This window comes from Macaca fascicularis, chromosome 13 (genome assembly GCF_037993035.2).
Source record: "Macaca fascicularis isolate 582-1 chromosome 13, T2T-MFA8v1.1".
Lineage (NCBI taxonomy): Eukaryota > Metazoa > Chordata > Mammalia > Primates > Cercopithecidae > Macaca > Macaca fascicularis.
The window spans coordinates 25,551,571-25,695,749 of record NC_088387.1 but is presented as its reverse complement, the minus strand read 5'-3'; positions in this window follow the sequence as shown (position 1 = coordinate 25,695,749).

Genomic DNA, 144,179 nt, shown 5'->3' with positions numbered 1-144,179 from the left:
GAAATAAGGCTAGCAAAGAGATCCACGAAATACAGATGTAACTCTGTGAGATGAATTAACAGAACAATAAGCAGTTTCTCACAAAGCTTCTTTCCAGATTTCATCCTAGGATATTTCCTTTTTCACCATAGCCCTCTAAGGGCTTCCAAATATCACTTTGCCAATTCCACAAGAACTGTCTTAGCGAAAGGCTTTTTGAGGGGAAAGCTGTAACTCTGTGAGATGATTTCACAGAACACAAAGAAGTTTCTCAGAAAGCTTCTTTCTCTTTGTTATCTGAGGATATTTCCTTTGACCCTATAGTCTTCCAAGGGATCCGAAATATCTTTTCTCAGATTCCACAGAAATGAGGCTAGCAAAGAGATCCACGAAATACAGATGTAACTCTGTGAGATGATTAACAGAACACTAAGCAGTTTCTCAGAAAGCTTCTTTCCAGATTTCATCTAAGGATATTTCTTTTTCACCATACCCCTCTATGGGCTTCCAAATATCACTTTGCCAATTCCACAAGAACTGCCTTAGCGAAAGTCTTCCTGAGGGGAAAGCTGTAACTCTGTGAGATGATTTCACAGAACACAAAGAAGTTTCTTAGAAAGCTTCTTTCTCTTTGTTATCGGAGGATATTTCCTTTGGCCCTATAGTGTTCCAAGGGATCTGAAATATCTGGTCTCAGATTCCACAGAAATAAGGCTAGCAAAGAGATCCACGAAATAGAGATGTAACTCTGTGAGATGAATTAACAGAACACTAAGCAGTTTCTCAGAAAGCTTCTTTCCAGATTTCCTCTGAGGATATTTCCTTTTTCACCATAGCCCTCTATGGGCTTCCAAATATCACTTTGCCAATTCCACAAGAACTGTCTTAGCGAAAGGCTTCTTGAGGGGAAAGCTGTAACTCTGTGAGATGATTTCAAAGAACACAAAGAAGTTTCTCAGAAATCTTCTTTCTCATTGTTATCGGAGGATATTTACTTTGGCCCTATAGTCTTCCAAGGGATCCGAAATATCTGTTCTCAGATTCCACAGAAATAAGCCTAGCAAAGAGATCCACGAAATACAGATGTAACTCTGTGAGATGAATTAACAGAACACTAAGCAGTTTCTCAGAAAGCTTCTTTCCAGATCTCATCTGAGGATATTTCGTTTTTCACCATAGCCCTCTAAGGGCTTCCAAATATCACTTTGCCAATTCCACAAGAACTGTCTTAGCGTAAGGCTTCTTCAGGGGAAACTGTAACTCTGTGAGATGATTTCACAGAACACAAAGAAGTTTCTCAGAAAGCTTCTTTCTCTTTGTTATCGGAGGATATTTCCTTTGGCCCTATAGTCTTCCAAGGGATCCGAAATATCTGTTCTCAGATTCCCCAGAAATAAGGCTAGCAAAGAGATCCACGAAATACAGATGTAACTCTGTGAGATGATTAACAGAACACTAAGGGGTTTCTCAGAAAGCTTCTTTCCAGATTTCACCGGAGGATATTTCCATTTTCACCATAGCCCTCTATGGGCTTCCAAATATCACTTTGCCAATTCCACAAGAACTGTCTTAGCGAAAGGCTTCTTGAGGGGAAAGCTGTAACTCTGTGAGATGATTTCACAGAACACAAAGAAGTTTCTCAGAAAGCTTCTTTCTCTTTGTTATCGGAGGATATTTCCTTTGGCCCTATAGTCTTCAAAGGGATCCGAAATATCTGTTCTCAGATTCCACAGAAATAAGGCTAGCAAAGAGAACCAAGAAATACAGATGTAACTCTGTGAGATGAATTAACAGAACACTAAGCAGTTTCTCAGAAAGCTTCTTTAAGATTTCATCTGAGGATATTTCCTTTTTCACCATAGCCCTCTAGGGGTTCCAAATATCACTTTTCCAATTCCACAAGAACTGTCTTAGCGAAAGGCTTCCTGAGGGGAAAGCTGTAACTCTGTGAGATAATTTCACAGAACACAAAGAAGTTTCTCAGAACGCTTCTTTCTCTTTGTTATCGGAGGAGAGTTCTTTGGACCTACAGTCTTCAAAGGGATCCGAAATATCTGTCTCAGATTCCACAGAAGTAAGGCTAGCAAAGAGATCCACGAAATACAGATGTAACTCAGTGAGATGTATTAACAGAACACTAAGCAGTTCCTCAGAAAGCTTCTTTCCAGATTTCATCTGAGGATATTTCCTTTTTCACCATAGCCCTCTATGGGGTTCCAAATATCACTTTGCCAATTCCACAAGAACTGTCTTAGCGAAAGGCTTCTTGAGGGGAAAGCTGTAACTCTGTGAGATGATTTCACAGAACACAAAGAAGTTTCTCAGAAAGCTTCTTTCTCTTTGTTATCGGAGGATATTTCCTTTGGCCCTATAGTCTTCCAAGGGATCCGAAATATCTTTTCTCAGATTCCACAGAAATAAGGCTAGCAAAGAGATCCACGAAATACAGATGTAACTCAGTGAGATGAATTAACAGAACACTAAGCAGTCTCTCAGAAAGCTTCTTTCGAGATTTCATCTGAGGATATTTCCTTTTTCACCATAGCCCTCTAAGGGCTTCCAAATATCAGTTTGCCAATTGCACAAGAACTGTCTTAGCGAAAGGCTTCTTGAGGGGAAAGCTGTAACTCTGTGAGATGATTTCACAGAACACAAAGAAGTTTCTCAGAAAGCTTCTTTCTCTTTGTTATCGGAGGATATTTCCTTTGGCCCTATAGTCTTCCAAGGGATCCGAAATATCTGTTCTCAGATTCCACAGAAATAAGGCTAGCCATGAGATCCACGAAATACAGATGTAACTCTGTGAGATGAATTAACAGAACACTAAGCAGTTTCTCAGAGCTTCTTTCCAGATATCATCTAAGGATATTTCCTTTTTCAACATACCCCTCTATGGGCTTCCAAATATCACTTTGCCAATTCCAAAAGAACTGCCTTAGCGAAAGTCTTCCTGAGGGGAAAGCTGTAACTCTGTGAGATGGTTTCACAGAACACAAAGAAGTTTCTCAGAAAGCTTCTTTCTCTTTGTTATCGGAGGATAGTTCCTTTGACCCTACAGTCTTCAAAGTGATCAGAAATATCTGTTATCAGATTTCACAGAAGTAAGGCTAGCAAAGAGATCCACGAAATACAGATGTAACTCTGTGAGATGAATTAACAGAACACTAAGCAGTTTCTCAGAAAGCTTCTTTCCAGATTTCATGTAAGGATATTTCCTTTTTCACCATACCCCTCTATGGGCTTCCAAATATCACTTTGCCAATTCCACAAGAACTGCCTTAGCGAAAGTCTTCCTGAGGGGAAAGCTGTAACTCTGTGAGATGATTTCACAGAACACAAAGAAGTTTCTTAGAAAGCTTCTTTCTCTTTGTTATCGGAGGATATTTCCTTTGGCCCTATAGTCTTCCAAGGGATCTGAAATATCTGGTCTCAGAATCCACAGAAATAAGGCTAGCAAAGAGATCCACGAAATAGAGATGTAACTCTGTGAGATGAATTAACAGATCACTAAGCAGTTTCTCAGAAAGCTTCTTTCCAGATTTCCTCTGAGGATATTTCCTTTTTCACCATAGCCCTCTACGGGCTTCCAAATATCACTTTGCCAATTCCACAAGAACTGTCTTAGCGAAAGGATTCTTGAGGGGAAAGCTGTAACTCTGTGAGATGATTTCACAGAACACAAAGAAGTTTCTCAGAAATCTTCTTTCTCATTCTTATCGGAGGATATTTACTTTGGCCCTATAGTCTTCCAAGGGATCCGAAATATCTGTTCTCAGATTCCACAGAAATAAGCCTAGCAAAGAGATCCACGAAATACAGATGTAACTCTGTGAGATGAATTAACAGAACACTAAACAGTTTCTCAGAAAGCTTCTTTCCAGATTTCATCTGAGGATATTTCCTTTTTCACCCTAGCCCTCTATGGGCTTCCAAATATCACTTTGCCAATTCCACAAGAACTGTCTTAGCGAAAGGCTTCTTGAGGGGAAAGCTGTAATTCTGTGAGATGATTTCACAGAACACAAAGAAGTTTCTCATAAAGCTTCTTTCTCTTTGTTATCGGAGGATATTTCCTTTGGCCCTATAGTCTTCCAAGGGATCCGAAATATCTGTTCTCAGATTCCACAGAAATAAGGCTAGCAAAGAGATCCACGAAATGCAGATGTAACTCTGTGAGATGAATTAACAGAACACTAAGCAGTTTCTCAGAAAGCTTCTTTCCAGATCTCATCTGAGGATATTTCCTTTTTCACCATAGCCCTCTAAGGGCTTCCAAATATCACTTTGCCAATTCCACAAGAACTGTCTTAGCGTAAGGCTTCTTCAGGGGAAAGCTGTAACTCTGTGAGATGATTTCACAGAACACAAAGAAGTTTCTCAGAAAGCTTCTTTCTCTTTGTTATCGGAGGATATTTCCTTTGGCCCTATAGTCTTCCAAGGGATCCGAAATATCTGTTCTCAGATTCCACAGAAATAAGGCTAGCAAAGAGATCCACGAAATACAGATGTAACTCTGTGAGATGATTAACAGAACACTAAGGGGTTTCTCAGAAAGCTTCTTTCCAGATTTCACCGGAGGATATTTCCATTTTCACCATAGCCCTCTATGGGCTTCCAAATATCACTTGCCAATTCCACAAGAACTGTCTTAGCGAAAGGCTTACTGAGGGGAAAGCTGTAACTCTGTGAGATAATTTCACAGAACACAAAGAAGTTTCTCAGAAAGCTTCTTTCTCTTTGTTATCGGAGGATAGTTCTTTGGCCCTACAGTCTTCAAAGGGATCCGAAATATCTGTTCTCAGATTCCACAGAAGTAAGGCTAGCAAAGAGATCCCCGAAATACAGATGTAACTCAGTGAGATATATTAACAGAACACTAAGCAGTTCCTCAGAAAGCTTCTTTCCAGATTTCATCTGAGGATATTTCCTTTTTCACCATAGCCCTCTATGGGGTTCCAAATATCACTTTTCCAATTCCACAAGAACTGTCTTAGCGAAAGGCTTCTTGAGGGGAAAGCTGTAACTCTGTGAGATGATTTCACTGAACACAAAGAAGTTTCTCAGAAAGCTTCTTTCTCTTTGTTATCGGAGGATATTTCCTTTGGCCCTATAGTCTTCCAAGGGATCCGAAATATCTTTTCTCAGATTCCACAGAAATAAGGCTAGCAAAGAGATCCACGAAATACAGATGTAACTCAGTGAGATGAATTAACAGAACACTAAGCAGTCTCTCAGAAAGCTTCTTTCGAGATTTAATCTGAGGATATTTCCTTTTTCACCATAGCCCTCTATGGGCTTCCAAATATCAGTTTGCCAAATGCACAAGAACTGTCTTAGCGAAAGGCTTCTTGAGGGGAAAGCTGTAACTCTGTGAGATGATTTCACAGAACACAAAGAAGTTTCTCAGAAAGCTTCTTTCTCTTTGTTATCGGAGGATATTTCCTTTGGCCCTCTAGTCTTCCAAGGGATCCGAAATATCTGTTCTCAGATTCCACAGAAATAAGGCTAGCCATGAGATTCACGAAATACAGATGTAACTCTGTGACATGAATTAACAGAACACTAAGCAGTTTCTCAGAAAGCTTCTTTCCAGATATCATCTAAGGATATTTCCTTTTTCACCATACCCCTCTATGGGCTTCCAAATATCACTTTGCCAATTCCACAAGAACTGCCTTAGCGAAAGTCTTCCTGAGGGGAAAGCTGTAACTCTGTGAGATGATTTCACAGAACACAAAGAAGTTTCTCAGAAAGCTTCTTTCTCTTTGTTATCGGAGGATATTTCCTTTGGCCCTATAGTCTTCCAAGGGATCTGAAATATCTGGTCTCAGATTCCACAGAAATAAGGCTAGCAAAGAGATCCACGAAATACAGATGTAACTCTGTGAGATGAATTAACAGAACACTAAGCAGTTTCTCAGAAAGCTTCTTTCCAGATTTCCTCTGAGGATATTTCCTTTTTCACCATAGCCCTCTATGGGCTTCCAAATATCACTTTGCCAATTCCACAAGAACTGTCTTAGCGAAAGGCTTCTTGAGGGGAAAGCTGTAACTCTGTGAGATGATTTCACAGAACACAAAGAAGTTTCTCAGAAATCTTTTTTCTCATTGTTATCGGAGGATATTTACTTTGGCCCTATAGTCTTCCAAGGGATCCGAAATATCTGTTCTCAGATTCCACAGAAATAAGGCTAGCAAAGAGAACCAAGAAATACAGATGTAACTCTGTGAGATGAATTAACAGAACACTAAGCAGTTTCTCAGAAAGCTTCTTTAAGATTTCATCTGAAGATATTTCCTTTTTCACCATAGCCCTCTATGGGCTTCCAAATATCACTTTTCCAATTCCACAAGAACTGTCTTAGCGAAAGGCTTCCTGAGGGGAAAGCTGTAACTCTGTGAGATAATTTCACAGAACACAAAGAAGTTTCTCAGAAAGCTTCTTTCTCTTTGTTATCGGAGGATAGTTCTTTGGCCCCACAGTCTTCAAAGGGATCCGAAATATCTGTCTCAGATTCCACAGAAGTAAGGCTAGCAAAGAGATCCCCGAAATACAGATGTAACTCAGTGAGATGTATTAACAGAACACTAAGCAGTTCCTCAGAAAGCTTCTTTCCAGATTTCATGTGAGGATATTTCCTTTTTCACCATATCCCTCTATGGGCTTCCAAATATCACTTTGCCAATTCCACAAGAACTGTCTTAGCGAAAGGCTTCTTGAGGGGAAAGCTGTAACTCTGTGAGATGATTTCACAGAACACAAAGAAGTTTCTCAGAAAGCTTCTTTCTCTTTGTTATCGGAGGATATTTCCTTTGGCCCTATAGTCTTCCAAGGGATCCGAAATATCTTTTCTCAGATTCCACAGAAATAAGGCTAGCAAAGAGATCCACGAAATACAGATGTAACTCAGTGAGATGAATTAACAGAACACTAAGCAGTCTCTCAGAAAGCTTCTTTCGAGATTTCATCTGAGGATATTTCCTTTTTCACCATAGCCCTCTAAGGGCTTCCAAATATCAGTTTGCCAATTGCACAAGAACTGTCTTAGCGAAAGGCTTCTTGAGGGGAAAGCTGTAACTCTGTGAGATGATTTCACAGAACACAAAGAAGTTTCTCAGAAAGCTTCTTTCTCTTTGTTATCGGAGGATATTTCCTTTGGCCCTATAGTCTTCCAAGGGATCCGAAATATCTGTTCTCAGATTCCACAGAAATAAGGCTAGCCATGAGATCCACCAAATACAGATGTAACTCTGTGAGATGAATTAACAGAACACTAAGCAGTTTCTCAGAAAGCTTCTTTCCAGATATCATCTAAGGATATTTCCTTTTTCACCATACCCCTCTATGGGCTTCCAAATATCACTTTGCCAATTCCAAAAGAACTGCCTTAGCGAAAGTCTTCCTGAGGGGAAAGCTGTAACTCTGTGAGATGATTTCACAGAACACAAAGAAGTTTCTCAGAAAGCTTCTTTCTCTTTGTTATCGGAGGATATTTCCTTTGGCCCTATAGTCTTCTAAGGGATCTGAAATATCTGGTCTCAGATTCCACAGAAATAAGGCTAGCAAAGAGATCCACGAAATAGAGATGTAACTCTGTGAGATGAATTAACAGAACACTAAGCAGTTTCTCAGAAAGCTTCTTTCCAGATTTCCTCTGAGGAAATTTCCATTTTCACCATAGCCCTCTATGGGCTTCCGAATATCACTTTGCCAATTCCACAAGAACTGTCTTAGCGAAAGACTTCTTGAGGGGAAAGCTGGATCTCTGGGGGATGATTTCACAGAACTCAAAGAAGTTTCTCAGAAAGCTTCTTTCTCTTTGTTATCGGAGGATATTTCCTTTGGCCCTATAGTCTTCCAAGTGATCCGAAATATCTGTTGTCAGATTCCACAGAAATAAGGCTAGCAAAGAGATCCACGAAATACAGATGTAACTCTGTGAGATGAATTAACAGAACACTAAGCAGTTTCTCAGAAAGCTTCTTTCCAGATTTCATCTGAGGATATTTCCTTTTTCAACATAGCCCTCTATGGGCTTCGAAATATCACTTTGCCAATTCCACAAGAACTGTCTTAGCGAACGGCTTCCTGAGGGGAAAGCTGTAACTCTGTGAGATGTTTTCACAGAACACAAAGAAGTTTCTCAGAAAGCTTCTTTCTCTTTGTTATCGGAGGATAGTTCCTTTGACCCTACAGTCTTCAAAGTGATCCGAAATATCTGTTATCAGATTCTCAGAAGTAAGGCTAGCAAAGAGATCCACGAAATACAGATGTAACTTTGTGAGATGTATTAACAGAACCCTAAGCAGTTTCTCAGAAAGCTTCTTTCCAGATTTCATCTGAGTTTATTTCCTTTTTCACCATAGCCCTCTATGGGCTTCCAAATATCACTTTGCCAATTCCACAAGAACTATCTTAGCGTAAGGCTTCTTGAGGGGAAAGCTGTAACTCTGTGAGATGATTTCACAGAACACAAAGAAGTTTCTCAGAAAGCTTCTTTCTCTTTGTTATCGGAGGATATTTCCTTTGGCCCTGTAGTCTTCCAAGGGATCCGAAATATCTGTTCTCAGATTCCACAGAAATAAGGCTAGCAAAGAGATCCACGAAATACAGATGTAACTCTGTGAGATGATTAACAGAACACTAAGCAGTTTCTCAGAAAGCTTCTTTCCAGATTTCATCTAAGGATATTTCCTTTTTCACCATAGCCCTCTAGGGGTTCCGAATATCACTTTGGCAATTCCACAAGAACTGTCTTAGCGAAAGGCTTCTTGAGGGGAAAGCTGTATCTCTGTGAGATGATTTCACAGAACTCAAAGAAGTTTCTCAGAAAGCTTCTTTCTCTTTGTTATCAGAGGATATTTCCTTTGGCCCTATAGTCTTCCAAGTGATCCGAAATATCTGTTGTCAGATTCCACAGAAATAAGGCTAGCAAAGAGATCCACGAAATACAGATGTAACTCTGTGAGATGAATTAACAGAACACTAAGCAGTTTCTCAGAAAGCTTCTTTCCAGATTTCATCTGAGGATATTTCCTTTTTCAACATAGCCCTCTATGGGCTTCGAAATATCACTTTGCCAATTCCACAAGAACTGTCTTAGCGAACGGCTTCCTGAGGGGAAAGCTGTAACTCTGTGAGATGTTTTCACAGAACACAAAGAAGTTTCTTAGAAAGCTTCTTTCTCTTTGTTATCGGAGGATATTTCCTTTGGCCCTACAGTCTTCCTAGGGATCTGAAATATCTGGTCTCAGATTCCACAGAAATAAGGCTAGCAAAGAGATCCACGAAATAGAGATGTAACTCTGTGAGATGAATTAACAGATCACTAAGCAGTTTCTCAGAAAGCTTCTTTCCAGATTTCCTCTGAGGATATTTCCTTTTTCACCATAGCCCTCTACGGGCTTCCAAATATCACTTTGCCAATTCCACAAGAACTGTCTTAGCGAAAGGCTTCTTGAGGGGAAAGCTGTAACTCTGTGAGATGATTTCACAGAACACAAAAAAGTTTCTCAGAAATCTTCTTTCTCATTGTTATCGGAGGATATTTACTTTGGCCCTATAGTCTTCCAAGGGATCCGAAATATCTGTTCTCAGATTCCACAGAAATAAGCATAGCAAAGAGATCCACGAAATACAGATGTAACTCTGTGAGATGAATTAACAGAACACTAAACAGTTTCTCAGAAAGCTTCTTTCCAGATTTCATCTGAGGATATTTCCTTTTTCACCATAGCCCTCTATGGGCTTCCAAATATCACTTTGCCTATTCCACAAGAACTGTCTTAGCGAAAGGCTTCTTGAGGGGAAAGCTGTAATTCTGTGAGATGATTTCACAGAACACAAAGAAGTTTCTCAGAAAGCTTCTTTCTCTTCGTTATCGGAGGATATTTCCTTTGGCCCTATAGTCTTGCAAGGGATCCGAAATATCTGGTCTCAGATTCCACAGAAATAAGGCTAGCAAAGAGATCCACGAAATACAGATGTAACTCTGTGAGATGAATTAACAGAACACTAAGCAGTTTCTCAGAAAGCTTCTTTCCAGATCTCATCTGAGGATATTTCCTTTTTCACCATAGCCCTCTAAGGGCTTCCAAATATCACTTTGCCAATTCCACAAGAACTGTCTTAGCGTAAGGCTTCTTCAGGGGAAAGCTGTAACTCTGTGAGATGATTTCACAGAACACAAAGAAGTTTCTCAGAAAGCTTCTTTCTCTTTGTTATCGGAGGATATTTCCTTTGGCCCTATCGTCTTCCAAGGGATCCGAAATATCTGTTCTCAGATTCCACAGAAATAAGGCTAGCAAAGAGATCCACGAAATACAGATGTAACTCTGTGAGATGATTAACAGAACACTAAGGGGTTTCTCAGAAAGCTTCTTTCCAGATTTCACCGGAGGATATTTCCATTTTCACCATAGCCCTCTATGGGCTTCCAAATATCACTTTGCCAATTCCACAAGAACTGTCTTAGCGAAAGGCTGACTGAGGGGAAAGCTGTAACTCCGTGAGATAATTTCACAGAACACAAAGAAGTTTCTCAGAAAGCTTCTTTCTCTTTGTTATCGGAGGTTAGTTCTTTGGCCCTACAGTCTTCAAAGGGATCCGAAATATCTGTTCTCAGATTCCACAGAAGTAAGGCTAGCAAAGAGATTCCCGAAATACAGATGTAACTCAGTGAGATGTATTAACAGAACACTAAGCAGTTCCTCAGAAAGCTTCTTTCCAGATTTCATCTGAGGATATTTCCTTTTTCACCATAGCCCTCTATGGGGTTCCAAATATCACTTTGCCAATTCCACAAGAACTGTCTTAGCGAAAGGCTTCTTGAGGGGAAAGCTGTAACTCTGTGAGATGATTTCACAGAACACAAAGAAGTTTCTCAGAAAGCTTCTTTCTCTTTGTTATCGGAGGATATTTCCTTTGGCCCTGTAGTCTTCCAAGGGATCCGAAATATCTTTTCTCAGATTCCACAGAAATAAGGCTAGCAAAGAGATGCACGAAATACAGATGTAACTCAGTGAGATGAATTAACAGAACACTAAGCAGTCTCTCAGAAAGCTTCTTTCGAGATTTCATCTGAGGATATTTCCTTTTTCACCATAGCCCTCTATGGGCTTCCAAATATCAGTTTGCCAAATGCACAAGAACTGTTTTAGCGAAAGGCTTCTTGAGGGGAAAGCTGTAACTCTGTGAGATGATTTCACAGAACACAAAGAAGTTTCTCAGAAAGCTTCTTTCTCTTTGTTATCGGAGGATATTTCCTTTGGCCCTATAGTCTTCCAAGGGATCCGAAATATCTGTTCTCAGATTCCACAGAAATAAGGCTAGCCATAAGATCCACGAAATACAGATGTAACTCTGTGAGATGAATTAACAGAACACTAAGCAGTTTCTCAGAAAGCTTCTTTCCAGATTTCATCTGAGGATATTTCCTTTTTCACCATGGCCCTCTATGGGTTTCCAAATATCACTTTGCCAATTCCACAAGAACTGTCTTAGCGAAAGGCTTCTTGAGGGGAAAGCTGTAATTCTGTGAGATGATTTCACAGAACACAAAGAAGTTTCTCAGAAAGCTTCTTTCTCTTTGTTATCGGAGGATATTTCCTTTGGCCCTATAGTCTTCCAAGGGATCCGAAATATCTGTTCTCAGATTCCACAGAAATAAGGCTAGCAAAGAGATCCACGAAATACAGATGTAACTCTGTGAGAAGAATTAACAGAACACTAAGCAGTTTCTCAGAAAGCTTCTTTCCAGATATCATCTGAGGATATTTCCTTTTTCACCATAGCCCTCTATGGGCTTCGAAATATCACTTTGCCGATTCCACAAGAACTGTCTTAGCGAAAGGCTTCCTGAGGGGAAAGCTGTAACTCTGTGAGATGTTTTCACCGAACACAAAGAAGTTTCTCAGAAAGCTTCTTTCTCTTTGTTATCGGAGGATAGTTCCTTTGACCCTACAGTCTTCAAAGGGATCCGTAATATCTGTTATCAGATTCCGCAGAAGTAAGGCTAGCAAAGAGATCCACGAAATACAGATGTAACTCTGTGAGATGATTAACAGAACCCTAAGCAGTTTCTCAGAAAGCTTCTTTCCAGATTTCATCTGAGGATATTTCCTTTTTCCCATAGCCCTCTATGGGCTTCCAAATATCACTTTGCCAATTCCACAAGAACTGCCTTAGTGAAAGTCCTCCTGAGGGGAAAGCTGTAACTCTGTGAGATGATTTCACAGAACACAAAGAAGTTTCTCAGAAAGCTTCTTTCTCTTTGTTATCTGAGGATATTTCCTTTGGCCCTATAGTCTTCCAAGGGATCTGAAATATCTGGTCTCAGATTCCACAGAAATAAGGCTAGCAGAGAGATCCACGAAATACAGATGTAACTCTGTGAGATAAATTAACAGAACACTAAGCAGTTTCTCAGAAAGCTTCTTTCCAGATTTCCTCTGAAGATATTTCCTTTTTCACCATAGCCCTCTATGGGCTTCCAAATATCACTTTGCCAATTCCACAAGAACTGTCTTAGCGAAAGGCTTCTTGAGGGGAAAGCTGTAACTCTGTGAGATGATTTCACAGAACACAAAGAAGTTTCTCAGAAATCTTCTTTCTCATTGTTATCGGAGGATATTTACTTTGGCCCTGTAGTCTTCCAATGGATCCGAAATATCGTTTCTCAGAATCCACAGAAAAAAGGCTAGCAAAGAGATCCACGAAATACAGATGTAACTCAGTGAGATGAATTAACAGAACACTAAGCAGTCTCTCAGAAAGCTTCTTTCCAGATTTCATCTGAGGATATTTCCTTTTTCACCATGGCCCTCTATGGGCTTCCAAATATCACTTTGCCAATTCCACAAGAACTGTCTTAGCGAAAGGCTTCTTGAGGGGAAAGCTGTAATTCTGTGAGATGATTTCACAGAACACAAAGAAGTTTCTCAGAAAGCTTCTTTCTCTTTGTTATCGGAGGATATTTCCTTTGGCCCTATAGTCTTCCAAGGGATCCGAAATATCTGTTCTCAGATTCCACAGAAATAAGGCTAGCAAAGAGATCCACGAAATACAGATGTAACTCTGTGAGATGAATTAACAGAACACTAAGCAGTTTCTCAGTAAGCTTCTTTCCAGATCTCATCTGAGGATATTTCCTTTTTCACCATAGCCCTCTAAGGCCTTCCAAATATCACTTTGCCAATTCCGCAAGAACTCTCTTAGCGTAAGGCTTCTTCAGAGCAAAGCTGTAACTCTGTGAGATGATTTCACAGAAGACAAAGAAGTTTCTCAGAAAGCTTCTTTCTCTTTTTTATCGGAGGATATTTCCTTAGGCCCTATAGTCTTCCAAAGGATCCGAAATATCTGTTCTCAAATTGCACAGAAATAAGGCTAGCAAAGAGATCCGCGAAATACAGATGTAACTCTGTGAGATGAATTAACAGAACACTAAGCAGTTTCTCAGAAAGTTTCTTTCCAGATTTCATCCTAGGATATTTCCTTTTTCACCATAGCCCTCTAAGGGCTTCCAAATATCACTTTGCCAATTACACAAGAACTGTCTTAGCGAAAGGCTTCTTGAGGGGAAAGCTGTAACTCTGTGAGATGATTTCACAGAACACAAAGAAGTTTCTCAGAAAGCTTCTTTCTCTTTGTTATCGGAGGATAGTTCCTTTGGCCCTACAGTCTTCAAAGGGATCCGAAATATCTGTTCTCAGATTCCACAGAAATAAGGCTAGCAAGGAGATCCACGAAATACAGATGTAACTCTGTGAGATGAATTAACAGAACACTAAGCAGTTTCTCAGAAAGCTTCTTTCCAGATATCATCTGAGGATATTTCCTTTTTCACCATAGCCCTCTATGGGCTTCGAAATATCACTTTGCCGATTCCACAAGAACTGTCTTAGCGAAAGGCTTCCTGAGGGGAAAGCTGTAACTCTTTGAGATGTTTTCACAGAACACAAAGAAGTTTCTCAGAAATCTTCTTTCTCATTGTTATCGGAGGATATTTACTTTGGCCCTGTAGTCTTCCAAGGGATCCGAAATATCTTTTCTCAGAATCCACAGAAAAAAGGCTAGCAAAGAGATCCACGAAAAACAGATGTAACTCAGTGAGATGAATTAACAGAACACTAAGCAGTCTCTCAGAAAGCTTCTTTCCAGATTTCATCTGAGGATATTTCCTTTTTCACCATGGCCCTCTATGGGCTTCCAAATATCACTTTGCCAATTCCACAAGAACTGTCTTAGCGAAAGGCTTCTTGAGGGGAAAGCTGTAATTCTGTGAGATGATTTCACAGAACACAAAGAAGTTTCTCAGAAAGCTTCTTTCTCTTTGTTATCGGAGGATATTTCCTTTGGCCCTATAGTCTTCCAAGGGATCCGAAATATCTGTTCTCAGATTCCACAGAAATAAGGCTAGCAAAGAGATCCACGAAATACAGATGTAACTCTGTGAGAAGAATTAACAGAACACTAAGCAGTTTCTCAGAAAGCTTCTTTCCAGATCTCATCTGAGGATATTTCCTTTTTCACCATAGCCCTCTAAGGGCTTCCAAATATAACTTTGCCAATTTCACAAGAACTGTCTTAGCGTAAGGCTTCTTCAGAGAAAAGCTGTAACTCTGTGAGATGATTTCACAGAAGACAAAGAAGTTTCTCAGAAAGCTTCTTTCTCTTTGTTATCGGAGGATATTTCCTTAATCCCTATAGTCTTCCAAAGGATCCGAAATATCTGTTCTCAAATTGCACAGAAATAAGGCTAGCAAAGAGATCCGCGAAATACAGATGTAACTCTGTGAGATGAATTAACAGAACACTAAGCAGTTTCTCAGAAAGCTTCTTTCCAGATTTCATCCTAGGATATTTCCTTTTTCACCGTAGCCCTCTAAGGGCTTCCAAATATCACTTTGCCAATTCCACAAGAACTGTCTTAGCGAAAGGCTTCTTGAGGGGAAAGCTGTAACTCTGTGAGATGATTTCACAGAACACAAAGAAGTTTCTCAGAAAGCTTCTTTCTCTTTGTTATCGGAGGATAGTTCCTTTGGCCCTACAGTCTTCAAAGGGATCCGAAATATCTGTTCTCAGATTCCACAGAAATAAGGCTAGCAAGGAGATCCACGAAATACAGATGTAACTCTGTGAGATGAATTAACAGAACACTAAGCAGTTTCTCAGAAAGCTTCTTTCCAGATATCATCTGAGGATATTTCCTTTTTCACCATAGCCCTCTATGGGCTTCGAAATATCACTTTGCCGATTCCACAAGAACTGTCTTAGCGAAAGGCTTCCTGAGGGGAAAGCTGTAACTCTTTGAGATGTTTTCACAGAACACAAAGAAGTTTCTCAGAAAGCTTCTTTCTCTTTGTTATCGGAGGATAGTTCCTTTGACCCTACAGTCTTCAAAGGGATCCGTAATATCTGTTATCAGATTCCACAGAAGTAAGGCTAGCAAAGAGATCCACGAAATACAGATGTAACTCAGTGAGATGAATTAACAGAACACTAAGCAGTCTCTCAGAAAGCTTCTTTCCAGATTTCATCTGAGGATATTTCCTTTTTCACCATGGCCCTCTATGGGCTTCCAAATATCACTTTGCCAATTCCACAAGAACTGTCTTAGCGAAAGGCTTCTTGAGGGGAAAGCTGTAATTCTGTGAGATGATTTCACAGAACACAAAGAAGTTTCTCAGAAAGCTTCTTTCTCTTTGTTATCGGAGGATATTTCCTTTGGCCCTATAGTCTTCCAAGGGATCCGAAATATCTGTTCTCAGATTCCACAGAAATAAGGCTAGCAAAGAGATCCACGAAATACAGATGTAACTCTGTGAGAAGAATTAACAGAACACTAAGCAGTTTCTCAGAAAGCTTCTTTCCAGATATCATCTGAGGATATTTCCTTTTTCACCATAGCCCTCTATGGGCTTCGAAATATCAATTTGCCGATTCCACAAGAACTGTCTTAGCGAAAGGCTTCCTGAGGGGAAAGCTGTAACTCTGTGAGATGTTTTCACCGAACACAAAGAAGTTTCTCAGAAAGCTTCTTTCTCTTTGTTATCGGAGGATAGTTCCTTTGACCCTACAGTCTTCAAAGGGATCCGTAATATCTGTTATCAGATTCCACAGAAGTAAGGCTAGCAAAGAGATCCACGAAATACAGATGTAACTCTGTGAGATGATTAACAGAACCCTAAGCAGTTTCTCAGAAAGCTTCTTTCCAGATTTCATCTGAGGATATTTCCTTTTTCACCATAGCCCTCTATGGGCTTCCAAATATCACTTTGCCAATTCCACAAGAACTGCCTTAGCGAAAGTCTTCCTGAGGGGAAAGCTGTAACTCTGTGAGATGATTTCACAGAACACAAAGAAGTTTCTCAGAAAGCTTCTTTCTCTTTGTTATCGGAGGATATTTCCTTTGGCCCTATAGTCTTCCAAGGGATCTGAAATATCTGGTCTCAGATTCCACAGAAATAAGGCTAGCAGAGAGATCCACGAAATACAGATGTAACTCTGTGAGATAAATTAACAGAACACTAAGGGGTTTCTCAGAAAGCTTCTTTCCAGATTTCCTCTGAGGATATTTCCTTTTTCACCATAGCCCTCTATGGGCTTCCAAATATCACTTTGCCAATTCCACAAGAACTGTCTTAGCGAAAGGCTTCTTGAGGGGAAAGCTGTAACTCTGTGAGATGATTTCACAGAACACAAAGAAGTTTCTCAGAAATCTTCTTTCTCATTGTTATCGGAGGATATTTACTTTGGCCCTGTAGTCTTCCAAGGGATCCGAAATATCTTTTCTCAGAATCCACAGAAAAAAGGCTAGCAAAGAGATCCACGAAAAACAGATGTAACTCAGTGAGATGAATTAACAGAACACTAAGCAGTCTCTCAGAAAGCTTCTTTCCAGATTTCATCTGAGGATATTTCCTTTTTCACCATGGCCCTCTATGGGCTTCCAAATATCACTTTGCCAATTCCACAAGAACTGTCTTAGCGAAAGGCTTCTTGAGGGGAAAGCTGTAATTCTGTGAGATGATTTCACAGAACACAAAGAAGTTTCTCAGAAAGCTTCTTTCTCTTTGTTATCGGAGGATATTTCCTTTGGCCCTATAGTCTTCCAAGGGATCCGAAATATCTGTTCTCAGATTCCACAGAAATAAGGCTAGCAAAGAGATCCACGAAATACAGATGTAACTCTGTGAGAAGAATTAACAGAACACTAAGCAGTTTCTCAGAAAGCTTCTTTCCAGATCTCATCTGAGGATATTTCCTTTTTCACCCTAGCCCTCCATGGGCTTCCAAATATCACTTTGCCAATTCCACAAGAACTGTCTTAGCGAAAGGCTTCTCGAGGGGAAAGCTGTAACTCTGTGAGATAATTTCACAGAACACAAAGAAGTTTCTCAGAAAGCTTCTTTCTCTTTGTTATCGGAGGATAGTTCCTTTGGCCCTACAGTCTTCAAAGGGATCCGAAATATCTGTTCTCAGATTCCACAGAAGTAAGGCTAGCAAAGAGATCCCCGAAATACAGATGTAACTCAGTGAGATGTTTAACAGAACACTAAGCAGTTCCTCAGAAAGCTTCTTTCCAGATTTCATCTGAGGATATTTCCATTTTCACCATAGTCCTCTATGGGGTTCCAAATATCACTTTGCTAATTCCACAAGAACTGTCTTAGCGAAAGGCTTCTTGAGGGGAAAGCTGTTACTCTGTGAGATGATTTCACAGAACACAAAGAAGTTTCTCAGAAAGCTTCTTTCTCTTTGTTATCGGAGGATATTCCTTTGGCCCTATAGTCTTCCAAGGGATCCGAAATATCTGTTCTCAGATTCCGCAGAAATAAGGCTAGCAAAGAGATCCACGAAATACAGATGTAACACTGTGAGATGAATTAACAGAACACTAAGCAGTTTCTCAGAAAGCTTCTTTCCAGATTTCATCTGAGGATATTTCCTTTTTCACCACAGCCTTCTATGGGCTTCCAAATATCACTTTACCAATTCCACAAGAACTATCTTAGCGTAAGGCTTCTTGAGGGGAAAGCTGTAACTCTGTGAGATGATTTCACAGAACACAAAGAAGTTTCTCAGAAAGCTTCTTTCTCTTTGTTATCGGAGGATATTTCCTTTGGCCCTATAGTCTTCCAAGGGATCCGAAATATCTGTTCTCAGATTCCACAGAAATAAGGCTAGCAAAGAGATCCACGAAATTCAGATGTAACTCTGTGAGATGATTAACAGAACACTAAGCAGTTTCTCAGAAAGCTTCTTTCCAGATTTCACCTGAGGATATTTCCTTTTTCACCAGAGCCCTCTATGGGCTTCCAAATATCTCTTTGCCAATTCCCCAAGAATTGTCTTAGCGAAAGGCTTCTTCAGGGGAAAGCTGTAACTCTGTGAGATGATTTCACAGAACACAAAGAAGTTTCTCAGAAAGCTTCTTTCTCGTTGTTATCGGAGGATATTTCCTTTGGCCCTATAGTCTTCCAAGGGATCCGAAATATCTGTTCTCAGATTCCACAGAAATAAGGCTAGCAAAGAGATCCACGAAATACAGATGTAACTCTGTGAGATGAATTAACAGAACACTAATCAGTTTCTCAGAAAGCTTCTTTCCAGTTTTCATCTGAGGATATTTCCTTTATCATCATAGCCCTCTATGGGCTTCCAAATATCACTTTGCCAATTCCACAAGAACTGTCTTAGCGAAAGGCTTCTTGAGGGGAAAGCTGTAACTCTGTGAGATGATTTCACAGAACACAAAGAAGTTTCTCAGAAAGATTCTTTCTCTTTGTTATCGGAGGATATTTCCTTTGGCCCTATAGTCTTCCAAGGGATCCGTAATATCTGTTCTCAGATTCCACAGAAATGAGGCTAGCAAAGAGATCCACGAAATACAGTTGTAACTCTGTGAGATGAATTAACAGAACACTAAGCAGTTTCTCAGAAAGCTTCTTTCCAGATTTCCTCTGAGGATATTTCCTTTTTCACCCTTGCCCTCCATGGGCTTCCAAATATCACTTTGCCAATTCCACAAGAACTGTCTTAGCGAAAGGATTCTTGAGGGGAAAGCTGTAACTCTGTGAGATGATTTCTCAGAACACACAGAAGTTTCTCAGAAAGCTTCTTTCTCTTTGTTATCGGAGGATATTTCCTTTGGCCCTATAGTCTTCCAAGGGATCCGAAATATCTGTTCTCAGATTCCACAGAAATAAGGCTAGCAAAGAGATCCACGAAATACAGATGTAACTCTGTGAGATGAATTAACAGAACACTAAGCAGTTTCTCAGAAAGCTTCTTTCCAGATTTCATCTGAGGATATTTCCTTTTTCACCATAGCCCTCTATTGGCTTCCAAATATCACTGTGCCAATTCCACAACAACTGTCTTCGCGAAAGGCTTTTTCAGGGGAAAGCTGTAACTCTGTGAGATGATTTCGGGAACACAAGGAAGGTTCTCAGAAAGCTTCTTTCTCTTTGTTATCGGAGGATAGTTCCTTGGCCCTATAGTCTTCCAAGGGATCCGAAATATCTGTTATCAGATTCCACAGAAATAAGACTAGCAAAGAGATCCACGAAATACAGATGTAACTCTGTGAGATGAATTAACAGAACACTAAGCAGTTTCTCAGAAAGCTTCTTTCCAGATTTCCTCTGAGGAAATTTCCATTTTCACCATAGCCCTCTATGGGCTTCCGAATATCACTTTGCCAATTCCACAAGAACTGTCTTAGCGAAAGACTTCTTGAGGGGAAAGCTGTATCTCTGTGAGATGATTTCACAGAACTCAGAGAAGTTTCCAAGAAAGTTTCTTTCTCTTTGTTATCGGAGGATAGTTCCTTTGACCCTACAGTCTTCAAAGGGATCCGAAATATCTGTTATCATATTCCACAGAAGTAAGGCTAGCAAAGAGATCCACGAAATACAGATGTAACTCTGTGAGATGTATTAACAGAACCCTAAGCAGTTTCTCAGAAAGCTTCTTTCCAGATCTCATCTGAGGATATTTCCTTTTTCACCATAGAACTCTAAGGGCTTCCAAATATCACTTTGCCAATTCCACAAGAACTGTCTTAGCGTAAGGCTTCTCGAGGGGTAAGCTGTAACTCTGTGAGATGATTTCACAGAACACAAAGAAGTTTCTCAGAAAGCTTCTTTCTCTTTGTTATCGGAGGATATTTCCTTTGGCCCTATAGTCTTCCAAGGGATCCGAAATATCTGTTCTCAGATTCCACAGAAATAAGGCTAGCAAAGAGATCCACGAAATACAGATGTAACTCTGTGAGATGATTAACAGAACACTAAGCGGTTTCTCAGAAAGCTTCTTTCCAGATTTCACCGGAGGATATTTCCATTTTCACCATAGCCCTCTATGGGCTTCCAAATATCACTTTGCCAATTCCACAAGAACTGTCTTAGCGAAAGGCTTCTTGAGGGGAAACATGTAACTCTGTGAGATGATTTCACAGAACACAAAGAAGTTTCTCAGAAAGCTTCTTTCTCTTTCTAATCGGAGGATATTTCCTTTGGCCCTATAGTCTTCAAAGGGATACGAAATATCTGTTCTCAGATTCCACAGAAATAAGGCTAGCAAAGAGAACCAGGAAATACAGATGTAACTCAGTGAGGTGAATTAACAGAACACTAAGCAGTTTCTCAGAAAGCTTCTTTCCAGATTTCATCTGAGGATATTTCGTTTTTCACCATAGCCCTCTATGGGCTTCCAAATATCACTTTTCCAATTCCACAAGAACTGTCTTAGCGAAAGGCTTCCTGAGGGGAAAGCTGTAACTCTGTGAGATAATTTCACAGAACACAAAGAAGTTTCTCAGAAAGCTTCTTTCTCTTTGTTATCGGAGGATAGTTCCTTTGGCCCTACAGTCTTCAAAGGGATCCGAAATATCTGTTCTCAGATTCCACAGAAGTAAGGCTAGCAAAGAGATCCCCGAAATACAGATGTAACTCAGTGAGATGTATTAACAGAACACTAAGCAGTTCCTCAGAAAGCTTCTTTCCAGATTTCATCTGAGGATATTTCCTTTTTCACCATAGCCCTCTATGGGCTTCCAAATATCACTTTGCCAATTCCACAAGAACTGTCTTAGCGAAAGGCTTCTTGAGGGGAAAGCTGTTACTCTGTGAGATGATTTCACAGAACACAAAGAAGTTTCTCAGAAAGCTTCTTTCTCTTTGTTATCGGAGGATATTTCCTTTGGCCCTACAGTCTTCCAAGGGATCGGAAATATCTGTTCTCAGATTCCACAGAAATAAGGCTAGCAAAGAGATCCACGAAATACGGATGTAACTCAGTGAGATGAATTAACAGAACACTAAGCAGTATCTCAGAAAACTTCTTTCCAGATTTCATCTGAGGATATTTCCTTTTTCACCATAGCCCTCTATGGGCTTCCGAATATCAGTTTGCCAATTGCACAAGAACTGTCTTAGCGAAAGGCTTCTTGAGAGGAAAGCTGTAACTCTGTGAGATGATTTCACAGAACACAAAGAAGTTTCTCAGAAAGCTTCTTTCTCTTTGTTATCGGAGGATATTTCCTTTGACCCTAGAGTCTTCCAAGGTATCCGAAATATCTGTTCTCAGATTCCACAGAAATAAGGCTAGCAAAGAGATCCACGAAATACAGATGTAACTCTGTGAGATGATTAAGAGAACACTAAGCAGTTTCTGAGAAAGCTTCTTTCCAGATTTCACCTGAGGATATTTCCTTTTTCACCATAGCCCTCTATGGCCTTCCAAATATCACTTTGCCAATTCCACAAGAACTGTCTTAGCCAAAGGCTTCTTGAGGGGAAAGCTGTATCTCTGTGAGATGATTTCACAGAACTCAAAGAAATTTCTCAGAAAGCTTCTTTCTCTTTGTTATCGGAGGATATTTCCGTTGGCCCTATAGTCTTCAAAGGGATCCGAAATATCTGTTCTCAGATTCCACAGAAATAAGGCTAGCAAAGAGAACCCCGAAGTACAGATGTAACACTGTGAGATGAATTAACAGAACACTAAGCAGTTTCTGAGAAAGCTTCTTTACAGATTTCATCTGAGGATATTTCCTTTTTCACCATAGACCTCTATGGGCTTCCAAATATCACTTTGCCAATTCCAGAAGAACTCTCTTAGCCAAAGGCTTCTTGAGGAGAAAGCTGTAACTCTGTGAGATGATTTCACAGAACACAAAGAAGTTTCTCAGAAATCTTCTTTCTCTTTGTTATCGGAGGATATTTCCAATGGCCCTATAGTCTTCCAAGGGATCCGAAATATCTGCTCTCATATTCCACAGAAAAAAGGCTAGCAAAGAGATCCACGAAATACAGATGTAACTCTGTCAGATGAATTAAAAGAACACTAAGCAGTTTCTCAGAAAGCTTCTTTCCAGATTTCATCTGAGGATATTTCCTTTTTCACCATAGCCCTCTATGGGCTTCCAAATATCACTTTGCCAATTCCACAAGAACTGTCTTAGCGAAAGGCTTCTTGAGGGGAAAGCTGTAATTCTGTGAGATGATTTCACAGAACACAAAGAAGTTTCTCAGAAAGCTTCTTTCTCTTTGTTATCGGAGGATATTTCCTTTGGCCCAATAGTCTTCCAAGGGATCCGAAATATCTGTTCTCAGATTCCAGAGAAATAAGGCTAGCATAGAGATCCAGGAAATACAGATGTAACTCTGAGAGATGAATTAACAGAACACTAAGCAGTTTCTCAGTGAGCTTCTTTCCAGATTTCATCTGAGGATATTTCCTTTTTGACCTTAACCCTCTATGGACTTCCAAATATCACTTTGCCAATTCCACAAGAACTGTCTTAGCGAAAGGCTTCTTGAGGGGAAAGCTGTAACTCTGAGATGATTTCACAGAACACAAAGAAGTTTCTCAAAAAGCTTCTTTCTCTTTGTTATCGGAGGATATTTCCTTTGACCCTATAGTCTTCCAAGGGATCCGAAATATCTGTTCTCAGATCCCACAGAAATAAGGCTAGCAAAGAGATCCACGAAATACAGATGTAACTCTGTGAGATGAATTAACAGAACGCTAAGCAGTTTCTCAGAAAGCTTCTTTCCAGATTTCCTCTGAGGAAATTTCCATTTTCACCATAGCCCTCTAAGGGCTTCCAAATATCACTTTGCCAATTCCACAAGAACTGTCTTAGCGAAAGGCTTCTTGAGGGGGAAGCTGTAACTCTGTGAGATGATTTCACAGAACACAAAGAAGTTTCTCAGAACGCTTCTTTCTCTTTGTTATCGGAGGATATTTCATTTGGCCCTATAGTCTTCCAAGGGATCCGAAATATCTGTTCTCAGATTCCATAGAAATAAGGCTAGCAAAGAGATCCACGAAATACAGATGTAACTCTGTGAGACGAATTAACGGAACACTAAGCATTTTCTCAGAAAGCTTCTTTCCAGATTCCATCTGAGGATATTTCCTTTTTCATCATAGCCCTCTATGGGTTTCCGAATATCACTTTGCCAATTCCACAAGAACTGTCTTAGCGAAAGGCTTCTTGAGGAGAAAGCTGAAACTCTGTGGATGATTTCACAGAACACAAAGAAGTTTCTCAGAAAGCTTCTTTCTCTTTGTTATCGGAGGATATTTCCTTAGGCCCTATAGTCTTCCAAAGGATCCGAAATATCTGTTCTCAAATTCCACTGAAATAAGGCTAGCAAAGAGATCCGCGAAATACAGATGTAACTCTGTGAGATGATTAACAGAACACTAAGCAGTTTCTCAGAAAGCTTCTTTCCAGATTTCACCTGAGGATATTTCCTTTTTCACCAGAGCCCTCTATGGGCTTCCAAATATCACTTTGCCAATTCCCCAAGAATTGTCTTAGCGAAAGGCTTCTTCAGGGGAAAGCTGTAACTCTGTGAGATGATTTCACAGAACAAAAAGAAGTTTCTCAGAAAGCTTCTTTCTCGTTGTTATCGGAGGATATTTCCTTTGGCCCTATAGTCTTCCAAAGGATCCGAAATATCTGTTCTCAGATTCCACAGAAATAAGGCTAGCAAAGAGATCCACGAAATACAGATGTAACTCTGTGAGATGAATTAACAGAACACTAATCAGTTTCTCAGAAAGCTTCTTTCCAGTTTTCATCTGAGGATATTTCCTTTATCACCATAGCCCTCTATGCGCTTCCAAATATCACTTTGCCAATTCCACAAGAACTGTCTTAGCGAAAGGCTTCTTGAGGGGAAAGCTGTACTTCTGTGAGATGATTTCACAGAACACAAAGATGTTTCTCAGAAAGATTCTTTCTCTTTGTTATCGGAGGATATTTCCTTTGGCCCTATAGTCTTCCAAGGGATCCGTAATATCTGTTCTCAGATTCCACAGAAATGAGGCTAGCAAAGAGATCCACGAAATACAGTTGTAACTCTGTGAGATGAATTAACAGAACACTAAGCAGTTTCTCAGAAAGCTTCTTTCCAGATTTCCTCTGAGGATATTTCCTTTTTCACACTAGCCCTCCATGGGCTTACAAATATCACTTTGCCAATTCCACAAGAACTGTGTTAGCGAAAGGATTCTTGAGGGGAAAGCTGTAACTCTGTGAGATGATTTCACAGAACACAAACAAGTTTCTCAGAAAGATTCTTTCTCTTTGTTATCGGAGGATATTTCCTTTGGCCCTATAGTCTTCCAAGGGATCCGAAATATCTGTTCTCAGATTCCACAGAAATAAGGCTAGCAAAGAGATCCACGAAATACCGATGTAACTCTGTGAGATGAATTAACAGAACACTAAGCAGTTTCTCAGAAAGCTTCTTTCCAGATTTCATCTGAGGATATTTCCTTTTTCACCATAGCCCTCTATGGGCTTCCAAATATCACTTTGCCAAATCCACAAAAACTGTCTTAGCGAAAGGCTTCTTGAGGGGAAAGCTGTAATTTTGTGAGATGATTTCACAGAAAACAAAGAAGTTTCTCAGAAAGCTTCTTTCCCTTTGTTATCGGAGGTTATTTCCTTTGGCCCTATAGTCTTCCAAGGGATCCGAAATATCTGTTATCAGATTCCACAGAAATAAGACTAGCAAAGAGATCCACGAAATACAGATGTAACTCTGTGAGATGAATTAACAGAACACTAAGCAGTTTCTCAGAAAGCTTCTTTCCAGATTTCCTCTGAGGAAATTTCCATTTTCACCATAGCCCTCTATGGGCTTCCGAATATCACTTTGCCAATTCCACAAGAACTGTCTTAGCGAAAGACTTCTTGAGGGGAAAGCTGTATCTCTGTGAGATGATTTCACAGAACTCAAAGAAGTTTCTCAGAAAGTTTCTTTCTCTTTGTTATCGGAGGATATTTCCTTTGGCCCTATAGTCTTCCAAGGGATCCGAAATATCTGTTCTCAGATTCCACAGAAATTAGGCTAGCAAAGAGATCCACGAAATACAGATGTAACTCTGTGAGATGATTAACAGAACACTAAGCTGTTTCTCAGAAAGTTTCTTTCCAGATTTCACCTGAGGATATTTCCTTTTTCACCAGAGCCCTCTATGGGCTTCCAAATACCACTTTGCCAATTCCACAAGAACTGTCTTAGCGAAAGGCTTCTTGAGGGGAAAGCTGTAACTCTGTGAGATGATTTCACAGAACACAAAGAAGTTTCTCAGAAAGCTTCTTTCTCTTTGTTATCGGAGGATATTTCCTTTGGCCCTATAGTGTTCCAAGGGATCCGAAATATCTGTTCTCAGATTCCACAGAAAAAAGGCTAGCAAAGAGATCCACGAAATACAGATGTAACTCTGTGAGATGAATTAACAGAACCTAAGAAGTTTCTCAGAAAGCTTCTTTCCAGATCTCATCTGAGGATATTTCCTTTTTCACCATAGAACTCTAAGGGCTTCCAAATATCACTTTGCCAATTCCACAAGAACTGTCTTAGCGTAGGGCTTCTTGAGGGGAAAGCTGTAACTCTGTGAGATGATTACACAGAACACAAAGAAGTTTCTCAGAAAGCTTCTTTCTCTTTGTTATCGGAGGATATTTCCTTTGGCCCTATAGTCTTCCAAGGGATCCGAAATATCTGTTCTCAGATTCCACAGACATAAGGCTACAAAGAGATCCACGAAATACAGATGTAACTCTGTGAGATGATTAACAGAACACTAAGCGGTTTCTCAGAAAGCTTCTTTCCAGATTTCACCTGAGGATATTTCCTTTTTCACCATAGCCCTCTATGGGCTTCCAAATATCACTTTGCCAAATCCACAAAAACTGTCTTAGCGAAAGGCTTCTTGAGGGGAAAGCTGTAACTCTGTGAGATGATTTCACAGAAAACAAAGAAGTTTCTCAGAAAGCTTCTTTCCCTTTGTTATCGGAGGATATTTCCTTTGGCCCTATAGTCTTCAAAGGGATCCGAAATATCTGTTGTCAGATTCCACAGAAATAAGGATAGCAAAGAGATCCACGAAATACAGATGTAACACTGTGAGATGAATTAACATAACACTAAGCTGTTTCTCAGAAAGCTTCTTTCCAGATTTCATCTGAGGATATTTCCTTTTTCACCTTAGCCCTCTATTTTCTTTCAAATATTAATGTGCCAATTCCACAACAACTGTCTTAGCGAAAGGCTTTTTGAGGGGAAAGCTGTAACTCTGTGAGATGATTTCGGGAACACAAGGAAGGTTCTCAGAAAGCTTCTTTCTCTTTGTTATCGGAGGATATTTCCTTTGGCCCTATAGTCTTCCAAGGGATCCGAAATATCTGTTATCAGATTCCACAGACATAAGACTAACAAAGAGATCCACGAAATACAGATGTAACTCTGTGAGATGAATTAACAGAACACTAAGCAGTTTCTCAGAAAGCTTCTTTCCAGATTTCCTCTGAGGATATTTCCTTTTTCACCATAGCCCTCTATGGGCTTCCAAATATCACTTTGCCAATTCCACAAGAACTGTCTTAGCGAAAGGCTTCTTGAGGAGAAACCTGTAACTCTGTGAGATGATTTCACAGAACACAAAGAAGTTTCCCAGAAAGCTTCTTTCTCTTTGTTATCAGAGGATATTTCCTTTGGCCCTAGAGTCTTCCAAGGGATCCGAAATATCTGTTCTCAGATTCCACAGAAATAAGGCTAGCAAAGAGATCCACGAAATACAGATGTAACTCTTTGAGATGAATTAACAGAACCTAAGCAGTTTCTCAGAAAGCTTCTTTCCAGATCTCATCTGAGGATATTTCCTTTTTCACCATAGAACTCTAAGGGCTTCCAAATATCACTTTGCCAATTCCACAAGAACTGTCTTAGCGTAAGGCTTCTTGAGGGGAAAGCTGTAACTCTGTGAGATGATTTCACAGAACAAAAAGAAGTTTCTCAGAAAGCTTCTTTCTCTTTGTTATCGGAGGATATTTCCTTTGGCCCTATAGTCTTCCAAGGGATCCGAAATATCTGTTCTCAGATTCCACAGAAATAAGGCTAGCAAAGAGATCCACGAAATACAGATGTAACTCTGTGAGATGAATTAACAGAACACTAAGCAGTTTCTCAGTAAGCTTCTTTCCAGATCTCATCTGAGGATATTTCCTTTTTCACCATAGCCCTCTAAGGCCTTCCAAATATCACTTTGCCAATTCCGCAAGAACTCTCTTAGCGTAAGGCTTCTTCAGAGCAAAGCTGTAACTCTGTGAGATGATTTCACAGAAGACAAAGAAGTTTCTCAGAAAGCTTCTTTCTCTTTTTTATCGGAGGATATTTCCTTAGGCCCTATAGTCTTCCAAAGGATCCGAAATATCTGTTCTCAAATTGCACAGAAATAAGGCTAGCAAAGAGATCCGCGAAATACAGATGTAACTCTGTGAGATGAATTAACAGAACACTAAGCAGTTTCTCAGAAAGTTTCTTTCCAGATTTCATCCTAGGATATTTCCTTTTTCACCATAGCCCTCTAAGGGCTTCCAAATATCACTTTGCCAATTACACAAGAACTGTCTTAGCGAAAGGCTTCTTGAGGGGAAAGCTGTAACTCTGTGAGATGATTTCACAGAACACAAAGAAGTTTCTCAGAAAGCTTCTTTCTTTTTGTTATCGGAGGATAGTTCCTTTGGCCCTACAGTCTTCAAAGGGATCCGAAATATCTGTTCTCAGATTCCACAGAAATAAGGCTAGCAAGGAAATCCACGAAATACAGATGTAACTCTGTGAGATGAATTAACAGAACACTAAGCAGTTTCTCAGAAAGCTTCTTTCCAGATATCATCTGAGGATATTTCCTTTTTCACCATAGCCCTCTATGGGCTTCGAAATATCACTTTGCCGATTCCACAAGAACTGTCTTAGCGAAAGGCTTCCTGAGGGGAAAGCTGTAACTCTTTGAGATGTTTTCACAGAACACAAAGAAGTTTCTCAGAAATCTTCTTTCTCATTGTTATCGGAGGATATTTACTTTGGCCCTGTAGTCTTCCAAGGGATCCGAAATATCTTTTCTCAGAATCCACAGAAAAAAGGCTAGCAAAGAGATCCACGAAAAACAGATGTAACTCAGTGAGATGAATTAACAGAACACTAAGCAGTCTCTCAGAAAGCTTCTTTCCAGATTTCATCTGAGGATATTTCCTTTTTCACCATGGCCCTCTATGGGCTTCCAAATATCACTTTGCCAATTCCACAAGAACTGTCTTAGCGAAAGGCTTCTTGAGGGGAAAGCTGTAATTCTGTGAGATGATTTCACAGAACACAAAGAAGTTTCTCAGAAAGCTTCTTTCTCTTTGTTATCGGAGGATATTTCCTTTGGCCCTATAGTCTTCCAAGGGATCCGAAATATCTGTTCTCAGATTCCACAGAAATAAGGCTAGCAAAGAGATCCACGAAATACAGATGTAACTCTGTGAGAAGAATTAACAGAACACTAAGCAGTTTCTCAGAAAGCTTCTTTCCAGATCTCATCTGAGGATATTTCCTTTTTCACCATAGCCCTCTAAGGGCTTCCAAATATAACTTTGCCAATTTCACAAGAACTGTCTTAGCGTAAGGCTTCTTCAGAGAAAAGCTGTAACTCTGTGAGATGATTTCACAGAAGACAAAGAAGTTTCTCAGAAAGCTTCTTTCTCTTTGTTATCGGAGGATATTTCCTTAATCCCTATAGTCTTCCAAAGGATCCGAAATATCTGTTCTCAAATTGCACAGAAATAAGGCTAGCAAAGAGATCCGCGAAATACAGATGTAACTCTGTGAGATGAATTAACAGAACACTAAGCAGTTTCTCAGAAAGCTTCTTTCCAGATTTCATCCTAGGATATTTCCTTTTTCACCGTAGCCCTCTAAGGGCTTCCAAATATCACTTTGCCAATTCCACAAGAACTGTCTTAGCGAAAGGCTTCTTGAGGGGAAAGCTGTAACTCTGTGAGATGATTTCACAGAACACAAAGAAGTTTCTCAGAAAGCTTCTTTCTCTTTGTTATCGGAGGATAGTTCCTTTGGCCCTACAGTCTTCAAAGGGATCCGAAATATCTGTTCTCAGATTCCACAGAAATAAGGCTAGCAAGGAGATCCACGAAATACAGATGTAACTCTGTGAGATGAATTAACAGAACACTAAGCAGTTTCTCAGAAAGCTTCTTTCCAGATATCATCTGAGGATATTTCCTTTTTCACCATAGCCCTCTATGGGCTTCGAAATATCACTTTGCCGATTCCACAAGAACTGTCTTAGCGAAAGGCTTCCTGAGGGGAAAGCTGTAACTCTTTGAGATGTTTTCACAGAACACAAAGAAGTTTCTCAGAAAGCTTCTTTCTCTTTGTTATCGGAGGATAGTTCCTTTGACCCTACAGTCTTCAAAGGGATCCGTAATATCTGTTATCAGATTCCACAGAAGTAAGGCTAGCAAAGAGATCCACGAAATACAGATGTAACTCAGTGAGATGAATTAACAGAACACTAAGCAGTCTCTCAGAAAGCTTCTTTCCAGATTTCATCTGAGGATATTTCCTTTTTCACCATGGCCCTCTATGGGCTTCCAAATATCACTTTGCCAATTCCACAAGAACTGTCTTAGCGAAAGGCTTCTTGAGGGGAAAGCTGTAATTCTGTGAGATGATTTCACAGAACACAAAGAAGTTTCTCAGAAAGCTTCTTTCTCTTTGTTATCGGAGGATATTTCCTTTGGCCCTATAGTCTTCCAAGGGATCCGAAATATCTGTTCTCAGATTCCACAGAAATAAGGCTAGCAAAGAGATCCACGAAATACAGATGTAACTCTGTGAGAAGAATTAACAGAACACTAAGCAGTTTCTCAGAAAGCTTCTTTCCAGATATCATCTGAGGATATTTCCTTTTTCACCATAGCCCTCTATGGGCTTCGAAATATCAATTTGCCGATTCCACAAGAACTGTCTTAGCGAAAGGCTTCCTGAGGGGAAAGCTGTAACTCTGTGAGATGTTTTCACCGAACACAAAGAAGTTTCTCAGAAAGCTTCTTTCTCTTTGTTATCGGAGGATAGTTCCTTTGACCCTACAGTCTTCAAAGGGATCCGTAATATCTGTTATCAGATTCCACAGAAGTAAGGCTAGCAAAGAGATCCACGAAATACAGATGTAACTCTGTGAGATGATTAACAGAACCCTAAGCAGTTTCTCAGAAAGCTTCTTTCCAGATTTCATCTGAGGATATTTCCTTTTTCACCATAGCCCTCTATGGGCTTCCAAATATCACTTTGCCAATTCCACAAGAACTGCCTTAGCGAAAGTCTTCCTGAGGGGAAAGCTGTAACTCTGTGAGATGATTTCACAGAACACAAAGAAGTTTCTCAGAAAGCTTCTTTCTCTTTGTTATCGGAGGATATTTCCTTTGGCCCTATAGTCTTCCAAGGGATCTGAAATATCTGGTCTCAGATTCCACAGAAATAAGGCTAGCAGAGAGATCCACGAAATACAGATGTAACTCTGTGAGATAAATTAACAGAACACTAAGGGGTTTCTCAGAAAGCTTCTTTCCAGATTTCCTCTGAGGATATTTCCTTTTTCACCATAGCCCTCTATGGGCTTCCAAATATCACTTTGCCAATTCCACAAGAACTGTCTTAGCGAAAGGCTTCTTGAGGGGAAAGCTGTAACTCTGTGAGATGATTTCACAGAACACAAAGAAGTTTCTCAGAAATCTTCTTTCTCATTGTTATCGGAGGATATTTACTTTGGCCCTGTAGTCTTCCAAGGGATCCGAAATATCTTTTCTCAGAATCCACAGAAAAAAGGCTAGCAAAGAGATCCACGAAAAACAGATGTAACTCAGTGAGATGAATTAACAGAACACTAAGCAGTCTCTCAGAAAGCTTCTTTCCAGATTTCATCTGAGGATATTTCCTTTTTCACCATGGCCCTCTATGGGCTTCCAAATATCACTTTGCCAATTCCACAAGAACTGTCTTAGCGAAAGGCTTCTTGAGGGGAAAGCTGTAATTCTGTGAGATGATTTCACAGAACACAAAGAAGTTTCTCAGAAAGCTTCTTTCTCTTTGTTATCGGAGGATATTTCCTTTGGCCCTATAGTCTTCCAAGGGATCCGAAATATCTGTTCTCAGATTCCACAGAAATAAGGCTAGCAAAGAGATCCACGAAATACAGATGTAACTCTGTGAGAAGAATTAACAGAACACTAAGCAGTTTCTCAGAAAGCTTCTTTCCAGATCTCATCTGAGGATATTTCCTTTTTCACCCTAGCCCTCCATGGGCTTCCAAATATCACTTTGCCAATTCCACAAGAACTGTCTTAGCGAAAGGCTTCTCGAGGGGAAAGCTGTAACTCTGTGAGATAATTTCACAGAACACAAAGAAGTTTCTCAGAAAGCTTCTTTCTCTTTGTTATCGGAGGATAGTTCCTTTCGCCCTACAGTCTTCAAAGGGATCCGAAATATCTGTTCTCAGATTCCACAGAAGTAAGGCTAGCAAAGAGATCCCCGAAATACAGATGTAACTCAGTGAGATGTTTAACAGAACACTAAGCAGTTCCTCAGAAAGCTTCTTTCCAGATTTCATCTGAGGATATTTCCATTTTCACCATAGTCCTCTATGGGGTTCCAAATATCACTTTGCTAATTCCACAAGAACTGTCTTAGCGAAAGGCTTCTTGAGGGGAAAGCTGTTACTCTGTGAGATGATTTCACAGAACACAAAGAAGTTTCTCAGAAAGCTTCTTTCTCTTTGTTATCGGAGGATATTCCTTTGGCCCTATAGTCTTCCAAGGGATCCGAAATATCTGTTCTCAGATTCCGCAGAAATAAGGCTAGCAAAGAGATCCACGAAATACAGATGTAACACTGTGAGATGAATTAACAGAACACTAAGCAGTTTCTCAGAAAGCTTCTTTCCAGATTTCATCTGAGGATATTTCCTTTTTCACCACAGCCTTCTATGGGCTTCCAAATATCACTTTACCAATTCCACAAGAACTATCTTAGCGTAAGGCTTCTTGAGGGGAAAGCTGTAACTCTGTGAGATGATTTCACAGAACACAAAGAAGTTTCTCAGAAAGCTTCTTTCTCTTTGTTATCGGAGGATATTTCCTTTGGCCCTATAGTCTTCCAAGGGATCCGAAATATCTGTTCTCAGATTCCACAGAAATAAGGCTAGCAAAGAGATCCACGAAATTCAGATGTAACTCTGTGAGATGATTAACAGAACACTAAGCAGTTTCTCAGAAAGCTTCTTTCCAGATTTCACCTGAGGATATTTCCTTTTTCACCAGAGCCCTCTATGGGCTTCCAAATATCTCTTTGCCAATTCCCCAAGAATTGTCTTAGCGAAAGGCTTCTTCAGGGGAAAGCTGTAACACTGTGAGATGATTTCACAGAACACAAAGAAGTTTCTCAGAAAGCTTCTTTCTCGTTGTTATCGGAGGATATTTCCTTTGGCCCTATAGTCTTCCAAGGGATCCGAAATATCTGTTCTCAGATTCCACAGAAATAAGGCTAGCAAAGAGATCCACGAAATACAGATGTAACTCTGTGAGATGAATTAACAGAACACTAATCAGTTTCTCAGAAAGCTTCTTTCCAGTTTTCATCTGAGGATATTTCCTTTATCATCATAGCCCTCTATGGGCTTCCAAATATCACTTTGCCAATTCCACAAGAACTGTCTTAGCGAAAGGCTTCTTGAGGGGAAAGCTGTAACTCTGTGAGATGATTTCACAGAACACAAAGAAGTTTCTCAGAAAGATTCTTTCTCTTTGTTATCGGAGGATATTTCCTTTGGCCCTATAGTCTTCCAAGGGATCCGTAATATCTGTTCTCAGATTCCACAGAAATGAGGCTAGCAAAGAGATCCACGAAATACAGTTGTAACTCTGTGAGATGAATTAACAGAACACTAAGCAGTTTCTCAGAAAGCTTCTTTCCAGATTTCCTCTGAGGATATTTCCTTTTTCACCCTTGCCCTCCATGGGCTTCCAAATATCACTTTGCCAATTCCACAAGAACTGTCTTAGCGAAAGGATTCTTGAGGGGAAAGCTGTAACTCTGTGAGATGATTTCTCAGAACACACAGAAGTTTCTCAGAAAGCTTCTTTCTCTTTGTTATCGGAGGATATTTCCTTTGGCCCTATAGTCTTCCAAGGGATCCGAAATATCTGTTCTCAGATTCCACAGAAATAAGGCTAGCAAAGAGATCCACGAAATACAGATGTAACTCTGTGAGATGAATTAACAGAACACTAAGCAGTTTCTCAGAAAGCTTCTTTCCAGATTTCATCTGAGGATATTTCCTTTTTCACCATAGCCCTCTATTGGCTTCCAAATATCACTGTGCCAATTCCACAACAACTGTCTTCGCGAAAGGCTTTTTCAGGGGAAAGCTGTAACTCTGTGAGATGATTTCGGGAACACAAGGAAGGTTCTCAGAAAGCTTCTTTCTCTTTGTTATCGGAGGATAGTTCCTTGGCCCTATAGTCTTCCAAGGGATCCGAAATATCTGTTATCAGATTCCACAGAAATAAGACTAGCAAAGAGATCCACGAAATACAGATGTAACTCTGTGAGATGAATTAACAGAACACTAAGCAGTTTCTCAGAAAGCTTCTTTCCAGATTTCCTCTGAGGAAATTTCCATTTTCACCATAGCCCTCTATGGGCTTCCGAATATCACTTTGCCAATTCCACAAGAACTGTCTTAGCGAAAGACTTCTTGAGGGGAAAGCTGTATCTCTGTGAGATGATTTCACAGAACTCAGAGAAGTTTCCAAGAAAGTTTCTTTCTCTTTGTTATCGGAGGATAGTTCCTTTGACCCTACAGTCTTCAAAGGGATCCGAAATATCTGTTATCATATTCCACAGAAGTAAGGCTAGCAAAGAGATCCACGAAATACAGATGTAACTCTGTGAGATGTATTAACAGAACCCTAAGCAGTTTCTCAGAAAGCTTCTTTCCAGATCTCATCTGAGGATATTTCCTTTTTCACCATAGAACTCTAAGGGCTTCCAAATATCACTTTGCCAATTCCACAAGAACTGTCTTAGCGTAAGGCTTCTCGAGGGGTAAGCTGTAACTCTGTGAGATGATTTCACAGAACACAAAGAAGTTTCTCAGAAAGCTTCTTTCTCTTTGTTATCGGAGGATATTTCCTTTGGCCCTATAGTCTTCCAAGGGATCCGAAATATCTGTTCTCAGATTCCACAGAAATAAGGCTAGCAAAGAGATCCAAGAAATACAGATGTAACTCTGTGAGATGATTAACAGAACACTAAGCGGTTTCTCAGAAAGCTTCTTTCCAGATTTCACCGGAGGATATTTCCATTTTCACCATAGCCCTCTATGGGCTTCCAAATATCACTTTGCCAATTCCACAAGAACTGTCTTAGCGAAAGGCTTCTTGAGGGGAAACATGTAACTCTGTGAGATGATTTCACAGAACACAAAGAAGTTTCTCAGAAAGCTTCTTTCTCTTTCTAATCGGAGGATATTTCCTTTGGCCCTATAGTCTTCAAAGGGATACGAAATATCTGTTCTCAGATTCCACAGAAATAAGGCTAGCAAAGAGAACCAGGAAATACAGATGTAACTCAGTGAGGTGAATTAACAGAACACTAAGCAGTTTCTCAGAAAGCTTCTTTCCAGATTTCATCTGAGGATATTTCGTTTTTCACCATAGCCCTCTATGGGCTTCCAAATATCACTTTTCCAATTCCACAAGAACTGTCTTAGCGAAAGGCTTCCTGAGGGGAAAGCTGTAACTCTGTGAGATAATTTCACAGAACACAAAGAAGTTTCTCAGAAAGCTTCTTTCTCTTTGTTATCGGAGGATAGTTCCTTTGGCCCTACAGTCTTCAAAGGGATCCGAAATATCTGTTCTCAGATTCCACAGAAGTAAGGCTAGCAAAGAGATCCCCGAAATACAGATGTAACTCAGTGAGATGTATTAACAGAACACTAAGCAGTTCCTCAGAAAGCTTCTTTCCAGATTTCATCTGAGGATATTTCCTTTTTCACCATAGCCCTCTATGGGCTTCCAAATATCACTTTGCCAATTCCACAAGAACTGTCTTAGCGAAAGGCTTCTTGAGGGGAAAGCTGTTACTCTGTGAGATGATTTCACAGAACACAAAGAAGTTTCTCAGAAAGCTTCTTTCTCTTTGTTATCGGAGGATATTTCCTTTGGCCCTACAGTCTTCCAAGGGATCGGAAATATCTGTTCTCAGATTCCACAGAAATAAGGCTAGCAAAGAGATCCACGAAATACGGATGTAACTCAGTGAGATGAATTAACAGAACACTAAGCAGTATCTCAGAAAACTTCTTTCCAGATTTCATCTGAGGATATTTCCTTTTTCACCATAGCCCTCTATGGGCTTCCGAATATCAGTTTGCCAATTGCACAAGAACTGTCTTAGCGAAAGGCTTCTTGAGAGGAAAGCTGTAACTCTGTGAGATGATTTCACAGAACACAAAGAAGTTTCTCAGAAAGCTTCTTTCTCTTTGTTATCGGAGGATATTTCCTTTGACCCTAGAGTCTTCCAAGGTATCCGAAATATCTGTTCTCAGATTCCACAGAAATAAGGCTAGCAAAGAGATCCACGAAATACAGATGTAACTCTGTGAGATGATTAAGAGAACACTAAGCAGTTTCTGAGAAAGCTTCTTTCCAGATTTCACCTGAGGATATTTCCTTTTTCACCATAGCCCTCTATGGCCTTCCAAATATCACTTTGCCAATTCCACAAGAACTGTCTTAGCCAAAGGCTTCTTGAGGGGAAAGCTGTATCTCTGTGAGATGATTTCACAGAACTCAAAGAAATTTCTCAGAAAGCTTCTTTCTCTTTGTTATCGGAGGATATTTCCGTTGGCCCTATAGTCTTCAAAGGGATCCGAAATATCTGTTCTCAGATTCCACAGAAATAAGGCTAGCAAAGAGAACCCCGAAGTACAGATGTAACACTGTGAGATGAATTAACAGAACACTAAGCAGTTTCTGAGAAAGCTTCTTTACAGATTTCATCTGAGGATATTTCCTTTTTCACCATAGACCTCTATGGGCTTCCAAATATCACTTTGCCAATTCCAGAAGAACTCTCTTAGCCAAAGGCTTCTTGAGGAGAAAGCTGTAACTCTGTGAGATGATTTCACAGAACACAAAGAAGTTTCTCAGAAATCTTCTTTCTCTTTGTTATCGGAGGATATTTCCAATGGCCCTATAGTCTTCCAAGGGATCCGAAATATCTGCTCTCATATTCCACAGAAAAAAGGCTAGCAAAGAGATCCACGAAATACAGATGTAACTCTGTCAGATGAATTAAAAGAACACTAAGCAGTTTCTCAGAAAGCTTCTTTCCAGATTTCATCTGAGGATATTTCCTTTTTCACCATAGCCCTCTATGGGCTTCCAAATATCACTTTGCCAATTCCACAAGAACTGTCTTAGCGAAAGGCTTCTTGAGGGGAAAGCTGTAATTCTGTGAGATGATTTCACAGAACACAAAGAAGTTTCTCAGAAAGCTTCTTTCTCTTTGTTATCGGAGGATATTTCCTTTGGCCCAATAGTCTTCCAAGGGATCCGAAATATCTGTTCTCAGATTCCAGAGAAATAAGGCTAGCATAGAGATCCAGGAAATACAGATGTAACTCTGAGAGATGAATTAACAGAACACTAAGCAGTTTCTCAGTGAGCTTCTTTCCAGATTTCATCTGAGGATATTTCCTTTTTGACCTTAACCCTCTATGGACTTCCAAATATCACTTTGCCAATTCCACAAGAACTGTCTTAGCGAAAGGCTTCTTGAGGGGAAAGCTGTAACTCTGAGATGATTTCACAGAACACAAAGAAGTTTCTCAAAAAGCTTCTTTCTCTTTGTTATCGGAGGATATTTCCTTTGACCCTATAGTCTTCCAAGGGATCCGAAATATCTGTTCTCAGATCCCACAGAAATAAGGCTAGCAAAGAGATCCACGAAATACAGATGTAACTCTGTGAGATGAATTAACAGAACGCTAAGCAGTTTCTCAGAAAGCTTCTTTCCAGATTTCCTCTGAGGAAATTTCCATTTTCACCATAGCCCTCTAAGGGCTTCCAAATATCACTTTGCCAATTCCACAAGAACTGTCTTAGCGAAAGGCTTCTTGAGGGGGAAGCTGTAACTCTGTGAGATGATTTCACAGAACACAAAGAAGTTTCTCAGAACGCTTCTTTCTCTTTGTTATCGGAGGATATTTCATTTGGCCCTATAGTCTTCCAAGGGATCCGAAATATCTGTTCTCAGATTCCATAGAAATAAGGCTAGCAAAGAGATCCACGAAATACAGATGTAACTCTGTGAGACGAATTAACGGAACACTAAGCATTTTCTCAGAAAGCTTCTTTCCAGATTCCATCTGAGGATATTTCCTTTTTCATCATAGCCCTCTATGGGTTTCCGAATATCACTTTGCCAATTCCACAAGAACTGTCTTAGCGAAAGGCTTCTTGAGGAGAAAGCTGAAACTCTGTGGATGATTTCACAGAACACAAAGAAGTTTCTCAGAAAGCTTCTTTCTCTTTGTTATCGGAGGATATTTCCTTAGGCCCTATAGTCTTCCAAAGGATCCGAAATATCTGTTCTCAAATTCCACTGAAATAAGGCTAGCAAAGAGATCCGCGAAATACAGATGTAACTCTGTGAGATGATTAACAGAACACTAAGCAGTTTCTCAGAAAGCTTCTTTCCAGATTTCACCTGAGGATATTTCCTTTTTCACCAGAGCCCTCTATGGGCTTCCAAATATCACTTTGCCAATTCCCCAAGAATTGTCTTAGCGAAAGGCTTCTTCAGGGGAAAGCTGTAACTCTGTGAGATGATTTCACAGAACAAAAAGAAGTTTCTCAGAAAGCTTCTTTCTCGTTGTTATCGGAGGATATTTCCTTTGGCCCTATAGTCTTCCAAAGGATCCGAAATATCTGTTCTCAGATTCCACAGAAATAAGGCTAGCAAAGAGATCCACGAAATACAGATGTAACTCTGTGAGATGAATTAACAGAACACTAATCAGTTTCTCAGAAAGCTTCTTTCCAGTTTTCATCTGAGGATATTTCCTTTATCACCATAGCCCTCTATGCGCTTCCAAATATCACTTTGCCAATTCCACAAGAACTGTCTTAGCGAAAGGCTTCTTGAGGGGAAAGCTGTACTTCTGTGAGATGATTTCACAGAACACAAAGATGTTTCTCAGAAAGATTCTTTCTCTTTGTTATCGGAGGATATTTCCTTTGGCCCTATAGTCTTCCAAGGGATCCGTAATATCTGTTCTCAGATTCCACAGAAATGAGGCTAGCAAAGAGATCCACGAAATACAGTTGTAACTCTGTGAGATGAATTAACAGAACACTAAGCAGTTTCTCAGAAAGCTTCTTTCCAGATTTCCTCTGAGGATATTTCCTTTTTCACACTAGCCCTCCATGGGCTTACAAATATCACTTTGCCAATTCCACAAGAACTGTGTTAGCGAAAGGATTCTTGAGGGGAAAGCTGTAACTCTGTGAGATGATTTCACAGAACACAAACAAGTTTCTCAGAAAGATTCTTTCTCTTTGTTATCGGAGGATATTTCCTTTGGCCCTATAGTCTTCCAAGGGATCCGAAATATCTGTTCTCAGATTCCACAGAAATAAGGCTAGCAAAGAGATCCACGAAATACCGATGTAACTCTGTGAGATGAATTAACAGAACACTAAGCAGTTTCTCAGAAAGCTTCTTTCCAGATTTCATCTGAGGATATTTCCTTTTTCACCATAGCCCTCTATGGGCTTCCAAATATCACTTTGCCAAATCCACAAAAACTGTCTTAGCGAAAGGCTTCTTGAGGGGAAAGCTGTAATTTTGTGAGATGATTTCACAGAAAACAAAGAAGTTTCTCAGAAAGCTTCTTTCCCTTTGTTATCGGAGGTTATTTCCTTTGGCCCTATAGTCTTCCAAGGGATCCGAAATATCTGTTATCAGATTCCACAGAAATAAGACTAGCAAAGAGATCCACGAAATACAGATGTAACTCTGTGAGATGAATTAACAGAACACTAAGCAGTTTCTCAGAAAGCTTCTTTCCAGATTTCCTCTGAGGAAATTTCCATTTTCACCATAGCCCTCTATGGGCTTCCGAATATCACTTTGCCAATTCCACAAGAACTGTCTTAGCGAAAGACTTCTTGAGGGGAAAGCTGTATCTCTGTGAGATGATTTCACAGAACTCAAAGAAGTTTCTCAGAAAGTTTCTTTCTCTTTGTTATCGGAGGATATTTCCTTTGGCCCTATAGTCTTCCAAGGGATCCGAAATATCTGTTCTCAGATTCCACAGAAATTAGGCTAGCAAAGAGATCCACGAAATACAGATGTAACTCTGTGAGATGATTAACAGAACACTAAGCTGTTTCTCAGAAAGTTTCTTTCCAGATTTCACCTGAGGATATTTCCTTTTTCACCAGAGCCCTCTATGGGCTTCCAAATACCACTTTGCCAATTCCACAAGAACTGTCTTAGCGAAAGGCTTCTTGAGGGGAAAGCTGTAACTCTGTGAGATGATTTCACAGAACACAAAGAAGTTTCTCAGAAAGCTTCTTTCTCTTTGTTATCGGAGGATATTTCCTTTGGCCCTATAGTGTTCCAAGGGATCCGAAATATCTGTTCTCAGATTCCACAGAAAAAAGGCTAGCAAAGAGATCCACGAAATACAGATGTAACTCTGTGAGATGAATTAACAGAACCTAAGAAGTTTCTCAGAAAGCTTCTTTCCAGATCTCATCTGAGGATATTTCCTTTTTCACCATAGAACTCTAAGGGCTTCCAAATATCACTTTGCCAATTCCACAAGAACTGTCTTAGCGTAGGGCTTCTTGAGGGGAAAGCTGTAACTCTGTGAGATGATTACACAGAACACAAAGAAGTTTCTCAGAAAGCTTCTTTCTCTTTGTTATCGGAGGATATTTCCTTTGGCCCTATAGTCTTCCAAGGGATCCGAAATATCTGTTCTCAGATTCCACAGACATAAGGCTACAAAGAGATCCACGAAATACAGATGTAACTCTGTGAGATGATTAACAGAACACTAAGCGGTTTCTCAGAAAGCTTCTTTCCAGATTTCACCTGAGGATATTTCCTTTTTCACCATAGCCCTCTATGGGCTTCCAAATATCACTTTGCCAAATCCACAAAAACTGTCTTAGCGAAAGGCTTCTTGAGGGGAAAGCTGTAACTCTGTGAGATGATTTCACAGAAAACAAAGAAGTTTCTCAGAAAGCTTCTTTCCCTTTGTTATCGGAGGATATTTCCTTTGGCCCTATAGTCTTCAAAGGGATCCGAAATATCTGTTGTCAGATTCCACAGAAATAAGGATAGCAAAGAGATCCACGAAATACAGATGTAACACTGTGAGATGAATTAACATAACACTAAGCTGTTTCTCAGAAAGCTTCTTTCCAGATTTCATCTGAGGATATTTCCTTTTTCACCTTAGCCCTCTATTTTCTTCCAAATATTAATGTGCCAATTCCACAACAACTGTCTTAGCGAAAGGCTTTTTGAGGGGAAAGCTGTAACTCTGTGAGATGATTTCGGGAACACAAGGAAGGTTCTCAGAAAGCTTCTTTCTCTTTGTTATCGGAGGATATTTCCTTTGGCCCTATAGTCTTCCAAGGGATCCGAAATATCTGTTATCAGATTCCACAGACATAAGACTAACAAAGAGATCCACGAAATACAGATGTAACTCTGTGAGATGAATTAACAGAACACTAAGCAGTTTCTCAGAAAGCTTCTTTCCAGATTTCCTCTGAGGATATTTCCTTTTTCACCATAGCCCTCTATGGGCTTCCAAATATCACTTTGCCAATTCCACAAGAACTGTCTTAACGAAAGGCTTCTTGAGGAGAAACCTGTAACTCTGTGAGATGATTTCACAGAACACAAAGAAGTTTCCCAGAAAGCTTCTTTCTCTTTGTTATCAGAGGATATTTCCTTTGGCCCTAGAGTCTTCCAAGGGATCCGAAATATCTGTTCTCAGATTCCACAGAAATAAGGCTAGCAAAGAGATCCACGAAATACAGATGTAACTCTTTGAGATGAATTAACAGAACCTAAGCAGTTTCTCAGAAAGCTTCTTTCCAGATCTCATCTGAGGATATTTCCTTTTTCACCATAGAACTCTAAGGGCTTCCAAATATCACTTTGCCAATTCCACAAGAACTGTCTTAGCGTAAGGCTTCTTGAGGGGAAAGCTGTAACTCTGTGAGATGATTTCACAGAACAAAAAGAAGTTTCTCAGAAAGCTTCTTTCTCTTTGTTATCGGAGGATATTTCCTTTGGCCCTATAGTCTTCAAAGGGATCCGAAATATCTGTTGTCAGATTCCACAGAAATAAGGGTAGCAAAGAGATCCACGAAATACAGATGTAACTCTGTGAGATGATTAACAGAACACTAAGCGGTTTCTCAGAAAGCTTCTTTCCAGATTTCACCTGAGGATATTTCCATTATCACCATGGCCCTCTATGGGGTTCCAAATATCACTTTGCCAATTCCACAAGAACTGTCTTAGCAAAAGGCTTCTTGAGGGGAAAGCTGTAACTCTGTGAGATGATTTCACAGAACACAAGGAAGTTTCTCAGAAAGCTTCTTTCTCTTTGTTATCGGAGGATATTTCCTTTGGCCCTATAGTCTTCCGAGGGATCCGAAATATCTTTTCTCAGATTCCACAGAAATAAGGCTAGCAAAGAGATCCCCGAAATACAGATGTAACTCAGTGAGATGAATTAACAGAACACTAAGCAGTCTCTCAGAAAGCTTCTTTCTAGATTTCATCTGAGGATATTTCCTTTTTCACCATAGCCCTCTATGGGCTTCCAAATATCAGTTTGCCAATTCCACAAGAACTGTCTTAGCGAAAGGCTTCTTGAGGGGAAAGCTGTAACTCTGTGAGATGATTTCACAGAACACAAAGAAGTTTCTCAGAAAGCTTCTTTCTCCTTGTTATCGGAGGATATTTCCTTTGGCCCTATAGTCTTCCAAGGGATCCGAAATATCTGTCCTAAGATTCCACAGAAATAAGGCTAGCCATGAGATCCACGAAATACAGATGTAACTCTGTGAGATGAATTAACAGAACACTAAGCACTTTCTCAGAAAGCTTCTTTCCAGATCTCATCTGAGGATATTTCCTATTTCACCATAGCCCTCTAAGGGCTTCCAAATATCACTTTTCCATTTCCGCAAGAACTGTCTTAGCGTAAGGCTTCTTGAGGGGAAAGCTGTAACTCTGTGAGATGATTTCACAGAACACAAAGAAGTTTCTCAGAAAACTTCTTTCTCTTTGTTATCGGAGGATATTTCCTTTGGCCCTATAGTCTTCAAAGGGATCCGAAATATCTGTTCTCAGATTCCACAGAAATAAGACTAGCAAAGAGATCCACGAAATACAGATGTAACTCTTTGAGATGAATTAACAGAACACTAAGCAGTTTCTCAGAAAGCTTCTTTCCAGATTTCCTCTGAGGAAATTTCGATTTTTACCATAGCCCTCTATGGGGTTCCGAATATAACTTTGCCAATTCCACAAGAACTGTCTTAGCGAAAGGCTTCTTGAGGGGAAAGCTGAATCTCTGTGAGATGATTTCACAGAACACAAAGAAGTTTCTCAGAAAGCTTCTTTCTCTTTGTTATCGGAGGATATTTCCTTTGGCCCTATAGTCTTCCAAGGGATCAGAAATATCTGTTATCAGATTCCACAGAAATAAGACTAGCAAAGAGATCCACGAAATACAGATGTAACTCTGTGAGATGAATTAACAGAACACTAAGCAGTTTCTCAGAAAGCTTCTTTCCAGATTTCACCTGAGGATATTTCCTTTTTCACCAGAGCCCTCTATGGGCTTCCAAATACCACTTTGCCAATTCCACAAGAACTGTCTTAGCGAAAGGCTTCTTGAGGGGAAAGCTGTAACTCTGTGAGATGATTTCACAGAACACAAAGAAGTTTCTCAGAAAGCTTCTTTCTCTTTGTTATCGGAGGATATTTCCTTTGGCCCTATAGTGTTCCAAGGGATCCGAAATATCTGTTCTCAGATTCCACAGAAAAAAGGCTAGCAAAGAGATCCACGAAATACAGATGTAACTCTGTGAGATGAATTAACAGAACCTAAGAAGTTTCTCAGAAAGCTTCTTTCCAGATCTCATCTGAGGATATTTCCTTTTTCACCATAGAACTCTAAGGGCTTCCAAATATCACTTTGCCAATTCCACAAGAACTGTCTTAGCGTAAGGCTTCTTGAGGGGAAAGCTGTAACTCTGTGAGATGATTTCACAGAACACAAAGAAGTTTCTCAGAAAGCTTCTTTCTCTTTGTTATCGGAAGATATTTCCTATGGCCCTATAGTCTTCCAAGGGATCCGAAATATCTGTTCTCAGATTCCACAGAAATAAGGCTACAAAGAGATCCACGAAATACAGATGTAACTCTGTGAGATGATTAACAGAACACTAAACGGTTTCTCAGAAAGCTTCTTTCCAGATGTCACCTGAGGATATTTCCTTTTTCACCATAGCCCTCTATGGGCTTCCAAATATCACTTTGCCAATTCCACAAGAACTGTCTTAGCGAAAGGCTTCTTGAGGGGAAAGCTGTAACTCTGTGAGATGATTTCACAGAACACAAAGAAGTTTCTCAGAAAGCTTCTTTCTCTTTGTTATCGGAGGATATTTCCTTTGGCCCTATAGACTTCCAAGGGATCCGAAATATCTGTTCTCAGATTCCACAGAAATAAGGCTAGCAAAGAGATCCACGAAATACAGATGTAACTCTGTGAGATGAATTAACGGAACACTAAGCATTTTCTCAGAAAGCTTCTTTCCAGATTTCATCTGAGGATATTTCCTTTTTCATCATAGCCCTCTATGGGTTTCCGAATATCACTTTGCCAATTCCACATGAACTGTCTTAGCGAAAGGCTTCTTGAGGAGAAAGCTGTAACTCTGTGATATGATTTCACAGAACACAAAGAAGTTTCTCAGAAAGCTTCTTTCTCTTTGTTATCGGAGGATATTTCCTTAGGCCCTATAGTCTTCCAAAGGATCCGAAATATCTGTTCTCAAATTCCACAGAAATAAGGCTAGCAAAGAGATTCGCGAAATACAGATGTAACTCTGTGAGATGAATTAACAGAACACTAAGCAGTTTCTCAGAAAGCTTCTTTCCAGATTTCATCCGAGGATATTTCCTTTTTCACCATAGCCCTCTAAGGGCTTCCAAATATCACTTTGCCAATTCCACAAGAACTGTCTTAGCGAAAGGCTTCTTGAGGGGAAAGCTGTAACTCTGTGAGATGATTTCACAGAACACAAAGAAGTTTCTCAGAAAGATTCTTTCTCTTTGTTATCGGAGGATATTTCCTTTGGCCCTATAGTCTTCCAAGGGATCCGTAATATCTGTTCTCAGATTCCACAGAAATGAGGCTAGCAAAGAGATCCACGAAATACAGTTGTAACTCTGTGAGATGAATTAACAGAACACTAAGCAGTTTCTCAGAAAGCTTCTTTCCAGATTTCACCTGAGGATATTTCCTTTTTCACCCTAGCCCTCCAGGGGCTTCCAAATATCACTGTGCCAATTCCACAACAACTGTCTTAGCGAAAGGCTTTTTGAGGGGAAATCTGTAACTCTGTGAGATGATTTCGGGAACACAAGGAAGGTTCTCAGAAAGCTTCTTTCTCTTTGTTATCGGAGGATATTTCCTTTGGCCCTATAGTCTTCCAAGGGATCCGAAATATCTGTTCTCAGATTCCACAGAAATAAGACTAGCATAGAGATCCACGAAATACAGATGTAACTCTGTGAGATGAATTAACAGAACACTAAGCAGTTTCTCAGAAAGCTTCTTTCCAGATTTCCTCTGAGGAAATTTCCATTTTCACCATAGCCCTCTATGGGCTTCCGAATATCACTTTGCCAATTCAACAAGAACTGTCTTAGCGAAAGACTTCTTGAGGGGAAAGCTGTATCTCTGTGAGATGATTTCACAGAACTCAAAGAAGTTTCTCAGAAAGTTTCTTTCTCTTTGTTATCGGAGGATATTTCCTTTGGCCCTATAGTCTTCCAAGGGTTCCGAAATATCTGTTCTCAGATTCCACAGAAATTAGGCTAGCAAAGAGATCCACGAAATACAGATGTAACTCTGTGAGATGATTAACAGAACACTAAGCAGTTTCTCAGAAAGTTTCTTTCCAGATTTCACCTGAGGATATTTCCTTTTTCACCAGAGCCCTCTATGGGCTTCCAAATACCACTTTGCCAATTCCACAAGAACTGTCTTAGCGAAAGGCTTCTTGAGGGGAAAGCTGTAACTCTGTGAGATGATTTCACAGAACACAAAGAAGTTTCTCAGAAAGCTTCTTTCACTTTGTTATCGGAGGATATTTCCTTTGGCCCTATAGTCTTCCAAGGGATCCGAAATATCTGTTCTCAGATTCCACAGAAATAAGGCTAGCAAAGAGATCCACGAAATACAGATGTAACTCTGTGAGATGAATTAACAGAACCTAAGCAGTTTCTCAGAAAGCTTCTTTCCAGATCTCATCTGAGGATATTTCCTTTTTCACCATAGAACTCTAAGGGCTTCCAAATATCACTTTGCCAATTCCACAAGAACTGTCTTAGCGTAGGGCTTCTTGAGGGGAAAGCTGTAACTCTGTGAGATGATTTCACAGAACACAAAGAAGTTTCTCAGAAAGCTTCTTTCTCTTTGTTATCGGAGGATATTTCCTTTGGCCCTATAGTCTTCCAAGGGATCCGAAATATCTGTTCTCAGATTCCACAGACATAAGGCTACAAAGAGATCCACGAAATACAGATGTAACTCTGTGAGATGATTAACAGAACACTAAGCGGTTTCTCAGAAAGCTTCTTTCCAGATTTCACCTGAGGATATTTCCTTTTTCACCATAGCCCTCTATGGGCTTCCAAATATCACTTTGCCAAATCCACAAAAACTGTCTTAGCGAAAGGCTTCTTGAGGGGAAAGCTGTAACTCTGTGAGATGATTTCACAGAAAACAAAGAAGTTTCTCAGAAAGCTTCTTTCCCTTTGTTATCGGAGGATATTTCCTTTGGCCCTATAGTCTTCAAAGGGATCCGAAATATCTGTTGTCAGATTCCACAGAAATAAGGATAGCAAAGAGATCCACGAAATACAGATGTAACACTGTGAGATGAATTAACATAACACTAAGCTGTTTCTCAGAAAGCTTCTTTCCAGATTTCACCTGAGGATATTTCCATTATCACCATGGCCCTCTATGGGGTTCCAAATATCACTTTGCCAATTCCACAAGAACTGTCTTAGCAAAAGGCTTCTTGAGGGGAAAGCTGTAACTCTGTGAGATGATTTCACAGAACACAAGGAAGTTTCTCAGAAAGCTTCTTTCTCTTTGTTATCGGAGGATATTTCCTTTGGCCCTATAGTCTTCCGAGGGATCCGAAATATCTTTTCTCAGATTCCACAGAAATAAGGCTAGCAAAGAGATCCCCGAAATACAGATGTAACTCAGTGAGATGAATTAACAGAACACTAAGCAGTCTCTCAGAAAGCTTCTTTCTAGATTTCATCTGAGGATATTTCCTTTTTCACCATAGCCCTCTATGGGCTTCCAAATATCAGTTTGCCAATTCCACAAGAACTGTCTTAGCGAAAGGCTTCTTGAGGGGTAAGCTGTAACTCTGTGAGATGATTTCACAGAACACAAAGAAGTTTCTCAGAAAGCTTCTTTCTCCTTGTTATCGGAGGATATTTCCTTTGGCCCTATAGTCTTCCAAGGGATCCGAAATATCTGTCCTAAGATTCCACAGAAATAAGGCTAGCCATGAGATCCACGAAATACAGATGTAACTCTGTGAGATGAATTAACAGAACACTAAGCACTTTCTCAGAAAGCTTCTTTCCAGATCTCATCTGAGGATAATTCCTATTTCACCATAGCCCTCTAAGGGCTTCCAAATATCACTTTGCCAATTCCGCAAGAACTGTCTTAGCGTAAGGCTTCTTGAGGGGAAAGCTGTAACTCTGTGAGATGATTTCACAGAACACAAAGAAGTTTCTCAGAAAACTTCTTTCTCTTTGTTATCGGAGGATATTTCCTTTGGCCCTATAGTCTTCAAAGGGATCCGAAATATCTGTTCTCAGATTCCACAGAAATAAGACTAGCAAAGAGATCCACGAAATACAGATGTAACTCTTTGAGATGAATTAACAGAACACTAAGCAGTTTCTCAGAAAGCTTCTTTCCAGATTTCCTCTGAGGAAATTTCCATTTTTACCATAGCCCTCTATGGGGTTCCGAATATCACTTTGCCAATTCCACAAGAACTGTCTTAGCGAAAGGCTTCTTGAGGGGAAAGCTGAATCTCTGTGAGATGATTTCACAGAACACAAAGAAGTTTCTCAGAAAGCTTCTTTCTCTTTGTTATCGGAGGATATTTCCTTTGGCCCTATAGTCTTCCAAGGGATCAGAAATATCTGTTATCAGATTCCACAGAAATAAGACTAGCAAAGAGATCCACGAAATACAGATGTAACTCTGTGAGATGAATTAACAGAACACTAAGCAGTTTCTCAGAAAGCTTCTTTCCAGATTTCCTCTGAGGAAATTTCCATTTTCACCATAGCCCTCTATGGGCTTCCGAATATCACTTTGCCAATTCCACAAGAACTGTCTTAGCGAAAGACTTCTTGAGGGGAAAGCTGTATCTCTGTGAGATGATTTCACAGAACTCAAAGAAGTTTCGCAGAAAGCTTCTTTCTGTTTGTTATCGGAGGATATTTCCTTTGGCCCTATAGTCTTCCAAGGGTTCCGAAATATCTGTTCTCAGATTCCACAGAAATAAGGCTGGCAAAGAGATCCACGAAATACAGATGTAACTCTGTGAGATGAATTAACAGAACCTAAGCAGTTTCTCAGAAAGCTTCTTTCCAGATCTCATCTGAGGATATTTCCTTTTTCACCATAGAACTCTAAGGGCTTCCAAATATCACTTTGCCAATTCCACAAGAACTGTCTTAGCGTAAGGCTTCTTGAGGGGAAAGCTGTAACTCTGTGAGATGATTTCACAGAACAAAAAGAAGTTTCTCAGAAAGCTTCTTTCTCTTTGTTATCGGAGGATATTTCCTTTGGCCCTATAGTCTTCCAAGGGATCCGAAATATCTGTTGTCAGATTCCACAGAAATAAGGCTAGCAAAGAGATCCACGAAATACAGATGTAACTCTGTGAGATGATTAACAGAACACTAAGCGGTTTCTCAGAAAGCTTCTTTCCAGATTTCATCTGAGTATATTTCCTTTTTCACCATAGCCCTCTATGGGGTTCCAAATATCACTTTGCCAATTCCACAAGAACGGTCTTAGCAAAAGACTTCTTGAGGGGAAAGCTGTAACTCTGTGAGATGATTTCACAGAACACAAGGAAGTTTCTCAGAAAGCTTCTTTCTCTTTATTATCGGAGGATATTTCCTTTGGCCCTACAGTCTTCCGAGGGATCCGAAATATCTTTTCTCAGATTCCACAGAAATAAGGCTAGCAAAGAGATCCACGAAATACAGATGTAACTCAGTGAGATGAATTAACAGAACACTAAGCAGTTTCTCAGAAAGCTTCTTTCCAGATTTCATCTGAGGATATTTCCTTTTTCACCATAGCCCTCTATGGGCTTCCAAATATCAGTTTGCCAATTCCACAAGAACTGTCTTAGCGAAAGGCTTCTTGAGGGGAAAGCTGTAACTCTGTGAGATGATTTCACAGAACACAAACAAGTTTCTCAGAAAGATTCTTTCTCTTTGTTATCGGAGGATTTTTCCTTTGGCCCTATAGTCTTCCAAGGGATCCGAAATATCTGTTCTCAGATTCCACAGAAATAAGGCTAGCCAAGAGATCCACGAAATACAGATGTAACTCTGTGAGATGAATTAACAGAACACTAAGCAGTTTCTCAGAAAGCTTCTTTCCAGATCTCATCTGAGGATATTTCCTTTTTCACCATAGCCCTCTAAGGGCCTCCAAATATCACTTTGCCAATTCCACAAGAACTGTCTTAGCGTAAGGCTTCTTGAGGGGAAAGCTGTAACTCTGTGAGATGATTTCACAGAACACAAAGAAGTTTCTCAGAATGCTTCTTTCTCTTTGTTATCGGAGGATATTTCCTTTGGCCCTATTGTCTTCCAAGGGATCTGAAATATCTGTTCTCAGATTCCACAGAAATAAGGGTAGCAAAGAGATCCACGAAATATAGATGTAACTCTGTGAGATGATTAACAGAACACTAAGCAGTTTCTCAGAAAGCTTCTTTCCAGATTTCACCTGAGGATATTTCCTTTTTCACCATAGCCCTCTATGGGCTTCCAAATATCACTTTGCCAATTCCACAAGAACTGTCTTAGCCAAAGGCTTCTTGAAGGGAAAGCTGTAACTCTGTGAGATGATTTCACAGAACACAAAGAAGTTTCTCAGAAAGCTTCTTTCTCTTTGTTATCGGAGGATATTTCCTTTGGCCCTATATTCTTCCAAGGGATCCGAAATATCTGTTATCAGATTCCACAGAAATGAGACTAGCAAAGAGATCCACGAAATACATATGTAACTCTGTGAGATGAATTAACAGAACACTAAGCAGTTTCTCAGAAAGCTTCTTTCCAGATTTCCTCTGAGGAAATTTCCATTTTCACCATAGCCCTCTATGGGCTTCCGAATATCACTTTGCCAATTCCACAAGAACTGTCTTAGCGAAAGGCTTCTTGAGAGGAAAGCTGTATCTCTGTGAGATGATTTCACAGAACTCAAAGAAGTTTCTCAGAAAGCTTCTTTCTCTTTGTTATCGGAGGATATTTCCTTTGGCCCTATAGTCTTCAAAGGGATCCGAAATATCTGTTCTCAGATTCCACAGAAATAAGGCTAGCAAAGAGAACCCCGAAATACAGATGTAACTCTGAGAGATGAATTAACAGAACACTAAGCAGTTTCTCAGAAAGCTTCTTTCCAGATTTCATCTGAGGATATTTCCTTTTTCACCATAGACCTCTATGGGCTTCCAAATATCACTTTACCAATTCCACAAGAACTGTCTTAACGAAAGGCTTCTTGAGGGGAAAGCTGTAACTCTGTGAGATGATTTCACAGAACACAAAGAAGTTTCTCAGAAAGCTTCTTTCTCTTTGTTATCGGAGGATATTTCCTTTGGCCCAATAGTCTTCCAAGGGATCCGAAATATCTGTTCTCCGATTCCACAGAAATAAGGCTAGCAAAGAGATCCACGAAATACAGATGTAACTCTGTGAGATGAATTAACGAACACTAAGCAGTTTCTCAGAAAGCTTCTTTCCAGATTTCATCTGAGGATGTTTCCTTTTTCACCATAGCCCTCTATGGGCTTCCAAATATCACTTTGCCAATTCCACAAGAACTGTCTTAGCGAAAGGCTTCTTGAGGCGAAACCTGTATCTCTGTGAGATGATTTCAGCGAACACAAAGAAATTTCTCAGAAAGCTTCTTTCTCTTTGTTATCGGAGGATATTTCCTTTGGCCCTATAGTCTTCCAAGGGATCCGAAATATCAGTTCTCAGATTCCACAGAAATAAGGCTAGCAAAGAGATCCACGAAATACAGGTGTAACTCTGTGAGATGAATTAACAGAACACTAAGCATTTTCTCAGAAAGCTTCTTTCCAGATTTCATCTAAGGATATTTCCTTTTTCACCATAGCCCTCTATGGGCTTCCAAATATCACTTTGCCAATTCCACAAGAACTGCCTTAGCGAAAGTCTTCCTGAGGGGAAAGCTGTAACTCTGTGAGATGATTTCACAGAACACAAAGAAGTTTCTCAGAAAGCTTCTTTCTCTTTGTTATCGGAGGATATTTCCTTTGGCCCTATAGTCTTCCAAGGGATCCGAAATATCTTTTCTCAGATTCCACAGAAATAAGGCTAGCAAAGAGAACCCCGAAATACAGATGTAACTCTGAGAGATGAATTAACAGAACACTAAGCAGTTTCTCAGAAAGCTTCTTTCCAGATTTCATCTGAGGATATTTCCTTTTTCACCATAGACCTCTATGGGCTTCCAAATATCACTTTACCAATTCCACAAGAACTGTCTTAACGAAAGGCTTCTTGAGGGGAAAGCTGTAACTCTGTGAGATGATTTCACAGAACACAAAGAAGTTTCTCAGAAAGCTTCTTTCTCTTTGTTATCGGAGGATATTTCCTTTGGCCCAATAGTCTTCCAAGGGATCCGAAATATCTGTTCTCCGATTCCACAGAAATAAGGCTAGCAAAGAGATCCACGAAATACAGATGTAACTCTGTGAGATGAATTAACGAACACTAAGCAGTTTCTCAGAAAGCTTCTTTCCAGATTTCATCTGAGGATGTTTCCTTTTTCACCATAGCCCTCTATGGGCTTCCAAATATCACTTTGCCAATTCCACAAGAACTGTCTTAGCGAAAGGCTTCTTGAGGCGAAACCTGTATCTCTGTGAGATGATTTCAGCGAACACAAAGAAATTTCTCAGAAAGCTTCTTTCTCTTTGTTATCGGAGGATATTTCCTTTGGCCCTATAGTCTTCCAAGGGATCCGAAATATCAGTTCTCAGATTCCACAGAAATAAGGCTAGCAAAGAGATCCACGAAATACAGGTGTAACTCTGTGAGATGAATTAACAGAACACTAAGCATTTTCTCAGAAAGCTTCTTTCCAGATTTCATCTAAGGATATTTCCTTTTTCACCATAGCCCTCTATGGGCTTCCAAATATCACTTTGCCAATTCCACAAGAACTGCCTTAGCGAAAGTCTTCCTGAGGGGAAAGCTGTAACTCTGTGAGATGATTTCACAGAACACAAAGAAGTTTCTCAGAAAGCTTCTTTCTCTTTGTTATCGGAGGATATTTCCTTTGGCCCTATAGTCTTCCAAGGGATCCGAAATATCTTTTCTCAGATTCCACAGAAATAAGGCTAGCAAAGAAATCCAAGAAATACAGATGTAACTCAGTGAGATGAATTAACAGAACACTAAGCAGTCTCACAGAAAGCTTCTTTCCAGATTTCATCTGAGGATATTTCCTTTTTCACCACAGCCCTCTATGGGCTTCCAAATATCACTTTGCCAATTCCACAAGAACTATCTTAGCGTAAGTCTTCTTGAGGGGAAAGCTGTAACTCTGTTAGATGATTTCACAGAACACAAAGAAGTTTCTCAGAAAGCTTCTTTCTCTTTGTTATCGGAGGATATTTCCTTTGGCCCTATAGTCTTCCAAGGGATCCGAAATATCTGTTCTCAGATTGCACAGAAATAAGGCTAGCAAAGAGATCCACGAAATACAGATGTAACTCTGTGAGATGAATTAACAGAACACTAAGCAGTTTCTCAGAAAGCTTCTTTCCAGATTTCCGCTGAGGAAATTTCCGTTTTCACCATAGCCCTCTATGGGCTTCCGAATATCACTTTGCCAATTCCACAAGAACTGTCTTAGCGAAAGGCTTCTTGAGGGGAAAGCTGTAACTCTGTGAGATGATTTCACAGAACACAAAGAAGTTTCTCAGAAAGCTTCTTTCTCTTTGTTATGGGAGGATATTTCCTTTGGCCCTATAGTCTTCAAAGGGATCCGAAATATCTGTTCTCAGATTCCACAGAAATAAGGCTAGCAAAGAGATCCACGAAATACAGATGTAACTCTGTGAGATGAATTAACAGAACACTAATCAGTTTCTCAGAAACCTTCCTCCAGTTTTCATCTGAGGATATTTCCTTTATCACCATAGCCCTCTATGGGCTTCCAAATATCACTTTGCCAATTCCACAAGAACTGTCTTAGCGAAAGGCTTCTTGAGGGGAAAGCTGTAACACTGTGAGATGATTTCACAGAACACAAAGAAGTTTCTCAGAAAGCTTCTTTCTCTTTGTTATCGGAGGATATTTCCTTTGGCCCTATAGTCTTCCAAGGGATCCGAAATATCTGTTCTCAGATTCCACAGAAATAAGTCTAGCAAAGAGATCCACGAAATGCAGGTGTAACTCTGTGAGATGAATTAACAGAACACTAAGCAGTTTCTCAGAAAGCTTCTTTCCAGATTTCATCTGAGGATATTTCCTTTTTCACCATAGCCCTCTATGGGCTTCCAAATATCACTTTGCCAATTCCACAAGAACTGTCTTAGCGACAGGCTTCCTGAGGGGAAAGCTGTAACTCTGTGAGATGATTTCACAGAACACAAAGAAGTTTCTCAGAAAGCTTCTTTCTCTTTGTTATCGGAGGATATTTCCTTTGGCCCTATAGTCTTCCAAGGGATCCGAAATATCTGTTCTCAGATTGCACAGAAATAAGGCTAGCAAAGAGATCCACGAAATACAGATGTAACTCTGTGAGATGAATTAACAGAACAGTAAGCAGTTTCTCAGAAAGCTTCTTTCCAGATTTCCGCTGAGGAAATTTCCGTTTTCAACATTGCCCTCTATGGGCTTCCGAATATCACTTTGCCAATTCCACAAGAACTGTCTTAGCGAAAGGCTTCTTGAGGGGAAAGCTGTAACACTGTGAGATGATTTCACAGAACACAAAGAAGTTTCTCAGAAAGCTTCTTTCTCTTTGTTATCGGAGGATATTTCCTTTGGCCCTATAGTCTTCCAAGGGATCCGAAATATCTGTTCTCAGATTCCACAGAAATAAGGCTAGCAAAGAGATCCACGAAATACAGATGTAACTCTTTGAGATGAATTAACGAACACTAAGCAGTTTCTCAGAAGGCTTCTTTCCAGATTTCATCTGAGGATATTTCCTTTTTCACCATAGCCCTCTATGGGCTTCCAAATATCACTTTGCCAATTCCACAAGAAGTGTCTTAGCGAAAGGCTTCTTGAGGCGAAACCTGTATCTCTGTGACATGATTTCAGCGAACACAAAGAAATTTCTCAGAAAGCTTCTTTCTCTTTGTTATCGGAGGATATTTCCTTTGGCCCTATAGTCTTCCAAGGGATCCGAAATATCAGTTCTCAGATTCCACAGAAATAAGGCTAGCAAAGAGATCCACGAAATACTGGTGTAACTCTGTGAGATGAATTAACAGAACACTAAGCATTTTCTCAGAAAGCTTCTTTCCAGATTTCATCTAAGGATATTTCCTTTTTCACCATAGCCCTCTATGGGCTTCCAAATATCACTTTGCCAATTCCACAAGAACTGCCTTAGCGAAAGTCTCCTGAGGGGAAAGCTGTAACTCTGTGAGATGATTTCACAGAACACAAAGAAGTTTCTCAGAAAGCTTCTTTCTCTTTGTTATCGGAGGATATTTCCTTTGGCCCTATAGTCTTCCAAGGGATCCGAAATATCTTTTCTCAGATTCCACAGAAATAAGGCTAGCAAAGAAATCCAAGAAATACAGATGTAACTCAGTGAGATGAATTAACAGAACACTAAGCAGTCTCACAGAAAGCTTCTTTCCAGATTTCATCTGAGGATATTTCCTTTTTCACCACAGCCCTCTATGGGCTTCCAAATATCACTTTGCCAATTCCACAAGAACTATCTTAGCGTAAGTCTTCTTGAGGGGAAAGCTGTAACTCTGTTAGATGATTTCACAGAACACAAAGAAGTTTCTCAGAAAGCTTCTTTCTCTTTGTTATCGGAGGATATTTCCTTTGGCCCTATAGTCTTCCAAGGGATCCGAAATATCTGTTCTCAGATTGCACAGAAATAAGGCTAGCAAAGAGATCCACGAAATACAGATGTAACTCTGTGAGATGAATTAACAGAACACTAAGCAGTTTCTCAGAAAGCTTCTTTCCAGATTTCCGCTGAGGAAATTTCCGTTTTCACCATAGCCCTCTATGGGCTTCCGAATATCACTTTGCCAATTCCACAAGAACTGTCTTAGCGTAAGGCTTCTTGAGGGGAAAGCTGTAACTCTGTGAGATGATTTCACAGAACACAAAGAAGTTTCTCAGAAAGCTTCTTTCTCTTTGTTATGGGAGGATATTTCATTTGGCCCTAGAGTCTTCCAAGGGATCCGAAATATCTGTTCTCAGATTCCACAGAAATAAGGCTAGCAAAGAGATCCACGAAATACAGATGTAACTCTGTGAGATGAATTAACAGAACACTAATCAGTTTCTCAGAAACCTTCCTCCAGTTTTCATCTGAGGATATTTCCTTTATCACCATAGCCCTCTATGGGCTTCCAAATATCCCTTTGCCAATTCCACAAGAACTGTCTTAGCGAAAGGCTTCTTGAGGGGAAAGCTGTAACACTGTGAGATGATTTCACAGAACACAAAGAAGTTTCTCAGAAAGCTTCTTTCTCTTTGTTATCGGAGGATATTTCCTTTGGCCCTATAGTCTTCCAAGGGATCCGAAATATCTGTTCTCAGATTCCACAGAAATAAGTCTAGCAAAGAGATCCACGAAATACAGGTGTAACTCTGTGAGATGAATTAACAGAACACTAAGCAGTTTCTCAGAAAGCTTCTTTCCAGATTTCATCTGAGGATATTTCCTTTTTCACCATAGCCCTCTATGGGCTTCCAAATATCACTTTGCCAATTCCACAAGAACTGTCTTAGCGAAAGGCTTCCTGAGGGGAAAGCTGTAACTCTGTGAGATGTTTTCACAGAACACAAAGAAGTTTCTCAGAAAGCTTCTTTCTCTTTGTTATCGGAGGATATTTCCTTTGGCCCTATAGTCTTCCAAGGGATCCGAAATATCTGTTCTCAGATTCCACAGAAATAAGGCTAGCAAAGAGATCCACGAAATACAGATGTAACTCTGTGAGATGATTAACAGAACACTAAGCGGTTTCTCAGAAAGCTTCTTTCCAGATTTCACCTGAGGATATTTCCTTTTTCACCATAGCCCTCTACGGGCTTCCAAATATCACTTTGCCAATTCCACAAGAACTGTCTTAGCGAAAGGCTTCTTTAGGGGAAAGCTGTAACTCTGTGAGATGATTTCACAGAACACAAAGAAGTTTCTCAGAAAGCTTCTTTCTCTTTGTTATCGGAGGATATTTCCTTTGGCCCTATAGTCTTCCAAGGTATCAGAAATATCTGTTCTCAGATTCCACAGAAATAAGGCTAGCAAAGAGATCCACGAAATAGAGATGTAACTCTGTGAGATGAATTAACAGAACACTAAGCAGTTTCTCAGAAAGCTTCTTTCCAGATCTCATCTGAGGATATTTCCTTTTTCACCATAGCCCTCTAAGGGCCTCCAAATATCACTTTGCCAATTCCACAAGAACTGTCTTAGCGTAAGGCTTCTTGTGGGGAAAGCTGTAACTCTGTGAGATGATTTCACAGAACACAAAGAAGTTTCTCAGAATGCTTCTTTCTCTTTGTTATCGGAGGATATTTCCTTTGGCCCTATTGTCTTCCAAGGGATCCGAAATATCTGTTCTCAGATTCCACAGAAATAAGGGTAGCAAAGAGATCCACGAAATACAGATGTAACTCTGTGAGATGATTAACAGAACACTAAGCAGCTTCTCAGAAAGCTTCTTTCCAGATTTCTCCTGAGGATATTTCCTTTTTCACCATAGCCCTCTATGGGCTTCCAAATATCACTTTGCCAATTCCACAAGAACTGTCTTAGCCAAAGGCTTCTTGAAGGGAAAGCTGTAACCTGTGAGATGATTTCACAGAACACAAAGAAGTTTCTCAAAAATCTTCTTTCTCATTGTTATCGGAGGATATTTACTTTGGCCCTATAGTCTTCCAAGGGATTCGAAATATCTGTTCTCAGATTCCACAGACATAAGGCTACCAAAGAGATCCACGAAATACTGATGTAACTCTGTGAGATGATTAACAGAACACTAAGCGGTTTCTCAGAAAGCTTCTTTCCAGATTTCACCTGAGGATATTTCCATTTTCACCATAGCCCTCTATGGGCTTCCAAATATCCCTTTGCCAATTCCACAAGAAATGTCTTAGCGAAAGGCTTCTTGAGGGGAAAGCTGTAACTCTGTGAGATGATTTCACAGAACACAAAGAAGTTTCTCAGAAATCTTCTTTCTCATTGTTATCGGAGGATATTTACTTTGGCCCTATAGTCTTCCAAGGGATCCGAAATATCTGTTCTCAGATTCCACAGAAATAAGACTAGCAAAGAGATCCACGAAATACAGATGTAACTCTTTGAGATGAATTAACAGAACACTAAGCAGTTTCTCAGAAAGCTTCTTTCCAGATTTCCTCTGAGGAAATTTCCATTTTTACCATATCCCTCTATGGGGTTCCGAATATCACTTTGCCAATTCCACAAGAACTGTCTTAGCGAAAGGCTTTTTGAGGGGAAAGCTGAATCTCTGTGAGATGATTTCACAGAACTCAAAGAAGTTTCTCAGAAAGCTTCTTTCTCTTTGTTATCGGAGGATATTTCCTTTGGCCCTATAGTCTTCAAAGGGATCCGAAATATCTGTTCTCAGATTCCACAGAAATAAGGCTATGAAAGAGAACCCCGAAATACAGATGTAACACTGTGAGATGAATTAACAGAACACTAAGCAGTTTCTCAGAAAGCTTCTTTCCAGATTTCATCTGAGGATATTTCCTTTTTCACCATAGACCTCAATGGGCTTCCAAATATCACTTTGCCAATTCCACAAGAACTGTCTTAGTGAAAGGCTTCTTGAGGGGAAAGCTCTAACTCTGTGAGATGATTTCACAGAACACAAAGAAGTTAATCAGAAGGCTTCCTTCTCTTTGTTATCAGAGGATATTTCTTTGGCCCTATAGTCTTCCAAGGGATCCGAAATATCTGTTCTCAGATTCCACAGAAATAAGGCTAGCAAAGAGATCCACGAAATAGAGATGTAACTCTGTGAGATGAATTAACAGAACACTAAGCAGTTTCTCAGAAAGCTTCTTTCCAGATTTCATCTGAGGATATTTCCTTTTTCACCACAGCCCTCTATGGGCTTCCAAATATCACTTTGCCAATTCCACAAGAACTATCTTAGCGTAAGTCTTCTTGAGGGGAAAGCTGTAACTCTGTGAGATGATTTCACACAACACAAAGAAGTTTCTCAGAAAGCTTCTTTCTCGTTGTTATCGGAGGATATTTCCTTTGGCCCTATAGTGTTCCAAGGGATCCGAAATATCTGTTCTCAGATTCCAGAGAAATAAGGCTAGCAAAGAGATCCACGAAATACAGATGTAACTCTGTGAGATGATTAACAGAACACTAAGCAGTTCCTCAGAAAGCTTCTTTCCAGATTTCGCCTGAGGATATTTCCTTTTTCACCAGAGCCCTCTATGGGCTTCCAAATATCACTTTGCCAATTGCCCAAGAATTGTCTTAGCGAAAGGCTTCTTGAGGAGAAAGCTGTAACTCTGTGAGATGATTTCACAGAACACAAAGAAGTTTCTCAGAAAACTTCTTTCTCTTTGTTATCGGAGGATATTTCCTTTGGCCCTATAGTCTTCAAAGGGATCCGAAATATCTGTTCTCAGATTCCACAGAAATAAGACTAGCAAAGAGATCCACGAAATACAGATGTAACTCTGTGAGATGAATTACCAGAACACTAAGCAGTTTCTCAGAAAGCTTCTTTCCAGATTTCCTCTGAGGAAATTTCCATTTTTACCATAGCCCTCTATGGGGTTCCGAATATCACTTTGCCAATTCCACAAGAACTGTCTTAGCGAAAGGCTTCTTGAGGGGAAAGCTGAATCTCTGTGAGATGATTTCACAGAACTCAAAGAAGTTTCTCAGAAAGCTTCTTTCTCTTTGTTATCGGAGGATATTTCCTTTGGCCCTATAGTCTTCCAAGGGATCCGAAATATCTGTTCTCAGATTCCACAGAAATAAGGCTAGCAAAGAGATCCAGGAAATACAGGGGTAACTCTGTGAGATGAATTAACAGAACACTAAGCAGTTTCTCAGAAAGCTTCTTTCCAGATTTCCTCTAAGGATATTTCCTTTTTCACCATACCCCTCTATGGGCTTCCAAATATCACTTTGCCAATTCCACAAGAACTGCCTTAGCGAAAGGCTTCCTGAGGGGAAAGCGGTAACTCTGTGAGATGATTTCACAGAACACAAAGAAGTTTCTCAGAAAGATTCCTTCTCTTTGTTATCGGAGGATATTTCCTTTGGCCCTATAGTCTTCCAAGGGATCTGAAATATCTGGTCTCAGATTCCACAGAAATAAGGCTAGCAAAGAGATCCACGAAATAGAGATGTAACTCTGTGAGATGAATTAACAGAACACTAAGCAATATCTCAGAAAGATTCTTTCCAGATTTCCTCTGAGGATATTTCCTTTTTCACAATAGCCCTCTATGGGCTTCCAAATATCACTTTGCCAATTCCACAAGAACTGTCTTAGCGAAAGGCTTCTTGAGGGGAAAGCTGTAACTCTGTGAGATGATTTCACAGAACACAAAGAAGTTTCTCAGAAATCTTCTTTCTCATTGTTATCGGAGGATATTTACTTTGGCCCTATAGTCTTCCAAGGGATCCGAAATATCTGTTCTCAGATTCCACAGACATAAGGCTAGCAAAGAGATCCACGAAATACAGATGTAACTCTGTGAGATGAATTAACAGAACACTAAGCAGTTTCTCAGAAAGCTTCTTTCCAGATTTCATCTGAGGATATTTCCTTTTTCACCACAGCCCTCTATGGGCTTCCAAATATCACTTTGCCAATTCCACAAGAACTATCTTAGCGTAAGTCTTCTTGAGGGGAAAGCTGTAACTCTGTGAGATGATTTCACAGAACACAAAGAAGTTTCTCAGAAAGCTTCTTTCTCTTTGTTATCGGAGGATATTTCCTTTAGCCCTATAGTGTTCCAAGGGATCCGAAATATCTGTTCTCAGATTCCACAGAAATAAGGCTAGCAAAGAGATCCACGAAATACAGATGTAACTCTGTGAGATGATTAACAGAACACTAAGCAGTTCCTCAGAAAGCTTCTTTCCAGATTTCACCTGAGGATAATTCCTTTTTCACCAGAGTCCTCTATGGGCTTCCAAATATCACTTTGCCAATTGCCCAAGAATTGTCTTAGCGAAAGGCTTCTTGAGGAGAAAGCTGTAACTCTGTGAGATGATTTCAGAGAACACAAAGAAGTTTCTCAGAAAGCTTCTTTCTCGTTGTTATCGGAGGATATTTCCTTTGGCCCTATAGTTTTCCAAGGGATCCGAAATATCTGTTCTCAGATTCCACAGAAATAAGGCTAGCAAAGAGATCCAGGAAATACAGGGGTAACTCTGTGAGATGAATTAACAGAACACTAAGCAGTTTCTCAGAAAGCTTCTTTCCAGATTTCCTCTAAGGATATTTCCTTTTTCACCATACCACTCTATGGGCTTCCAAATATCACTTTGCCAATTCCACAAGAACTGCCTTAGCGAAAGGCTTCCTGAGGGGAAAGCGGTAACTCTGTGAGATGATTTCACAGAACACAAAGAAGTTTCTCAGAAAGATTCTTTCTCTTTGTTATCGGAGGATATTTCCTTTGGCCCTATAGTCTTCCAAGGGATCTGAAATATCTGGTCTCAGATTCCACAGAAATAAGGCTAGCAAAGAGATCCACGAAATAGAGATGTAACTCTGTGAGATGAATTAACAGAACACTAAGCAGTTTCTCAGAAAGATTCTTTCCAGATTTCCTCTGAGGATATTTCCTTTTTAACCATAGCCCTCTATGGGCTTCCAAATATCACTTTGCCAATTCCACAAGAACTGTCTTAGCGAAAGGCTTCTTGAGCGGAAAGCTGTAACTCTGTGAGATGATTTCACAGAACACAAAGAAGTTTCTCAGAAATCTTCTTTCTCATTGTTATCGGAGGATATTTACTTTGGCCCCATAGTCTTCCAAGGGATCCGAAATATCTGTTCTCAGATTCCACAGACATAAGGCTAGCAAAGAGATCCACGAAATACTGATGTAACTCTGTGAGATGATTAACAGAACACTAAGCGGTTTCTCAGAAAGCTTCTTTCCAGATTTCACCTGAGGATATTTCCATTTTCACCATAGCCCTCTATGGGCTTCCAAATATCCCTTTGCCAATTCCACAAGAAATGTCTTAGCGAAAGGCTTCTTGAGGGGAAAGCTGTAACTCTGTGAGATGATTTCACAGAACACAAAGAAGTTTCTCAGAAATCTTCTTTCTCATTGTTATCGGAGGATATTTACTTTGGCCCTATAGTCTTCCAAGGGATCCGAAATATCTGTTCTCAGATTCCACAGAAATAAGACTAGCAAAGAGATCCACGAAATACAGATGTAACTCTTTGAGATGAATTAACAGAACACTAAGCAGTTTCTCAGAAAGCTTCTTTCCAGATTTCCTCTGAGGAAATTTCCATTTTTACCATAGCCCTCTATGGGGTTCCGAATATCACTTTGCCAATTCCACAAGAACTGTCTTAGCGAAAGTCTTCTTGAGGGGAAAGCTGAATCTCTGTGAGATGATTTCACAGAACTCAAAGAAGTTTCTCAGAAAGCTTCTTTCTCTTTGTTATCGGAGGATATTTCCTTTGGCCCTATAGTCTTCAAAGGGATCCGAAATATCTGTTCTCATATTCCACAGAAATAAGGCTATCAAAGAGAACCCCGAAATACAGATGTAACACTGTGAGATGAATTAACAGAACACTAAGCAGTTTCTCAGAAAGCTTCTTTCCAGATTTCATCTGAGGATATTTCCTTTTTCACCACAGCCCTCTATGGGCTTCCAAATATCACTTTGCCAATTCCACAAGAACTATCTTAGCGTAAGTCTTCTTGAGGGGAAAGCTGTAACTCTGTGAGATGATTTCACAGAACACAAAGAAGTTTCTCAGAAAGCTTCTTTCTCTTTGTTACCGGAGGATATTTCCTTTGGCCCTATAGTGTTCCAAGGGATCCGAAATATCTGTTCTCAGATTCCACAGAAATAAGGCTAGCAAAGAGATCCACGAAATACAGATGTAACTCTGTGAGATGATTAACAGAACACTAAGCAGTTCCTCAGAAAGCTTCTTTCCAGATTTCACCTGAGGATATTTCCTTTTTCACCAGAGCCCTCTATGGGCTTCCAAATATCACTTTGCCAATTGCCCAAGAATTGTCTTAGCGAAAGGCTTCTTGAGGAGAAAGCTGTAACTCTGTGAGATGATTTCACAGAACACAAAGAAGTTTCTCAGAAAGTTTCTTTCTCGTTGTTATCGGAGGATATTTCCTTTGGCCCTATAGTTTTCCAAGGGATCCGAAATATCTGTTCTCAGATTCCACAGAAATAAGGCTAGCAAAGAGATCCAGGAAATACAGGGGTAACTCTGTGAGATGAATTAACAGAACACTAAGCAGTTTCTCAGAAAGCTTCTCTCCAGATTTCCTCTAAGGATATTTCCTTTTTCACCATACCCCTCTATGGGCTTCCAAATATCACTTTGCCAATTCCACAAGAACTGCCTTAGCGAAAGGCTTCCTGAGGGGAAAGCGGTAACTGTGTGAGATGATTTCACAGAACACAAAGAAGTTTCTCAGAAAGATTCTTTCTCTTTGTTATCGGAGGATATTTCCTTTGGACTTATAGTCTTCCAAGGGATCTGAAATATCTGGTCTCAGATTCCACAGAAATAAGGCTAGCAAAGAGATCCACGAAATAGAGATGTAACTCTGTGAGATGAATTAACAGAACACTAAGCAGTTTCTCAGAAAGATTCTTTCCAGATTTCCTCTGAGGATATTTCCTTTTTCACCATAGCCCTCTATGGGCTTCCACATATCACTTTGCCAATTCCACAAGAACTGTCTTAGCGAAAGGCTTCTTGAGGGGAAAGCTGTAACTCTGTGAGATGATTTCACAGAACACAAAGAAGTTTCTCAGAAATCTTCTTTCTCATTGTTATCGGAGGATATTTACTTTGGCCATATAGTCTTCCAAGGGATCCGAAATATCTGTTCTCAGATTCCACAGAAATAAGGATAGCAAAGAAATCCACGAAATACAGATGTAACTCTGTGAGATGAATTAACAGAACAGTAAGCAGTTTCTCAGAAAGCTTCTTTCCAGATTTCCGCTGAGGAAATTTCCGCTTTCACCATAGCCCTCTATGGGCTTCCAAATATCACTTTGCCAATTCCACAAGAACTGTCTTAGCGAAAGGCTTCTTGAGGGGAAAGCTGTAACTCTGTGAGATGATTTCACAGAACACAAAGAAGTTTCTCAGAAAGCTTCTTTCTCTTTGTTAAAGGGAGGATATTTCCTTTGGCCCTATAGTCTTCCAAGGGATCCGAAATATCTGTTCTCAGATTCCACAGAAATAAGGCTAGCAAAGAGATCCACGAAATACAGATGTAACTCTGTGAGATGAATCAAGAGAACACTAATCAGTTTCTCAGAAAGCTTCCTCCAGTTTTCATCTGAGGATATTTCCTTTATCACCATAGCCCTCTATGGGCTTCCAAATATCACTTTGCCAATTCCACAAGAACTGTCTTAGCGAAAGGCTTCTTGAGGGGAAAGCTGTAACTCTGTGAGATGATTTCACAGAAAACAAAGAAGTTTCTCAGAAAGCTTCTTTCTCTTTGTTATCGGAGGATATTTCCTTTGGCCCTATAGTCTTCCAAGGGATCCGAAATATCTGTTCTCAGATTCCACAGAAATAAGCCTAGCAAAGAGATCCACGAAATACAGATGTAACTCTGTGAGATGAATTAGCAGAACACTAAGCAGTTTCTCAGAAAGCTTCTTTCCAGATTTCATCTGAGGATATTTCCTTTTTCACCATAGCCCTCTATGGGCTTCCAAATATCACTTTGCCAATTCCACAAGAAGTGTCTTAGCGAAAGGCTTCTTGAGGCGAAACCTGTATCTCTGTGAGATGATTTCAGCGAACACAAAGAAATTTCTCAGAAAGCTTCTTTCTCTTTGTTATCGGAGGATATTTCCTTTGGCCCTATAGTCTTCCAAGGGATCCGAAATATCAGTTCTCAGATTCCACAGAAATAAGGCTAGCAAAGAGATCCACGAAATACAGGTGTAACTCTGTGAGATGAATTAACAGAACACTAAGCAGTTTCTCAGAAAGCTTCTTTCCAGATCTCATCTGAGGATATTTCCTTTTTCACCATAGCCCTCTAAGGGCTTCCAAATATCACTTTGCCAATTCCACAAGAACTGTCTTAGCGTAAGGCTTCTTGAGGGGAAAGCTGTAACTCTGTGAGATGATTTCACAGAACACAAAGAAGTTTCTCAGAAAACTTCTTTCTCTTTGTTATCGGATGATATTTCCTTTGGCCCTATAGTCTTCAAAGGGATCCGAAATATCTGTTCTCAGATTCCACAGAAATAAGACTAGCAAAGAGATCCACGAAATACAGATGTAACTCTTTGAGATGAATTAACAGAACACTAAGCAGTTTCTCAGAAAGCTTCTTTCCAGATTTCCTCTGAGGAAATTTCCATTTTTACCATAGCCCTCTATGGGGTTCCGAATATCACTTTGCCAATTCGACAAGAACTGTCTTAGCGAAAGGCTTCTTGAGGGGAAGCTGAATCTCTGTGAGATGATTTCACAGAACTCAAAGAAGTTTCTCAGAAAGCTTCTTTCTCTTTGTTATCGGAGGATATTTCCTTTGGCCCTATAGTCTTAAAGGGATCCGAAATATCTGTTCTCAGATTCCACAGAAATAAGGCTATCAAAGAGAACCCCGAAATACAGATGTAACACTGTGAGATGAATTAACATTACACTAAGCAGTTTCTCAGAAAGCTTCTTTCCAGATTTCATCTGAGGATATTTCCTTTTTCACCATAGACCTCAATGGGCTTCCAAATATCACTTTGCCAATTCCACAAGAACTGTCTTAGTGAAAGGCTTCTTGAGGGGAAAGCTCTAACTCTGTGAGATGATTTCACAGAACACAAAGAAGTTAATCAGAAGGCTTCCTTCTCTTTGTTATCAGAGGATATTTCTTTGGCCCTATAGTCTTCCAAGGGATCCGAAATATCTATTCTCAGATTTCACAGAAATAAGGCTAGCAAAGAGATACACGAAATACAGATGTAACTCTGTGAGATGAATTAACAGAACACTAAGCAGTTTCTCAGAAAGCTTCTTTCCAGATTTCATCTGAGGATATTTCCTTTTTCACCACAGCCCTCTATGGGCTTCCAAATATCACTTTGCCAATTCCACAAGAACTGTCTTAGCGAAAGGCTTCTTGAGGGGAAAGCTGTAACTCTGTGAGATGATTTCACAGAACACAAAGAAGTTTCTCAGAAATCTTCTTTCTCTTTGTTATCGGAGGATATTTCCTTTGGCCCTATAGTCTTCCAAGGGATCCGAAATATCTGTTCTCAGATTCCACAGAAATAAGGCTAGCAAAGAGATCCACGAAATACAGGTGTAACTCTGTGAGATGAATTAACAGAACACTAAGCAGTTTCTCAGAAAGCTTCTTTCCAGATTTCCTCTAAGGATATTTCCTTTTTCACCATACCCCTCTATGGGCTTCCAAATATCACTTTACCAATTCCACAAGAACTGCCTTAGCGAAAGTCTTCCTGAGGGGAAAGCGGTAACTCTGTGAGATGATTTCACAGAACACAAAGAAGTTTCTCAGAAAGCTTCTTTCTCTTTGTTATCGGAGGATATTTCCTTTGGCCCTATAGTCTTCCAAGGGATCTGAAATATCTGGTCTCAGATTCCACAGAAATAAAGCTAGCAAAGAGATCCACGAAATACAGATGTAACTCTGTGAGATGAATTAACAGAACACTAAGCAGTTTCTCAGAAAGATTGTTTCCAGATTTCCTCTAGGGATATTTCCATTTTCACCATAGCCCTCTATGGGCTTCCAAATATCACTTTGCCAATTCCACAAGAACTGTCTTAGCGAAAGGCTTCTTGAGGGGAAAGCTGTAACTCTGTGAGATGATTTCACAGAACCAAAAGAAGTTTCTCAGAAATCTTCTTTCTCATTGTTATCGGAGGATATTTCCTTTGGCCCTATAGTCTTCCAAGGGATCCGAAATATCTGTTCTCAGATTCCTCAGAAATAAGGCTAGCAAAGAGATCCACGAAATACAGATGTAACTCTGTGTGATGATTAACAGAACACTAAGCGGTTTCTCAGAAAGCTTCTTTCCAGATTTCACCTGAGGATGTTTCCATTTTCACCATAGCCCTCTATGGCCTTCCAAATATCACTTTGCCAATTCCACAGGAACTGTCTTAGCAAAAGGCTTCTTGAGGGGAAAGCTGTAACTCTGTGAGATGATTTCACAGAACACAAAGAAGTTTCTCAGAAAGCTTCTTTCTCTTTGTTATCGGAGGATATTTCCTTTGGCCCTATAGTCTTCCAAGGGATCCGAAATATCTGTTCTCAGATTCCACAGAAATAAGGCTAGCAAAGAGATCCACGAAATACAGATGTAACTCTGTGAGATGAATTAACAGAACACTAAGCAGTTTCTCAGAAAGCTTCTTTCCAGATTTCATCTGAGGATATTTCCTTTTTCACCATAGCCCTCTATGGGCTTCCAAATATCACTTTGCCAATTCCACAAGAAGTGTCTTAGCGAAAGGCTTCTTGAGGCGAAACCTGTATCTCTGTGAGATGATTTCAGCGAACACAAAGAAATTTCTCAGAAAGCTTCTTTCTCTTTGTTATCGTAGGATATTTCCTTTGGCCCTACAGTCTTCCAAGGGATCTGAAATATCAGTTCTCAGATTCCACAGAAATAAGGCTAGCAAAGAGATCCACGAAATACAGGTGTAACTCTGTGAGATGAATTAACAGAACACTAAGCAGTTTCTCAGAAAGCTTCTTTCCAGATTTCATCTAAGGATATTTCCTGTTTCACCATAGCCCTCTATGGGCTTCCAAATATCACTTTGCCAATTCCACAAGAACTGCCTTAGCGAAAGTCTTCCTGAGGGGAAAGCTGTAACTCTGTGAGATGATTTCACAGAACACGAAGAAGTTTCTCAGAAAGCTTCTTTCTCTTTGTTATCGGAGGATAGTTCCTTTGGCCCTACATTCTTCAATGGGATCCGAAATATCTGTTCTCAGATTCCACAGAAATAAGGCTAGCAAAGAGATACACGAAATACAGATGTAACTCTGTGAGATGAATTAACAGAACACTAAGCAGTTTCTCAGAAAGCTTCTTTCCAGATTTCATCTGAGGATATATCCTTTTTCACCATAGCCCTCTATGGGCTTCCAAATATCACTTTGCCAATTCCACAAGAACTGTCTTAGCGAAAGGCTTCTTGAGGGGAAAGCTGTAACTCTGTGAGATGATTTCACAGAACACAAAGAAGTTTCTCAGAAATCTTCTTTCTCATTGTTATCGGAGGATATTTACTTTGGCCCTATAGTCTTCAAAGGGATCCGAAATATCTGTTCTCAGATTCCACAGAAATAAGGATAGCAAAGAAATCCACGAAATACAGATGTAACTCTGTGAGATGAATTAACAGAACAGTAAGCAGTTTCTCAGAAAGCTTCTTTCCAGATTTCCGCTGAGGAAATTTCCGCTTTCACCATAGCCCTCTATGGGCTTCCAAATATCACTTTGCCAATTCCACAAGAACTGTCTTAGCGAAAGGCTTCTTGAGGGGAAAGCTGTAACTCTGTGAGATGATTTCACAGAACACAAAGAAGTTTCTCAGAAAGCTTCTTTCTCTTTGTTAAAGGGAGGATATTTCCTTTGGCCCTATAGTCTTCCAAGGGATCCGAAATATCTGTTCTCAGATTCCACAGAAATAAGGCTAGCAAAGAGATCCACGAAATACAGATGTAACTCTGTGAGATGAATTAAGAGAACACTAATCAGTTTCTCAGAAAGCTTCCTCCAGTTTTCATCTGAGGATATTTCCTTTATCACCATAGCCCTCTATGGGCTTCCAAATATCACTTTGCCAATTCCACAAGAACTGTCTTAGCGAAAGGCTTCTTGAGGGGAAAGCTGTAACTCTGTGAGATGATTTCACAGAAAACAAAGAAGTTTCTCAGAAAGCTTCTTTCTCTTTGTTATCGGAGGATATTTCCTTTGGCCCTATAGTCTTCCAAGGGATCCGAAATATCTGTTCTCAGATTCCACAGAAATAAGCCTAGCAAAGAGATCCACGAAATACAGATGTAACTCTGTGAGATGAATTAGCAGAACACTAAGCAGTTTCTCAGAAAGCTTCTTTCCAGATTTCATCTGAGGATATTTCCTTTTTCACCATAGCCCTCTATGGGCTTCCAAATATCACTTTGCCAATTCCACAAGAAGTGTCTTAGCGTAAGGCTTCTTGAGGCGAAACCTGTATCTCTGTGAGATGATTTCACAGAACACAAAGAAGTTTCTCAGAAAACTTCTTTCTCTTTGTTATCGGAGGATATTTCCTTTGGCCCTATAGTCTTCAAAGGGATCCGAAATATCTGTTCTCTGATTCCACAGAAATAAGACTAGCAAAGAGATCCACGAAATACAGATGTAACTCTTTGAGATGAATTAACATAACACTAAGCAGTTTCTCAGAAAGCTTCTTTCCAGATTTCCTCTGAGGAAATTTCCATTTTTACCATAGCCCTCTATGGGGTTCCGAATATCACTTTGCCAATTCCACAAGAACTGTCTTAGCGAAAGGCTTCTTGAGGGGAAAGCTGAATCTCTGTGAGATGATTTCACAGAACACAAAGAAGTTTCTCAGAAAGCTTCTTTCTCTTTGTTATCGGAGTATATTTCCTTTGGCCCTATAGTCTTCAAACGGATCCGAAATATCTGTTCTCAGATTCCACAGAAATAAGGCTAGCAAAGAGAACCCCGAAATACAGATGTAACACTGTGAGATGAATTAACAGAACACTAAGAGTTTCTCAGAAAGCTTCTTTCCAGATTTCATCTGAGGATATTTCCTTTTTCACCATAGACCTCAAAGGGCTTCCAAATATCACTTTGCCAATTCCACAAGAACTGTCTTAGTGAAAGGCTTCTTGAGGGGAAAGCTCTAACTCTGTGAGATGATTTCACAGAACACAAAGAAGTTAATCAGAAGGCTTCCTTCTCTTTGTTATCAGAGGATATTTCTTTGGCCCTATAGTCTTCCAAGGGATCCGAAATATCTGTTCTCAGATTCCACAGAAATAAGGCTAGCAAAGAGATCCACGAAATACAGATGTAACTCTGTGAGATGAATTAACAGAACACTAAGCAGTTTCTCAGAAAGCTTCTTTCCAGATTTCATCTGAGGATATTTCCTTTTTCACCACAGCCCTCTATGGGCTTCCAAATATCACTTTGCCAATTCCACAAGAACTATCTTAGCGTAAGTCTTCTTGAGGGGAAAGCTGTAACTCTGTGAGATGATTTCACAGAACACAAAGAAGTTTCTCAGAAAGCTTCTTTCTCTTTGTTATCGGAGGATATTTCCTTTGGCCCTATAGTCTTCCAAGGGATCCGAAATATCTGTTCTCAGACTCCACAGAAATAAGGCTAGCAAAGAGATCCACGAAATACAGGTGTAACTTTGTGAGATGAATTAACTGAACACTAAGCAGTTTCTCAGAAAGCTTCTTTCCAGATTTCCTCTAAGGATATTTCCTTTTTCACCATACCCCTCTATGGGCTTCCAAATATCACTTTGCCAATTCCACAAGAACAGCCTTAGCGAAAGTCTTCCTGAGGGGAAAGCGGTAACTCTGTGAGATGATTTCACAGAACACAAAGAAGTTTCTCAGAAACCTTCTTTCTCTTTGTTATCGGAGGATATTTCCTTTGGCCCTATAGTCTTCCAAGGGATCTGAAATATCTGGTCTCAGATTCCACAGAAATAAGGTTAGCAAAGAGATCCACGAAATAGAGATGTAACTCTGTGAGATGAATTAACAGAACACTAAGCAGTTTCTCAGAAAGATTCTTTCCAGATTTCCTCTGAGGATATTTCCTTTTTCACCATAGCCCTCTATGGGCTTCCAAATATCACTTTGCCAATTCCACAAGAACTGTCTTAGCGAAAGTCTTCTTGAGGGGAAAGCTGTAACTCTGTGAGATGATTTCACAGAACACAAAGAAGTTTCTCAGAAATCTTCTTTCTCATTGTTATCGGAGGATATTTACTATGGCCCTATAGTCTTCCAAGGGATCCGAAATATCTGTTCTCAGATTCCACAGAAATAAGGCTAGCAAAGAGATCCACGAAATACAGATATAACTCTGTGAGATGATTAACAGAACACTAAGCGGTTTCTCAGAAAGCTTCTTTCCAGATTTCACCTGAAGATATTTCCATTTTCACCATAGCCCTCTATGGGCTTCCAAATATCACTTTGCCAATTCCACAGGAACTGTCTTAGCGAAAGGCTTCTTGAGGGGAAAGCTGTAACTCTGTGAGATGATTTCACAGAACACAAAGAAGTTTCTCAGAAAGCTTCTTTCTCTTTGTTATCGGAGGATATTTCCTTTGGCCCTATAGTCTTCAAAGGGATCCGAAATATCTGTTCGCAGATTCCACAGAAATAAGGCTAGCAAAGTGAACCAAGAAATACAGATGTAACTCTGTGAGATGAATTAACAGAACACTAAGCCGTTTCTCAGAAAGCTTCTTTCCAGATTTCATCTGAGGATATTTCCTTTTTCACCATAGCCCTCTATGGGCTTCCAAATATCACTTTGCCAATTCCACAAGAACTGTCTTAGCGAAAGGCTTCCGGAGGGGAAAGCTGTAACTCTGTGAGATGATTTCACAGAACACAAAGAAGTTTCTAACAAAGCTTCTTTCTCTTTGTTATCGGAGGATAGTTCCTTTGTCCCTACAGTCTTCAAAGGGATCCGAAATATCTGTTCTCAGATTCCACAAAAGTAAGGCTAGCAAAGAGATCCCCGAAATACAGACGTAACTCAGTGAGATATATTAACAAAACATTAAGCAGTTCCTCAGAAAGCTTCTTTCCAGATTTCATCTGAGGATATTTCCTTTTTCACCATAGCCCTCTACGGGCTTCCAAATATCACTTTGCCAATTCCACAAGAACTGTCTTAGCGAAAGGCTTCTTGAGGGGAAAGCTGTAACTCTGTGAGATGATTTCACAGAAGACAAAGAAGTTTCTCAGAAAGCTTCTTTCTCTTTGTTATCGGAGGATATCTCCTTTGGCCCTATAGTCTTCCAAGGGTTCCGAAATATCTGTTCTCAGATTCCACAGAAATAAGGCTAGCAAAGAGATCCACGAAATACAGATGTATCTCTGTGAGATGAATTAACAGAACGCTAAGCAGTTTCTCAGAAAGCTTCTTTCCAGATTTCCTCTGAGGAAATTTCCTTTTTCACCATAGCCCTCTATGGGCTTCCAAATATCACTTTGCCAATTCCACAAGAACTGTCTTAGCGAAAGTCTTCCTGAGGGGAAAGCTGTAACTCTGTGAGATAATTTCAGAGAACACAAAGAAGTTTCTCAGAAAGCTTCTTTATCTTTGTTATCGGAGGATAGTTCCTTTGGCCCTACAGTCTTCAAAGGGATCCGAAATATCTGTTCTCAGATTCCACAAAAGTAATGCTAGCAAAGAGATCCCCGAAATACAGATGTAACTCAGTGAGATGTACTAACAAAACACTAAGCAGTTGCTCAGAAAGCTTCTTTCCAGATTTCATCTGAGGATATTTCCTTTTTCACCATAGCCCTCTATGGGGTTCCAAATACCACTTTGCCAATTCCACAAGAACTGTCTTAGCGAAAGGCTTCCTGAGGGGAAAGTTGTAACTCTGTGAGATAATTTCACAGAACACAAAGAAGATTCTCAGAAAGCTTCTTTCTCTTTGTTATCGGAGGATAGTTCCTTTGGCCCTACAGTCTTCCAAGGGATCCGAAATATCTGTTCTCAGATTCCACAGAAATAAGGCTAGCAAAGAGATCCACGAAATACAGATATAACTCTGTGAGATGATTAACAGAACACTAAGCAGTTTCTCAGAAAGCTTCTTTCCAGATTTCACCTGAGGATATTTCCTTTTTCACCATAGCCCTCTATGGGCTTCCAAATATCACTTTGCCAATTCCACAAGAACTGTCTTAGCCAAAGGCTTCATGAAGGGAAAGCTGTAAATCTGTGAGATGATTTCACAGAACACAAAGAAGTTTCTCAGAAAGCTTCTTTCTCTTTGTTATCGGAGGATATTTCCTTTGGCCCTATAGTCTTCCAAGGGATCCGAAATATCTGTTATCAGATTCCACAGAAATGAGACTAGCAAAGAGATCCACGAAATACAGATGTAACTCTGTGAGATGAATTAACAGAACACTAAGCAGTTTCTCAGAAAGCTTCTTTCCAGATTTCATCTGAGGATATTTCCTTTTTCACCATAGCCCTCTATGGGGTTCCAAATATCACTTTACCAATTCCACAACAACTGTCTTAGCGAAAGGCTTCTTGAGGGGAAAGCTGTAACTCTGTGAGATGATTTCACAGAACACAAAGAAGTTTCTAAGAAAGCTTCTTTCTCTTTGTTATCGGAGGATATTTCCTTTGTCCCAATAGTCTTCCAAGGGATCCGAAATATCTGTTCTCAGATTCCACAGAAATAAGGCTAGCAAAGAGATCCACGAAATACAGATGTAACTCTGTGAGATGAAGTAACAGAACACTAAGCAGTTTCTCAGAATGCTTCTTTCCATATTTCATCTGAGGATATTTCCTTTTTCACCATAGCCCTCTATGGGCCTCCAAATATCACTTTACCAATTCCACAAGAACTGTCTTAGCGAAATGCTCCTTGAGGTGAAACCTGTAACTCTGTGAGATGATTTCAGAGAACCCAAAGAAATTTCTCAGAAAGCTTCTTTCTCTTTGTTATCGGAGGATATTTCCTTTGGACCTATAGTCTTCCAAGGGATCCGAAATATCCGTTCTCAGATTGCACAGAAATAAGGCTAGCAAAGAGATCCAGGAAATACAGATGTAACTCTGTGAGATGAATTAACAGAACACTAAGCAGTTTCTCAGAAAGCTTCTTTCCAGATTTCATCTGAGGATATTTCCTTTTTCACCATAGCCCTCTATGGGCTTCCAAATATCACTTTGCCAATTCCACAGGAACTGTCTTAGCGAAAGGCTTCCGGAGGGGAAAGCTGTAACTCTGTGAGATGATTTCACAGAACACAAAGAAGTTTCTAAGAAAGCTTCTTTCTCTTTGTTATCTGAGGATAGTTCCTTTGGCCCTTCAGACTTCAAAGGGATCCGAAATATCTGTTCTCAGATTCCACAGAAGTAAGGCTAGCAAAGAGATCCACGAAATACAGATGTAACTCTGTGAGATGAATTAACAGAACACTAAGCAGTTTCTCAGAAAGCTTCTTTCCAGATTTCATCTGAGGATATTTCCTTTTTCACCATAGCCCTCTATGGGCTTCCAAATATCACTTTGCCAATTCCACAAGAACTATCTTAGCGTAAGACTTCTTGAGGGGAAAGCTGTAACTCTTTGAGATGATTTCACAGAACACAAAGAAGTTTCTCAGAAAGCTTCTTTCTCTTTGTTATCGGAGGATATTTCCTTTGGCCCTATAGTCTTCAAAGGGATCCGAAATATCTGTTATCAGATTCCACAGAAATGAGACTAGCAAAGAGATCCACGAAATACAGATGTAACTCTGTGAGATGTATTAACAGAACACTAAGCAGTTCCTCAGAAAGCTTCTTTCCAGGTTTCATCTGAGTATATTTCCTTTTTCACCATAGCCCTCTATGGGGTTCCAAATATCACTTTGCCAATTCCACAAGAACTGTCTTAGCGAAAGGCTTCCGGAGGGGAAAGCTGTAACTCTGTGAGATGATTTCACAGAACACAAAGAAGTTTCTAACAAAGCTTCTTTCTCTTTGTTATCGGAGGATAGTTCCTTTGGCCCTACAGACTTCAAAGGGATCCGAAATATCTGTTCTCAGATTCCACAGAAGTAAGGCTAGCAAAGAGATCCACGAAATAGAGATGTAACTCTGTGAGATGAATTAACAGAACACTAAGCAGTTTCTCAGAAAGCTTCTTTCCAGATTTCATCTGAGGATATTTCCTTTTTCACCATAGCCCTCTATGGGCTTCCAAATATCAGTTTGCCAATTCCACAAGAACTGTCTTAGCGAAAGGCTTCTTGAGGGGAAAGCTGTAACTCTGTGAGATGATTTCACAGAACACAAAGAAGTTTCTCAGAAAGCTTCTTTCTCTTTGTTATGGGAGGATATTTCCTTTTGCCCTATAGTCTTCCAGGGGATCCGAAATATCTGTTCTCAGATTCCACAGAAATAAGGCTAGCAAAGAGATCCACGAAATACAGATGTAACTCTGTGAGATGAATTAACAGAACACTAAGCAGTTTCTCAGAAAGATTCTTTCCAGATCTCATCTGAGGATATTTCCTTTTTCACCATAGCCCTCTAAGGGCCTCCAAATATCACTTTGCCAATTCCACAAGAACTGTCTTAGCGTAAGGCTTCTTGAGGGGAAAGCTGTAACTCTGTGAGATGATTTCACAGAACACAAAGAAGTTTCTCAGAATGCTTCTTTCTCTTTGTTATCGGAGGATATTTCCTTTGGCCCTATAGTCTTCCAAGGGATCCGAAATATCTGTTCTCAGATTCCACAGAAATAAGGCTAGCAAAGAGATCCACGAAATACAGATATAACTCTGTGAGATGATTAACAGAACACTAAGCAGTTTCTCAGAAAGCTTCTTTCCAGATTTCACCTGAGGATATTTCCTTTTTCACCATAGCCCTCTATGGGCTTCCAAATATCACTTTGCCAATTCCACAAGAACTATCTTAGCGTAAGTCTTCTTGAGGGGAAAGCTGTAACTCTGTGAGATGATTTCACAGAACACAAAGAAGTTTCTCAGAAAGCTTCTTTCTCTTTGTTATCGGAGGATATTTCCTTTGGCCCTATAGTGTTCCAAGGGATCCGAAATATCTGTTCTCAGATTCCACAGAAATAAGGCTAGCAAAGAGATCCACGAAATACAGATGTAACTCTGTGAGATGATTAACAGAACACTAAGCAGTTCCTCAGAAAGCTTCTTTCCAGATTTCACCTGAGGATATTTCCTTTTTCACCAGAGCCCTCTATGGGCTTCCAAATATCACTTTGCCAATTGCCCAAGAATTGTCTTAGCGAAAGGCTTCTTGAGGAGAAAGCTGTAACTCTGTGAGATGATTTCACAGAACACAAAGAAGTTTCTCAGAAAGCTTCTTTCTCGTTGTTATCGGAGGATATTTCCTTTGGCCCTATAGTTTTCCAAGGGATCCAAAATATCTGTTCTCAGATTGCACAGAAATAAGGCTAGCAAAGAGATCCAGGAAATACAGGGGTAACTCTGTGAGATGAATTAACAGAACACTAAGCAGTTTCTCAGAAAGCTTCTTTCCAGATTTCCTCTAAGGATATTTCCTTTTTCACCATACCCCTCTATGGGCTTCCAAATATCACTTTGCCAATTCCACAAGAACTGCCTTAGCGAAAGGCTTCCTGAGGGGAAAGCGGTAACTCTGTGAGATGATTTCACAGAACACAAAGAAGTTTCTCAGAAAGATTCTTTCTCTTTCTTATCGGAGGATATTTCCTTTGGCCCTATAGTCTTCCAAGGGATCTGAAATATCTGGTCTCAGATTCCACGGAAATAAGGCTAGCAAAGAGATCCACGAAATAGAGATGTAACTCTGTGAGATGAATTAACAGAACACTAAGCAGTTTCTCAGAAAGCTTCTTTCCAGATTTCCTCTGAGGATATTTCCTTTTTCACCATAGCCCTCTATGGGCTTCCAAATATCACTTTGCCAATTCCACAAGAACTGTCTTAGCGAAAGGCTTCTTGAGGGGAAAGCTGTAACTCTGTGAGATAATTTCACAGAACACAAAGAAGTTTCTCAGAAATCTTCTTTCTCATTGTTATCGGAGGATATTTACTTTGGCCCTATAGTCTTCCAAGGGATCCGAAATATCTGTTCTCAGATTCCACAGACATAAGGCTAGCAAAGAGATCCACGAAATACTGATGTAACTCTGTGAGATGATTAACAGAACACTAAGCGGTTTCTCAGAAAGCTTCTTTCCAGATTTCACCTGAGGATATTTCCATTTTCACCATAGCCCTCTATGGGCTTCCAAATATCACTTTGCCAATTCCACAAGAACTGTCTTAGCGAAAGGCTTCTTGAGGGGAAAGCTGTAACTCTGTGAGATGATTTCACAGAACACAAAGAAGTTTCTCAGAAATCTTCTTTCTCATTGTTATCGGAGGATATTTACTTTGGCCCTATAGTCTTCCAAGGGATCCGAAATATCTGTTCTCAGATTCCACAGAAATAAGACTAGCAAAGAGATCCACGAAATACAGATGTAACTCTTTGAGATGAATTAACAGAACACTAAGCAGTTTCTCAGAAAGCTTCTTTCCAGATTTCCTCTGAGGAAATTTCCATTTTTACCATAGCCCTCTATGGGGTTCCGAATATCACTTTGCCAATTCCACAAGAACTGTCTTAGCGAAATGCTCCTTGAGGTGAAACCTGTAACTCTGTGAGATGATTTCAGAGAACCCAAAGAAATTTCTCAGAAAGCTTCTTTCTCTTTGTTATCGGAGGATATTTCCTTTGGACCTATAGTCTTCCAAGGGATCCGAAATATCCGTTCTCAGATTGCACAGAAATAAGGCTAGCAAAGAGATCCAGGAAATACAGATGTAACTCTGTGAGATGAATTAACAGAACACTAAGCAGTTTCTCAGAAAGCTTCTTTCCAGATTTCATCTGAGGATATTTCCTTTTTCACCATAGCCCTCTATGGGCTTCCAAATATCACTTTGCCAATTCCACAAGAACTGTCTTAGCGAAAGGCTTCCGGAGGGGAAAGCTGTAACTCTGTGAGATGATTTCACAGAACACAAAGAAGTTTCTAAGAAAGCTTCTTTCTCTTTGTTATCTGAGGATAGTTCCTTTGGCCCTACAGACTTCAAAGGGATCCGAAATATCTGTTCTCAGATTCCACAGAAGTAAGGCTAGCAAAGAGATCCACGAAATACAGATGTAACTCTGTGAGATGAATTAACAGAACACTAAGCAGTTTCTCAGAAAGCTTCTTTCCAGATTTCATCTGAGGATATTTCCTTTTTCACCATAGCCCTCTATGGGCTTCCAAATATCACTTTGCCAATTCCACAAGAACTATCTTAGCGTAAGGCTTCTTGAGGGGAAAGCTGTAACTCTTTGAGATGATTTCACAGAACACAAAGAAGTTTCTCAGAAAGCTTCTTTCTCTTTGTTATCGGAGGATATTTCCTTTGGCCCTATAGTCTTCAAAGGGATCCGAAATATCTGTTATCAGATTCCACAGAAATGAGACTAGCAAAGAGATCCACGAAATACAGATTTAACTCTGTGAGATGAATTAACAGAACACTAAGCAGTTTCTCAGAAAGCTTCTTTCCAGATTTCATCTGAGGATATTTCCTTTTTCACCATAGCCCTGTATGGGCTTCCAAATATCACTTTACCAATTCCACAAGATCTGTCTTAGCGAAAGGCTTCTTGAGGGGAAAGCTGTAACTCTGTGAGATGATTTCACAGAACACAAAGAAGTTTCTCAGAAAGCTTCTTTCTCTTTTTTATCAGAGGATATTTCCTCTGGCCCTATAGTCTTCCAAGGGATCCGAAATATCAGTTCTCAGATTCCACAGAAATAAGGCTAGCAAAGAGATCCACGAAATACAGGTTTAACTCTGTGAGATGAATTAACAGAACACTAAGCAGTTTCTCAGAAAGCTTCTTTCCAGATTTCATCTGAGGATATTTCCTTTTTCACCATAGCCCTCTATGGGCTTCCAAATATCACTTTGCCAATTCCACAAGAACTGTCTTAGCGAAAGGCTTCCTGAGGGGAAAGCTGTAACTCTGTGAGATGTTTTCACAGAACACAAAGAAGTTTCTCAGAAAGCTTCTTTCTCTTTGTTATCGGAGGATATTTCCTTTGGCCCTATAGTCTTCCAAGGGATCCGAAATATCTGTTCTCAGATTCCACAGAAATAAGGCTAGCAAAGAGATCCACGAAATACAGATGTAACTCTGTGAGATGATTAACAGAACACTAAGCGGTTTCTCAGAAAGCTTCTTTCCAGATTTCACCTGAGGATATTTCCTTTTTCACCATAGCCCTCTATGGGCTTCCAAATATCACTTTGCCAATTCCACAAGAACTGTCTTAGCGAAAGGCTTCTTGAGGGGAAAGCTGTAACTCTGTGAGATGATTTCACAGAACACAAAGAAGTTTCTCAGAAAGATTCTTTCTCTTTGTTATCGGAGGATATTTCCTTTGGCCCTATAGTCTTCCAAGGTATCAGAAATATCTGTTCTCAGATTCCACAGAAATAAGGCTAGCAAAGAGATCCACGAAATAGAGATGTAACTCTGTGAGATGAATTAACAGAACACTAAGCAGTTTCTCAGAAAGCTTCTTTCCAGATCTCATCTGAGGATATTTCCTTTTTCACCATAGCCCTCTAAGGGCCTCCAAATATCACTTTGCCAATTCCACAAGAACTGTCTAGCGTAAGGCTTCTTGTGGGGAAAGCTGTAACTCTGTGAGATGATTTGACAGAACACAAAGAAGTTTCTCAGAATGCTTCTTTCTCTTTGTTATCGGAGGATATTTCCTTTGGCCCTATTGTCTTCCAAGGGATCCGAAATATCTGTTCTCAGATTCCACAGAAATAAGGCTAGCAAAGAGATCCACGAAATACAGATGTAACTCTGTGAGATGATTAACAGAACACTAAGCAGCTTCTCAGAAAGCTTCTTTCCAGATTTCATCTGAGTATATTTCCTTTTTCACCATAGACCTCAATGGGCTTCCAAATATCACTTTGCCAATTCCACAAGAACTGTCTTAGTGAAAGGCTTCTTGAGGGGAAAGCTCTAACTCTGTGAGATGATTTCACAGAACACAAAGAAGTTAATCAGAAGGCTTCCTTCTCTTTGTTATCAGAGGATATTTCTTTGGCCCTATAGTCTTCCAAGGGATCCGAAATATCTGTTCTCAGATTCCACAGAAATAAGGCTAGCAAAGAGATCCACGAAATACAGATGTAACTCTGTGAGATGAATTAACAGAACACTAAGCAGTTTCTCAGAAAGCTTCTTTCCAGATTTCATCTGAGGATATTTCCTTTTTCACCACAGCCCTCTATGGGCTTCCAAATATCACTTTGCCAATAACACAAGAACTATCTTAGCGTAAGTCTTCTTGAGGGGAAAGCTGTAACTCTGTGAGATGATTTCACAGAACACAAAGAAGTTTCTCAGAAAGCTTCTTTCTCTTTGTTATCGGAGGATATTTCCTTTGGCCCTATAGTCTTCAAAGGGATCCGAAATATCTGTTCTCAGATTCCACAGAAATAAGGCTAGCAAAGAGATCCACGAAATACAGATGTAACTCTGTGAGATGATTAACAGAACACTAAGCAGTTCCTCAGAAAGCTTCTTTCCAGATTTCGCCTGAGGATATTTCCTTTTTCACCAGAGCCCTCTATGGGCTTCCAAATATCACTTTGCCAATTGCCCAAGAATTGTCTTAGCGAAAGGCTTCTTGAGGAGAAAGCTGTAACTCTGTGAGATGATTTCACAGAACACAAAGAAGTTTCTCAGAAAACTTCTTTCTCTTTGTTATCGGAGGATATTTCCTTTGGCCCTATAGTCTTCAAAGGGATCCGAAATATCTGTTCTCAGATTCCACAGAAATAAGACTAGCAAAGAGATCCACGAAATACAGATGTAACTCTGTGAGATGAATTAACAGAACACTAAGCAGTTTCTCAGAAAGCTTCCTTCCAGATTTCCTCTGAGAAAATTTCCATTATTACCATAGCCCTCTATGGGGTTCCGAATATCACTTTGCCAATTCCACAAGAACTGTCTTAGCGAAAGGCTTCTTGAGGGGAAAGCTGAATCTCTGTGAGATGATTTCACAGAACTCAAAGAAGTTTCTCAGAAGGCTTCTTTCTCTTTGTTATCGGAGGATATTTCCTTTGGCCCTATAGTCTTCCAAGGGATCCGAAATATCTGTTCTCACATTCCACAGAAATAAGGCTAGCAAAGAGATCCAGGAAATACAGGGGTAACTCTGTGAGATGAATTAACAGAACACTAAGCGGTTTCTCAGAAAGCTTCTTTCCAGATTTCACCTGAGGATATTTCCATTTTCACCATAGCCCTCTATGGGCTTCTAAATATCACTTTGCCAATTCCACAAGAACTGTCTTAGCGAAAGGCTTCTTGAGGGGAAAGCTGTAACTCTGTGAGATGATTTCACAGAACACAAAGAAGTTTCTCAGAAATCTTCTTTCTCATTGTTATCGGAGGATATTTACTTTGGCCCTATAGTCTTCCAAGGGATCCGAAATATCTGTTCTCAGATTCCACAGAAATAAGACTAGCAAAGAGATCCACGAAATACAGATGTAACTCTTTGAGATGAATTAACAGAACACTAAGCAGTTTCTCAGAAAGCTTCTTTCCAGATTTCCTCTGAGGAAATTTCCATTTTTACCATAGCCCTCTATGGGGTTCCGAATATCACTTTGCCAATTCCACAAGAACTGTCTTAGCGAAAGGCTTCTTGAGGGGAAAGCTGAATCTCTGTGAGATGATTTCACAGAACTCAAAGAAGTTTCTCAGAAAGCTTCTTTCTCTTTGTTATCGGAGGATATTTCCTTTGGCCCTATAGTCTTCAAAGGGATCCGAAATATCTGTTCTCAGATTCCACAGAAATAAGGCTATCAAAGAGAACCCCGAAATACAGATGTAACACTGTGAGATGAATTAACAGAACACTAAGCAGTTTCTCAGAAAGCTTCTTTCCAGATTTCATCTGAGGATATTTCCTTTTTCACCATAGACCTCAATGGGCTTCCAAATATCACTTTGCCAATTCCACAAGAACTGTCTTAGTGAAAGGCTTCTTGAGGGGAAAGCTCTAACTCTGTGAGATGATTTCACAGAACACAAAGAAGTTAATCAGAAGGCTTCCTTCTCTTTGTTATCAGAGGATATTTCTTTGGCCCTATAGTCTTCCAAGGGATCCGAAATATCTGTTCTCAGATTCCACAGAAATAAGGCTAGCAAAGAGATCCACGAAATACAGATGTAACTCTGTGAGATGAATTAACAGAACACTAAGCAGTTTCTCAGAAAGCTTCATTCCAGATTTCATCTGAGGATATTTCCTTTTTCACCACAGCCCTCTATGGGCTTCCAAATATCACTTTGCCAATTCCACAAGAACTATCTTAGCGTAAGTCTTCTTGAGGGGAAAGCTGTAACTCTGTGAGATGATTTCACAGAACACAAAGAAGTTTCTCAGAAAGCTTCTTTCTCTTTGTTATCGGAGGATATTTCCTTTGGCCCTATAGTGTTCCAAGGGATCCGATATATCTGTTCTCAGATTCCACAGAAATAAGGCTAGCAAAGAGATCCACGAAATACAGATGTAACTCTGTGAGATGATTAACAGAACACTAAGCAGTTCCTCAGAAAGCTTCTTTCCAGATTTCACCTGAGGATATTTCCTTTTTCACCAGAGCCCTCTATGGGCTTCCAAATATCACTTTGCCAATTGCCCAAGAATTGTCTTAGCGAAAGGCTTCTTGAGGAGAAAGCTGTAACTCTGTGAGATGATTTCACAGAACACAAAGAAGTTTCTCAGAAAGCTTCTTTCTCGTTGTTATCGGAGGATATTTCCTTTGGCCCTATAGTCTTCCAAGGGATCCGAAATATCTGTTCTCAGATTCCACAGAAATAAGGCTAGCAAAGAGATCCAGGAAATACAGGGGTAACTCTGTGAGATGAATTAACAGAACACTAAGCAGTTTCTCAGAAAGCTTCTTTCCAGATTTCCTCTAAGGATATTTCCTTTTTCACCATACCCCTCTATGGGCTTCCAAATATCACTTTGCCAATTCCACAAGAACTGCCTTAGCGAAAGGCTTCCTGAGGGGAAAGCGGTAACTCTGTGAGATGATTTCACAGAACACAAAGAAGTTTCTCAGAAAGATTCTTTCTCTTTGTTATCGGAGGATATTTCCTTTGGCCCTATAGTCTTCCAAGGGATCTGAAATATCTGGTCTCAGATTCCACAGAAATAAGGCTAGCAAAGAGATCCACGAAATAGAGATGTAACTCTGTGAGATGAATTAACAGAACACTAAGCAGTTTCTCAGAAAGATTCTTTCCAGATTTCCTCTGAGGATATTTCCTTTTTCACCATAGCCCTCTATGGGCTTCCAAATATCACTTTGCCAATTCCACAAGAACTGTCTTAGCGAAAGGCTTCTTGAGGGGAAAGCTGTAACTCTGTGAGATGATTTCACAGAACACAAAGAAGTTTCTCAGAAATCTTCTTTCTCATTGTTATCGGAGGATATTTACTTTGGCCCTATAGTCTTCCAAGGGATCCGAAATATCTGTTCTCAGATTCCACAGACATAAGGCTAGCAAAGAGATCCACGAAATACAGATGTAACTCTGTGAGATGAATTAACAGAACACTAAGCAGTTTCTCAGAAAGCTTTTTTCCAGATTTCATCTGAGGATATTTCCTTTTTCACCACAGCCCTCTATGGGCTTCCAAATATCACTTTGCCAATTCCACAAGAACTATCTTAGCGTAAGTCTTCTTGAGGGGAAAGCTGTAACTCTGTGAGATGATTTCACAGAACACAAAGAAGTTTCTCAGAAAGCTTCTTTCTCTTTGTTATCGGAGGATATTTCCTTTGGCCCTATAGTGTTCCAAGGGATCCGAAATATCTGTTCTCAGATTCCACAGAAATAAGGCTAGCAAAGAGATCCACGAAATACAGATGTAACTCTGTGAGATGATTAACAGAACACTAAGCAGTTCCTCAGAAAGCTTCTTTCCAGATTTCACCTGAGGATATTTCCTTTTTCACCAGAGCCCTCTATGGGCTTCCAAATATCACTTTGCCAATTGCCCAAGAATTGTCTTAGCGAAAGGCTTCTTGAGGAGAAAGCTGTAACTCTGTGAGATGATTTCACAGAACACAAAGAAGTTTCTCAGAAAGCTTCTTTCTCGTTGTTATCGGAGGATATTTCCTTTGGCCCTATAGTTTTCCAAGGGATCCAAAATATCTGTTCTCAGATTCCACAGAAATAAGGCTAGCAAAGAGATCCAGGAAATACAGGGGTAACTCTGTGAGATGAATTAACAGAACACTAAGCAGTTTCTCAGAAAGCTTCTTTCCAGATTTCCTCTAAGGATATTTCCTTTTTCACCATACCCCTCTATGGGCTTCCAAATATCACTTTGCCAATTCCACAAGAACTGCCTTAGCGAAAGGCTTCCTGAGGGGAAAGCGGTAACTCTGTGAGATGATTTCACAGAACACAAAGAAGTTTCTCAGAAAGATTCTTTCTCTTTGCTATCGGAGGATATTTCCTTTGGCCCTATAGTCTTCCAAGGGATCTGATATATCTGGTCTCAGATTCCACGGAAATAAGGCTAGCAAAGAGATCCACGAAATAGAGATGTAACTCTGTGAGATGAATTAACAGAACACTAAGCAGTTTCTCAGAAAGATTCTTTCCAGATTTCCTCTGAGGATATTTCCTTTTTCACCATAGCCCTCTATGGGCTTCCAAATATCACTTTGCCAATTCCACAAGAACTGTCTTAGCGAAAGGCTTCTTGAGGGGAAAGCTGTAACTCTGTGAGATAATTTCACAGAACACAAAGAAGTTTCTCAGAAAGCTTCTTTCTCATTGTTATCGGAGGATATTTACTTTGGCCCTATAGTCTTCCAAGGGATCCGAAATATCTGTTCTCAGATTCCACAGACATAAGGCTAGCAAAGAGATCCACGAAATACTGATGTAACTCTGTGAGATGATTAACAGAACACTAAGCGGTTTCTCAGAAAGCTTCTTTCCAGATTTCACCTGAGGATATTTCCATTTTCACCATAGCCCTCTATGGGCTTCCAAATATCACTTTGCCAATTCCACAAGAACTGTCTTAGCGAAAGGCTTCTTGAGGGGAAAGCTGTAACTCTGTGAGATGATTTCACAGAACACAAAGAAGTTTCTCAGAAATCTTCTTTCTCATTGTTATCGGAGGATATTTACTTTGGCCCTATAGTCTTCCAAGGGATCCGAAATATCTGTTCTCAGATTCCACAGAAATAAGACTAGCAAAGAGATCCACGAAATACAGATGTAACTCTTTGAGATGAATTAACAGAACACTAAGCAGTTTCTCAGAAAGCTTCTTTCCAGATTTCCTCTGAGGAAATTTCCATTTTTACCATAGCCCTCTATGGGGTTCCGAATATCACTTTGCCAATTCCACAAGAACTGTCTTAGCGAAAGGCTTCTTGAGGGGAAAGCTGAATCTCTGTGAGATGATTTCACAGAACTCAAAGAAGTTTCTCAGAAAGCTTCTTTCTCTTTGTTATCGGAGGATATTTCCTTTGGCCCTATAGTCTTCAAAGGGATCCGAAATATCTGTTCTCAGATTCCACAGAAATAAGGCTATCAAAGAGAACCCCGAAATACAGATGTAACACTGTGAGATGAATTAACAGAACACTAAGCAGTTTCTCAGAAAGCTTCTTTCCAGATTTCATCTGAGGATATTTCCTTTTTCACCATAGACCTCAATGGGCTTCCAAATATCACTTTGCCAATTCCACAAGAACTGTCTTAGTGAAAGGCTTCTTGAGGGGAAAGCTCTAACTCTGTGAGATGATTTCACAGAACACAAAGAAGTTAATCAGAATGCTTCCTTCTCTTTGTTATCAGAGGATATTTCTTTGGCCCTATAGTCTTCCAAGGGATCCGAAATATCTGTTCTCAGATTCCACAGAAATAAGGCTAGCAAAGAGATCCACGAAATACAGATGTAACTCTGTGAGATGAATTAACAGAACACTAAGCAGTTTCTCAGAAAGCTTCTTTCCAGATTTCATCTGAGGATATTTCCTTTTTCACCACAGCCCTCTATAGGCTTCCAAATATCACTTTGCCAATTCCACAAGAACTATCTTAGCGTAAGTCTTCTTGAGGGGAATGCTGTAACTCTGTGAGATGATTTCACAGAACACAAAGAAGTTTCTCAGAAAGCTTCTTTCTCTTTGTTATCGGAGGATATTTCCTTTGGCCCTATAGTGTTCCAAGGGATCCGAAATATCTGTTCTCAGATTCCACAGAAATAAGGCTAGCAAAGAGATCCACGAAATACAGATGTAACTCTGTGAGATGATTAACAGAACACTAAGCAGTTCCTCAGAAAGCTTCTTTCCAGATTTCACCTGAGGATATTTCCTTTTTCACCAGAGCCCTCTATGGGCTTCCAAATATCACTTTGCCAATTGCCCAAGAATTGTCTTAGCGAAAGGCTTCTTGAGGAGAAAGCGGTAACTCTGTGAGATGATTTCACAGAACACAAAGAAGTTTCTCAGAAAGCTTCTTTCTCGTTGTTATCGGAGGATATTTCCTTTGGCCCTATAGTCTTCCAAGGGATCCGAAATATCTGTTCTCAGATTCCACAGAAATAAGGCTAGCAAAGAGATCCACGAAATACAGGGGTAACTCTGTGAGATGAATTAACAGAACACTAAGCAGTTTCTCAGAAAGATTCTTTCCAGATTTCCTCTGAGGATATTTCCTTTTTCACCATAGCCCTCTATGGGCTTCCAAATATCACTTTGCCAATTCCACAAGAACTGTCTTAGCGAAAGGCTTCTTGAGGGGAAAGCTGTAACTCTGTGAGATGATTTCACAGAACACAAAGAAGTTTCTCAGAAATCTTCTTTCTCATTGTTATCGGAGGATATTTACTTTGGCCCTATAGTCTTCCAAGGGATCCGAAATATCTGTTCTCAGATTCCACAGACATAAGGCTAGCAAAGAGATCCACGAAATACAGATATAAATCTGTGAGATGATTAACAGAACACTAAGCGGTTTCTCAGAAAGCTTCTTTCCAGATTTCACCTGAGGATATTTCCATTTTCACCATAGCCCTCTATGGGCTTCCAAATATCACTTTGCCAATTCCACAGGAACTGTCTTAGCGAAAGGCTTCTTGAGGGGAAAGCTGTAACTCTGTGAGATGATTTCACAGAACACAAAGAAGTTTCTCAGAAAGCTTCTTTCTCTTTGTTATCGGAGGATATTTCCTTTGGCCCTATAGTCTTCAAAGGGATCCGAAATATCTGTTCTCAGATTCCACAGAAATAAGGCTAGCAAAGTGAACCAAGAAATACAGATGTAACTCTGTGAGATGAATTAACAGAACACTAAGCCGTTTCTCAGAAAGCTTCTTTCCAGATTTCATCTGAGGATATTTCCTTTTTCACCATAGCCCTCTAAGGGCTTCCAAATATCACTTTGCCAATTCCACAAGAACTGTCTTAGCGAAAGTCTTCCTGAGGGGAAAGCTGTAACTCTGTGAGATAATTTCAGAGAACACAAAGAAGTTTCTCAGAAAGCTTCTTTCTCTTTGTTATCGGAGGATATTTCCTTTGGCCCTACAGTCTTCCAAGGGATCCGAAATATCTGTTCTCAGATTGCACAGAAATAAGGCTACCAAAGAGATCCACGAAATACAGATGTAACTCTGTGAGATGAATTAACAGAACAGTAAGCAGTTTCTCAGAAAGCTTCTTTCCAGATTTCCGCTGAGGAAATTTCCATTTTCACCATTGCCCTCTATGGGCTTCCGAATATCACTTTGCCAATTCCACAAGAACTGTCTTAGCGAAAGGCTTCTTGAGGGGAAAGCTGTAACTCTGTGAGATGATTTCACAGAACACAAAGAAGTTTCTCAGAAAGCTTCTTTCTCTTTGTTATGGGAGGATATTTCCTTTGGCCCTATAGTCTTCCAAGGGATCCGAAATATCTGTTCTCAGATTGCACAGAAATAAGGCTAGCAAAGAAATCCACGAAATACAGATGTAACTCTGTGAGATGAATTAACAGAACAGTAAGCAGTTTCTCAGAAAGCTTCTTTCCAGATTTCCGCTGAGGAAATTTCCGCTTTCACCATAGCCCTCTATGGGCTTTCGAATATCACTTTGCCAATTCCACAAGAACTGTCTTAGCGAAAGGCTTCTTGAGGGGAAAGCTGTAACTCTGTAAGATGATTTCACAGAACACAAAGAAGTTTCTCAGAAAGCTTCTTTCTCTTTGTTAAAGGGAGGATATTTCCTTTGGCCCTATAATCTTCCAAGGGATCCGAAATATCTGTTCTCAGATTCCACAGAAATAAGTCTAGCAAAGAGATCCACGAAATACAGATGTAACTCTGTGAGATGAATTAACAGAACACTAATCAGTTTCTCAGAAAGCTTCCTCCAGTTTTCATCTGAGGATATTTCCTTTATCACCATAGCCCTCTATGGGCTTCCAAATATCACTTTGCCAATTCCACAAGAACTGTCTTAGCGAAAGGCTTCTTGAGGGGAAAGCTGTAACTCTGTGAGATGATTTCACAGAAAACAAAGAAGTTTCTCAGAAAGCTTCTTTCTCTTTGTTATCGGAGGATATTTCCTTTGGCCCTATAGTCTTCCAAGGGATCCGAAATATCTGTTCTCAGATTCCACAGAAATAAGCCTAGCAAAGAGATCCACGAAATACAGATGTAACTCTGTGAGATGAATTAGCAGAACACTAAGCAGTTTCTCAGAAAGCTTCTTTCCAGATTTCATCTGAGGATATTTCCTTTTTAACCATAGCCCTCTATGGGCTTCCAAATATCACTTTGCCAATTCCACAAGAAGTGTCTTAGCGAAAGGCTTCTTGAGGCGAAACCTGTATCTCTGTGAGATGATTTCAGCGAACACAAAGAAATTTCTCAGAAAGCTTCTTTCTCTTTGTTATCGGAGGATATTTCCTTTGGCCCTATAGTCTTCCAAGAGATCCGAAATATCAGTTCTCAGATTCCACAGAAATAAGGCTAGCAAAGAGATCCACGAAATACAGGTGTGACTCTGTGAGATGAATTAACAGAACACTAAGCCGTTTCTCAGAAAGCTTCTTTCCAGATCTCATCTGAGGATATTTCCTTTTTCACCATAGCCCTCTAAGGGCTTCCAAATATCACTTTGCCAATTCCACAAGAACTGTCTTAGCGTAAGGCTTCTTGAGGGGAAAGCTGTAACTCTGTGAGATGATTTCACAGAACACAAAGAAGTTTCTCAGAAAACTTCTTTCTCTTTGTTATCGGATGATATTTCCTTTGGCCCTATAGTCTTCAAAGGGATCCGAAATATCTGTTCTCAGATTCCACAGAAATAAGACTAGCAAAGAGATCCACGAAATACAGATGTAACTCTTTGAGATGAATTAACAGAACACTAAGCAGTTTCTCAGAAAGCTTCTTTCCAGATTTCCTCTGAGGAAATTTCCATTTTTACCATAGCCCTCTATGGGGTTCCGAATATCACTTTGCCAATTCGACAAGAACTGTCTTAGCGAAAGGCTTCTTGAGGGGAAGCTGAATCTCTGTGAGATGATTTCACAGAACTCAAAGAAGTTTCTCAGAAAGCTTCTTTCTCTTTGTTATCGGAGGATATTTCCTTTGGCCCTATAGTCTTCAAAGGGATCCGAAATATCTGTTCTCAGATTCCACAGAAATAAGGCTAGCAAAGAGAACCCCGAAATACAGATGTAACACTGTGAGATGAATTAACAGAACACTAAGCAGTTTCTCAGAAAGCTTCTTTCCAGATTTCATCTGAGGATATTTCCTTTTTCACCATAGACCTCAATGGGCTTCCAAATATCACTTTGCCAATTCCACAAGAACTGTCTTAGTGAAAGGTTTCTTGAGGGGAAAGCTCTAACTCTGTGAGATGATTTCACAGAACACAAAGAAGTTAATCAGAAGGCTTCCTTCTCTTTGTTATCAGAGGATATTTCTTTGGCCCTATAGTCTTCCAAGGGATCCGAAATATCTATTCTCAGATTCCACAGAAATAAGGCTAGCAAAGAGATCCACGAAATACAGATGTAACTCTGTGAGATGAATTAACAGAACACTAAGCAGTTTCTCAGAAAGCTTCTTTCCAGATTTCATCTGAGGATATTTCCTTTTTCACCACAGCCCTCTATGGGCTTCCAAATATCACTTTGCCAATTCCACAAGAACTGTCTTAGCGAAAGGCTTCTTGAGGGGAAAGCTGTAACTCTGTGAGATGATTTCACAGAACACAAAGAAGTTTCTCAGAAATCTTCTTTCTCTTTGTTATCGGAGGATATTTCCTTTGGCCCTATAGTCTTCCAAGGGATCCGAAATATCTGTTCTCAGATTCCACAGAAATAAGGCTAGCAAAGAGATCCACGAAATACAGGTGTATTCTGTGAGATGAATTAACAGAACACTAAGCAGTTTCTCAGAAAGCTTCTTTCCAGATTTCCTCTAAGGATATTTCCTTTTTCACCATACCCCTCTATGGGCTTCCAAATATCACTTTACCAATTCCACAAGAACTGCCTTAGCGAAAGTCTTCCTGAGGGGAAAGCGGTAACTCTGTGAGATGATTTCACAGAACACAAAGAAGTTTCTCAGAAAGCTTCTTTCTCTTTGTTATCGGAGGATATTTCCTTTGGCCCTATAGTCTTCCAAGGGATCTGAAATATCTGGTCTCAGATTCCACAGAAATAAAGCTAGCAAAGAGATCCACGAAATACAGATGTAACTCTGTGAGATGAATTAACAGAACACTAAGCAGTTTCTCAGAAAGATTCTTTCCAGATTTCCTCTAGGGTTATTTCCATTTTCACCATAGCCCTCTATGGGCTTCCAAATATCACTTTGCCAATTCCACAAGAACTGTCTTAGCGAAAGGCTTCTTGAGGGGAAAGCTGTAACTCTGTGAGATGATTTCACAGAACCAAAAGAAGTTTCTCAGAAATCTTCTTTCTCATTGTTATCGGAGGATATTTACTTTGGCCCTATAGTCTTCCAAGGGATCCGAAATATCTGTTCTCAGATTCCTGAGAAATAAGGCTAGCAAAGAGATCCACGAAATACAGATGTAACTCTGTGTGATGATTAACAGAACACTAAGCGGTTTCTCAGAAAGCTTCTTTCCAGATTTCACCTGAGGATGTTTCCATTTTCACCATAGCCCTCTATGGCCTTCCAAATATCACTTTGCCAATTCAACAGGAACTGTCTTAGCAAAAGGCTTCTTGAGGGGAAAGCTGTAACTCTGTGAGATGATTTCACAGAACACAAAGAAGTTTCTCAGAAAGCTTCTTTCTCTTTGTTATCGGAGGATATTTCCTTTGGCCCTATAGTCTTCCAAGGGATCCGAAATATCTGTTCTCAGATTCCACAGAAATAAGGCTAGCAAAGAGATCGACGAAATACAGATGTAACTCTGTGAGATGAATTAACAGAACACTAAGCAGTTTCTCAGAAAGCTTCTTTCCAGATTTCATCTGAGGATATTTCCTTTTTCACCATAGCCCTCTATGGGCTTCCAAATATCACTTTGCCAATTCCACAAGAAGTGTCTTAGCGAAAGGCTTCTTGAGGCGAAACCTGTATCTCTGTGAGATGATTTCAGCGAACACAAAGAAATTTCTCAGAAAGCTTCTTTCTCTTTGTTATCGGAGGGTATTTCCTTTGGCCCTATAGTCTTCCAAGGGATCTGAAATATCAGTTCTCAGATTCCACAGAAATAAGGCTAGCAAAGAGATCCACGAAATACAGGTGTAACTCTGTGAGATGAATTAACAGAACACTAAGCAGTTTCTCAGAAAGCTTCTTTCCAGATTTCATCTAAGGATATTTCCTGTTTCACCATAGCCCTCTATGGGCTTCCAAATATCACTTTGCCAATTCCACAAGAACTGCCTTAGCGAAAGTCTTCCTGAGGGGAAAGCTGTAACTCTGTGAGATGATTTCACAGAACACAAAGAAGTTTCTCAGAAAGCTTCTTTCTCTTTGTTATCGGAGGATAGTTCCTTTGGCCCTACATTCTTCAATGGGATCCGAAATATCTGTTCTCAGATTCCACAGAAATAAGGCTAGCAAAGAGATACATGAAATACAGATGTAACTCTGTGAGATGAATTAACAGAACACTAAGCAGTTTCTCAGAAACCTTCTTTCCAGATTTCATCTGAGGATATATCCTTTTTCACCATAGCCCTCTATGGGCTTCCAAATATCACTTTGCCAATTCCACAAGAACTTTCTTAGCGAAAGGCTTCTTGAGGGGAAAGCTGTAACTCTGTGAGTTGATTTCACAGAATACAAAGAAGTTTCTCAGAAAGCTTCTTTCTCTTTGTTATCGGAGGATATTTCCTTTGGTCCTATAGTCTTCCAAGGGATCCGAAATATCTGTTCTCAGATTCCACAGAAGTAAGGCTAGCAAAGAGATCCCCGAAATACAGATGTAACTCAGTGAGATGTATTAACAAAACACTAAGCAGTTCCTCAGAAAGCTTCTTTCCATATTTCATCTGAGGATATTTCCTTTTTCACCATAGCCCTCTATGGGGTTCCAAATATCACTTTGCCAATTCCACAAGAACTGTCTTAGCGAAAGCGTTCTTGAGGGGAAAGCTGTAACTCTGTGAGTTGATTTTACAGAACACAAAGAAGTTTCTCAGAAAGCTTCTTTCTCTTTGTTATTGGTGGATATTTCCTTTTGCCCTATAATCTTCCAAGGGATCCGAAATATCTTTTCTCAGATTCCACAGAAATAAGGCTAGCAAAAAAATCCACGAAATACAGATGTAACTCAGTGAGATGAATTAACAGAACACTAAGCAGTCTCTCAGAAAGCTTCTTTCTAGATTTCATCTGAGGATATTTCCTTTTTCACCATAGCCCTCTATGGGCTTCCAAATATCAGTTTGCCAATTCCACAAGAACTGTCTTAGTGAAAGGCTTCTTGAGGGGAAAGCTGTAACTCTGTGAGATGATTTCACAGAACACAAAGAAGTTTCTCAGAAAGCTTCTTTCTCTTTGTTATCGGAGGATATTTCCTTTGGCCCTATAGTCTTCAAAGGGATCCGAAATATCTGTTCTCAGATTCCACAGAAATAAGGCTAGCAAAGAGAACCCCGAAATACAGATGTAACACTGTGAGATGAATTAACAGAACACTAAGAGTTTCTCAGAAAGCTTCTTTCCAGATTTCATCTGAGGATATTTCCTTTTTCACCATAGACCTCAATGGGCTTCCAAATATCACTTTGCCAATTCCACAAGAACTGTCTTAGTGAAAGGCTTCTTGAGGGGAAAGCTCTAACTCTGTGAGATGATTTCACAGAACACAAAGAAGTTAATCAGAAGGCTTCCTTCTCTTTGTTATCAGAGGATATTTCTTTGGCCCTATAGTCTTCCAAGGGATCCGAAATATCTGTTCTCAGATTGCACAGAAATAAGGCTAGCAAAGAGATCCACGAAATACAGATGTAACTCTGTGAGATGAATTAACAGAACAGTAAGCAGTTTCTCAGAAAGCTTCTTTCCAGATTTCCGCTGAGGAAATTTCCATTTTCACCATTGCCCTCTATGGGCTTCCGAATATCACTTTGCCAATTCCACAAGAACTGTCTTAGCGAAAGGCTTCTTGAGGGGAAAGCTGTAACTCTGTGAGATGATTTCACAGAACACAAAGAAGTTTCTCAGAAAGCTTCTTTCTCTTTGTTATGGGAGGATATTTCCTTTGGCCCTATAGTCTTCCAAGGGATCCGAAATATCTGTTCTCAGATTGCACAGAAATAAGGCTAGCAAAGAAATCCACGAAATACAGATGTAACTCTGTGAGATGAATTAACAGAACAGTAAGCAGTTTCTCAGAAAGCTTCTTTCCAGATTTCCGCTGAGGAAATTTCCGCTTTCACCATAGCCCTCTATGGGCTTCCGAATATCACTTTGCCAATTCCACAAGAACTGTCTTAGCGAAAGGCTTCTTGAGGGGAAAGCTGTAACTCTGTAAGATGATTTCACAGAACACAAAGAAGTTTCTCAGAAAGCTTCTTTCTCTTTGTTAAAGGGAGGATATTTCCTTTGGCCCTATAGTCTTCCAAGGGATCCGAAATATCTGTTCTCAGATTCCACAGAAATAAGTCTAGCAAAGAGATCCACGAAATACAGATGTAACTCTGTGAGATGAATTAACAGAACACTAATCAGTTTCTCAGAAAGCTTCCTCCAGTTTTCATCTGAGGATATTTCCTTTATCACCATAGCCCTCTATGGGCTTCCAAATATCACTTTGCCAATTCCACAAGAACTGTCTTAGCGAAAGGCTTCTTGAGGGGAAAGCTGTAACTCTGTGAGATGATTTCACAGAAAACAAAGAAGTTTCTCAGAAAGCTTCTTTCTCTTTGTTATCGGAGGATATTTCCTTTGGCCCTATAGTCTTCCAAGGGATCCGAAATATCTGTTCTCAGATTCCACAGAAATAAGCCTAGCAAAGAGATCCACGAAATACAGATGTAACTCTGTGAGATGAATTAGCAGAACACTAAGCAGTTTCTCAGAAAGCTTCTTTCCAGATTTCATCTGAGGATATTTCCTTTTTAACCATAGCCCTCTATGGGCTTCCAAATATCACTTTGCCAATTCCACAAGAAGTGTCTTAGCGAAAGGCTTCTTGAGGCGAAACCTGTATCTCTGTGAGATGATTTCAGCGAACACAAAGAAATTTCTCAGAAAGCTTCTTTCTCTTTGTTATCGGAGGATATTTCCTTTGGCCCTATAGTCTTCCAAGGGATCCGAAATATCTGTTCTCAGATTCCACAGAAATAAGGCTAGCAAAGAGATCCACGAAATACAGGTGTATTCTGTGAGATGAATTAACAGAACACTAAGCAGTTTCTCAGAAAGCTTCTTTCCAGATTTCCTCTAAGGATATTTCCTTTTTCACCATACCCCTCTATGGGCTTCCAAATATCACTTTACCAATTCCACAAGAACTGCCTTAGCGAAAGTCTTCCTGAGGGGAAAGCGGTAACTCTGTGAGATGATTTCACAGAACACAAAGAAGTTTCTCAGAAAGCTTCTTTCTCTTTGTTATCGGAGGATATTTCCTTTGGCCCTATAGTCTTCCAAGGGATCTGAAATATCTGGTCTCAGATTCCACAGAAATAAAGCTAGCAAAGAGATCCACGAAATACAGATGTAACTCTGTGAGATGAATTAACAGAACACTAAGCAGTTTCTCAGAAAGATTCTTTCCAGATTTCCTCTAGGGTTATTTCCATTTTCACCATAGCCCTCTATGGGCTTCCAAATATCACTTTGCCAATTCCACAAGAACTGTCTTAGCGAAAGGCTTCTTGAGGGGAAAGCTGTAACTCTGTGAGATGATTTCACAGAACCAAAAGAAGTTTCTCAGAAATCTTCTTTCTCATTGTTATCGGAGGATATTTACTTTGGCCCTATAGTCTTCCAAGGGATCCGAAATATCTGTTCTCAGATTCCTGAGAAATAAGGCTAGCAAAGAGATCCACGAAATACAGATGTAACTCTGTGTGATGATTAACAGAACACTAAGCGGTTTCTCAGAAAGCTTCTTTCCAGATTTCACCTGAGGATGTTTCCATTTTCACCATAGCCCTCTATGGCCTTCCAAATATCACTTTGCCAATTCAACAGGAACTGTCTTAGCAAAAGGCTTCTTGAGGGGAAAGCTGTAACTCTGTGAGATGATTTCACAGAACACAAAGAAGTTTCTCAGAAAGCTTCTTTCTCTTTGTTATCGGAGGATATTTCCTTTGGCCCTATAGTCTTCCAAGGGATCCGAAATATCTGTTCTCAGATTCCACAGAAATAAGGCTAGCAAAGAGATCGACGAAATACAGATGTAACTCTGTGAGATGAATTAACAGAACACTAAGCAGTTTCTCAGAAAGCTTCTTTCCAGATTTCATCTGAGGATATTTCCTTTTTCACCATAGCCCTCTATGGGCTTCCAAATATCACTTTGCCAATTCCACAAGAAGTGTCTTAGCGAAAGGCTTCTTGAGGCGAAACCTGTATCTCTGTGAGATGATTTCAGCGAACACAAAGAAATTTCTCAGAAAGCTTCTTTCTCTTTGTTATCGGAGGGTATTTCCTTTGGCCCTATAGTCTTCCAAGGGATCTGAAATATCAGTTCTCAGATTCCACAGAAATAAGGCTAGCAAAGAGATCCACGAAATACAGGTGTAACTCTGTGAGATGAATTAACAGAACACTAAGCAGTTTCTCAGAAAGCTTCTTTCCAGATTTCATCTAAGGATATTTCCTGTTTCACCATAGCCCTCTATGGGCTTCCAAATATCACTTTGCCAATTCCACAAGAACTGCCTTAGCGAAAGTCTTCCTGAGGGGAAAGCTGTAACTCTGTGAGATGATTTCACAGAACACAAAGAAGTTTCTCAGAAAGCTTCTTTCTCTTTGTTATCGGAGGATAGTTCCTTTGGCCCTACATTCTTCAATGGGATCCGAAATATCTGTTCTCAGATTCCACAGAAATAAGGCTAGCAAAGAGATACATGAAATACAGATGTAACTCTGTGAGATGAATTAACAGAACACTAAGCAGTTTCTCAGAAACCTTCTTTCCAGATTTCATCTGAGGATATATCCTTTTTCACCATAGCCCTCTATGGGCTTCCAAATATCACTTTGCCAATTCCACAAGAACTTTCTTAGCGAAAGGCTTCTTGAGGGGAAAGCTGTAACTCTGTGAGTTGATTTCACAGAATACAAAGAAGTTTCTCAGAAAGCTTCTTTCTCTTTGTTATCGGAGGATATTTCCTTTGGTCCTATAGTCTTCCAAGGGATCCGAAATATCTGTTCTCAGATTCCACAGAAGTAAGGCTAGCAAAGAGATCCCCGAAATACAGATGTAACTCAGTGAGATGTATTAACAAAACACTAAGCAGTTCCTCAGAAAGCTTCTTTCCATATTTCATCTGAGGATATTTCCTTTTTCACCATAGCCCTCTATGGGGTTCCAAATATCACTTTGCCAATTCCACAAGAACTGTCTTAGCGAAAGCGTTCTTGAGGGGAAAGCTGTAACTCTGTGAGTTGATTTTACAGAACACAAAGAAGTTTCTCAGAAAGCTTCTTTCTCTTTGTTATTGGTGGATATTTCCTTTTGCCCTATAATCTTCCAAGGGATCCGAAATATCTTTTCTCAGATTCCACAGAAATAAGGCTAGCAAAAAAATCCACGAAATACAGATGTAACTCAGTGAGATGAATTAACAGAACACTAAGCAGTCTCTCAGAAAGCTTCTTTCTAGATTTCATCTGAGGATATTTCCTTTTTCACCATAGCCCTCTATGGGCTTCCAAATATCAGTTTGCCAATTCCACAAGAACTGTCTTAGTGAAAGGCTTCTTGAGGGGAAAGCTGTAACTCTGTGAGATGATTTCACAGAACACAAAGAAGTTTCTCAGAAAGCTTCTTTCTCTTTGTTATCGGAGGATATTTCCTTTGGCCCTATAGTCTTCAAAGGGATCCGAAATATCTGTTCTCAGATTCCACAGAAATAAGGCTAGCAAAGAGAACCCCGAAATACAGATGTAACACTGTGAGATGAATTAACAGAACACTAAGAGTTTCTCAGAAAGCTTCTTTCCAGATTTCATCTGAGGATATTTCCTTTTTCACCATAGACCTCAATGGGCTTCCAAATATCACTTTGCCAATTCCACAAGAACTGTCTTAGTGAAAGGCTTCTTGAGGGGAAAGCTCTAACTCTGTGAGATGATTTCACAGAACACAAAGAAGTTAATCAGAAGGCTTCCTTCTCTTTGTTATCAGAGGATATTTCTTTGGCCCTATAGTCTTCCAAGGGATCCGAAATATCTGTTCTCAGATTGCACAGAAATAAGGCTAGCAAAGAGATCCACGAAATACAGATGTAACTCTGTGAGATGAATTAACAGAACAGTAAGCAGTTTCTCAGAAAGCTTCTTTCCAGATTTCCGCTGAGGAAATTTCCATTTTCACCATTGCCCTCTATGGGCTTCCGAATATCACTTTGCCAATTCCACAAGAACTGTCTTAGCGAAAGGCTTCTTGAGGGGAAAGCTGTAACTCTGTGAGATGATTTCACAGAACACAAAGAAGTTTCTCAGAAAGCTTCTTTCTCTTTGTTATGGGAGGATATTTCCTTTGGCCCTATAGTCTTCCAAGGGATCCGAAATATCTGTTCTCAGATTGCACAGAAATAAGGCTAGCAAAGAAATCCACGAAATACAGATGTAACTCTGTGAGATGAATTAACAGAACAGTAAGCAGTTTCTCAGAAAGCTTCTTTCCAGATTTCCGCTGAGGAAATTTCCGCTTTCACCATAGCCCTCTATGGGCTTCCGAATATCACTTTGCCAATTCCACAAGAACTGTCTTAGCGAAAGGCTTCTTGAGGGGAAAGCTGTAACTCTGTAAGATGATTTCACAGAACACAAAGAAGTTTCTCAGAAAGCTTCTTTCTCTTTGTTAAAGGGAGGATATTTCCTTTGGCCCTATAGTCTTCCAAGGGATCCGAAATATCTGTTCTCAGATTCCACAGAAATAAGTCTAGCAAAGAGATCCACGAAATACAGATGTAACTCTGTGAGATGAATTAACAGAACACTAATCAGTTTCTCAGAAAGCTTCCTCCAGTTTTCATCTGAGGATATTTCCTTTATCACCATAGCCCTCTATGGGCTTCCAAATATCACTTTGCCAATTCCACAAGAACTGTCTTAGCGAAAGGCTTCTTGAGGGGAAAGCTGTAACTCTGTGAGATGATTTCACAGAAAACAAAGAAGTTTCTCAGAAAGCTTCTTTCTCTTTGTTATCGGAGGATATTTCCTTTGGCCCTATAGTCTTCCAAGGGATCCGAAATATCTGTTCTCAGATTCCACAGAAATAAGCCTAGCAAAGAGATCCACGAAATACAGATGTAACTCTGTGAGATGAATTAGCAGAACACTAAGCAGTTTCTCAGAAAGCTTCTTTCCAGATTTCATCTGAGGATATTTCCTTTTTAACCATAGCCCTCTATGGGCTTCCAAATATCACTTTGCCAATTCCACAAGAAGTGTCTTAGCGAAAGGCTTCTTGAGGCGAAACCTGTATCTCTGTGAGATGATTTCAGCGAACACAAAGAAATTTCTCAGAAAGCTTCTTTCTCTTTGTTATCGGAGGATATTTCCTTTGGCCCTATAGTCTTCCAAGAGATCCGAAATATCAGTTCTCAGATTCCACAGAAATAAGGCTAGCAAAGAGATCCACGAAATACAGGTGTAACTCTGTGAGATGAATTAACAGAACACTAATCAGTTTCTCAGAAAGCTTCTTTCCAGATCTCATCTGAGGATATTTCCTTTTTCACCATAGCCCTCTAAGGGCTTCCAAATATCACTTTGCCAATTCCACAAGAACTGTCTTAGCGTAAGGCTTCTTGAGGGGAAAGCTGTAACTCTGTGAGATGATTTCACAGAACACAAAGAAGTTTCTCAGAAAACTTCTTTCTCTTTGTTATCGGATGATATTTCCTTTGGCCCTATAGTCTTCAAAGGGATCCGAAATATCTGTTCTCAGATTCCACAGAAATAAGACTAGCAAAGAGATCCACGAAATACAGATGTAACTCTTTGATATGAATTAACAGAACACTAAGCAGTTTCTCAGAAAGCTTCTTTCCAGATTTCCTCTGAGGAAATTTCCATTTTTACCATAGCCCTCTATGGGGTTCCGAATATCACTTTGCCAATTCGACAAGAACTGTCTTAGCGAAAGGCTTCTTGAGGGGAAGCTGAATCTCTGTGAGATGATTTCACAGAACTCAAAGAAGTTTCTCAGAAAGCTTCTTTCTCTTTGTTATCGGAGGATATTTCCTTTGGCCCTATAGTCTTCAAAGGGATCCGAAATATCTGTTCTCAGATTCCACAGAAATAAGGCTAGCAAAGAGAACCCCGAAATACAGATGTAACACTGTGAGATGAATTAACAGAACACTAAGCAGTTTCTCAGAAAGCTTCTTTCCAGATTTCATCTGAGGATATTTCCTTTTTCACCATAGACCTCAATGGGCTTCCAAATATCACTTTGCCAATTCCACAAGAACTGTCTTAGTGAAAGGCTTCTTGAGGGGAAAGCTGTAACTCTGTGAGATGATTTCTCAGAACACAAAGAAGTTAATCAGAAGGCTTCCTTCTCTTTGTTATCAGAGGATATTTCTTTGGCCCTATAGTCTTCCAAGGGATCCGAAATATCTATTCTCAGATTCCACAGAAATAAGGCTAGCAAAGAGATCCACGAAATACAGATGTAACTCTGTGAGATGAATTAACAGAACACTAAGCAGTTTCTCAGAAAGCTTCTTTCCAGATTTCATCTGAGGATATTTCCTTTTTCACCACAGCCCTCTATGGGCTTCCAAATATCACTTTGCCAATTCCACAAGAACTGTCTTAGCGAAAGGCTTCTTGAGGGGAAAGCTGTAACTCTGTGAGATGATTTCACAGAACACAAAGAAGTTTCTCAGAAATCTTCTTTCTCTTTGTTATCGGAGGATATTTCCTTTGCCCTATAGTCTTCCAAGGGATCCGAAATATCTGTTCTCAGATTCCACAGAAATAAGGCTAGCAAAGAGATCCACGAAATACAGGTGTATTCTGTGAGATGAATTAACAGAACACTAAGCAGTTTCTCAGAAAGCTTCTTTCCAGATTTCCTCTAAGGATATTTCCTTTTTCACCATACCCCTCTATGGGCTTCCAAATATCACTTTACCAATTCCACAAGAACTGCCTTAGCGAAAGTCTTCCTGAGGGGAAAGCGGTAACTCTGTGAGATGATTTCACAGAACACAAAGAAGTTTCTCAGAAAGCTTCTTTCTCTTTGTTATCGGAGGATATTTCCTTTGGCCCTATAGTCTTCCAAGGGATCCGAAATATCTGTTCTCAGATTCCACAGAAATAAGGCTAGCAAAGAGATCCACGAAATACAGATGTAACTCTGTGAGATGAATTAACAGAACACTAAGCAGTTTCTCAGAAAGCTTCTTTCCAGATTTCATCTGAGGATATTTCCTTTTTCACCATAGCCCTCTATGGGCTTCCAAATATCACTTTGCCAATTCCACAAGAAGTGGCTTAGCGAAAGGCTTCTTGAGGCGAAACCTGTATCTCTGTGAGATGATTTCAGCGAACACAAAGAAATTTCTCAGAAAGCTTCTTTCTCTTTGTTATCGGAGGATATTTCCTTTGGCCCTATAGTCTTCCAAGGGATCTGAAATATCAGTTCTCAGATTCCACAGAAATAAGGCTAGCAAAGAGATCCACGAAATACAGGTGTAACTCTGTGAGATGAATTAAAAGAACACTAAGCAGTTTCTCAGAAAGCTTCTTTCCAGATTTCATCTAAGGATATTTCCTGTTTCACCATAGCCCTCTATGGGCTTCCAAATATCACTTTGCCAATTCCACAAGAACTGACTTAGCGAAAGTCTTCCTGAGGGGAAAGCTGTAACTCTGTGAGATGATTTCACAGAACACAAAGAAGTTTCTCAGAAAGCTTCTTTCTCTTTGTTATCGGAGGATAGTTCCTTTGGCCCTACATTCTTCAATGGGATCCGAAATATCTGTTCTCAGATTCCACAGAAATAAGGCTAGCAAAGAGATACATGAAATACAGATGTAACTCTGTGAGATGAATTAACAGAACACTAAGCAGTTTCTCAGAAACCTTCTTTCCAGATTTCATCTGAGGATATATCCTTTTTCACCATAGCCCTCTATGGGCTTCCAAATATCACTTTGCCAATTCCACAAGAACTTTCTTAGCGAAAGGCTTCTTGAGGGGAAAGCTGTAACTCTGTGAGTTGATTTCACAGAATACAAAGAAGTTTCTCAGAAAGCTTCTTTCTCTTTGTTATCGGAGGATATTTCCTTTGGTCCTATAGTCTTCCAAGGGATCCGAAATATCTGTTCTCAGATTCCACAGAAGTAAGGCTAGCAAAGAGATCCCCGAAATACAGATGTAACTCAGTGAGATGTATTAACAAAACACTAAGCAGTTCCTCAGAAAGCTTCTTTCCATATTTCATCTGAGGATATTTCCTTTTTCACCATAGCCCTCTATGGGGTTCCAAATATCACTTTGCCAATTCCACAAGAACTGTCTTAGCGAAAGCGTTCTTGAGGGGAAAGCTGTAACTCTGTGAGTTGATTTTACAGAACACAAAGAAGTTTCTCAGAAAGCTTCTTTCTCTTTGTTATTGGTGGATATTTCCTTTTGCCCTATAGTCTTCCAAGGGATCCGAAATATCTTTTCTCAGATTCCACAGAAATAAGGCTAGCAAAAAAATCCACGAAATACAGATGTAACTCAGTGAGATGAATTAACAGAACACTAAGCAGTCTCTCAGAAAGCTTCTTTCTAGATTTCATCTGAGGATATTTCCTTTTTCACCATAGCCCTCTATGGGCTTCCAAATATCAGTTTGCCAATTCCACAAGAACTGTCTTAGCGAAAGGCTTCTTGAGGGGAAAGCTGTAACTCTGTGAGATGATTTCACAGAAAACAAAGAAGTTTCTCAGAAAGCTTCTTTCTCTTTGTTATCGGAGGATACTTCCTTTGGCCCTATAGTCTTCAAAGGGATCCGAAATATCTGTTCTCAGATTCCACAGAAATAAGGCTAGCAAAGAGAACCCCGAAATACAGATGTAACACTGTGAGATGAATTAACAGAACACTAAGAGTTTCTCAGAAAGCTTCTTTCCAGATTTCATCTGAGGATATTTCCTTTTTCACCATAGACCTCAATGGGCTTCCAAATATCACTTTGCCAATTCCACAAGAACTGTCTTAGTGAAAGGCTTCTTGAGGGGAAAGCTCTAACTCTGTGAGATGATTTCACAGAACACAAAGAAGTTAATCAGAAGGCTTCCTTCTCTTTGTTATCAGAGGATATTTCTTTGGCCCTATAGTCTTCCAAGGGATCCGAAATATCTGTTCTCAGATTCCACAGAAATAAGGCTAGCAAAGAGATCCACGAAATACAGATGTAACTCTGTGAGATGAATTAACAGAACACTAAGCAGTTTCTCAGAAAGCTTCTTTCCAGATTTCATCTGAGGATATTTCCTTTTTCACCACAGCCCTCTATGGGCTTCCAAATATCACTTTGCCAATTCCACAAGAACTATCTTAGCGTAAGTCTTCTTGAGGGGAAAGCTGTAACTCTGTGAGATGATTTCACAGAACACAAAGAAGTTTCTCAGAAAGCTTCTTTCTCTTTGTTATCGGAGGATATTTCCTTTGGCCCTATAGTCTTCCAAGGGATCCGAAATATCTGTTCTCAGACTCCACAGAAATAAGGCTAGCAAAGAGATCCACGAAATACAGATGTAACTCTGTGAGATGATTAACAGAACACTAAGCGGTTTCTCAGAAAGCTTCTTTCCAGATTTCACCTGAGGATATTTCCTTTTTCACCATAGCCCTCTATGGGCTTCCAAATATCACTTTGCCAATTCCACAAGAACTGTCTTAGTGAAAGGCTTCTTGAGGGGAAAGCTGTAACTCCGTGAGATGATTTCACAGAACACAAAGAAGTTTCTCAGAAAGCTTCTTTCTCTTTGTTATCGGAGGATATTTCCTTTGGCCCTATAGTCTTCCAAGGGATCCGAAATATCTGTTCTCAGATTCCACAGAAATAAGGCTAGCAAAGAGATCCACGAAATAGAGATGTAACTCTGTGAGATTAATTAACAGAACACTAAGCAGTTTCTCAGAAAGCTTCTTTCCAGATCTCATCTGAGGATATTTCCTTTTTCACCATAGACCTCAATGGGCTTCCAAATATCACTTTGCCAATTCCACAAGAACTGTCCTGGTGAAAGGCTTCTTGAGGGGAAAGCTCTAACTCTGTGAGATGATTTCACAGAACACAAAGAAGTTAATCAGAAGGCTTCCTTCTCTTTGTTATCAGAGGATATTTCTTTGGCCCTATATTCTTCCAAGGGATCCGAAATATCTGTTCTCAGATTCCACAGAAATAAGGCTAGCAAAGAGATCCACGAAATACAGATGTAATCTGTGAGATGAATTAACAGAACGCTAAGCAGTTTCTCAGAAAGCTTCTTTCCAGATTTCATCTGAGGATATTTCCTTTTTCACCACAGCCCTCTATGGGCTTCCAAATATCACTTTGCCAATTCCACAAGAACTATCTTAGCGTAAGTCTTCTTGAGGGGAAAGCTGTAGCTCTGTGAGATGATTTCACAGAACACAAAGAAGTTTCTCAGAAAGTTTCTTTCTCTTTGTTATCGGAGGATATTTCCTTTGGACCTATAGTCTTACAAGGGATCCGAAATATCTGTTCTCAGATTCCACAGAAATAAGGCTAGCAAAGAGATCCACGAAATACAGATGTAACTCTGTGAGATGATTAACAGAACACTAAGCAGTTCCTCAGAAAGCTTCTTTCCAGATTTCACCTGAGGATATTTCCTTTTTCACCAGAGCCCTCTATGGGCTTCCAAATATCACTTTGCCAATTGCTCAAGAATTGTCTTATCGAAAGGCTTCTTGAGGGGAAAGCTGTAACTCTGTGAGATGATTTCACAGAACACAAAGAAGTTTCTGAGAAAGCTACTTTCTCGTTGTTATCGGAGGATATTTCCTTTGGCCCTATAGTCTTCCAAGGGATCCGAAATATCTGTTCTCAGATTCCTCAGAAATAAGGCTAGCAAAGAGATCCACGAAATACAGATGTAACTCTGTGAGATGAATTAACAGAACACTAATCAGTTTCTCAGAAAGCTTCTTTCCAGTTTTCATCTGAGAATATTTCCTTTATCACCATAGCCCTCTATGGGCTTCCAAATATCACTTTGCCAATTCCACAAAAACTGTCTTAGCGAAAGGCTTCTTTAGGGGAAAGCTGTAACTCTGTGAGATGATTTCACAGAACACAAAGAAGTTTCTCAGAAATCTTCTTTCTCTTTGTTATCGGAGGATATTTCCTTTGGCCCTATAGTCTTCCAAGGGATCCGAAATATCTGTTCTCAGATTCCAGAGAAATAATGCTAGCAAAGAGATCCACGAAATACAGGTGTAACTTTGTGAGATGAATTAACTGAACACTAAGCAGTTTCTCAGAAAGCTTCTTTCCAGATTTCCTCTAAGGATATTTCCTTTTTCACCATACCCCTCTATGGGCTTCCAAATATCACTTTGCCAATTCCACAAGAACTGCCTTAGCGAAAGTCTTCCTGAGGGGAAAGCGGTAACTCTGTGAGATGATTACACAGAACACGAAGAAGTTTCTCAGAAACCTTCTTTCTCTTTGTTATCGGAGGATATTTCCTTTGGCCCTATAGTCTTCCAAGGGATCTGAAATATCTGGTCTCAGATTCCACAGAAACAAGGCTAGCAAAGAGATCCACGAAATAGAGATGTAACTCTGTGAGATGAATTAACAGAACACTAAGGAGTTTCTCAGAAAGATTCTTTCCAGATTTCCTCTGAGGATATTTCCTTTTTCACCATAGCCCTCTATGGGCTTCCAAATATCACTTTGCCAATTCCACAAGAACTGTCTTAGCGAAAGGCTTCTTGAGGGGAAAGCTGTAACTCTGTGAGATGATTTCACAGAACACAAAGAAGTTTCTCAGAAATCTTCTTTCTCATTGTTATCGGAGGATATTTACTATGGCCCTATAGTCTTCCAAGGGATCCGAAATATCTGTTCTCAGATTCCACAGAAATAAGGCTAGCAAAGAGATCCACGAAATACAGATATAACTCTGTGAGATGATTAACAGAACACTAAGCGGTTTCTCAGAAAGCTTCTTTCCAGATTTCACCTGAAGATATTTCCATTTTCACCATAGCCCTCTATGGGCTTCCAAATATCACTTTGCCAATTCCACAGGAACTGTCTTAGCGAAAGGTTTCTTGAGGGGAAAGCTGTAACTCTGTGAGATGATTTCACAGAACACAAAGAAGTTTCTCAGAAAGCTTCTTTCTCTTTGTTATCGGAGGATAGTTCCTTTGGCCCTACAGTCTTCCAAGGGTTCCGAAATATCTGTTCTCAGATTCCACAGAAATAAGGCTAGGAAAGAGATCCACGAAATACAGATGTAACTCTGTGAGATGAATTAACAGAACGCTAAGCAGTTTCTCAGAAAGCTTCTTTCCAGATTTCCTCTGAGGAAATTTCCTTTTTCACCATAGCCCTCTATGGGCTTCCAAATATCACTTTGCCAATTCCACAAGAACTGTCTTAGCGAAAGTCTTCCTGAGGGGAAAGCTGTAACTCTGTGAGATAATTTCAGAGAACACAAAGAAGTTTCTCAGAAAGCTTCTTTCTCTTTGTTATCGGAGGATAGTTCCTTTGGCCCTACAGTCTTCAAAGGGATCCGAAATATCTGTTCTCAGATTCCACAAAAGTAAGGCTAGCAAAGAGATCCCCGAAATACAGATGTAACTCAGTGAGATGTATTAACAAAACACTAAGCAGTTGCTCAGAAAGCTTCTTTCCAGATTTCATCTGAGGATATTTCCTTTTTCACCATAGCCCTCTATGGGGTTCCAAATACCACTTTGCCAATTCCACAAGAACTGTCTTAGCGAAAGGCTTCCTGAGGGGAAAGTTGTAACTCTGTGAGATAATTTCACAGAACACAAAGAAGATTCTCAGAAAGCTTCTTTCTCTTTGTTATCGGAGGATAGTTCCTTTGGCCCTACAGTCTTCAAAGGGATCCGAAATATCTGTTCTCAGATTCCACCGAAGTAAGGCTAGCGAAGAGATCCACGAAATACAGATGTAACTCTGTGAGATGTATTAACAGAACACTAAGCAGTTCCTCAGAAAGCTTCTTTCCAGATTTCATCTGAGTATATTTCCTTTTTCACCATAGCCCTCTATGGGGTTCCAAATATCACTTTGCCAATTCCACAAGAACTGTCTTAGCGAAAGGCTTCCGGAGGGGAAAGCTGTAACTCTGTGAGATGATTTCACAGAACACAAAGAAGTTTCTAACAAAGCTTCTTTCTCTTTGTTATCGGAGGATAGTTCCTTTGGCCCTACAGACTTCAAAGGGATCCGAAATATCTGTTCTCAGATTCCACAGAAGTAAGGCTAGCAAAGAGATCCACGAAATACAGATGTAACTCTGTGAGATGAATTAACAGAACACTAAGCAGTTTCTCAGAAAGCTTCTTTCCAGATTTCATCTGAGGATATTTCCTTTTTCACCATAGCCCTCTATGGGCTTCCAAATATCAGTTTGCCAATTCCACAAGAACTGTCTTAGCGAAAGGCTTCCGGAGGGGAAAGCTGTAACTCTGTGAGATGATTTCACAGAACACAAAGGAGTTTCTCAGAAAGCTTCTTTCTCTTTGTTATCGGAGGATATTTCCTTTTGCCCTATAGTCTTCCTGGGGATCCGAAATATCTGTTCTCAGATTCCACAGAAATAAGGCTAGCCAAGAGATCCACGAAATACAGATGTAACTCTGTGAGGTGAATTAACAGAACACTAAGCAGTTTCTCAGAAAGCTTCTTTCCAGATCTCATCTGAGGATATTTCCTTTTTCACCATAGCCCTCTAAGGGCCTCCAAATATCACTTTGCCAATTCCACAAGAACTGTCTTAGCGTAAGGCTTCTTGAGGGGAAAGCTGTAACTCTGTGAGATGATTTCACAGAACACAAAGAAGTTTCTCAGAATGCTTCTTTCTCTTTGTTATCGGAGGATATTTCCTTTGGCCCTATAGTCTTCCAAGGGATCCGAAATATCTGTTCTCAGATTCCACAGAAATAAGGCTAGCAAAGAGATCCACGAAATACAGATATAACTCTGTGAGATGATTAACAGAACACTAAGCAGTTTCTCAGAAAGCTTCTTTCCAGATTTCACCTGAGGATATTTCCTTTTTCACCATAGCCCTCTATGGGCTTCCAAATATCACTTTGCCAATTCCACAAGAACTGTCTTAGCCAAAGGCTTCATGAAGGGAAAGCTGTAAATCTGTTAGATGATTACACAGAACACAAAGAAGTTTCTCAGAAAGCTTCTTTCTCTTTGTTATCGGAGGATATTTCCTTTGGACCTATAGTCTTCCAAGGGATCCGAAATATCTGTTCTCAGATTCCACAGAAATAAGGCTAGCAAAGAGATCCACGAAATACAGATGTAACTCTGTGAGATGATTAACAGAACACTAAGCAGTTCCTCAGACAGCTTCTTTCCAGATTTCACCTGAGGATATTTCCTTTTTCACCAGAGCCCTCTATGGGCTTCCAAATATCACTTTGCCAATTGCCCAAGAATTGTCTTAGCGAAAGGCTTCTTGAGGGGAAAGCTGTAACTCTGTGAGATGATTTCACAGAACACAAAGAAGTTTCTCAGAAAGCTACTTTCTCGTTGTTATCGGAGGATATTTCCTTTGGCCCTATAGTCTTCCAAGGGATCCGAAATATCTCTTCTCAGATTCCACAGAAATAAGGCTAGCAAAGAGATCCACGAAATACAGATGTAACTCTGTGAGATGAAGTAACAGAACACTAAGCAGTTTCTCAGAAAGCTTCTTTCCAGATTTCATCTGAGGATATTTCCTTTTTCACCATAGCCCTCTATGGGCTTCCAAATATCACTTTACCAATTCCACTAGAACTGTCTTAGCGAAATGCTCCTTGAGGCGAAACCTGTAACTCTGTGAGATGATTTCAGAGAACCCAAAGAAATTTCTCAGAAAGCTTCTTTCTCTTTGTTATCGGAGGATATTTCCTTTGGCCCTATAGTCTTCAAAGGGATCCGAAATATCTGTTCTCAGATTCCACCGAAGTAAGGCTAGCAAAGAGATCCAAGAAATACAGATGTAACTCTGTGAGATGTATTAACAGAACACTAAGCAGTTCCTCAGAAAGCTTCTTTCCAGATTTCATCTGAGTATATTTCCTTTTTCACCATAGCCCTCTATGGCGTTCCAAATATCACTTTGCCAATTCCACAAGAACTGTCTTAGCAAAAGGCTTCTTGAGGGGAAAGCTGTAACTCTGTGAGATGATTTCACAGTACACAAAGAAGTTTCTCAGAAAGCTTCTTTCTCTTTGTTATCGGAGGATATTTCCTTAGGCCCAATAGTCTTCCAAGGGATGCAAAATATCTCTTCTCAGATTCCACAGAAATAAGGCTAGCAAAGAGATCCACGAAATACAGATGTAACTCTGTGAGATGAAGTAACAGAACACTAAGCAGTTTCTCAGAAAGCTTCTTTCCAGATTTCATCTGAGGATATTTCCTTTTTCACCATAGCCCTCTATGGGCTTCCAAATATCACTTTACCAATTCCACAAGAACTGTCTTAGAGAAGTGCTCCTTGAGGCGAAACCTGTAACTCTGTGAGATGATTTCAGAGAACCCAAAGAAATTTCTCAGAAAGCTTCTTTCTCTTTGTTATCGGAGGATATTTCCTTTGGCCCTATAGTCTTCCAAGGGATCCGAAATATCTGTTCTCAGATTGCACAGAAATAAGGCTAGCAAAGAGATCCACGAAATACAGATGTAACTCTGTGAGATGAATTAACAGAACACTAAGCAGTTTCTCAGAAAGCTTCTTTCCAGATTTCATCTGAGGATATTTCCTTTTTCTCCATAGCCCTCTATGGGCTTCCAAATATCACTTTGCCAATTCCACAAGAACTGTCTTAGCGAAAGGCTTCCGGAGGGGAAAGCTGTAACTCTGTGAGATGATTTCACAGAACATAAAGAAGTTTCTAAGAAAGCTTCTTTCTCTTTGTTATCGGAGGATAGTTCCTTTGGCCCTACAGACTTCAAAGGGATCCGAAATATCTGTTCTCAGATTCCACAGAAGTAAGGCTAGCAAAGAGATCCACGAAATACATATGTAACTCTGTGAGATGAATTAACAGAACACTAAGCAGTTTCTCAGAAAGCTTCTTTCCAGATTTCCGCTGAGGAAATTTCGGTTTTCACCATAGCCCTCTATGGGCTTCCGAATATCACTTTGCCAATTCCACAAGAACTGTCTTAGCGAAAGGCTTCTTGAGGGGAAAGCTGTAACTCTGTGAGATGATTTCACAGAACACAAAGAAGTTTCTCAGAAAGCTTCTTTCTCTTTGTTATCGGAGGATATTTCCTTTGGCCCTATAGTCTTCTAAGGGATCCGAAATATCTGTTCTCAGATTCCACAGAAATAAGGTTGGCAAAGAGATCCACGAAATACAGATGTAACTCTTTCAGATGAATTAACAGAACACTAAGCGGTTTCTCAGAAAGCTTCTTTCCAGATTTCACCTGAGGATATTTCCTTTTTCACCATAGCCCTCTATGGGCTTCCAAATATCACTTTGCCAATTCCACAAGAACTGTCTTAGCGAAAGGCTTCTTGAAGGGAAAGCTGTAACTCTGTGAGATGATTTCACAGAACACAAAGAAGTTTCTCAGAAAGCTTCTTTCTCTTTGTTATCGGAGGATATCTCCTTTGGCCCAATAGTCTTCCAATGGTTCCGAAATATCTGTTCTCAGATTCCACAGAAATAAGGCTAGCAAAGAGATCCACGAAATACAGATGTAACTCTGTGAGATGAATTAACAGAACGCTAAGCAGTTTCTCAGAAAGCTTCTTTCCAGTTTTCCTCTGAGGAAATTTCATTTTCACCATAGCCCTCTATGGGCTTCCGAATATCACTTTGCCAATTCCACAAGAACTGTCTTAGCGAAAGGCTTCTTGAGGGGAAAGCTGTAACTCTGTGAGATGATTTCACAGAACACAAAGAAGTTTCTCAGAAAGCTTCTTTCTCTTTGTTATCGGAGGATAGTTCCTTTGGCCCTACAGTCTTCAAAGGGATCCGAAATATCTGTTCTCAGATTCCACCGAAGTAAGGCTAGCCAAGAGATCCACGAAATACAGATGTAACTCTGTGAGATGTATTAACAGAACACTAAGCAGTTTCTCAGAAAGCTTCTTTCCAGATTTCATCTGAGTATATTTCCTTTTTCACCATAGCCCTCTATGGCTTTCCAAATATCACTTTGCCAATTCCACAAGAACTGTCTTAGCAAAAGGCTTCTTGAGGGGAAAGCTGTAACTCTGTGAGATGATTTCACAGAACACAAAGAAGTTTCTCAGAAAGCTTCTTTCTCTTTGTTATCGGAGGATATTTCCTTTGGCCCTATAGTCTTCCAAGGGATCCGAAATATCTTTTCTCAGATTCCACAGAAATAAGGCTAGCAAAGAGATCCACGAAATACAGATGTAACTCAGTGAGATGAATTAACAGAACACTAAGCAGTTTGTCAGAAAGCTTCTTTCCAGATCTCATCTGAGGATATTTCCTTTTTCACCATAGCCCTCTAAGGGCCTCCAAATATCACTTTGCCAATTCCACAAGAACTGTCTTAGCGTAAGGCTTCTTGAGGGGAAAGCTGTAACTCTGTGAGATGATTTCACAGAACACAAAGAAGTTTCTCAGAAAGCTTCTTTTTCTTTGTTATCGGAGGATATTTCCTTTGGCCCTATAGTCTTCCAAGGGATCCGAAATATCTGTTATCAGATTCCACAGAAATGAGACTAGCAAAGAGATCCACGAAATACAGATGTAACTCTGTGAGATGAATTAACAGAACACTAAGCAGTTTCTCAGAAAGCTTCTTTCCAGATTTCATCTGAGGATATTTCCTTTTTCACCATAGCCCTCTATGGGCTTCCAAATATCACTTTTCCAATTCCACAAGAACTGTCTTAGCGAAAGGCTTCTTGAGGGGAAAGCTGTAACTCTCTGAGATGATTTCACAGAACACAAAGAAGTTTCTCAGAAAGCTTCTTTCTCTTTGTTATCGGAGGATATTTCCTTAGGCCCAATACTCTTCCAAGGGATCCGAAATATCTCTTCTCAGATTCCACAGAAATAAGGCTAGCAAAGAGATCCACGAAATACAGATGTAACTCTGTGAGATGAAGTAACAGAACACTAAGCAGTTTCTCAGAAAGCTTCTTTCCAGATTTCATCTGAGGATATTTCCTTTTTCACCATAGCCCTCTATGGGCTTCCAAATATCACTTTACCAATTCCACTAGAACTGTCTTAGCGAAATGCTCCTTGAGGCGAAACCTGTAACTCTGTGAGATGATTTCAGAGAACCCAAAGAAATTTCTCAGAAAGCTTCTTTCTCTTTGTTATCGGAGGATATTTCCTTTGGCCCTATAGTCTTCAAAGGGATCCGAAATATCTGTTCTCAGATTCCACCGAAGTAAGGCTAGCAAAGAGATCCAAGAAATACAGATGTAACTCTGTGAGATGTATTAACAGAACACTAAGCAGTTCCTCAGAAAGCTTCTTTCCAGATTTCATCTGAGTATATTTCCTTTTTCACCATAGCCCTCTATGGCGTTCCAAATATCACTTTGCCAATTCCACAAGAACTGTCTTAGCAAAAGGCTTCTTGAGGGGAAAGCTGTAACTCTGTGAGATGATTTCACAGAACACAAAGAAGTTTCCCAGAAAGCTTCTTTCTCTTTGTTATCGGAGGATATTTCCTTTGGCCCTATAGTCTTCCGAGGGATCCGAAATATCTTTTCTCAGATTCCACAGAAATAAGGCTAGCAAAGAGATCCACGAAATACAGATGTAACTCAGTGAGATGAATTAACAGAACACTAAGCAGTTTCTCAGAAAGCTTCTTTCCAGATCTCATCTGAGGATATTTCCTTTTTCACCATAGCCCTCTAAGGGCCTCCAAATATCACTTTGCCAATTCCACAAGAACTGTCTTAGCGTTAGGCTTCTTGAGGGGAAAGCTGTAACTCTGTGAGATGATTTCACAGAACACAAAGAAGTTTCTCAGAAAGCTTCTTTCTCTTTGTTATCGGAGGATATTTCCTTTGGCCCTATAGTCTTCCAAGGGATCCGAAATATCTGTTATCAGATTCCACAGAAATGAGACTAGCAAAGAGATCCACGAAATACAGATGTAACTCTGTGAGATGAATTAACAGAACACTAAGTAGTTTCTCAGAAAGCTTCTTTCCAGATTTCATCTGAGGATATTTCCTTTTTCACCATAGCCCTCTATGGGCTTCCAAATATCACTTTTCCAATTCCACAAGAACTGTCTTAGCGAAAGGCTTCTTGAGGGGAAAGCTGTAACTCTGTGAGATGATTTCACAGTACACAAAGAAGTTTCTCAGAAAGCTTCTTTCTCTTTGTTATCGGAGGATATTTCCTTAGGCCCAATAGTCTTCCAAGGGATGCAAAATATCTCTTCTCAGATTCCACAGAAATAAGGCTAGCAAAGAGATCCACGAAATACAGATGTAACTCTGTGAGATGAAGTAACAGAACACTAAGCAGTTTCTCAGAAAGCTTCTTTCCAGATTTCATCTGAGGATATTTCCTTTTTCACCATAGCCCTCTATGGGCTTCCAAATATCACTTTACCAATTCCACAAGAACTGTCTTAGAGAAGTGCTCCTTGAGGCGAAACCTGTAACTCTGTGAGATGATTTCAGAGAACCCAAAGAAATTTCTCAGAAAGCTTCTTTCTCTTTGTTATCGGAGGATATTTCCTTTGGCCCTATAGTCTTCCAAGGGATCCGAAATATCTGTTCTCAGATTGCACAGAAATAAGGCTAGCAAAGAGATCCACGAAATACAGATGTAACTCTGTGAGATGAATTAACAGAACACTAAGCAGTTTCTCAGAAAGCTTCTTTCCAGATTTCATCTGAGGATATTTCCTTTTTCTCCATAGCCCTCTATGGGCTTCCAAATATCACTTTGCCAATTCCACAAGAACTGTCTTAGCGAAAGGCTTCCGGAGGGGAAAGCTGTAACTCTGTGAGATGATTTCACAGAACATAAAGAAGTTTCTAAGAAAGCTTCTTTCTCTTTGTTATCGGAGGATAGTTCCTTTGGCCCTACAGACTTCAAAGGGATCCGAAATATCTGTTCTCAGATTCCACAGAAGTAAGGCTAGCAAAGAGATCCACGAAATACATATGTAACTCTGTGAGATGAATTAACAGAACACTAAGCAGTTTCTCAGAAAGCTTCTTTCCAGATTTCCGCTGAGGAAATTTCGGTTTTCACCATAGCCCTCTATGGGCTTCCGAATATCACTTTGCCAATTCCACAAGAACTGTCTTAGCGAAAGGCTTCTTGAGGGGAAAGCTGTAACTCTGTGAGATGATTTCACAGAACACAAAGAAGTTTCTCAGAAAGCTTCTTTCTCTTTGTTATCGGAGGATATTTCCTTTGGCCCTATAGTCTTCTAAGGGATCCGAAATATCTGTTCTCAGATTCCACAGAAATAAGGTTGGCAAAGAGATCCACGAAATACAGATGTAACTCTTTCAGATGAATTAACAGAACACTAAGCAGTTTCTCTGAAAGCTTCTTTCCAGATTTCCTCTGAGGAAATTTCCATTTTCACCATAGCCCTCTATGGGCTTCCGAAAATCACTTTGCCAATTCCACAAGAACTGTCTTAGCGAAAGGCTTCTTGAGGGGAAAGCTGTAACTCTGTGAGATGATTTCACAGAACACAAAAACTTTCTCAGAAAGCTTCTTTCTCTTTGTTATCGGAGGATATTTCCTTTGGCCCTATAGTCTTCCAAGGGATCCGAAATATCTGTTCTCAGATTCCACAGAAATAAGGCTAGCAAAGAGATCCACGAAATACAGATGTAACTCTGTGAGATGAATTAACAGAACACTAAGCAGTTTCTCAGAAAGCTTCTTTCCAGATTTCCTCTGAGGGTATTTCCTTTTTCACCATAGCCCTCTATGGGCTTCCAAATATCACTTTGCCAATTCAACAAGAACTGTCTTAGCGAAAGGCTTCTTGATGCGAAACCTGTAACTCTGTGAGATGATTTAACAGAACACAAAGAAGTTTCTCAGAAAGCTTCTTTCTCTTTGTAATCGGAGGATAGTTCCTTTTTCCCTACAGTCTTCAAAGGGATCCGAAATATCTGTTCTCAGATTCCACCGAAGTAAGGCTAGCAAAGAGATCCACGAAATACAGATGTAACTCTGTGAGATGAATTAACAGAACACTAAGCAGTTTCTCAGAAAGCTTCTTTCTAGATTTCATCTGAGGATATTTCCTTTTTCACCATAGCCCTCTAAGGGCTTCCAAATATCACTTTGCCAATTCCTCAAGAACTATCTTAGCGTAAGGCTTCTTGAGGGGAAAGCTGTAACTCTTTGAGATGATTTCACAGAACACAAAGAAGTTTCTCAGAAAGCTTCTTTCTCTTTGTTATCGGAGGATATTTCCTTTGGCCCTATAGTCTTCCAAGGGATCCGAAATATCTGTTCTCAGATTCCACAGAAATAAGGCTGGCAAAGAGATCCACGAAATACAGAAGTAACTCTGTCAGATGAATTAACAGAACACTAAGCAGTTTCTCAGAAAACTTCTTCCCAGATTTCCTCTGAGGAAATTTCCGTTTTCACCATAGCCCTCTATGGGCTTCCAAATATCACTTTGCCAATTCCACAACAACTGTCTTAGCGAAAGGCTTCTTGAGGGGAAAGCTGTAACTCTGTGAGATGATTTCACAGAACACAAAGAAGTTTTTCAGAACGATTCTTTCTCTTTGTTATCGGAGGATATTTCCTTTGGCCCAATAGTCTTCCAAGGGATCCGAAATATCTGTTCTCCTATTCCACAGAAATAAGGCTAGCAAAGAGATCCACGAAATACAGATGTAACTCTGTGAGATGAATTAACAGAACACTAAGCAGTTTCTCAGAAAGCTTCTTTCCAGATTTCATCTGAGGATATTTCCTTTTTCACCATAGCCCTCTAAGGGCTTCCAAATATCACTTTGCCAATTCCACAACAACTGTCTTAGCGAAAGGCTTCTTGAGGGGAAAGCTGTAACTCTGTGAGATGATTTCACAGAACACAAAGAAGTTTCTCAGAAAGATTCTTTCTCTTTGTTATCGGAGGATATTTCCTTTGGCCCAATAGTCTTCCAAGGGATCCGAAATATCTGTTCTCCTATTCCACAGAAATAAGGCTAGGAAAGAGATCCACGAAATACAGATGTAACTCTGTGAGATGAATTAACAGAACACTAAGCAGTTTCTCAGAAAGCTTCTTTCCAGATTTCATCTGAGGATATTACCTTTTTCACCATAGCCCTCTAAGGGCTTCCAAATATCACTTTGCCAATTCCACAAGAACTATCTTAGCGTAAGGCTTCTTGAGGGGAAAGCTGTAACTCTTTGAGATGATTTCACAGAACACAAAGAAGTTTCTCAGAAAGCTTCTTTCTCTTTGTTATTGGAGGATATTTCCTTTGGCCCTATAGTCTTCCAAGGGATCCGAAATATCTGTTCTCAGATTCCACAGAAATAAGGCTAGCAAAGAGATCCACGAAATACAGATGTAATTCTGTGAGATGATTAACAGAACACTAAGCAGTTTCTCAGAAAGCTTCTTTCCAGATTTCACCTGAGGATAATTCCTTTTTCACCAGGGCCCTCTATGGGCTTCCAAATATCACTTTGCCAATTCCACAAGAACTGTCTTAGCGAAAGGCTTCTTGAGGGGAAAGCTGTAACTCTTTGAAATGATTTCAGAGAACACAAAGAAATTTTTCAGAAAGCTTCTTTCTCTTTGTTATCGGAGGATATTTCCATTGGCTCTATAGTCTTACAAGGGATCAGAAATATCTGTTCTCAGATTCCACAGAAATAAGGCTAGCAAAGAGATCCACGAAATACAGATGTAACTCTGTGAGATAAATTAACAGAACACTAAGCAGTTTCTCAGAAAGCTTCTTTCCAGATTTCATCTGAGGATATTTCCTTTTTCACCATTGCCCTCTATGGGCTTCCAAATATCACTTTGCCAATTCCACAAGAACTATCTTAACGTAAGGTTTCTTGAGGGGAAAGCTGTAACTCTGTGAGATGATTTCACAGAACACAAAGAAGTTTTCAGAAAGCTTCTTTCTCTTTGTTATCGGAGTATATTTCCTTTGGCCCTATAGTTTTCCAAGGGATCCGAAATATCTGTTCTCAGATTCCACAGAAATAAGGCTAGCAAAGAGATCCACGAAATACAGATGTAACTCTGCGAGATGAATTAACAGAACACTAAGCAGTTTCTCAGAAAGCTTCTTTCCAGATTTCATCTGAGGATATTTCCTTTTTCACCATAGCCCTCTATGGGCTTCCAAATATCACTTTTCCAATTCCACAAGAACTGTCTTAGCGAAAGGCTTCTTGAGGGGAAAGCTGTAACTCTCTGAGATGATTTCACAGAACACAAAGAAGTTTCTCAGAAAGCTTCTTTCTCTTTGTTATCGGAGGATATTTCCTTAGGCCCAATAGTCTTCCAAGGGATCCGTAATATCTCTTCTCAGATTCCACTGAAATAAGGCTACCAAAGAGATCCACGAAATACAGATGTAACTCTGTGAGATGAAGTAACAGAACACTAAGCAGTTTCTCAGAAAGCTTCTTTCCAGATTTCATCTGAGGATATTTCCTTTTTCACCATAGCCCTCTATGGGCTTCCAAATATCACTTTACCAATTCCACTAGAACTGTCTTAGCGAAATGCTCCTTGAGGCGAAACCTGTAACTCTGTGAGATGATTTCAGAGAACCCAAAGAAATTTCTCAGAAAGCTTCTTTCTCTTTGTTATCGGAGGATATTTCCTTTGGCCCTATAGTCTTCAAAGGGATCCGAAATATCTGTTCTCAGATTCCACCGAAGTAAGGCTAGCAAAGAGATCCAAGAAATACAGATGTAACTCTGTGAGATGTATTAACAGAACACTAAGCAGTTCCTCAGAAAGCTTCTTTCCAGATTTCATCTGAGTATATTTCCTTTTTCACCATAGCCCTCTATGGCGTTCCAAACATCACTTTGCCAATTCCACAAGAACTGTCTTAGCAAAAGGTTTCTTGAGGGGAAAGCTGTAACTCTGTGAGATGATTTCACAGAACACAAAGAAGTTTCCCAGAAAGCTTCTTTCTCTTTGTTATTGGAGGATATTTCCTTTGGCCCTATAGTCTTCCGAGGGATCCGAAATATCTTTTCTCAGATTCCACAGAAATAAGGCTAGCAAAGAGATCCACGAAATACAGATGTAACTCAGTGAGATGAATTAACAGAACACTAAGCAGTTTCTCAGAAAGCTTCTTTCCAGATCTCATCTGAGGATATTTCCTTTTTCACCATAGCCCTCTAAGGGCCTCCAAATATCACTTTGCCAATTCCACAAGAACTGTCTTAGCGTAAGGCTTCTTGAGGGGAAAGCTGTAACTCTGTGAGATGATTTCACAGAACACAAAGAAGTTTCTCAGAAAGCTTCTTTCTCTTTGTTATCGGAGGATATTTCCTTTGGCCCTATAGTCTTCCAAGGGATCCGAAATATCTGTTATCAGATTCCACAGAAATGAGACTAGCAAAGAGATCCACGAAATACAGATGTAACACTGTGAGATGAATTAACAGAACACTAAGTAGTTTCTCAGAAAGCTTCTTTCCAGATTTCATCTGAGGATATTTCCTTTTTCACCATAGCCCTCTATGGGCTTCCAAATATCACTTTTCCAATTCCACAAGAACTGTCTTAGCGAAAGGCTTCTTGAGGGGAAAGCTGTAACTCTGTGAGATGATTTCACAGAACACAAAGAAGTTTCTCAGAAAGCTTCTTTCTCTTTGTTATCGGAGGATATTTCCTTAGGCCCAATAGTCTTCCAAGGGATCCGAAATATCTCTTCTCAGATTCCACAGAAATAAGGCTAGCAAAGAGATCCACGAAATACAGATGTAACTCTGTGAGATGAAGTAACAGAACACTAAGCAGTTTCTCAGAAAGCTTCTTTCCAGATTTCATCTGAGGATATTTCCTTTTTCACCATAGCCCTCTATGGGCTTCCAAATATCACTTTACCAATTCCACAAGAACTGTCTTAGCGAAGTGCTCCTTGAGGCGAAACCTGTAACTCTGTGAGATGATTTCAGAGAACCCAAAGAAATTTCCCAGAAAGCTTCTTTCTCTTTGTTATCGGAGGATATTTCCTTTGGCCCTATAGTCTTCCAAGGGATCCGAAATATCTGTTCTCAGATTGCACAGAAATAAGGCTAGCAAAGAGATCCACGAAATACAGATGTAACTCTGTGAGATGAATTAACAGAACACTAAGCAGTTTCTCAGAAAGCTTCTTTCCAGATTTCATCTGAGGATATTTCCTTTTTCTCCATAGCCCTCTATGGGCTTCCAAATATCACTTTGCCAATTCCACAAGAACTGTCTTAGCGAAAGGCTTCCGGAGGGGAAAGCTGTAACTCTGTGAGATGATTTCACAGAACATAAAGAAGTTTCTAAGAAAGCTTCTTTCTCTTTGTTATCGGAGGATAGTTCCTTTGGCCCTACAGACTTCAAAGGGATCCGAAATATCTGTTCTCAGATTCCACAGAAGTAAGGCTAGCAAAGAGATCCACGAAATACAGATGTAACTCTGTGAGATGAATTAACAGAACACTAAGCAGTTTCTCAGAAAGCTTCTTTCCAGATTTCCGCTGAGGAAATTTCGGTTTTCACCATAGCCCTCTATGGGCTTCCGAATATCACTTTGCCCATTCCACAAGAACTGTCTTAGCGAAAGGCTTCTTGAGGGGAAAGCTGTAACTCTGTGAGATGATTTCACAGAACACAAAGAAGTTTCTCAGAAAGCTTCTTTCTCTTTGTTATCGGAGGATATTTCCTTTGGCCCTATAGTCTTCTAAGGGATCCGAAATATCTGTTCTCAGATTCCACAGAAATAAGGTTGGCAAAGAGATCCACGAAATACAGATGTAACTCTTTCAGATGAATTAACAGAACACTAAGCAGTTTCTCTGAAAGCTTCTTTCCAGATTTCCTCTGAGGAAATTTCCCTTTTCACCATAGCCCTCTAAGGGCTTCCGAAAATCACTTTGCCAATTCCACAAGAACTGTCTTAGCGAAAGGCTTCTTGAGGGGAAAGCTGTAACTCTGTGAGATGATTTCACAGAACACAAAAAAGTTTCTCAGAAAGCTTCTTTCTCTTTGTTATCGGAGGATATTTCCTTTGGCCCTATAGTCTTCCAAGGGATCCGAAATATCTGTTCTCAGATTCCACAGAAATAAGGCTAGCAAAGAGATCCACGAAATACAGATGTAACTCTGTGAGATGAATTAACAGAACACTAAGCAGTTTCTCAGAAAGCTTCTTTCCAGATTTCCTCTGAGGGTATTTCCTTTTTCACCATAGCCCTCTATGGGCTTCCAAATATCACTTTGCCAATTCAACAAGAACTGTCTTAGCGAAAGGCTTCTTGATGCGAAACCTGTAACTCTGTGAGATGATTTAACAGAACACAAAGAAGTTTCTCACAAAGCTTCTTTCTCTTTGTAATCGGAGGATAGTTCCTTTTTCCATACAGTCTTCAAAGGGATCCGAAATATCTGTTCTCAGATTCCACCGAAGTAAGGCTAGCAAAGAGATCCATGAAATACAGATGTAACTCTGTGAGATGAATTAACAGAACACTAAGCAGTTTCTCAGAAAGCTTCTTTCCAGATTTCATCTGAGGATATTTCCTTTTTCACCATAGCCCTCTAAGGGCTTCCAAATATCACTTTGCCAATTCCACAAGAACTATCTTAGCGTAAGGCTTCTTGAGGGGAAAGCTGTAACTCTTTGAGATGATTTCACAGAACACAAAGAAGTTTCTCAGAAAGCTTCTTTCTCTTTGTTATCGGAGGATATTTCCTTTGGCCCTATAGTCTTCCAAGGGATCCGAAATATCTGTTCCCAGATTCCACAGAAATAAGGCTGGCAAAGAGATCCACGAAATACAGAAGCAACTCTGTCAGATGAATTAACAGAACACTAAGCAGTTTCTCAGAAAGCTTCTTTCCAGATTTCCTCTGAGGAAATTTCCATTTTCACCATAGCCCTCTATGGGCTTCCGAATATCACTTTGCCAATTCCACAAGAACTGTCTTAGCGAAAGGCTTCCTGAGGGGAAAGCTGTAACTCTGTGAGATGATTTCACAGAACACAAAGAAGTTTCTCAGAAAGCCTCTTTCTCTTTGTTATCGGAGGATATTTCCTTTGGCCCTATAGTCTTCCAAGGGATCCGAAATATCTGTTCTCAGATTGCACAGAAATAAGGCTAGCAAAGAGATCCACGAAATACAGATGTAACTCTGTGAGATGAATTAACAGAACACTAAGCAGTTTCTCAGAAAACTTCTTCCCAGATTTCCTCTGAGGAAATTTCCGTTTTCACCATAGCCCTCTATGGGCTTCCAAATATCACTTTGCCAGTTCCACAACAACTGTCTTAGCGAAAGGCTTCTTGAGGGGAAAGCTGTAACTCTGTGAGATGATTTCACAGAACACAAAGAAGTTTTTCAGAACGATTCTTTCTCTTTGTTATCGGAGGATATTTCCTTTGGCCCAATAGTCTTCCAAGGGATCCGAAATATCTGTTCTCCTATTCCACAGAAATAAGGCTAGCAAAGAGATCCACGAAATACAGCTGTAACTCTGTGAGATGAATTAACAGAACACTAAGCAGTTTCTCAGAAAGCTTCTTTCCAGATTTCAACTGAGGATATTTCCTTTTTCACCATAGCCCTCTAAGGGCTTCCAAATATCACTTTGCCAATTCCACAACAACTGTCTTAGCGAAAGGCTTCTTGAGGGGAAAGCTGTAACTCTGTGAGATGATTTCACAGAACACAAAGAAGTTTCTCAGAAAGATTCTTTCTCTTTGTTATCGGAGGATATTTCCTTTGGCCCAATAGTCTTCCAAGGGATCCGAAATATCTGTTCTCCTATTCCACAGAAATAAGGCTAGCAAAGAGATCCACGAAATACAGATGTAATTCTGTGAGATGAATTAACAGAACACTAAGCAGTTTCTCAGAAAGCTTCTTTCCAGATTTCATCTGAGGATATTACCTTTTTCACCATAGCCCTCTAAGGGCTTCCAAATATCACTTTGCCAATTCCACAAGAACTATCTTAGCGTAAGGCTTCTTGAGGGGAAAGCTGTAACTCTTTGAGATGATTTCACAGAACACAAAGAAGTTTCTCAGAAAGCTTCTTTCTCTTTGTTATTGGAGGATATTTCCTTTGGCCCTATAGTCTTCCAAGGGATCCGAAATATCTGTTCTCAGATTCCACAGAAATAAGGCTAGCAAAGAGATCCACGAAATACAGATGTAACTCTGTGAGATGATTAACAGAACACTAAGCAGTTTCTCAGAAAGCTTCTTTCCAGATTTCACCTGAGGATATTTCCTTTTTCACCAGGGCCCTCTATGGGCTTCCAAATATCACTTTGCCAATTCCACAAGAACTGTCTTAGCGAAAGGCTTCTTGAGGGGAAAGCTGTAACTCTTTGAAATGATTTCAGAGAACACAAAGAAATTTTTCAGAAAGCTTCTTTCTCTTTGTTATCGGAGGATATTTCCATTGGCTCTATAGTCTTACAAGGGATCAGAAATATCTGTTCTCAGATTCCACAGAAATAAGGCTAGCAAAGAGATCCACGAAATACAGATGTAACTCTGTGAGATAAATTAACAGAACACTAAGCAGTTTCTCAGAAAGCTTCTTTCCAGATTTCATCTGAGGATATTTCCTTTTTCACCATTGCCCTCTATGGGCTTCCAAATATCACTTTGCCAATTCCACAAGAACTATCTTAACGTAAGGTTTCTTGAGGGGAAAGCTGTAACTCTGTGAGATGATTTCACAGAACACAAAGAAGTTTTCAGAAAGCTTCTTTCTCTTTGTTATCGGAGTATATTTCCTTTGGCCCTATAGTTTTCCAAGGGATCCGAAATATCTGTTCTCAGATTCCACAGAAATAAGGCTAGCAAAGAGATCCACGAAATACAGATGTAACTCTGTGAGATGATTAACAGAACACTAAACAGTTTCTCAGAAAGCTTCTTTCCAGGTTTCACCTGAGGATATTTCCTTTTTCACCAGAGGCCTCTATGGGCTTCCAAATATCACTTTGCCAATTCCACAAGAACTGTCTTAGCGAAAAGCTTCTTGAGGGGAAAGATGTAACTCTGTGAGATGATTTCACAGAACACAAAGAAGTTTCTCAGAAAGATTCTTTCTCTTTGTTATCGGAGGATATTTCCTTTGGCCCAATAGTCTTCCAAGGGATCCGAAATATCTGTTCTCATATTCCACAGAAATAAGGCTAGCAAAGAGATCCACGAAATACAGATGTAACTCTGTGAGATGAATTAACAGAACACTAAGCAGTTTCTCAGAAAGATTCTTTCCAGATTTCATCTGAGGATATTTCCTTTTTCACCATAGCCCTCTATGGGCTTCCAAATATCACTTTGCCAAATCCACAAGAACTGTCTTAGCGTAAGGCTTCTTTAGGGTAAAGCTGTAACTTTGTGAGATGATTTCACAGAACACAAAGAAGTTTCTCAGAAAGCTTCTTTCTCTTTGTTATCGGAGGATATTTCCTTTGGCCCTATAGTTTTCCAAGTGATCCGAAATATCTGTTCTCATATTCCACAGAAATAAGGCTAGCAAAGAGATCCACGAAACAGAGATGTAACTCTGTGAGATGAATTAACAGAACACTAAGCACTTTCTCAGAAAGCTTCTTTCCAGATTTCATCCGAGGATATTTCCATTTTCACCATAGCCCTCTATGGGCTTCCAAATATCACTTTGCCAATTCCACAAGAACTGTCTTAGCGAAAGGCTTCTTGAGGGGAATGCTGTAACTCTGTGATATGATTTCACAGAACACAAAGAACTTTCTCAGAAAGCTTCTTTCTCTTTGTTATCGGAGGATATTTCCTTTGGCTCTATATTCTTCCAAGGGATCCGTAATATCTGTTCTCAGATTCCACAGAAATTAGGCTAGCAAAGAGATCCACGAAACACAGATGTAACTTTGGGAGATGAATTAACAGAACACTAAGCAGTTTCACAGAAAGCTTCTTTCCAGATTTCATCTGAAGATATTTCCATTTTCACCGTTGTCCTCTATGGGCTTCCAAATATCACATTGCCAATTCCACAAGAACTGTCTTAGCGAAAGGCTTCTTGAGGGGAAAGCTGTAACTCTGTGAGATGATTTCACAGAACACAAAGAAGTTTCTCAGAAAGCTTCTTTCTCTTTGTTATCAGAGGATATTTCCTTTGGCCCTATAGTCTTCCAAGGGATCCGAAATATCTGTTCTCAGATTCCACAGAAATAAGGCTAGCAAAGAGATCCACGAAATACAGATGTACATCTGTGAGATGAATTAACAGGACACTAAGCCGTTTCTCAGAAAGCTTCTTTCCAGATTTCACCTGAAGATATTGCCATTTTCACCGTTGCCCTCTATGGGCTTCCAAATATCACTTTGCCAATTCCACAAGAACTGTCTTAGCGAAAAGCTTCTTGAGGGGAAGCTGTAACTCTGTGAGATGATTTCACAGAACACAAAGAAGTTTCTCAGAAAGCTTCTTTCTCTTTGTTATCGGAGGATATTTCCTTTGGCCTTATAGTCTTCCAAGGGATCCGTAGTATCTGTTCTCAGATTCCACAGAAATAAGGCTAGCAAAGAGATCCACGAAATACAGATGTAACTCTGTGAGATGAATTAACAGGACACTAAGCAGTTTCTCAGAAAGCTTCTTTCCAGATTTCCTCTGAGGAAATTTCCGTTTTCACCATAGCCCTCTATGGGCTTCCAAATATCACTTTGCCAATTCCACAACAACTGTCTTAGCGAAAGGCTTCTTGAGGGGAAAGCTGTAACTCTGTGAGATGATTTCACAGAACACAAAGAAGTTTCTCAGAAAGCTTCTTTCTCTTTGTTATCGGAGGATATTTCCTTTGGCCCTATAGTCTTCTAAGGGATCCGAAATATCTGTTCTCAGATTCCACAGAAATAAGGTTGGCAAAGAGATCCACGAAATACAGATGTAACTCTGTCAGATGAATTAACAGAACACTAAGCAGTTTCTCTGAAAGCTTCTTTCCAGATTTCCTCTGAGGAAATTTCCATTTTCACCATAGCCCTCTATGGGCTTCCGAATATCACTTTGCCAATTCCACAAGAACTGTCTTAGCGAAAGGCTTCTTGAGGGGAAAGCTGTAACTCTGTGAGATGATTTCACAGAACACAAAAAAGTTTCTCAGAAAGCTTCTTTCTCTTTGTTATCGGAGGATATTTCCTTTGGCCCTATAGTCTTCCAAGGGATCCGAAATATCTGTTCTCAGATTCCACAGAAATAAGGCTAGCAAAGAGATCCACGAAATACAGATGTAACTCTGTGAGATGAATTAACAGAACACTAAGCAGTTTCTCAGAAAGCTTCTTTCCAGATTTCCTCTGAGGGTATTTCCTTTTTCACCATAGCCCTCTATGGGCTTCCAAATATCACTTTGCCAATTGAACAAGAACTGTCTTAGCGAAAGGCTTCTTGATGCGAAACCTGTAACTCTGTGAGATGATTTAACAGAACACAAAGAAGTTTCTCAGAAAGCTTCTTTCTCTTTGTTATCGGAGGATAGTTCCTTTTTCCCTACAGTCTTCAAAGGGATCCGAAATATCTGTTCTCAGATTCCACCGAAGTAAGGCTAGCAAAGAGATCCACGAAATACAGATGTAACTCTGTGAGATGAATTAACAGAACACTAAGCAGTTTCTCAGAAAGCTTCTTTCCAGATTTCATCTGAGGATATTTCCTTTTTCACCATAGCCCTCTAAGGGCTTCCAAATATCACTTTGCCAATTCCACAAGAACTATCTTAGCGTAAGGCTTCTTGAGGGGAAAGCTGTAACTCTTTGAGATGATTTCACAGAACACAAAGAAGTTTCTCAGAAAGCTTCTTTCTCTTTGTTATCGGAGGATATTTCCTTTGGCCCTATAGTCTTCCAAGGGATCCGAAATATCTGTTCTCAGATTGCACAGAAATAAGGCTGGCAAAGAGATCCACGAAATACAGAAGTAACTCTGTCAGATGAATTAACAGAACACTAAGCAGTTTCTCAGAAAGCTTCTTTCCAGATTTCCTCTGAGGAAATTTCCATTTTCACCATAGCCCTCTATGTGCTTCCGAATATCACTTTGCCAATTCCACAAGAACTGTCTTAGCGAAAGGCTTCCTGAGGGGAAAGCTGTAACTCTGTGAGATGATTTCACAGAACACAAAGAAGTTTCTCAGAAAGCCTCTTTCTCTTTGTTATCGGAGGATATTTCCTTTGGCCCTATAGTCTTCCAAGGGATCCGAAATATCTGTTCTCAGATTGCACAGAAATAAGGCTAGCAAAGAGATCCACGAAATACAGATGTAACTCTGTGAGATGAATTAACAGAACACTAAGCAGTTTCTCAGAAAACTTCTTCCCAGATTTCCTCTGAGGAAATTTCCGTTTTCACCATAGCCCTCTATGGGCTTCCAAATATCACTTTGCCAATTCCACAACAACTGTCTTAGCGAAAGGCTTCTTGAGGGGAAAGCTGTAACTCTGTGAGATGATTTCACAGAACACAAAGAAATTTTTCAGAACGATTCTTTCTCTTTGTTATCGGAGGATATTTCCTTTGGCCCAATAGTCTTCCAAGGGATCCGAAATATCTGTTCTCCTATTCCACAGAAATAAGGCTAGCAAAGAGATCCACGAAATACAGATGTAACTCTGTGAGATGAATTAACAGAACACTAAGCAGTTTCTCAGAAAGCTTCTTTCCAGATTTCATCTGAGGATATTACCTTTTTCACCATAGCGCTCTAAGGGCTTCCAAATATCACTTTGCCAATTCCACAAGAACTATCTTAGCGTAAGGCTTCCTGAGGGGAAAGCTGTAACTCTTTGAGATGATTTCACAGAACACAAAGAAGTTTCTCAGAAAGCTTCTTTCTCTTTGTTATTGGAGGATATTTCCTTTGGCCCTATAGTCTTCCAAGGGATCCGAAATATCTGTTCTCAGATTCCACAGAAATAAGGCTAGCAAAGAGATCCACGAAATACAGATGTAACTCTGTGAGATGATTAACAGAACACTAAGCAGTTTCTCAGAAAGCTTCTTTCCAGATTTCACCTGAGGATATTTCCTTTTTCACCAGGGCCCTCTATGGGCTTCCAAATATCACTTTGCCAATTCCACAAGAACTGTCTTAGCGAAAGGCTTCTTGAGGGGAAAGCTGTAACTCTTTGAAATGATTTCAGAGAACACAAAGAAATTTTTCAGAAAGCTTCTTTCTCTTTGTTATCGGAGGATATTTCCATTGGCTCTATAGTCTTACAAGGGATCCGAAATATCTGTTCTCAGATTCCACAGAAATAAGGCTAGCAAAGAGATCCACGAAATACAGATGTAACTCTGTGAGATAAATTAACAGAACACTAAGCAGTTTCTCAGAAAGCTTCTTTCCAGATTTCATCTGAGGATATTTCCTTTTTCACCATTGCCCTCTATGGGCTTCCAAATATCACTTTGCCAATTCCACAAGAACTATCTTAACGTAAGGTTTCTTGAGGGGAAAGCTGTAACTCTGTGAGATGATTTCACAGAACACAAAGAAGTTTTCAGAAAGCTTCTTTCTCTTTGTTATCGGAGTATATTTCCTTTGGCCCTATAGTTTTCCAAGGGATCCGAAATATCTGTTCTCAGATTCCACAGAAATAAGGCTAGCAAAGAGATCCACGAAATACAGATGTAACTCTGCGAGATGATTAACAGAACACTAAACAGTTTCTCAGAAAGCTTCTTTCCAGATTTCACCTGAGGATATTTCCTTTTTCACCAGAGGCCTCTATGGGCTTCCAAATATCACTTTGCCAATTCCACAAGAACTGTCTTAGCGAAAAGCTTCTTGAGGGGAAAGATGTAACTCTGTGAGATGATTTCACAGAACACAAAGAAGTTTCTCAGAAAGATTCTTTCTCTTTGTTATCGGAGGATATTTCCTTTGGCCCAATAGTCTTCCAAGGGATCCGAAATATCTGTTCTCATATTCCACAGAAATAAGGCTAGCAAAGAGATCCACGAAATACAGATGTAACTCTGTGAGATGAATTAACAGAACACTAAGCAGTTTCTCAGAAAGATTCTTTCCAGATTTCATCTGAGGATATTTCCTTTTTCACCATAGCCCTCTATGGGCTTCCAAATATCACTTTGCCAAATCCACAAGAACTGTCTTAGCGTAAGGCTTCTTGAGGGTAAAGCTGTAACTCTGTGAGCTGATTTCACAGAACACAAAGAAGTTTCTCAGAAAGCTTCTTTCTCTTTGTTATCGGAGGATATTTCCTTTGGCTCTATATTCCTCCAAGGGATCCGTAATATCTGTTCTCAGATTCCACAGAAATAAGGCTAGCAAAGAGATCCACGAAACACAGATGTAACTTTGGGAGATGAATTAACAGAACACTAAGCAGTTTCACAGAAAGCTTCTTTCCAGATTTCATCTGAAGATATTTCCATTTTCACCGTTGTCCTCTATGGGCTTCCAAATATCACATTGCCAATTCCACAAGAACTGTCTTAGCGAAAGGCTTCTTGAGGGGAAAGCTGTAACTCTGTGAGATGATTTCACAGAACACAAAGAAGTTTCTCAGAAAGCTTCTTTCTCTTTGTTATCAGAGGATATTTCCTTTGGCCCTATAGTCTTCCAAGGGATCCGAAATATCTGTTCTCAGATTCCACAGAAATAAGGCTAGCAAAGAGATCCACGAAATACAGATGTACATCTGTGAGATGAATTAACAGGACACTAAGTCGTTTCTCAGAAAGCTTCTTTCCAGATTTCATCTGAGGATATTTCCTTTTTCACCATAGCCCTCTATGGACTTCCAAATATCACTTTGCCAATTCCACAAGAACTGTCTTAGCGTAAGGCTTCTTGAGGGTAAAGCTGTAACTCTGTGAGCTGATTTCACAGAACACAAAGAAGTTTCTCAGAAAGCTTCTTTCTCTTTGTTATCGGAGGATATTTCCTTTGGCCCTATAGTTTTCCAAGTGATCCGAAATATCTGTTCTCATATTCCACAGAAATAAGGCTAGCAAAGAGATCCACGAAACAGAGATGTAACTCTGTGAGATGAATTAACAGAACACTAAGCAGTTTCTCAGAAAGCTTCTTTCCAGATTTCATCCGAGGATATTTCCATTTTCACCATAGCCCTCTATGAGCTTCCAAATATCACTTTGCCAATTCCACAAGAACTGTCTTAGCGAAAGGCTTCTTGAGGGGAATGCTGTAACTCTGTGATATGATTTCACAGAACACAAAGAACTTTCTCAGAAAGCTTCTTTCTCTTTGTTATCGGAGGATATTTCCTTTGGCTCTATATTCCTCCAAGGGATCCGTAATATCTGTTCTCAGATTCCACAGAAATAAGGCTAGCAAAGAGATCCACGAAACACAGATGTAACTTTGGGAGATGAATTAACAGAACACTAAGCAGTTTCACAGAAAGCTTCTTTCCAGATTTCATCTGAAGATATTTCCATTTTCACCGTTGTCCTCTATGGGCTTCCAAATATCACATTGCCAATTAAACAAGAACTGTCTTAGCGAAAGGCTTCTTGAGGGGAAAGCTGTAACTCTGTGAGATGATTGCACAGAACACAAAGAAGTTTCTCAGAAAGCTTCTTTCTCTTTGTTATCAGAGGATATTTCCTTTGGCCCTATAGTCTTCCAAGGGATCCGAAATATCTGTTCTCAGATTCCACAGAAATAAGGCTAGCAAAGAGATCCACGTATTCAGATGTACATCTGTGAGATGAATTAACAGGACACTAAGCCGTTTCTCAGAAAGCTTCTTTCCAGATTTCACCTGAAGATATTGCCATTTTCACCGTTGCCCTCTATGGGCTTCCAAATATCACTTTGCCAATTCCACAAGAACGGTCTTAGCGAAAGGCTTCTTGAGGGGAAGCTGTAACTCTGTGAGATGATTTCACAGAACACAAAGAAGTTTCTCAGAAAGCTTCTTTCTCTGTGTTATCGGAGGATATTTCCTTTGGCCTTATAGTCTTCCAAGGGATCCGTAGTATCTGTTCTCAGATTCCACAGAAATAAGGCTAGCAAAGAGATCCACGAAATACAGATGTAACTCTGTGAGATGAATTAACAGAACACTTAGCAGTTTCTCAGAAAGCTTCTTTCCAGATTTCCTCTGAGGAAATTTCCGTTTTCACCATAGCCCTCTATGGGCTTCCAAATATCACTTTGCCAATTCCACAACAACTGTCTTAGCGAAAGGCTTCTTGAGGGGAAAGCTGTAACTCTGTGAGATGATTTCACAGAACACAAAGAAGTTTCTCAGAAAGATTCTTTCTCTTTGTTATCGGAGGATATTTCCTTTGGCCCAATAGTCTTCCAAGGGATCCGAAATATCTGTCCTCCTATTCCACAGAAATAAGGCTAGCAAAGAGATCCACGAAATACAGATGTAACTCTGTGAGATGAATTAACAGAACACTAAGCAGTTTCTCAGAAAGCTTCTTTCCAGATTTCATCTGAGGATATTTCCTTTTTCACCATAGCCCTCCAAGGGCTTCCAAATATCACTTTGCCAAATCCACAAGAACTGTCTTAGCGTAAGGGTTCTTGAGGGTAAAGCTGTAACTCTGTGAGATGATTTCACAGAACACAAAGAAGTTTCTCAGAAAGCTTCTTTCCCTTTGTTATCGGAGGATATTTCCTTTGGCCCTATAGTTTTCCAAGTGATCCGAAATATCTGTTCTCAGATTCCACAGAAATAAGGCTAGCAAAGAGATCCACGAAATACAGATGTAACTCTTTGAGATGATTAACAGAACACTAAGAAGTTTCTCAGAAAGCTTCTTTCCAGATTTCACCTGAGGATATTTCCTTTTTCACCATAGCCCTCTATGGGCTTTCAAATATCACTTTGCCAATTCCACAAGAACTGTCTTAGCCAAAGGCTTCTTGAAGGGAAAGCTGTAACTTTGTGAGATGATTTCACAGAACACAAAGAAGTTTCTCAGAAAGCTTCTTTCTCTTTGTTATCGGAGGATATTTCCTTTGGCCCCAAAATCTTCCAAGGGATCCGAAATATCTGTTATCAGATTCCATAGAAATGAGACTAGCAAAGAGATCCACGAAATACAGATGTAACTCTGTGAGATGAATTAACAGAATACTAAGCAGTTTCTCAGAAAGCTTCTTTCCAGATTTCCTCTGAGGAAATTTCCATTTTCACCATAGCCCTCTATGGGCTTCCGAATATCACTTTGCCAATTCCACAAGAACTGTCTTAGCGAAAGGCTTCTTGAGGCGAAACCTGTAACTCTGTGAGATGATTACAGAGAACACAAAGAAATTTTTCAGAAAGCTTCTTTCTCTTTGTTATCGGAGGATATTTCCTTTGGCTCTATAGTCTTACAAGGGATCCGAAATATCTGTTCTCAGATTCCACAGAAATAAGGCTAGCAAAGAGATCCACGAAATACAGATGTAAGTCTGTGAGATAAATTAACAGAACACTAAGCAGTTTCTCAGAAAGCTTCTTTCCAGATTTCATCTGAGGATATTTCCTTTTTCACCATTGCCCTCTATGGGCTTCCAAATATCACTTTGCCAATTCCAGAAGAACTATCTTAACGTAAGGTTTCTTGAGGGGAAAGCTGTAACTCTGTGAGATGATTTCACAGAACACAAAGAAGTTTTCAGAAAGCTTCTTTCTCTTTGTTATCGGAGTATATTTCCTTTGGCCCTATAGTTTTCCAAGGGATCCGAAATATCTGTTCTCAGATTCCACAGAAATAAGGCTAGCAAAGAGATCCACGAAATACAGATGTAACTCTGTGAGATGATTAACAGAACACTAAACAGTTTCTCAGAAAGCTTCTTTCCAGATTTCTCCTGAGGATACTTCCTTTTTCACCAGAGGCCTCTATGGGCTTCCAAATATCACTTTGCCAATTCCACAAGAACTGTCTTAGCGAAAAGCTTCTTGAGGGGAAAGCTGTAACTCTGTGAGATGATTTCACAGAACACAAAGAAGTTTCTCAGAAAGATTCTTTCTCTTTGTTATCGGAGGATATTTCCTTTGGCCCAATAGTCTTCCAAGGGATCCGAAATATCTGTTCTCAGATTCCACAGAAATAAGGTTAGCAAAGAGATCCACGAAATACAGATGTAACTCTGTGAGATGAATTAACAGAACACTAAGCAGTTTCTCAGAAAGCTTCTTTCCAGATTTCATCTGAGGATATTTCCTTTTTCACCATAGCCCTCTATGGGCTTCCAAATATCACTTTGCCAAATCCACAAGAACTGTCTTAGCGTAAGGCTTCTTGAGGGTAAAGCTGTAACTCTGTGAGATGATTTCACAGAACACAAAGAAGTTTCTCAGAAAGCTTCTTTCTCTTTGTTATCGGAGGATACTTCCTTTGGCCCTATAGTTTTCCAAGTGATCCGAAATATCTGTTCTCATATTCCACAGAAATAAGGCTAGCAAAGAGATACAGGAAACAGAGATGTAACTCTGTGAGATGAATTACCATAACACTAAGCAGTTTCTCAGAAAGCTTCTTTCCAGATTCTATCTGAGGATATTTTCTTTTTCACCATAGCCCTCTATGGGCTTCCAAATATCACTTTTCCAATTCCACAAGAACTGTCTTAGCGAACGGCTTCTTGAGGGGAAAGCTGTAACTCTGTGAGATGATCTCACAGAATACAAAGAAGTTTCTCAGAAAGCTGCTTTCTCTTTGTTATCGGAGGATATTTCCTTTGGCCCTATAGTCTTCAAAGGGATCCGAAATATCTGTTCTCAGATTCCACAGAAATAAGGCTAGCAAAGAGATCCACGAAATACAGATGTAACTCTGTGAGATGAATTAACAGAACACTAAGCATTTTCACAGAAATCTTCTTTCCAGATTTCATCTGAAGATATTTCCATTTTCACCGTTGTCCTCTATGGGCTTCCAAATATCACATTGCCAATTCCACAAGAACTGTCTTAGCGAAAGGCTTCTTGAGGGGAAAGCTGTAACTCTGTGAGATCATTTCACAGAACACAAGAAGTTTCTCAGAAAGCTTCTTTCTCTTTGTTATCGGAGTATATTTCCTTTGGCCCTATAGTCTTCCAAGACATCCGAAATATGTGTTCTCAGATTCCACAGAAATAAGGCTAGCAAAGAGATCCACGAAATACAGATGTAACTCTGTGAGATGAATTAACAGAACACTAAGCAGTTTCTCAGAAAGCTTCTTTCCAGATTTCATCTGAGGATATTTCCTTTTTCAACCTAGCCCTCTATGGGCTTCCAAATATCACTTTGCCAATTCCACAAGAACTGTCTTAGCGAAAGTCTTCTTGAGGGGAAAGCTGTAACTCTGTGCTATGATTTCACAGAACACAAAGAAGTTTCTCAGAAAGCTTCTTTCTCTTTGTTATCAGAGGATATTTCCTTTGGCCCTATAGTCTTCCAAGGGATCCGAAATATCTATTCTCAGATTCCTCAGAAATAAGGCTAGCAAAGAGATCCACGAAATACAGATGTAACTCTGTGAGATGAATTAACAGAACACTAAGCAGTTTCTCAGAAAGCTTCTTTCCAGATTTCATCAGAGGATATTTCCATTTTCACCATAGCCCTCTATGGGCTCCCAAATATCACTTTGCCAATTCCACAAGAACTGTCTTAGCGAAAGGCTTCTTGAGGGGAAAGCTGTAACTCTGTGAGATGATTTCACAGAACACAAAGAAGTTTCTCAGAAAGCTTCTTTCTCTTTGTTATCGGAGGATATTTCCTTTGGCCCTATTGTCTTCCAAGGGATCCGAAATATCTGTTCTCAGATTCCACAGAAATAAGGCTAGCAAAGAGATAAACGAAATACAGATGTAACTCTGTGAGATGAATTAACAGAACACTAAGCAGTTTCTCAGAAAGCTTCTTTCCAGATTTCATCTGAGGATATTTCCTTTTTCACCATAGCCCTTTTTGGGCCTCCAAATATCACTTTGCCAATTCCACAAGAACTGTCATAGAGAAAGGCTTCTTGAGGGGAAAGCTGTAACTCTGTGAGATGATTTCACAGAACACAAAGAAGTTTCTCAGAAAGCTTCTTTCTCTTTGTTATCGGAGGATATTTCCTTTGGCACTATATTCTTCCAAGGGATCCGTAATATCTGTTCTCAGATTTCACAGAAATAAGGCTAGCAAAGAGATCCACGAAATACAGATGTAACTCTATGAGATGAATTAACAGAACACTAAGCAGTTTCTCAGAAATTTTCTTTCCAGATTTCCTCTGAGGATATTTCCTTTTTCACCCTAGCCCTCTATGGGCTTCCAAATATCACTTTGCCAATTCCACAAGAACTGTCTTAGCGAAAGGCTTCTTGAGGGGAAAGCTGTAACTCTGTGAGATGATTTCACAGAACACAAAGAAGTTTCTCAGAAAGCTTCATTCCCTTTGTTATCGGAGGATATTTCCTTTGGCCCTAGAGTCTTCCAAGGGATCCGAAATATCTGTTCTCAGATTCCACAGAAATAAGGCTAGCAAAGACATCCACGAAATACAGATGTAACTCTGTGAGATGAATTAACAGAACACTAAGCAGTTTCTCAGAAAGCTTCTTTCCAGATTTCATCTGAGGATATTTCCTTTTTCACCACAGCCCTCTATGGGCTTCCAAATATCACTTTGCCAATTCCACAAGAACTGTCTTAGCGAAAGGCTTCTTGAGGGGAAGCTGTAACTCTGTGAGTTGATTTCACAGCACACAAAGAAGTTTCTCAGAAAGCTTCTTTCTCTTTGTTATCGGAGGATATTTCCTTTGGCCTTATAGGCTTCCAAGGGATCCGTAGTATCAGTTCTCAGATTCCACAGAAATAAGGCTAGCAAAGAGATCCACGAAATACAGATGTAACTCTGTGAGATGAATTAACAGAACACTAAGCAGTTTCTCAGAAAGCTTCTTTCCAGATTTCATCTGAGGATATTTCCTTTTTCACTATAGCCCCCTATGGGCTTCCAAATATCACTTTGCCAATTCCACAAGATCTGTCTTAGCGAAAGGCTTCTTGAGGGGAAAGCTGTAACTCTGTGAGATGATTTCACAGAACACAAAGAAGTTTCCCAGAAATCTTCTTTCTCTTTATTATCGGAGATATTTCCTTTGGCCCTATAGTCTTCCAAGGGATCCGAAGTATCTGTTCTCAGATTGCACAGAAATAAGGCTAGCAAAGAGATCCCCGAAATACAGATGTAACTCTGTGAGATGAACTAACAGAACACTAAGAAGTTTCTCAGAAAGCTTCTTTGCAGTTTTCATCTGACGATATTTCCTTTTTCACCATAGCCCTCTATGGGCTTCCAAATATCACTTTGCCAATTCCACAAGAACTGTCTTAGCGAAAGGCTTCTTGAGGGGAAAGCTGTAAGTCTGTGAGATGATTTCACAGAACACAAAGAAGTTTCTCAGAAAGCTTCTTTCTCTTTGTTATCGGAGGATATTTCCTTTGGCCCTATATTCTTCCAAGGGATCCGTAATATCTGTTCTCAGATTCCACAGAAATAAGGCTAGCAAAGAGATCCACGAAATACAGATGTAACTCTGTGAGATGAATTAACAGAACACTAAGCAGTTTCTCAGAAATTTTCTTTCAGATTTCCTCTGAGGATATTTCCTTTTTCACCCTAGCCCTCTATGGGCTTCCAAATATCACTTTGCCAATTCCACAAGAACTGTCTTAGCGAAAGGCTTCTTGAGGGGAAAGCTCTAACTCTGTGAGATGATTTCACAGAACACAAAGAAGTTTCTCAGAAAGATTCTTTCTCTTTGTTATCGGAGGATATTTCCTTTGGCCCTATAGTCTTCCAAGTGATCCGAAATATCTGTTCTCAGATTCCACAGAAATAAGGCTAGCAAAGACATCCACGAAATACAGATGTAACTCTGTGAGATGAATTAACAGAACACTAAGCAGTTTCTCAGAAAGCTTCTTTCCAGATTTCATCTGAGGATATTTCCTTTTTCACCATAGCCCTCTATGGCCTTCCAAATATCACTTTGCCAATTCCACAAGATCTGTCTTAGCGAAAGGCTTCTTGAGGGGAAAGCTGTAACTCTGTGAGATGATTTCACAGAACACAAAGAAGTTTCTCAGAAATCTTCTTTCTCTTTATTATCGGAGGATATTTCCTTTGGCCCTATAGTCTTCCAAGGGATCCGAAGTATCTGTTCTCAGATTGCACAGAAATAAGTCTAGCAAAGAGATCCCCGAAATACAGATGTAACTCTGTGAGATGAATTAACAGAACACTAAGAAGTTTCTCAGAAAGCTTCTTTGCAGATTTCATCTGAGGATATTTCCTTTTTCACCATAGCCCTCTATGGGCTTCCAAATATCACTTTGCCAATTCCACAAGAACTGTCTTAGCGAAAGGCTTCTTGAGGGGAAAGCTGTAACTCGGTGAGATCATTTCACAGAACACAAAGAAGTTTCTCAGAAAGCTTCTTTCTCTTTGTTATCGGAGGATATTTCCTTTGGCCCTTTATTCTTCCAAGGGATCCGAAATATCTGTTCTCAGATTCCACAGAAATAAGGCTAGCAAAGAGATCCACGAAATACAGATGTAACTCTGTGAGATGAATTAACAGAACACTAAGCATTTTCACAGAAATCTTCTTTCCAGATTTCATCTGAAGATATTTCCATTTTCACCGTTGTCCTCTATGGGCTTCCAAATATCACATTGCCAATTCCACAAGAACTGTCTTAGCGAAAGTCTTCTTGAGGGGAAAGCTGTAACTCTGTGCTATGATTTCACAGAACACAAAGAAGTTTCTCAGAAAGCTTCTTTCTCTTTGTTATCAGAGGATATTTCCTTTGGCCCTATAGTCTTCCAAGGGATCCGAAATATCTGTTCTCAGATTCCTCAGAAATAAGGCTATCAAAGAGATCCACGAAATACAGATGTAACTCTGTGAGATGAATTAACAGAACACTAAGCAGTTTCTCAGAAAGCTTCTTTCCAGATTTCATCAGAGGATATTTCCATTTTCACCATAGCCCTCTATGGGCTCCCAAATATCACTTTGCCAATTCCACAAGAACTGTCTTAGCGAAAGGCTTCTTGAGGGGAAAGCTGTAACTCTGTGAGATGATTTCACAGAACACAAAGAAGTTTCTCAGAAAGCTTCTTTCTCTTTGTTATCGGAGGATATTTCCTTTGGCCCTATTGTCATCCAAGGGATCCGAAATATCTGTTCTCAGATTCCACAGAAATAAGGCTAGCAAAGAGATAAACGAAATACAGATGTAACTCTGTGAGATGAATTAACAGAACACTAAGCAGTTTCTCAGAAAGCTTCTTTCCAGATTTCATCTGAGGATATTTCCTTTTTCACCATAGCCCTCTTTGGGCCTCCAAATATCACTTTGCCAATTCCACAAGAACTGTCATAGCGAAAGGCTTCTTGAGGGGAAAGCTGTAACTCTGTGAGATGATTTCACAGAACACAAAGAAGTTTCTCAGAAAGCTTCTTTCTCTTTGTTATCGGAGGATATTTCCTTTGGCACTATATTCTTCCAAGGGATCCGTAATATCTGTTCTCAGATTTCACAGAAATAAGGCTAGCAAAGAGATCCACGAAATACAGATGTAACTCTATGAGATGAATTAACAGAACACTAAGCAGTTTCTCAGAAATTTTCTTTCCAGATTTCCTCTGAGGATATTTCCTTTTTCACCCTAGCCCTCTATGGGCTTCCAAATACCACTTTGCCAATTCCACAAGAACTGTCTTAGCGAAAGGCTTCTTGAGGGGAAAGCTCTAACTCTGTGAGTTGATTTCACAGAACTCAAAGAAGTTTCTCAGAAAGATTCTTTCTCTTTGTTATCGGAGGATATTTCCTTTGGCCCTATAGTCTTCCAAGGGATCCAAAATATCTGTTCTCATATTCCACAGAAATAAGGCTAGCAAACAGGTCCACGAAATACAGATGTAACTCTGTGAGATGAATTAACAGAACACTAAGCAGTTTCTCAGAAAGCTTCTTTCCAGATTTCTTCTGAGGATATTTCCTTTTTCACCCTAGCCCTCTATGGGCTTCCAAATATCACTTTGCCAATTCCACAAGAGCTGTCTTAGCGAAAGGCTTCTTGAGGGGAAAGCTGTAACTCTGTGAGATGATTTCACAGAACACAAAGAAGTTTCTCAGAAAGCTTCTTTCCCTTTGTTATCGGAGGATATTTCCTTTGGCCCTAGAGTCTTCCAAGGGATCCGAAATATCTGTTCTCAGATTCCACAGAAATAAGGCTAGCAAAGACATCCACGAAATACAGATGTAACTCTGTGAGATGAATTAACAGAACACTAAGCAGTTTCTCAGAAAGCTTCTTTCCAGATTTCATCTGAGGATATTTCCATTTTCACCATAGCCCTCTATGGGCTTCCAAATATCACTTTGCCAATTCCACAAGAACTGTCTTAGCGAAAGGCTTCTTGAAGGGAAAGCTGGAAATCTGTGAGATGATTTCACAGAACACAAAGAAGTTTCTCAGAAAGCTTCTTTCTCTTTGTTTTCGGAGGATATTTCCTTTGGCCCTATAGTCTTCCAAGGGATCTGAAATATCTGTTCTCACATTCCACAGAAATAAGGCTAGCAAAGAGATCCACGAAATACAGATGTAACTCTGTGAGATGAATTAACAGAACACTAAGCAGTTTCTCATAAGCTTCTTTCCAGATTTCATCTGAGGATATTTCCTTTTTCACCATACCCCTCTATGTGCTTCCAAATATCACTTTGCCAATTCCACAAGAACTGTCTTAGCGAAAGGCTTCTTGAGGGGAAAGCTGTAACTCTGTGAGATGATTTCACAGAACACAAAGAAGTTTCTCAGAAAGCTTCTTTCTCTTTGTTATCGGAGAATATTTCCTTTGGCCCTATAGTCTTCCAAGGTGTCCGAAATATCTGTTCTCAGATTCCACAGAAATAAGGCTAGCAAAGAGATCCAGGAAATACAGATGTAACTCTGTGAGATGAATTAACAGAACACTAGCAGTTTCTCAGAAAGCTTCCTTCCAGATTTCAACTGAGGATATTTGCTTTTTCACCATACAACTCTTGGGGCTTCCAAATATCACTTTGCCAATTCCACAAGAACTGTCTTAGCGAAAGGCTTCTTGAGGGGAATGCTGTAACTCTGTGATATGATTTCAGAGAACACAAAGAAGTTTCTCAGAAAGCTTCTTTCTCTTTGTTATCGGAGGATATTTCCTTTGGCCCTATATTCTTCAAAGGGATCCGAAATATTTGTTCTCAAATTCCACAGAAATAAGGCTAGCAAAGAGATCCACGAAATACAGATGTAACTCTGTGAGATGAATTACCAGAACACTAAGCAGTTTCTCAGAAAGCTTCTTTCCAGATTCTATCTGAGGATATTTTCTTTTTTACCATAGCCCTCTATGGGCTTCCAAATATCACTTTTCCAATTCCACAAGAACTGTCTTAGCGAACGGCTTCTTGAGCGGAAAGCTGTAACTCTGTGAGATGATCTCACAGAACACAAAGAAGTTTCTCAGAAAGCTTCTTTCTCTTTGTTATCGGAGGATATTTCCTTTGGCCCTATAGTCTTCCAAGGGATCCGAAATATCTGTTCTCAGATTCCACAGAAATAAGGCTAGCAAAGAGATCCACGAAATACACATGTAACTCGGTGAGATGAATTAACAGAACACTAAGCATTTTCACAGAAATCTTCTTTCCAGATTTCATCTGAAGATATTTCCATTTTCACCGTTGTCCTCTATGGGCTTCCAAATATCACATTGCCAATTCCACAAGAACTGTCTTAGCGAAAGGCTTCTTGAGGGGAAAGCTGTAACTCTGTGAGATGATTTCACAGAACACAAGAAGTTTCTCAGAAAGCTTCTTTCTCTTTGTTATCGGAGGATATTTCCTTTGGCCCTATAGTCTTCCAAGGGATCCGAAATATGTGTTCTCAGATTCCACAGAAATAAGGCTAGCAAAGAGATCCACGAAATACAGATGTAACTCTGTGAGATGAATTAAAAGAACACTAAGCAGTTTCTCAGAAAGCTTCTTTCCAGATTTCATCTGAGGATATTTCCTTTTTCAACCTAGCCCTCTATGGGCTTCCAAATATCACTTTGCCAATTCCACAAGAACTGTCTTAGCGAAAGTCTTCTTGAGGGGAAAGCTGTAACTCTGTGATATGATTTCACAGAACACAAAGAAGTTTCTCAGAAAGCTTCTTTCTCTTTGTTATCAGAGGATATTTCCTTTGGCCCTATAGTCTTCCAAGGGATCCGAAATATCTCTTCTCAGATTCCTCAGAAATAAGGCTAGCAAAGAGATCCACGAAATACAGATGTAACTCTGTGAGATGAATTAACAGAACACTAAGCAGTTTCTCAGAAAGCTTCTTTCCAGATTTCATCTGAGGATATTTCCTTTTTCACCATAGCCCTCTTTGGGCCTCCAAATATCACTTTGCCAATTCCACAAGAACTGTCTTAGCGAAAGGCTTCTTGAGGGGAAAGCTGTAACTCTGTGAGATGATTTCACAGAACACAAAGAAGTTTCTCAGAAAGCTTCTTTCTCTTTGTTATCGGAGGATATTTCCTTTGGCACTATATTCTTCCAAGGGATCCGTAATATCTGTTCTCAGATTCCACAGAAATAAGGCTAGCAAAGAGATCCACGAAATACAGATGTAACTCTATGAGATGAATTAACAGAACACTAAGCAGTTTCTCAGAAATTTTCTTTCCAGATTTCCTCTGAGGATATTTCCTTTTTCACCCTAGCCCTCTATGGGCTTCCAAATATCACTTTGCCAATTCCACAAGAACTGTCTTAGCGAAAGGCTTCTTGAGGGGAAAGCTCTAACTCTGTGAGATGATTTCACAAAACACAAAGAAGTTTCTCAGAAAGCTTCTTTCTCTTTGTTATCGGAGGATATTTCCTTTGGCCCTATAGTCTTCCAAGGGATCCGAAATATCTGTTCTCAGATTCCACAGAAATAAGGCTAGCAAAGAGATCCACGAAATACAGATGTACATCTGTGAGATGAATTAACAGAACACTAAGCCGTTTCTCAGAAAGCTTCTTTCCAGATTTCACCTGAAGATATTTCCATTTTCACCGTTGCCCTCTATGGGCTTCCAAATATCACTTTGCCAATTCCACAAGAACTGTCTTAGCGAAAGGCTTCTTGAGGGGAAGCTGTAACTCTGTGAGTTGATTTCACAGCACACAAAGAAGTTTCTCAGAAAGCTTCTTTCTCTTTGTTATCGGAGGATATTTCCTTTGGCCTTATAGGCTTCCAAGGGATCCGTAGTATCAGTTCTCAGATTCCACAGAAATAAGGCCAGCAAAGAGATCCACGAAATACAGATGTAACTCTGTGAGATGAATTAACAGAACACTAAGCAGTTTCTCAGAAAGCTTCTTTCCAGATTTCATCTGAGGATATTTCCTTTTTCACTATAGCCCCCTATGGGCTTCCAAATATCACTTTGCCAATTCCACAAGATCTGTCTTAGCGAAAGGCTTCTTGAGGGGAAAGCTGTAACTCTGTGAGATGATTTCACAGAACACAAAGAAGTTTCTCAGAAATCTTCTTTATCTTTATTTTCGGAGAATATTTCCTTTGGCCCTATAGTCTTCCAAGGGATCCGAAGTATCTGTTCTCAGATTGCACAGAAATAAGGCTAGCAAAGAGATCCCCGAAATACAGATGTAACTCTGTGAGATGAATTAACAGAACACTAAGAAGTTTCTCAGAAAGCTTCTTTGCAGATTTCATCTGACGATATTTCCTTTTTCACCATAGCCCTCTATGGGCTTCCAAATATCACTTTGCCAATTCCACAAGAACTGTCTTAGCGAAAGGCTTCTTGAGGGGAAAGCTGTAACTCTGTGAGATCATTTCACAGAACACAAAGAAGTTTCTCAGAAAGCTTCTTTCTCTTTGTTATCGGAGGATATTTCCTTTGGCCCTATATTCTTCCAAGGGATCCGTAATATCTGTTCTCAGATTCCACAGAAATAAGGCTAGCAAAGAGATCCACGAAATACAGATGTAACTCTGTGAGATGAATTAACAGAACACTAAGCAGTTTCTCAGAAATTTTCTTTCAGATTTCCTCTGAGGATATTTCCTTTTTCACCCTAGCCCTCTATGGGCTTCCAAATATCACTTTGCCAATTCCACAAGAACTGTCTTAGCGAAAGGCTTCTTGAGGGGAAAGCTCTAACTCTGTGAGATGATTTCACAGAACACAAAGAAGTTTCTCAGAAAGATTCTTTCTCTTTGTTATCGGAGGATATTTCCTTTGGCCCTATAGTCTTCCAAGGGATCCGAAATATCTGTTCTCAGATTCCACAGAAATGAGGCTAGCAAAGAGATCCACGAAATACAGATGTAACTCTGTGAGATGAATTAACAGAACACTAAGCAGTTTATCAGAAAGCTTCTTTCCAGATTTCATCTGAGGATATTTCCATTTTCACCATAGCCCTCTAGGGGCTTCCAAATATTACTTTGCCAATTCCACAAGAACTGTCTTAGCGAAAGGCTTCTTGAGGGGAAAGCTCTAACTCTGTGAGATGATTTCACAGAACACAAAGAAGTTTCTCAGAAAGCTTCTTTCTCTTTGTTATCGGAGGATATTTCCTTTGGTCCTATAGTCTTCCAAGGGATCCGAAATATCTGTTCTCAGATTCCACAGAAATAAGGCTAGCAAAGAGATAAACGAAATACAGATGTAACTCTGTGAGATGAATTAACAGAACACTAAGCAGTTTCTCAGAAAGCTTCTTTCCAGATTTCATCTGAGGATATTTCCTTTTTCACCATAGCCCTCTATGGGCTTCCAAATATCACTTTGCCAATTCCACAAGAACTGTCTTAGCGAAAGGCTTCTTGAGGGGAAAGCTGTAACTCTGTGAGATGATTTCACAGAACACAAAGAAGTTTCTCAGAAAGCTTCTTTCTCATTGTTATCAGAGGATATTTCCTTTGGCCCTATAGTCTTCCAAGGGATCCGAAATATGTGTTCTCAGATTCCACAGAAATAAGGCTAGCAAAGAGATCCACGAAATACAGATGTACATCTGTGAGATGAATTAACAGAACACTAAGCCGTTTCTCAGAAAGCTTCTTTCCAGATTTCACCTGAAGATATTTCCATATTCACCGTTGCCCTCTATGGGCTTCCAAATATCACTTTGCCAATTCCACAAGAACTGTCTTAGCGAAAGGCTTCTTGAGGGGAAGCTGTAACTCTGTGAGATGATTTCACAGAACACAAAGAAGTTTCTCAGAAAGCTTCTTTCTCTTTGTTATCGGAGGATATTTCCTTTGGCCTTATAGTCTTCCAAGGGATCCGTAGTATCTGTTCTCAGATTCCACAGAAATAAGGCTAGCAAAGAGATCCACGAAATACAGATGTAACTCTGTGAGATGAATTAACAGAACACTAAGCAGTTTCTCAGAAAGCTTCTTTCCAGATTTCATCTGAGGATATTTCCTTTTTCACCATAGCCCTCTATGGCCTTCCAAATATCACTTTGCCAATTCCACAAGATCTGTCTTAGCGAAAGGCTTCTTGAGGGGAAAGCTGTAACTCTGTGAGATGATTTCACAGAACACAAAGAAGTTTCTCAGAAATCTTCTTTCTCTTTATTATCGGAGGATATTTCCTTTGGCCCTATAGTCTTCCAAGGGATCCGAAGTATCTGTTCTCAGATTGCACAGAAATAAGTCTAGCAAAGAGATCCCCGAAATACAGATGTAACTCTGTGAGATGAATTAACAGAACACTAAGAAGTTTCTCAGAAAGCTTCTTTGCAGATTTCATCTGAGGATATTTCCTTTTTCACCATAGCCCTCTATGGGCTTCCAAATATCACTTTGCCAATTCCACAAGAACTGTCTTAGCGAAAGGCTTCTTGAGGGGAAAGCTGTAACTCGGTGAGATCATTTCACAGAACACAAAGAAGTTTCTCAGAAAGCTTCTTTCTCTTTGTTATCGGAGGATATTTCCTTTGGCCCTTTATTCTTCCAAGGGATCCGTAATATCTGTTCTCAGATTCCACAGAAATAAGGCTAGCAAAGAGATCCACGAAATACAGATGTAACTCTGTGAGATGAATTAACAGAACACTAAGCAGTTTCTCAGAAATTTTCTTTCCAGATTTCCTCTGAGGATATTTCCTTTTTCACCCTAGCCCTCTATGGGCTTCCAAATATCACTTTGCCAATTCCACAAGAACTGTCTTAGCGAAAGGCTTCTTGAGGGGAAAGCTCTAACTCTGTGAGATGATTTCACAGAAAACAAAGAAGTTTCTCAGAAAGATTCTTTCTCTTTGTTCTCGGAGGATATTTCCTTTGGCCCTATAGTCTTCCAAGGGATCCGAAATATCTGTTCTCAGATTCCACAGAAATAAGGCTAGCAAAGAGATCCACGAAATACAGATGTAACTCTGTGAGATGAATTAACAGAACACTAAGCAGTTTCTCAGAAAGCTCCTTTCCAGATTTCATCTGAGGATATTTCCTTTTTCACCATAGAACTCTATGGGCTTGCAAATATCACTTTGCCAATTCCACAAGACCTGTCTTAGCGAAAGGCTTCTTGAGGGGAAAGCTGTAACTCTGTGAGATGATTTCACAGAACACAAAGAAGTTTCTCAGAAAGCTTCTTTCCCTTTGTTATC